General features: G+C 42.8%; 2 protein-coding genes across 4 annotated transcripts; one reads left to right on the top strand and one right to left on the bottom strand.

The window, feature by feature from the left end:
- Positions 1-12880: 12880 nt before the first annotated feature.
- LOC147427475 (F-box/kelch-repeat protein At3g24760-like) lies at positions 12881-14826 on the top strand. Its single transcript, XM_086497371.1, has 3 exons — positions 12881-13152; positions 13255-13302; positions 13404-14826. Exons 1-3 carry the CDS (start codon positions 13057-13059, stop codon positions 14589-14591), a joined length of 1332 nt encoding a protein of 443 aa, XP_086353497.1. The 5' UTR covers positions 12881-13056; the 3' UTR covers positions 14592-14826.
- Positions 14827-36425: 21599 nt separating this feature from the next.
- On the bottom strand, positions 36426-116249 carry LOC147427474 (mitogen-activated protein kinase 4b-like). Of its 3 annotated transcripts, none has more exons than XM_086496394.1 (8): positions 116098-116248; positions 115874-115954; positions 115548-115790; positions 115279-115408; positions 87494-87631; positions 37936-38268; positions 37655-37838; positions 36426-36804 (listed from the first exon to the last, which is right to left on the bottom strand). In XM_086496394.1, exons 3-8 carry the CDS (start codon positions 115703-115705, stop codon positions 36629-36631), a joined length of 1119 nt encoding a protein of 372 aa, XP_086352520.1. In that variant the 5' UTR covers positions 115706-115790; positions 115874-115954; positions 116098-116248; the 3' UTR covers positions 36426-36628. The 3 variants fall into 3 exon arrangements, with proteins under 3 accessions (XP_086352520.1, XP_086352521.1, XP_086352522.1); XM_086496395.1 differs by having other exon boundaries at positions 115897-115954; XM_086496396.1 differs by lacking the exon at positions 87494-87631 and having other exon boundaries at positions 116098-116249.
- Positions 116250-144179: the final 27930 nt, after the last annotated feature.

The raw sequence follows: 144179 nt of genomic DNA, 5'->3' as shown, positions 1-144179 counted from the left end.
GCTGCACTAATGCAAACAAGTCAAGGGAATGCATTGGCAATGCCAATACTCACTTGTAATCGCTGTGGCATAGATCATTTGATTGCACAGTGTCCTAACAATCCAAACGCACCGAAAATCACACCATTGAACATAATAGAGCTTGTTGATGGGACACCACCAACTATAAACATAGCACCATTGAATGCACTCACACGGTCGATGCTCCAAAAGCAAAATTACATCCTCGAAGAGAGAGATGCTGCATCCATTGGCCGAGCGAGAAAGAAGAAAACACGAAGAAAGAAATCCCTTAATGCTTCTAGCTCAAAACCTAGTTCAAAGACTAACATAGGGAGAGGAGAGGATCCCGTGTATATGAATGACCCTGAGGATGACTCAGATTCGATAGAGACCACGGAGACCAAAACTATTACTACAAAGGAAAAAGCCAGTGAGGAGGATCACGAGAGGGAATTACGACGAGCACCAAAAGAGTATTCAAAGTTGAACCACCCAGTTGCGAACCCCCAAGATAAGCCACGAGAGACGAAAAATGAGGATTGCAAGAGAAATATTGGAACCTATCCAAACCCAACAATGGAAATTGAACGAGTCCAACAACTGAGGGGTTTGGTGGAAGAAACTCAACGAACATTAGAACCTGAACCCAAACATATCCAGATGTCAGACACAGTGTTCCCCACACAAGTTCAACCTCACAAGAACTACAGGCCGTTAGCTATACCCAGTATCATTCGAGAAGAGAGTGAGGGTAGGACATCTGAAAGTGGACACACACCTTTCCTACTAGAGAGAATGTTTGGTGAGGGAATGCCCGACCCCCTTGAGGAAGTGGAGATTCCATCTTCACCATTCTCTTGTCAGGGTCCTACGTCCCACAAGATGCCATTAAATGTTGCCAAATTGATGGATTTCATGTCTTCAGAAGTTAGAACCACCATCATGTCCAAACTATATAAAGACCCCGAGCTAGTCTCAGCTCTTCGAGCCTTCCTCAATGGAGAATTACAGGCCGGATTACCACAGTTTGCACATATGAACAAACCTGACTTGGTAATGAATGATGAGGAACATTTAGCACCACCATCTGACCTAGCGGGACATGAATCTGTAATTGAAGTACCCGTCAACAAGTTGGGGAAATACTTTGAAGGTGATGAATCTAATGCTACTCTGCCAATCACTACTAAAGGATTAAATGTAAAGGGAGTCCTTGACGGTGGTGCGGGAGTCAGCATGGTGACAAAGAGTTGTTGGGAGTCTATGGGGCGACCTCACCTTGAATCCACAAGCGTAGTGGTAAAAATGGCTAATGGATCTATTGTTACGCCTATTGGAATGCTAAAGGATCTCAGAATCAAGGTCTTGGGACACAAGGTAAGGCAAAATTTCATTGTTATGGATGTTTCCAAGAATCCTATGTCATTTGAGATGATCTTAGGGCGTCCATTCATGAGGGAAGCAAAAATGGTGCATGACTGGTCCAAAAACCACGTCTACTTACAGTTCCAAGACTCTGTCATTCGAGTTGATCTTTTAAGTGGTCGAACGCATCCTCTAGGAAATAAATTCATCATTGATAATCGATCAGACACAATTATTCACTCAGCTCCATTACAGTATTGTTACACGTGTAACGAAGACACGCATATTGGGGAGAACTCTCCTTATATGGATATCCTACCCGGAATGGCTGAGTCAGACAATGTCGATTGGGTACACCTAGCGAAAACTATAGATACATGGGGAGCTAGAGAAAAAACCTGGGTAACACCAGATGGGGAAGAGATACCACACATTGCACCAGTAAACATGTTAGGTGTAGCGCATGTAACATCCGATGATAAGAAAGAGGCACACCTACCTGAGAGTGAAACTGATGATTCCTCAAAGGCTTCAAGCCAATACACATCGAAAACGGAATCTCAGGAGAAATGGATTCAGAACTTGAGGAAACATCAAGTAAGCCAAGTATAGAAACTGAACACTCAAGGTCTAGTACGACCATCTATGGTAATTTATATGAGAGTGAAGAAGATACAAGCGAAGACCTATCAAGCGAGTCGAGTTCACACATTTACCAAAATCAAAACCTTAACAAGAAACAAAGGTCATATAAGAGACGACGATATCGAGCAAATGTGAGAGCTAGGATAAACAAGGAAAGATCTACTGCAGAATGGCTTAGCTATCTAGGGGCATGTGATGCTCATCGAAAGCTAGTAGACAATTGGGGTGAACATCTCCAGAGTGTCATGTGGTGCAGCCCGCGACCCATTGACCTCGCTCAATTGGAGGTTACAGAGCCGAAATTGAGTCGAACTATAAGAAGACGTCAAAACCGAGAGTTAGCACAACAACAAAAGGAGACATAACTAAAAGAAAGGTCTCCGTCAGGACAAGAGCCTGCTGACTTACATACGGCTCCTGAACATTTTAAATCTTATACCACGGGGGAGCGAAAGGTTGTGTATGCCAAATCCCAACGAATACCTACCAATGGAAGCAGTGGAGTCTATGATGGTCGAGCGGTAGTTAAAGAGATAGAATTAGCAGAACCAGGTGAGGAGTCTAAACCAGTCTTTATTGCTCAAGACCTTATCGAAACTGAAGAGGCTGTACTTAAGGAGCTCCTCAAGGAATACAAGGATATCTTTGCCTGGACATATCATGACATGAAGGACGTTCCACCTTCTGTGGTGCAACATACAATTCCCATGATCAACACTGCTAAACCCGTCCAGCAACGACCCTATCCAATGAATCCTAAGTACGCCAAAATTGTACAAGAGGAGATTGAAAAACTTATCCAATGTGGATTCATATACCCTATTGAGCACTCAGAATGGGTTTCTCCAATAGTCATTGTGCCAAAAAAGAATGGGAAACTAAGAGTGTGCGTGGACCTCAAGAAAGTTAATGCAGCCACTAGGAGAGATCATTATCCCTTACCATATTCAGAACATGTGCTTGAAAGAGTTGAGGGCAAGGAAGCTTATAGCTTTTTAGATGGGTACTCTGGTTACAATCAAATCACAATTGCATTAGAGGACCAAGCTAAAACTGCTTTTATCACAGAGTTTGGAGTGTTTGCATTTCGTGTTATGGCCTTTGGCTTAACAAATGCCCTACATTCCAACGATTAATAAACACTGCGTTTAAAGAATTTCTAAGGGAGGGAGTTTTGTGAAGCTTTCCTAGACGACCTTTGTGTTTATTCTTCTTGGGAGAAGCATTTGTTATATCTACGAAAAATATTTGAAAGGTGCAGATTTTATCGCATCTCATTGAACCCTTTTAAATGCCAATTTTGGGTTAAGCATGGAGTCATTCTAGGGCATATAGTGTCCAAGAACGGGATATCCACAGATGAGTGTAAGATTAAAGCCATTGCCGATTTGCCACCACCTACGAACTATAAACGAGTTCAAAGATTTATGGGCCATGTTGGTTATTATCGAAGATTTATTTTAAACTTTGCCGAGATAGCGCGTCCATTGTACAAGCTTCTTATCGAGTTTCACTGGACGGAAGAATGTCATCAATCTTATGAGTTATTAAAGAAGGCCCTAACAAGTGCTCCAATCCTGCAAAAACCTGATTGGAATGTACCTTTTCATGTGCATATTGATGCATCAAATTTTGCTATTGGGTGTGTTCTAACTCAACCAGGAGAACATAAATTGGACTACCCTATTAGCTTTGCAAGTCGCCAATTAAATGATGCCGAGATGAACTACACTACTACAGAGCGCGAAGGTCTAGCTATGATTTACGCAGTAAAGAAATTTCGCTATTACCTTCTTGCTACCAAGTTTGTGTTTTATGTTGATCATCAAGCATTGCTATATTTGGTAAACAAGCCGTGTTCCACAGGTCGAATTACACGATGGTTGTTAATTCTTCTTGAGTTTGACTTCACCGTTGTTGTGAGGCCTGGGAGGAAACATGTCATGGCAGATCATTTATCTCGTATCGCTAATGGCGAAGCTCCTACGGGGGTTGATGATGAATTGCCTGATACTCCTTTGTTCATTGTTGAGACAATGCCTGAATGGAGTGAAAAGATTGTTAACTTCTTAGTTAATGGTTTTCCACCCAAAGAACTGCGAAAAGATATAGCTCGAAAATTAATCAAGGAATGCGAACCCTATTGCTTACTGGCTGGAACTCTCTATAAGAGAGGAAAAGATGATGTTCTTAGACGCTGTGCCCGCAAGGATGAGTATTTATATATTCTACAAGAGGCACACATGGGCGTAGCTTGTGGTCACTTTTCAGGAAACTTGACTGCCCGAAAGATCTTACAGTCAGGCTATTGGTGGCCCACTCTGTTTAAGGATGCATCACTTTTTGCAAAGGGATGTGATGAATGCCAACGCTTCAAGAAGCCGCAAAGAAGTGATAGGATGCCTCTACATCCCATCAAGGTAACCCAACCATTTGAAAAGTGGGTCTTAGACTTTGTAGGGCCGATTAGTCCGGCTGCACGTAACACACAATCACGATATATCATTGTGGCTACCGACTATGTAACCAAATGGGCTGAAGCAAAAGCAACACGAAAGGCGGATGAAAAAACAACAGCTAAGTTCCTCTTTGAGAACATTATCACACGTTTTGGATGCCCCTTTGAACTTGTGAGTGACAATGGAACTCATTTTATAAATGAAGTAATAAAAGAACTCACATCAAACTTCATGATATCTCACCACAGGTCTACACCCTATTATCCCCAAGCAAATGGCCAAGCTGAGAGTACCAACAAAATTCTCATCTCCATTTTGACAAAAACAGTTGAAGCTCATCGCACTGATTGGGACCTAAAGCTTACATCAGCTTTATGGGCTTATCGTACTGCGTATAAAGTTGCTATTAATTGCACACCGTTTAAGATGGTGTATGGCCAAGAAGCAGTTATGCCATGGGAGTTTGTCATTCCTAGTCTTCGAGTAGCTTCTCAAGAAGGTTGGGATGGTAACCCCCTAGTGGAGCGATTATATATCCTGGAAAGGCTAGATGAAGAGAGGCAATTAGCTGTGCGAAATGCTCTAGTGGAGAAGGATAGAAGAAAGAAGTGGTTTGATAGCCATTTAAAGGATAAATACATCAAGGTTGGTGATAAAGTTCTTATGTACGGGGTACGTAATGAAAAGAAGAAATTGAAATACGCTGGTAAGGGACCATATCGAGTGTGTGAAATTACCCCGCAAGGTACCATTCGTGTGGAGACTCTAGATGGAGTTGAAACCATTGGATTCCTTAATGGAAGTAAATTCAAAAGATATTATGATCCTCTAAGCCAGGAAGAGTTGCAAGCCATCCATCAAAAGAAGGCTGCCAAGGAACAAGCAGAGCTTAAAAAATCCAAGCAAGAGTTGAGGCTCGATAACGACAACAACGTCTTAGACGCCAACGAGAGGCTAATCTGGGAATCACGCAAGAATTTTTCGAGGACACAGATGACAACTCATTAGAATCTGAGCCACCCCTACGATACCCAATTGAGCTAAATAGCCCCTATGGGAAAGTACTATACAATGCCTTATTAGATACGGGAGCTAAACACAATTTGTTATCCTATGGAGTTTGGTGTCAATTAGGGAAACCGACCCTATCCCCGAGTACGATGCAAGTCAAGGGCATTAATAAAAAGAAAACTGCTATTCTTGGAGTCCTTCAGACCCCTGTTGTCTATGACAATGGAAGCATAGTGCAAAAGTTTCTAGTCATGCCCGCAGGAGCTATGGAAGGCAACGTAAACCTGGGACGCACGTGGATGTTGGCAACCAAATGCACTATTGATTGGGATACTGGTAGTGTCACGACGCGACCACCGACTCTTACCCCTATCATTCAAGCAAAGTCACCTACGTTGCAAACTCTAGAAAAGTTGAAGGATAGCCAACATTCACAAGCCAAGGTGGTTAACTCGTCTTTGCCGGCTACGCATGAATCTAGCACTTCAACACTTGTAGTTGCAGTAAGCAGTAATATTGCAAGTACTCAACCTGCACGATCTAAGAGTGCATATCAATGGGTCCCCAAGGCCTTACTTCCAACTACCTCAACCCTCCCATCCATTCCAAGAAAAAATTTCCCGGGAAAACCAAGAGCGCACCCTAGGAGAGTCAAGACCAAATCACGATGGATTCCAAAACAACTATTAGAAGCCCAAGGCTACTATGATGGAAATGAGCAAATTTGGGTACCTAAACGTAAAATGTGTCCTTCCCTATTGACAACAAACCCATATGAGTCAAACAGTGTAACGCTAAAGCCAATGGCAGACCGTGGAAAGGGAAAGATCACAGAATGCTACACACCTAGTCCAGAGCTAGTTTGGGCTCCAAGGCAAAACCAATTTATTCCACCTAGCTCAGGAAGGGAGGAGTTCCATGAAGCTTCTAGCTCCTCATGTAATACATCCATAGAGGTAAAAGCTTCTACACAGCCTCCATCTATAGTAGTGGACCTCCATGAAGCTACAAAAGAATCCACACCTCCCAGTGTTCAAGAATCACCTGATGAACCACTTCAAGTTCGATCCTGGGAGAGTACCTTACCACCCTTGCAACTTGACGAGGCACCTAGGGTAATAGAAAACTACTGGCAAAAATCCTCACCTATTACCAACTGAAACAATTGGTTTCAAAGGGTGACGACATCATTTCAAACGGTATGATCTACCCAAGGAAGGGGGGAGTGTTTGTGGACATCCATCATTCACTTGCTTCCCTCTCAACCTTTCTCCCTGACCTCTTAATCTCCAATCTTAGGGAATGTATATATAAAGCCTTATACTCACAAAAAAGTAAAAGAGCAAGAGCCATAACAAAAATCATAAAAACAAATTATGCACAAGAACACGACCCTTGTAATATTTGCACTCTAACCATCATCTATTTGCGTGTACAGATATGGCTAGTACGCTAAAGTCATCCACTCCTGCCTTGGGTGAGAGGTACCCTCGTTACTTTTCACAAATATTTCACATGGTCTTTCCAGTGCTTGCATGTGAATAGGATTTGATAGGTACGCTAGCATGTGAGAGGAATTTTGAGGAGTTAGAATGGCTGATACATCTCTTGACCACGTCTGATCCATACTTAGTAGAGAGCGTTTCTCCCATTGCACAAGCCTACCCTTTTGACCAAGATGACTATAGGCGTCTAGTGACCTTCTTAGTAAACATGGGCACCTATGATGAAGAAGAAAATTTACAGGACTACACGGATGGCACATATGGTCTCATGGATGATGACTTTGTTTATCTCGACGACGAGGATAGGGGTTTAGCCTTAGGGTTTCCCCCCAACCTCTACAATATCCTATTCCCTTGACTCTCTAGGGGAGTGCAAATAATTAGGTTAAGGTTCCTTATGTTTTTTGTTGTGTTTAATAAGTGTTGGTACCTTTTTCCACTAATGTGCCTCCTGGAGGTATTCCTTTTGTTTTCTAGTGTGTACAGGAGCGTGTTGCTATTGGTAGGATTTGGACCTTCATGGAATATTTATCTCAACTCACTCTTCAAATCAAGAGCGACCATCGACACAAACAGGTGTTTCTTGTCCATTAGCATTGCCCCTTATCTTTTTTGCATCTATGATTGTCAGCTTTAATTGTGATTGGTAGCCTAATATTCACAGCATTTGCTTAGTATCAAACATTTAATTCAATGTAATTTTTTGTCATAATCACTTGTTTAGGTTTAAAAATCAAGCAGTCCGACAAACTAGTTTGACCAAGTTAGGTGTTAGAAATCTTCTCTTAATACCATGGGGAATGCCTTCCTAATAATTAATGGTTACTTAGGTTCTTAATCCGATTTAGGCAGCATTGTGTGAAATGTACTAGGGCTTTCTAGTGGGCTTGACCCTATTGACCTTTAGCTTAAGTATTATAAAGGGAGTTTACTAGTGTGATGAGCCTAGGGAGGTGTATCAGTGTTATATGACCCCCCAAAGTTACAAAATTAAAATGCTGAAAATGAACAAACAAAAAATCAAAGTGCCACACTGTAAAATCTTAAGCTGGAAGAGAAATCTCAGCTTGATTTGGTACTTCACTCACATGTATTGCCTATGGTACTAGAGCCCTAGAGATTCCCAGTATGGGCGCTTTTACTTGAAAAGCAAAAAACCCAAGGCATACAAAATAAACACACACACATCAAAATTGAATCACTGTGAAAAGACTTTGGGGGGTCAAAGAAAAAGTAATCAGTCAGGCGATGATTTCATGAGAAATTCCTTTTATGGTAGCTTACCTACAAGGTCTTCTAGATATAGCCTCTAATCAGCCCTCGAACATGAATACTTGGCTCGCGCGATTAAACAACTTAATTGACCACAGAAAATTAAGAAGCTTACCCATGGTATTAATATTCAATCTCTAGTGCCTTTCGACCGACAAATTAGCGACCCCAGACTTGTTTAAATTTTTACCTTTACATCTGTTTATGCATTTGATTACATTGCAATTTAATGTTCATTGCTAACAAATTGTTTGAAATTCTTTTACCAATCAAATTGTCTACCTAAAACTGCATATGCTTTTTAATCACTTATAAGAATGCAATTACTGTGCATGTTGTTTGATTTTACAGTGACTGAAGAAGGCTAAGGACATTCATCTCAAATGCTCTTCCACCTCGACGAACGAGCTTCAACTCAATAGCTTCCGAGGACGGAATCTACATCAGGAAGGGGGGCATGTTAACCCTCACGGCTCACGGACACCCCATCACCTACGACAGACGTGTATATTATGTATTTGGTAGAGTCAGGTATCAGGCTTGTCGGACCAATAGGAAAAGGGTAAGAGTGATCGCCGATGAGAGGCGCACTCTAACTGGAACATTCAAGGGATTAGTTGGCTAAGCATGGGCGCCCAAGTGTGAATGGGGTGAGCTCATATAAAAGCCAACTAAACCTAAAATTCACTCATTCTCTCATTTGTGCAATAGAAGAGTGCTCTTGCTCCATCTCCATCTCCATCTTCTTCTTCTTCACCTCCTCGTGTGTGTGTGTATGTGTGAGAGAGAGAGAGGGAGAGTGTGTGTGCGATCGAGCATTACGAAGGCACGACGGCGGCGAAGCGGTTGAGCGCGGCACGACTGCAGCTTCTTCTTCATCACGGCGAGGAATCCTCCATGGCAGGCGCATAGAGCGGTGAGTGACACACCATTGCCCTCTTTTGAGCTTGCTAGATTAGTCTTGTTGTGTGCTTGGAGCCATTTGTGGCTCGCACACGGTGTATCGGCAAGTCCCTTGCTTCGACAGTGCGGCAAGGAGCGCACATGTTAACCCTCACGGCTCACGGACACCCCATCACCTACGACGGACGTGTATTATGTATTTGGTAGAGTCAGGTACCGGGCTTGTCGGACCAATAGGAAAAGGGTAAGAGTGATCGCCGATGAGAGGCGCACTCTAACTGGGACATTCAAGGGATTAGTTGGCTAAGCATGGGCGCCCAAGTGTGAATGGGGTGAGCTCATATAAAACCCAACTAAACCTAAAATTCACTCATTCTCTCATTTGTGCAATAGAAGAGTGCTCTTGCTCCATCTCCATCTCCATCTTCTTCTTCTTCACCTCCTCGTGTGTGTGTGTGTATGTGTGAGAGAGAGAGAGGGAGAGTGTGTGTGCGATCGAGCATTACGAAGGCACGACGGTGGCGAAGCGGTTGAGCGCGGCACGACTGCAGCTTCTTCTTCATCACGGCTAGGAATCCTCCACGGCAGGCGCATAGAGCGGTGAGTGACACACCATTGCCCTCTTTTGAGCTTGCTAGATTAGTCTTGTTGTGTGGTTGGAGCCATTTGTGGCTCGCACACGGTGTATCGGCAAGTCCCTTGCTTCGACAGTGCGGCAAGGAGCGCACACCTCGCCTTTCGAAAATGGTAGCGCTTCACGTCTCGTTCGTCGTAAGAACACCTTCGTTTATTCTTCACAAAAACTCATCGTTTTTGTGCAGGCTTTTGTTCACTTGTGACGCTTCCTCCTTGACAAACAAAATAAAAATTGGAGGAAAACTTGCATTTCTCTAAGAAGTGAAAAGGAAGGTTGAAACTACTTCCTTGAAGTTTGTAGCTTTCCTTTTCTTCTAGCTTTCTTTGTCAACTCAAGTATGCTATCTTTTAGCCTCCCACTAGCGTATACAGTGTCCGGCCGTGCCGATGGCCTTGCTCGTAGGACCCGTGTCCTTATAGTAACCAAGGCTTATGCTATGATTTAAGTGGGCAACCTTCAGAAGAAGTTCTTTACGGCTTCTATGTCAAATGCATGTTCTTGCCATTGAGCAATATGTTAGAAGCTTTTTACACCAGGTTCTTCACATGGCGTACAAAGATTTTCGTACCAGCATCAGCAATTTAACTGCAAGGTTCGTCGGATATTCAGCCATAAAACTAAAGAATAAAGTTATTATTCAGTTTTTGCAAGTCCCAAAGATAAAACAATGCATCCAATATCAAAAAGCACTTCAAGCACTTAAAGACTACTTCAGTCCATGAAACTTCAATCAGAAGACTACTTCAGTCCATGAAACTGTGTCAAGGGACGACACAGTCGAGGAAAGGGGGGGGGGGGAGGGATGTTAGCAGCAAGCTAACCCACGTAACATTTTTTGGGAGCTTTATTGTAAAAACACTTATTCTTTTGATAAATCGAGAATATTGTAACTCTTATTTGACAAGTGGATATTGTAATCTATGAGCCAAAACTATAAGCTTCCAGATTGTATCAATTTATCCTTGGTTATAGCTCCCAGATAATTAGTTTTTGACATAAGAAACCTTGGTTAAGGTATAAAAGCCAATTTTGTGAAGTTATTATAAAGTTTTTGGATAAGAAATACACAGTGTGAGCTTACGACGCTTTTTTGTCTCCTTCTCCTGCTTCCATCTCCCTTGTCGGTTGTCATAGTTCCATCTGTTGCGTTGCAACCACATGTAAGAGCTCTAAGCATTGTATCATGATAAATCATAGCATTTGACATCGCCAACCCGCAGCCTAATTTCATCATAAGTAGGAATTTAAGTTATGAAATCACAAAGTAAGTATAGGCGCGGTATTGGGGCATCATTGCTAAGCATTTAGATGCATTCGGGGTCAGAAACGACTAGGTCAAAATCTCACTACTGTTAATAATCGTATTTTTTGTCACTCATTGAAAGTGAGATTTTAAACCATAAGCATGTGTGCTTAGGTCTTCTATACTTATCTAGAAGTTTCATAGCATTCGGATATCGTTTGATGTTGTAACGATCATGGTTTGCTTGTCGATTAGCGATTAGCTTTTGATAATTTAGGTCATTTGAGTGTAGCTTGAGTTAGATGCGAGTTGTCTGTTGTTTTCCAAGAGATTGACACCCTCTTATAGCCTCCATGCATTAGTCGAGTCAGCTTCGTCCCATGGATTAACAATTATGTTCATGGTTCTCGTTATGTCTACAAAAAGATAAGAGTGAGGTTAAGAAATCCTCTTGTAACCTCGATGCACTAGTCGAGTTAGCTTCGTTCCATGGATTTGACAATTATGTTGGTGGTTCTCGCTATTGCAGTCAAGCCATCATGGGGTTGTCGGAAAAAGATGTAGTTAATGCCATTTCTTAGTATGCAACCACTAGCCTTGCAATGCAAAACACTGTAGTTAGCGAGAATAGAATTTTTACTACAATAGAACTACCATTTCCTTCTCGAGATCAATGGCCGCATCCTGATAGACATTTCGCTCCCTTTCCTCCCTCAACAACTCAAGCTTGCAGACCGAGTCTCTCTCTTCTCTTAACTAACAAACATAGTGACTAGTCCCGATTTCTTACACTCATCAATTTCTAATTCTGCCGCAGTGCTGCTTCTCCATCTCTCTCGAATCTCGAGCTTATACACTCATCCTCACGAACAACACTCATAGCAAGACATACTATACGTTTAGTACCCTTTCCTCCTCAACGTCTCCATTTCTCTCGAATCTTGAGCTGTACCGAGGGTAATGTTTTCTTCATGTTACAAACAATGAGTACCCGCTACCCAATTATAAAAAGGGAAAATTACCAAAATACCCCTCTAATTTATGGAAATTCCCAAAATACCCCTCAAATTTTAAAAATTCACAAAATACCCTTGTATCTATTTTGGTTGGATTGTTCAAGATTTTTTAATCTTTATTCCTTTTTTATAATTAAGATCCGTTTTTGGATGCTTAACATGTAATTTGCCACAAATTACCTCGCAAAAAAAGACAATTATGTCTAAAGATAATGAACCAATTCATTTCCAAAACCTACATAATCGACTCAAATTTTGGATTTAGCATTTTATATTGATAAGCAATGAGTCTTTTTATGAAAAGCTACAAATTTTTTAATCTTTGGAGAAATTCAATTTCACAACCAGGGGTATTTTGGGAATTTTGAAAAATTTGAAGGGCATTTTGGGAATTTATGACAAAATATTGAGGGTGTTTTGGGAATTTTTGAAATTTGAGGGGTATTTTGGGAATTTCCACAAATTAGAGGGGTATTTAGGTCATTTTCCCTTAAAGAAAAATTAACTCTCTTGTTTCGTCAGCAAAAAGGGAAGTCTTCACTATATGGCGTCCCCCAAAGCCAAAAAGTTGTAGCTGGCTGACGGAGGACTAAGTCTGGGTGCATGTACGTAGCAAAAAGTAAACCGCGACAAAGATAAAATGGGGCTAGAACTCAGCTTACGGCCTTACGCGTAGGGGACAGGCCTGGACTTTAAACAGGCCGGGCCAAGGTGGGGCGGGCAAAACCGTCGGCGATGGCGTCCTTTCAAATGCAGTAGATTCGAAGTCTTGCATCTATCCGGGCGGCGGGACCCATTTCTTGTGTGCTGTCCTTTTTCTTGGAGAGTCAAGCTCAACAACTCTCCGCCGTGATGAGCTCTCTCACATTCTCTGATGATCTGATCTCTCTCTCTCTCCTCGCCTCCCTCTTCCCCCCCGCGGGCCGCGGGCGTCTCTCTTTTGTCGTGAGCTGTGTATGCCTTTCGGTGATACTGTAATTTATCCCCTTGGTCGTCCATGCTCCAGCCTCCCCCTTGCCCTCTTCCCGTTGTCTTGCTCCTCATCCGCATGACGCTTTCTTCTTCTTCTGCCTCCCTGTCGCAGCTTTTTTGGGTGAGGCCTTATCCATTCGCCCTCTTCTACCCCTCTCTAGATTTTTGTATCGCGTCACTTTTCTCTCCTGCCTTTGATCTGGAATCTGTGGTTGCTTAAAAGGTTGCCGTGGGTCTCATCTTTGAATGCAAATCGCAACTCTCGATTTTGGTGAGTTGGGTTCTTGTTTCCCGCTATTCTGTTCCAATTTAAGAGCTGGAATCGGTGCATTCCATAGCTAACTGCTGACAAAACTGCTGTGAGTCATGAAGAAGAGGGGATCCTGCTTAGTCTTCACTATGAATGAGGAAGCACTCATCGATGTTGAAGCAGAAGCTGGAACACAAGCAGCACAATTTGATCAGTTAAGTGAGGATGTAATGGAGGAGATCTTGTCACGCTTGCCATTCCAAAGTATTGTGTCCGCATCTGCTGTTTGCAAGCGCTGGCATACTCTTCTACAACCTGGCACATACTGCCGACGGCTTGCAGCCTGCAACTTTATTCACAGGCCCTGGTTTTTCCTGGTGGGTCTCAACCACTTCTTGCCTGCCAAGAACCAAGCCTTTGGCTATGACCCGGAAAAGAATCAATTCCACCCCTTTCCGGCCTTTGAAATGCCTCCTTATGATCATGGCTCGTTGACAGGTACGCACGGCCTCCTCTTTGCGCTCACCGGTTCTGGAATATGCAAGCTTGGATACACCTCCTGTCTTATCAATAACAGCTCTTGGAAAGAGACGCCACCTCTTCTATACTCACGTCGCTCCCCCATTGCTGCCATGGTGACTGACCCTGATAGCTTAAACCATGAAGGGGCCCCCGCTTGTCAGATAGTTGTTGCAGGGGGTAAGTCTCTTGAGAATCAGCTTGTCGTTGAGATCTACGACTCGAATGTGGATATGTGGAGGCAGTGTGCGCCACTCCCACCCGAGTTTCAGTTCTCGAGCTCGTCACAATGGATGCATTCCGCCGTTTTTGATGGCAAGTTCATCGCTTATGAGACCCACACTGGATGTATGGCTTGGCTTGACCTTAATCAAGGTCGATGGAGTAAGACATCTGTTCTAAGGCCGATGAACCCTGTATACTGCTTCCTCGTTGCTTGCGGCAAGTCTCTTGTGCTTGCGGCCCTCTACAGGGAGAGTCCCTGCTTCAAGCTGTGGTCAGTAAATTTAGCAACTCTGCAATGTGCGGAGCTGGGACATATGCCCGAGGAGCTCTTTGCTCTTTTTGATGAGGAGGATGATGAGAAGGATCCCCTCTTTACTTGCGTTGGTGGCGGTGATTTCATCTACATTTACAGCGATTCTTGGCACAAGGATTATCTCGCATGTGCATGTGACCTTTCAGGTGGGATGGTGACATGGAGGAAGTTGCCTCAATTGCCATCGCCTGTGAATCGATTTGATAAAGTCGTGTGTTTCAGTTCATCTATCATGCCAGATTCTTGTGTTTGACGATATACTAGTCAAGATCAGCTGGTTACCATCTTGCTCTTCATAATTGTGTAAGTTAAAGTTCTTTTGCATTTCTTGCTCGTCCGAATTCCACCTGGGGTGCCCATGTATAAAGGATACTGGTTTCTATCAGTCAGTGTACATAGAAATACGTCTTAAACGCAATATCCTTGAATTTGATGGATTCTTGCGTGGTACGTACTTGACGTTCAATGCAAGTGTTTGCCTTTTTTCACATGTTTGCCAAAGTGGCACTGATTTAAGATTGCTGAGTTTTTGTGGACAACCCGTGTAGGATGAACAAGGTTGATTGTCTGTTTTCCATCTTATAGTAGCATCTTCATTTGTTGCATTGGAGCAAATTGCTTGTCTTTCCCTGAAGAATTGACTTTTTATCATTTTACATTTAAGGAGATCAGAATCATTTGCTTTTTCATTTCTCTGGTTCCCAAGAGATTTCTGAGGTGCACTATCCATGCAAAACCTAGTCCTGTCTCATGAGTAGATTACATCCTTTTCTTCGAATTAATTTGATTAAGAATGGCGTGTTAAATCAAGGATATACTGGTTTTCTCTATTCATGACTTTACATGGTGTTACATGGACTCTGGTTTTTATTGCAATATGATTTTCATTTACCGTTTACCTGAAATGGTGCATATGGTTATGCCATTTCGTGATGGACGGTATGCAATGGAATCGTAAGTGTGCTTTGGGCATTCAGGCTGGGTTTGCTTTCATTTGGATACCGTTGAGGGTGCAGAGTTTGGTGGCTTGATAGAAGCTTCTTCGGTTAGATGATTGCTGATAACTTGATATGAACACCTATGTGCAAGGGGGGGATGGGCCAAGTTAGCATGGCAATGGTACCGTGAATTTGTATGTGCTTCATCTTATGTGAAAGGGAGAGAATGGGCCATTCTACAGGCAAAAGTTCTTATTGTTAACTAGTCTTGTGGGTTTATCTTATTGGCTCCTGTAACTACAGGGAATTATCCCAGCCTTGTAATCTACAGTATAGCAATTTACTGAATCGATTGAAGAGTCGACATCGATACTAAATTTTGGCTTTTGAAAAGGTCTAAATCGAAGCATTTGCTGGTAGTTGCACTGCAACTTGTAAAATTTTGTGTGGGGTGTTCAAAGCAATCTTGGAATAGAACTGGGATGTTGCAATTTTAGCCAGCTAAAAGTTGCACTAAGACTTGGGTTTCACCAAACACTGGTTATTTAGAGGACATATACAGCTGTTCTAGGGATTAGTCTCGCAGTTCGGTGAATATCTCTCTCTCTCTCTCTCTCTCATTTGCATATGTGGGCAACCACAAGTCAATTTTGGCTCTTGTAGTATCATTTCCACTTTACAGGCTTTGCATCTCTCTCTCCCTATTTTGGCCTGATGCTCTGCTTCTATATATGGTATATAATCATATTGCTTTCTGTCATTGTCACAAGATGAATATCAGTAATAGACCTTGGAGCCACTCACAACCTCGAATCAAACCCACAACGTGTCTTTGGTTGGAAGCCTTATGCCCTAACCATATGACATGATTTCCCTTGCACCCACAATTTTGTAAATCGCTAAATAGCTCTAAGCAAAAGCTTGGATGTAAACAGTAACTTGGATCGGTACTCGTGGCCAATTTGAGTGCCCTAGATCCCACGCTTGGGATTCATTCAAGACCTCATGGTATATCTAAACTAACATAATATGGTAGAAGGGGGAGCCTTTTACACGTGTCGAAATCCGCGACATGAAGGCTAAACTCCAAAACTAAGAGGAAGCACCTGTGCACGCGATAAAGAGAGAGAGAGAGAGAGAGAGAGAGAGAGAGAGAGAGAGAGAGGCGGCCGGCTGTACTAGTACTACATAATACTGCTAAAGTGTGTTTCAATTTACAATGGTGCCGCTTCGAAAATAAACAAGTTAATTAAAAATTAAAAGGGCGTTCCTTTTACATTTAAAAGATAAACTGTAAATCACAACGGACTAAACTAGCTAAACTAAAATCTTAAATCATCATTTTCATCGATTAAAAATACCTCTATGAAAGTATAGAGAGAAATAAATTATTACTTTTGTGTTCTCTCTCTCTCTCTCTCTCACACACACACACACCCAAAATGCATTTATTCACACACCACAGACGCAAAAGAAAAGAGAATTCATAGCAAAAATCTGCAAATGGGTGCAAAAGAATTGGAAGATCCGCTTTCACAAGAATGGCATGATTCTAGGAGGAAAGGTTATCAAGAATTGAGCCACTTTGGTTTGCACCCAGATTATCCATTATTGCTATCGCAAGCAAACCTGGAAAGCGAAGAATCTTCGAGTATACGGAGGAACCGTTGTGTCAACTAAGTTCAAAGAGATCATCCAGGAGAGTAGGGTATGGATTCTCTCTATTGGGAAACTCAAAGGAGCAAAAGAGTGGAAGCAAGTACTTCTATACGTTAAAGAAAGTGATGAATGTGGACGTCTAGCTACCAATTGTGATATAGCTTGGATAGGCTATGTAGAAGTGCTTTAGGAAAGACTCAAACACCCTTTTGTATCTCTCGGCTGCTCAAAGGCACAGACTGTGCTTGAAGCTTAATGTACATTCTTTGCTATGATAATACAACTCTACCACTTACAACTGTGAGTATGCCCCCCTCCCCCCCCCCAAAAAAAAAAAAAAACATAACAAAAGTAGAGAAACCAATTAATTTAAAATTCTACCTTTTACATTTCCTATAAAACTTTTAGATTTGATATCTCAACAAGATAGCAAAAGTGTAACATGTGTAAACATCAAATTGATAATCAAAACATGAACGCATCTTGTCTCTCTCTCTCTCTCTCTCTCTCTCTCTCTCTCTCTCTCTCTCTCTCTATATATATATATATATTTATTTATTTATTTATTTATTTATTTATTTATTTATTTATTTATATTTATATTTAGGACGACTTAATTTTTGTAAAAAAACAATCAATCAATGCAATGAATGGTGCAAGATACTCCATGAAAGTTCACTATGGCATAAGGGCTATGGAGAGGAATTTAATAATAAGAAACTTCTTTGGTAGAGAATAAAGAAAGGAGCGGCACTACTATTTTAAAACATTTTTTATCGCAATATAATATCATTTTTTAAAAAGTGTAACAATAAATTATTTAGATTACAAAATATCTCAAAAGCATAAAAGATAATGACAAAAGTCTAAAAACACACTTGGAAGCATTGTACCTAATTGAGAAAAAAAAACGCGAAAGATGATGAGAAAGATTGTGTGTGACCAGTACTCAAAGAGAGATAGATAGATGTCAACATCCTCTAGCAAGGACCTATGATAAATAGTAAAAATGAAAGTTTTGTTATCCTTATGCAGTCCTTAAAGAATCCATAAAGCAAAATGAAAGAGAAGAGTGTTAGAAAAAACCCGGATCCATTGTATTTTAACCGGTTGAAATCATAGAATCCCGATTAGATTTTGAGCTTTCCTTCAAAGAAATTGGAAAATTTACACAAGTTTTAGTGTAATCTCCGGCAAAAGCTTCAAGTTTTGACCTAAAAATTGGGAGAATTTCGAGGTTACCCTTATTTTTACCGGAATTAGGAAAAATGTATTTTTCTAGCCCTAAAAGAGAAAAAAATTTAATGACATACTTGAGAGAATCTTTACACAAATCCCATCATGCTTCTTTCTACATAAACAGGAGAAAACTTTATCTCACTTCCATGATCTCACATCAAAATAACCATTATTTTCTCTCACCTCACACCAAAAAAGTAATCATCATTTTTGGAGAGCTAAAAAGTCCCCCCACATAGGCCTTTCAAAGCAGAGGACTCATAGCAAAAGTAGAGAAGACAAGTTACTTAAAATTCTTTATTTTATATAACCTATAAATCTATCTATATCTATACTATATATAAGTGAGCTTAAAATTTTCAAGGAAGGGGAGGGCATCCATGTGTCACTCTCTCCTTCATTTCAGGAACTTTAAGAAACATTTTGTTAGAAATGTAAAAGTAAAGGGTAAGTCAAAAGTCATTTTGGTTTGAAATGTAAATGTGAAGGGTAAGTAGCAAGTCCTAAGATGGTAGAAAATAAAAAGACTTAGTTTTGAGAAGTGTGATAGTAAAAAATAAAATAGAAAATAAAAAGACTTAATTTTGAGAAGTGTGATAGTAAAGAATAAAAAGATTTAATTTTGACTTCTTGGTTATGGCAAAAAGTTACAATACTTAGTATTATATATATATTTATATTATTTAAACTCTTTAGCAAAGCCTTAGAATTTCACTCTAGCTTTCAATTTTGAAGGGTGATTACTTTTGTTTTTGTAAAAGGTGGTTGTACTTTATAACTTGGGAAAATAACAAGCAACGAGCTATGCCATGCGTGGATAATTTGGTATGCCTCGAACGTGTGTGCGTGTGAGTGTGTGTGTGTGTGTGTGAGAGAGAGAGAGAGAGAGAGAGAGAGAGAGAGAGATCATGTTTCATCTTCTACGACATTGCTGTGTGTGTTGCAGGTCTTAGAGAGAGAGAGAGAGAGAGAGAGAGAGAGAGATCTTCGTTATTTACTGCAGTTCTGTGTGTGTGTGTGTGTGTGTGTGTGTGTGTGTGTGAGAGAGAGAGAGAGAGAGAGAGAGAGAGAGAGAGAGGGCCAATCCCATTCAGTCTTGATGAGGAGTGTATGTGTCTATTTCTATTCGAAAGAGAGAGAGAGAGAGAGAGAGAGAGAGTGTCATTTGATTGGCCTTGGTGCTTGACAAAGAATGCCTCCCCCCCCCCCCCCCGGCCCCCCTCCTCCAAACTCGATCATGGACGCAACGCACCACTTACTTCATGTGCAACTTCTCAAATGTTGCTACAACAACAGGACTCATGTAGTCTGCTCTATCAACATCCCTGGCTGCCAATAGCTAATCGGCCATGAGCCCCACACCCTTATACAACCTCAATCATTTGTTGGCTAGGATGCCAAGAGGCTGGATTGAATACATGTCCCAATCGCCACAAGCGCTTGCTGAGCCACCTTCTCCTCTACCACTTCATGTCCGCCACCCTTCATCCCAACGAGATCCATTTTCGCCTAGCTGTGGACCTCCACACCACGAGAGAGAGAGAGAGAGAGAGAGAGAGAGAGAGAGAGAGAGTCCCACATCTGTCTCCACACTTTCTTCATCTTTTTTAGGCCAGTCAGTAGATGCTACAATGTTGAGATCTCCAACATGACCATCCAAGCTTTTTAGCTTTCCCAAGTTTTCACATCTCGAACTCCCGACATAGCAAGAAAAAAGGGGTTCTGCAAGGGGATATGTGGCATTGCGTACTACTATAGTGCTCACGGCAACGGTCATGCAAGGCGGGTCTTCGATTCAGTGTTTAGGAAAAAAGTGTCTCAGCTTAATATCATGCCATTTTCATATTCAAAAATGCCGGTTGAGGGCAAGGGGAGAAGGAAAATTTCCGCCCCAAAATAGAGTAAAAACCTACAACATAAACCTAATTTTCTACATTTCCTCTTGGAAAATTAAAGGAAAGCAATTTTGTATGTTTGAAAAATAATTTTTTCAAAACAGTTATGTGATTGCATTGGAGGATGATCATTGCCAGTGGAGGGTATTGGCCTTGGTCTTGGAGTTAGCAATCCTTTGCTCATTTGGATCCTCCTTGGTGTTGCATACCTAATGTGAGCCCCCTAGAAATAATGACTCTGGTCTCTTATTGTAGAGCTGCCTCCATGCATGTGCCTCCATTGTAGGACTGCCTCCATGTCATTTTGCTTACATTTTGAGCCTGGTCACTTTGGAACGGCTAAATAGCCTTCTAGCTTTATTTGCAAGTCAAGAAAACCAGTGGCTTGAAAGATTAATGCTTGATTTGACTGAGTGATGAGATAGATCTTGAGCAAGTTCTTGCCAATTGAGAGGGCCTCAAAAGTCAACCATGTGAAAGGCTATGCCCTTTTCGAGGCTCTTAACTACCACGATTAGATAGGTAGAGAGAGAAGAGTCGGCTCGTGACTATGAAAAAAGTAGGGTCGCTGGTACATGCGACCAGGCTCTTAGCCTCTCACATGATTCATTTTAATACTACAAACTAGACATGCAGCCTGAGAGAGAGAGAGAGAGAGAGAGAGAGAGAGAGATTTTTCTTCCTACTAACGTGATTTGAGACCTGTTAATCTTGAGACCGACTAATCTCTACTCTCAAATATTAAGTTTTGGCAAACCTTATCCAATCCAAACATTGTTGGCAACAAATCGTCATGTTGTCAATCCACAAGAATGTGGAGAGTATCTACACTTCATTAGTTGTTCGATCTTACACTCGAAAAGGTAGACATATTGTTGATCCAAAAGATAGATTTGTGTTTGGTTGATGTGAATGTGGAGGGCACTTAGACCTTGTGTGTTGTCATACATTGTCATCTAGAAAGTAGTTATAGTGGTGGTTGATGCACAAGTGTATTAAAGAGCTATAAAAGCTCACATGAGAATCATAGGCATTTGTCCACATTTGCCCTCCCTGTGAAGGGAAGGATAACAATGGTTGCTTCAATTGATGAACATGTAGCCGCGGCAACGTGTGGGTCACATACTATTATTGATTAAAACTTTCAGATTTGATAACAACATAGCAAAAGTGTAAACATTAAATTTATCAAAAAAACATGAAATAATCCTCTCTCTCTCTCTCTCTCTCTCTCTCCACGTGCGCGTGCACACACACACATACACACCACAAGAGGTCTCAAGATAAAAGAGAGCATAAAATGCTAAGTTTAGGACCTGACTTAAATTTCATTAAAAAACTAATCAATCAAACAGAGTATGCAATGAGTGGTGCATGACAATGATCCATAAAATTTTCACATTTTCACAAATAGAGTGAGAGAAAAAAAAATTATAACAAATACTCGAGAGATTCTTTAAATGAATCCCATCATGTTTCTTTCTAAATAAAGAAGAGAAAACTTGTGATCTCGCTTCCATGAGCTCACATCACACTAAGCACTATTTGTAAGAGAGTTCTTTGTGAGAGAGAAAATGAGAAAGTGCCAATAGCATTTTAAAATATTTTTTGTCACAATAAAGAATATGATTATTGAAAAGAAATGTAACAATGAACTATTTAGATTACAATATATTCCAAAAGATTAAGAAATGATGGATGAAAAAACACTTGGAAGCATTCTAAGACATTGAGAAAAAAAAAGTGAAATTGGATGGGAAAGATTCTATGTGACCCATTACCCAATGCTCCTTTTCTATTCAACACCCTCTCACAAGGACCTATAAAAAATACTAAAAAAAGAATTGTCATCATTAGCTTGTCATGTGGCACTAATCTGCAAGGTTTATCCAATAGTCGAGCGATACACCCAAAATCCAACCCTTTAGGAAAGACTACTTATGTAGTCCAAAAATTCAACCCCCTCCACATCCGCCTTCCTTTGAAAGGCTAGAGATAATCTATACTATATAATTGAGCTTTAAATTTTCAAGAAAGGAGAGGGTATCCATGTGTCACTCTTCCTTCATTTCAAGAACCTTAAGAAACATCTGGTTTGAATGTAAAAGTGAAGGGTCAATCTTGAGTCATTTGGTTTGAAATGTAAAAGAGAAGGGTAAGTAGCAAGTGATATACTATATATAAATGACCTTAAAATTTTCAATAAAGGAGAGGACATCCATGTGTCACTCTATCCTTCATTTCAAGAACCTTAAGATGTTATTTCAAGAACCTTAAGAAACATGTGGTTTGAAAATGTAAAAGTAAAGGGTAAGTCTTGAGTCATTTGGTTTGAAATGTAAAAGAGAAGGGTGAGTAGCAAGTGATATATCTATACTATATATAATTGAGCTTTAAATTTTCAAGAAAGGAGAGGGTATCCATGTGTCACTCTTCCTTCATTTCAAGAACCTTAAAAAACATCTGGTTTGAAATGTAAAAGTGAAGGGTAAGTCTTGAGTCATTTGGTTTGAAATGTAAAAGAGAAGGTAAGTAGCAAGTGATATACTATATATAATTGACCTTAAAAATTTTAATAAAGGAGAGGACATCCATGTGTCACTCTATCCTTCATTTCAAGAACCTTAACACTAGTTTGGTACCAAAAGTGTCCTTTTTTTTCAAATTTAAATTAAATGCTACTTGCATTAAAAGGTTTATTAAAGAAAAGCCTCTTGATATGCTTAAATATGCTAGCTAGAGGGTCTTTTAAAAATATAACCTTGCATTTTAGAATCTACCATGGACAAGAACTATACTCATCAAGTTGACCCTCGTAAGACTACGATTGATGGTTTGAAGAAACCGACTTTATAAGCTCAAGAAAAAATGAAGCGACCTTGTAGAAAATTTTAGGTGTTTTTTCATAATTTTTCTATAGATAATAAAAGTTTCATGCGCAAAAAAATTACTTTGGAGTATATAAAATAATGGAAAGTTCTATGTGTTTGATATAGCCATTTCAAAAATATCGTTGTATACAGAAAAAATATGTTTTTGATGTAGTTGTGAGTTTTAGAAAGTGATATATTGCTTACCCTTTCCATTGAGGACTCAAGATGGCAAGTAGAAGGGATTTGGTATGTAACAATTATTGGATTATTTTAAATATTCAAAACTGCATAAGAGAGAACTTTGATATTTTCATTCTTGAAACATAAGCATTCAAAACGTCAAATAATATTAAACTTTCCATGTAGATCACCTAAATGTATCAAAGTACATGGTACATACACAATTGGGGTGCCCAAAACCTTGTTTTTGATGTTATTATGGAGAACTCAATATTTTCAAGAGTTTTTGCACGATAAAAATTTCAAGATAGAGTTCAAGAAACGAGATTTAATTGAGTTAGGGAGCCCAAAAAATATGGAGTTTCTTGGTTTCAACATATAAAGTCATTTGTAGTTGTCAAATTGCACTAGAATAGCCCCAATTCCACGAGGGGACCTTTGGAAGACCAATATTATGCTCTTATTCAGCACGTGGTCAAGCATAAAATTTTGTATATAACTTGCGTGTGACTTGGAAATTTGTCTTTAAAGTGAATTCCATTGTTTTGTAACACTAAGTGCTAACACTTGGCTTTTATAAACATAAAAAAGACCATCTCTACAAAAAGATATAAGAATTTTATGATTTTTTTGGCAAAATAACGTAAAATTTTACTAAAATTTATGACTTAGAACATACCAAAATTCTATCATACGGATTGTATTTTGACATAGAGAAAAATCAAGTGTTTTCTTTCCCTCATAACCAACCTATGGTAGAAGCAAGGTATAAAAAACTTATTTCTAGTTTGACAAATTAATTACCAAAACCTGGAAGGAAAACATATGGTTTGAAATGTAAAAGTGAAGGGTAAGTCTTGAGTCATTTGGTTTGAAATGTAAAAGAGAAGGGTAAGTAGCAAGTGATATACTATATATAATTGAGCTTAAAATTCAATAAAGGAGAGGACATCCATGTGTCACTCTCTCTTCATTTCAAGAACCTTAAGAAACATCTGGTTTGAAATGTAAAAGTGAAGGGTAAGTAGCAAGTACTCTCACTCTCTCCTCATTTCAAGAACCTTAAGAAACATCTGGTTTGAAATGTAAAAGTGAAGGGTAAGTAGCAAGTACTCTCATGGTAGAAAATGAAAAGATTTACTTTTGACTTCTCATTTCTATTTCTGTCAAAAGGTCACAATACTTAGTACTTACTACTATATATCTTTATATTATTTAAACTCTTTATCAAGGCCATGGAGTTTCACTCCGTCTTTCAATTTTGAAGGGTGATTACTTTTGTTTTTGTAAAAGGTGGCTCTACTTAGTATCTTAAAAAAATAACGAGCAACAAGTTGTGCCACGTGTTGATAAGTTGGTCCATCTCAAACATACGTGTGTGTGTGTGTGTGTGTGTGTGTGTGTGTGTGTGTGTGTGTGTGAGAGAGAGAGAGAGAGAGAGAGAGAGAGAGAGAGAGAGATGTGTAGCACATTGCAAGTCTGAGAGAGAGAGAGAGAGAGAGAGAGATCATGTTTCATTTTCTACGGCACCGCCTTGTGTGTCGCAGGCCACAGAGAGAGAGAGAGAGAGAGAGAGAGAGAGAGAGAGAGAGAGAGAGAGAGAGAGAGAGAGAGGGCCAATCCCATTTAGTCCTGCTGAGGAGTGTGTGTGTGTGTGTGTGTGTGTGTGTGTGTGTATTTTTGTTCAAAAGAGAGAGAGAGAGAGAGAGAGAGAGAGAGAGAGAGAGAGTGCCATTGACTGGCCTTGGCTCTTGACAAAGAATGCCCAACGGTCCCCTTCCCCCCCCCCCCCCCAAAATCGATTGCCTGCTCCTGTAGTACTCACGGCAACAATCGTGAAAGGCGGGTCTTTGATTTAGTGTTTGGGAAAAATGTGCACCATACTAATATCATGTTGTTTTCAATTTCAAAAATTTGGGTTGATGGCAAGGGGGGAAGGAAAAATTCCACCCCAAAATAGAGAAAATTAGTGTAAAAACCTACAAAATAAACCTAATTTTCTAAATATCCTCTTGGAAAATTTAAAGGAAAGCAATTTTCTATGTTTGAAAAAATGATTTTTCCATAACACTGATGTGATTGCATTGGAGGAGACCAGCCCACATCCCCGACAGCGGCGGTCACACCTCGACACGTCGGAGGTGCATTTTCGATAACACCTTCTCAGCTTCGCAGAGACATCATCAACTAGATTTTCTCGGCTTCAACATAGCGAGAGTAATTTGGTTCTCCTTTGGTGTAGCCTTGCTGTTGACTTTTCTCCCACGCCTATCCGAAACGATCTTGCTCTGACGGTTTTTCCTCGGCATCTTAGCATCCCGGTCCGGACATGGCAGGAGATAGGAGAGAGAGAGAGAGAGAGACGAGAGAGAGAGAGAGAGAGAGAGAGAGAGAGAGAGAGAGAGAGAGAGAGACTCGAGAGAGAGGCATTGGCTCTCCTCTATCCTGCATTCACAGCAACTTCGCTCCATAGTGTCGCTTTGGCGATTTGACTTCGACAGTTCTCACTTTCCTGCTTCCACGACGCACTTTAGACACATATAGCTATGCTGGACCACTCTAATTGATTCGACGTTTGACACTGTAGGTGTAGGAGATGTTTGCTTGTCATTGCCCAGTGGTGCATCTTATACTCTAGGACATGTGCGCTATGTTCCTCACTTGAGACATAGCTTGATCTTAGTGAGGCAGTTAGCAAACCACGTTAGCAGACCTTGGATGTTAGATACTGCTTAGAGAGCATTTTTTTCAAATACATCGCGAATCACTATTGATTTCTAGGGGAGTTTGCAATGGCTTGATATATCCTATACATGTATCCAAGGTACAAGATGGCAGAGTCTCGATTTTGTTGCTGGCATGCGTTAAGCAAGAGACGAGACATGTCTCCTTCGCTAGTGAGCTCTAGTATGCTCAAGAGACAGAGCATGTAGCTATGCAGGACATGCCAATGGACTTTGCAGAGGTATAAGTGGAGCGAGATAGCTCCATTGAGACACAACAGGTGTTGTCGGAGTCTGTGTAGGTAGAGGCATAGCGGTTTTTCTCCCTATAGATACAAGTAGAGATGATGGACATGGAGTTATTTGATATGTTTATACTAGAGGTTGATGAGTTGATGCCAGAACAAAAAGTTCCGCTTATGGATGAGAAACGTAGCCATCCCAATGTCGACAATGACACATCTATACAACATGAGTAGTCATGATGACGCAATGCATGCAAATAGCCCAGGAGAGCCTAGGATAGCCAGGTTTGCATAGAGTTTATCAGCATTTTGATATTTCCCATCCGACCTACCAATGTCGAGGCCCAACTTGGTAGTTGCAATGGGAGCATTTACAACACAGATTGTCAGTCGTATATTACTGACACTAGCTTGATGTATTGTAGAGCTATGCATATCATACAGAGTTGTTAGCAGGATTTACATGTAGGATTTATCGTGGATACGCATGCTCGCCTGTCACTAGAGCCGATACGACTGCATGTAGATTGACTGAACGAGCGAGTGGGGTAGGTTGAGAGAGCTAGTAGCTCTCACTTATCAGTGCATTGCCTTTAAGTGGGAGTATGTTGGGATAAAGACATTACGTCTCTACCCACAGCTGACATCCGCTTACCCATGGTGGTTGGGCGACCATTTGTCTGTCTACTAATCCATTTCCGTATCCTTCTTATACATAAAATAATAAGGAGCTTCTATACTTCTTGAAGACCTACTCCACCCACATAGCACCGTGCATGCTCTCTTCTCTCCTCTCTTGCACCGCACCACACACACACATATCCGTGCACAAACACTCTTTGAGCCCCTGTGTGACTAGAATCCCAGTGAGCCAAGAGAGCAAGAGTGTGGCTGGGATCACAGCCACTGAGAATACTTGCCCTCTGACAATGAAAAAATACGAGGAAGAGAGTAATGTGTCCGAATCTGCAAAAATGATAGACTGCAAAACCCAAGAGCAAACAACCGTTGAGATTGAACTAGCTGAGCAACGTATCATCCTCCATATCCCAATGGAGGATCAAAGTAAACTTGAAGAACCCTTGCAAGAGGTAGCAACGTACGAAGTCATTGCTAAAGCCACTCATGTGGAAAATCTTGACCTCTACCTCTCGGGTGAGTAATTGACGCTGGACGAATCCTCGCATGAGGAATAGAGCATCGAGACACAAATGCACGAAGTCATTGTTGAAGCCTCTTACACCTTATTAGTATTCATAAATCGTCCACAAGCACTAGTGTGATAAAAAAGAAAACAAGTGAAAGGGTCACGTTGTCTTTTTAAAACAGTAAAAAAGTGATAAAAGCATTAGGTTGAGTTCAACTGGAATCAGTCTTCGGGAACGGATTGCCTCAACTTAGCCTTGAGCCAGTTGAAAATCAAAACTAGTCGGTTGCAAACCATGGTAAAGGAAAGAAAAACTAGTGAAATATGTGAGAAAATAGTTTTAAAAGTCATGCAGATTTTAAATTTTTGCTAGTATTTCCGATTTGCTTCTTTGGCCCAACGGCCACTTAATAAAAGAGACTTTCCCAAATATTGACTAGAATTAAGTTATAGAATGCAAGGAAAGTTATAGAAATATAAAATTAAAAGAATATATATATATATATATATATGTGTGTGTGTGTGTGTGTGTGTGTGTGTGTATATATATGTGTGTGTGTGTGTGTGTGTGTGTGTGTGTGTGTGTGTGTGTGTGTGTATATCTCTAGAATTTATTTGAATTATGCAAGGTAAGTTCACTTTAACATTCTAAATCAATAGAATGCAAGAGAAGTCAAGACATGTCAGATGTGAAATGAAAGGTGAAATAAAAAGATCCATTTACTATCTTAAAACTGAAATAACATTTAGGGTAAGTCTCCATCATCACTGAAAACATTGAAAATATTACTAACAACAACTCTCCTCTAAGGCTTCTTTTAGAAAGCCAAAAAAAATAAATTCCCTACCTATGGTCAGTTATGTTGTTTTGGGATGATTAAAGAGTTAAAGGCTCTTCTTTTAGAAAGCCAAAAAAAAGTAAATTCCCTACCTATGGTCAGTTATGTTATTTTGGGATGATGTAAGAGTTAAAGGCTCGTTGTAAAAAAGCCTACGAAAGATAGAAAATTCTTGTCCCTTTGTCCCATGGCAAATGTCTTTGCATGGACTTACTTGTATCATATTTTCTTAATACAATCTTCCCACATAATGAGGGATTTGCAAAAACAAAAGATCCTTTTAACTTTTGAGAAAAGAATTCACGAGATTGATTTTGTTACCTTGTATGTTAAGCTCTATTGAAATTAAATTTGTAACATACTAGTATGTGATCCGCGCGTTGCTGCAGCTAAGAAGAAGCAATCGTGACACTCTTCTCCCTCAACTTTCCTCAAAGGTGGTAACATGTACATATATACAGTAGTATGTGACCCGTGCATTCTTGTGGTCGTGAAGAAGTAACTGTGGCACTCTCCTTCCTCACTTTCTTCGAAAGTGGCAACATATATGTGTGTGTAAATACACACACACACACACACGCGCGCGCGCATTGACAGTGGCCTAGCCATGATCTTAAAGGATGATTCACACAATCAAATGCACTCTTGTCAAATCCGATAATGAGATTTCCACAAACCTTTGCTCTTCTCTCTCTCTCTCTCTCTCTCTCTCTCTCTCTCTCTCTCTCTCTCTCTCTCTCTCTCGTGACAAACTTGAACTACATTTGGAGTTGATATGTGGACGAATTAACTTTGTCATAAGCAAGTGAGTCCCTCTCTATTTGTAGAAACATACTTAACCCTTGAGTTTTTCTCGGTCTCTCTCTCATGTACGCACCTCTCGTGTACGCGTGCGTACACACACTCATCCCAACAATCAACAACTCAGTGGGGGAGGGAAGGGGAGGGGGTAGCACGATTGCTCGTGACACGTGGAGGTGTCAATCAAGAACTTTAAGAAAGAGTATAGGAGTGCCTCTTTAGAATAATTTTTTAAAATTTTAAGATAAAAAACTACACAATTTATAAAAATAATATCAATATTGGTCTTGACAAATTTTTCTTTTTAAAAAATCCAAATATATCTTCAAAAGCCAAATTTGCATTGAGAAGCAAAATCCCCCTCAAATTTATCTTTTTTCTATGATTTACTCTAGTAGAGTAGAAAGTCTTTTGTTAAAAAAAAAACCAAAAAGTAAGTTTTTTGATTTTTCATTATCAAAAGGCTTTTCATTCATGCAGACTTACCCTTCACTTATATTATATTATATATACATATATATATATACATATGTGTGTGTGTGTGTATGAAAATATTTTAAGTGACAGAGAGAGAGAGAGAGAGAGAATTTGCAAAGTGTGGTTTTGGTGGAGCGGCCTATCTTTCAAGGTTGCTGTCATCTTCTCTCCATTTAGCTTACCATGGAATTTTACTATCTTTAGGAGAGGCTTTTCTTATAGTTTTTGATTTTTTTCATTTGTACACGTAGATAACTTATACTTGGTTCTCACAGTTCCAATATGTTGCTTTAGTTCTCTCAGATTCATCATCATCTAGTCACTCTCAGAGATTTTTCAAGTAATACGAATAAGCCTCTTTTGAGAGAGAGAGAGAGAGAGAGAGAGAGAGAGAGAGAGAGATCAAATATTCATTTTTATTACCAACATTATCCAAATTCCCTTCTAAGGAACAGATTCAGAGTTCTAGATTTATTGGAGGTAGAACTAATCTTCTTCTTCTTCTCCTCTCTCTCTCTCTCTCTCTCTCTCTCTTACTGAAAATTGAGGATATTTTGATATGAATAGTTATTGAAAATCAACATCTCTCTCTCTCTCTCTCTCTCTCTCTCTAAATATATATATATAAAAGGGGATAAAATACCTTAGAACAGGTAAAAAGGCCTGTCAACTCGGCAATCTCTCTTCTCATTTGGGGTACCAATGTTGAGGTTGGTTTTTTTCGCGGAGTTTATCCACTTTAAAGCCTTTTTTTTTTTTTTTCTATGGGAGTAAATGTTAGCCACTCTCTCAAAAATACACTATAATTCCAAGAAAATAATAATTTCTTGGAAATTGGCAAGGGTGCCCCTGGTGAATAGGAATCCCCATGAGCTTGGTGATACTCTCTCTCTCTCTCTCTCGCATGGCCAATGACATGTATAATAACCCCATCATTTGCATGCATGTCCCCAAAGCAATACATAATGAAGTCGACTCACAGACACACAAAACTTCTCCTTTTTTTTCTAGGGATAGATGTTTGAGATTAGTTTGTGTGTGTGTCAATCATAATTTAGAGAATTTATGTCTATGTGTGTATATATATACATATATATGTGTGTATGTGTGTGTGGTCCATCATAATTTAGAAAATTTATAGATTTTTTGGGGTGGCACATGGTTTAACTCTGAAAAATAAAAAGGATAAAATAACTCTGAATTGATAAAAGGCCCGTCAATTGGAAAATCTCTCTCCCTATTTGGGATGCCAATGTTAGGGTTGGTTTTTGTTAGACATTTTACTCATTTCAAAGCATTTTTCTTGTTTTGTATGGAAAACATGTTAGCTACTCTTTTAAAGATACATGATAATACTAAGAAAATAACAATGTCTTTGAAATTTGAAGGGCAAAGGTGTCCCTGGTGAGTAGGAGTCCCCTTGAGCTCAATCATAAAATTTGTGTGTGTGTGTGTGTGTGTGAATAATGTAGATAACAACCCCTTCATTTGCATGCATGCACTCAAAGCGAGACCAGCCTAAATCAATGCACGGACCTGCGAATCTTCTCATTTTTCTCAACCGCTGTAAAAATTAAAAACTTACACAAATTTCTAAAAGGTATCAATATTGGTCTTGAAAAAGGCCTCTTGATAAAACAAAGCCAAATATATCACTAAAAATTAGATTTTTGTTGAATAACAAAATCTCTACAAAAATTATCTTTACTTGCTTAGGTGGAGTGAAACTCAACTTATACATTTATTCTATGTACAATTAAAAGTATTTTTGTCTTTACACTGTACATTGTGAAAGTCTTTTCATTCCCTGTGCATGTCAAATCTTACTCTTCACTTTTACATTTTACATTAGATGTTTGCTCTAATTTTTTGTGACGTGAACCAATGCATGACAAGTGGAGGCCTTCTTCTTGCTTGAAAATTTTAAGCTGCATTATATATAGTATAGATATAGATAGATAAGCTTTACCCACATTTTAACCCATACAATGGACTACATACCTTTCTCTCCTAGCCACCTCATGGATTCAACTTGTCAGTGGCCACCCCTATATCCATAGTCTTCAAGCATGTTACATGTCGTACTCGGTCACATAAGTCAATCTGACCTTTAAGGATGATCTCTCTCTCTCTCTCTCTCTCTCTCTCTCTCTCTCTCGCGCGTTAACCTTTGAGGTCACTGTGATTGTTTCTATGATATTAAAAGTTATGTCCCCCTCTCCTTGTATAAGTATGTGAGCATGCAAGCCCTTGAATTCAAGAATCAACGTTCATCGGCTAAAATTTTTAGGTCTCTTGTGATCTTCTTCTCTTTCTCTCTCTCTCTCTCTCTCTCTCTCTCTCTCTAAGTTGCTATGCAACATGACAACTTGTTGCCAACAATGTTTTGATTGGATGGGGTTTGCCTAAACTTAACAGTTGAGAGTCGAGATTAGTCGGTCTCAAGATTAACGGGTCTCAAACCACGTTAGTAGGACCAAAAACATCTCTCTCTCTCTCTCTCTCTCTCTCTCTCTCTCTCTCTCTCTCTCTCTCAGGCTGCATGTATAGTTTGTAGTATTAAAATGAAGCATGTGAGAGGCTAAGAGCTTGGTCGTGTGTATCAACGGGCGTGCTTTTTGCCCAGTCATGACCCGGCTCTCCTCTCTCTACCTATCTAATCGTAGTAGTTAAGAGCCTCGAAACGGGCATAGCCTTCATATGGTTGACTTTTGAGGCCCTTTCGGTTAGCAGCAACCTGCTCAAGATCTGTCTCATCACTCAGTCAAATCAAGCATTTATCTTCGAGGCCAACGATTTTCTTGACTTGCAAACAAAGTTGGAAGGCTATTTAGTTGTTTCAAAGTGACCAGGCCTCTAAATGTAAGTAAATTGACATGGAGGTAATCCTACAATGGAGGCACATGCATGGAGGTAGCCCTACAATAAGAGACCGTAGTCATCATTTCTAGGGCGAGACAAAGGGCCCACATTAGGTATGCAACACCGGTGTGGGGGGATGCCCATGCTTACTCGCCTACGTCCAGATGAGGGCCGGAGGAGAGCCGATGCGCTCCCTCTCCCTCTCTCACTCTATGTCTTGCTCGCTCTCATTGCTACTTTCTTGAATGCTGGAGTAGGAGAACCCGCCGACTCTCCACTCCTCGCATTCTGTAGCTACCTTCTCCACTTTTTGATGCCTGCTCTTCACACACACTCTCTATCTATAGCGAGTGTGTGTGAACACACCCTTGCTTCAATGCTCTGTCAAATTTTTGCTCCCAAGCGTGTAATGTCGTGCGCGCGCATGCACTGTCACGCACACACACAAGCACACATAACCTGCTTGTGCTCGGTAGCGAGGCCTACTTGCCCGCTTTCACCCTCTGCTCTGTGCCTTCGACAGTGCTACACAATTCTCACTTCTTGTTGCTCGATTGCTGCTACTTCTCAATTGCAAGCTCAATTTTGCTTGCACAGAACTTGAGGTTCCCAATGATCGCCGAGCTCCCATAGCCACTGCAGTGATCTTCGTCGTGTAGGCTCTGATATCGGTTAAATTATAAGTGTGTGCGCGTGGATGCGTGTGTGCCCGATGTGGTGCGGGAGAGGGGAGAAGAGAGCATGTCCGGTGCTATGTGGGAGGAGATCCTTATTATTATCTACAAATTCAGAATGGGTCTTTCCATCTTTAAATTAAGATCCTTTTGATGAAGTAATGATAATGTTCACAAAAAATATCACACATCAAAAACTCATCACCCATCACTTAGAATTTAGTAGAAACAAGTGATGAAATCACCAGTCTTGCCCTTGAGAGCAAGGGTGGAAGGTAGAAAGTCACCATTTTAATTTTAAAAAGAGGGAAACACTCTCAAAGAAATTGATATTCTATGAATAGACGGCAATAACCATGGGTACACAAGAGTGTGTACGTGTGAAAGCTAAGCCTCTCCACTTGATCCTCGGTCCCCTTCTTGGACATAACAAACTGATGTTGTGCAAAGTCCAGGGGTTTCTACCTCCACACTCAACTAGGTGAAACATAAAACATGAACCCATGTCAGCATAGATAGTAGTAATGAGTCTGCATGCATGCTCGTGCGAACAAAGTGGCACAATAGTGGCCTCCTTTACAAACAAGAATGTGGCCCTTTCATCGTCTACAACCACTAATTCAATGTTTAAGAGAGCGAGATGAGAGTGTCACCAGAATAGCTCACTAGGTTTATAGAGGAGTTTATTTATGAGGTACTCCACGTAGATGTTGATGAAGGCCACTCATCTCGGGTCCGTCATCACAAACTAACTTGATGTCCTATGGTGTTTCAGAAGGATCAACTTGTTAGTGCTGTGGAAAAGGCATGAGATGTGCAACCTTGGCCGGGTAATTTTGGCACACTCAAAATCCTTACTGGTGGGATCCATTTTGAGGGTGAAGGATTGGAGGGAGAAGGGATTGAGATCAAACATGAGCGTCTTTTGATCTTGTTGCGGACTGAGAGTAGTGAGGGGATGGTACCAGATCAGATGGTAGTGGAGGCGCACGCCCAGCTTGTTGAAAATGTACATGCACCTCGAGTTGCCCCTTGAAGCTTCTAGACTCTTTAGAAAAGTCTGGTTAGTATGGCATCATGGGCCTCTCTCTCTCTCTCTCTCTCTCTCTCTCTCACACACACACACACACACACACACACACAAAATCAAGGCTCGAGAAAAGGTAGGTTCGCTTTATCCAAAACCTGTTAAAATCCAAAAATGGTCGCCTAAATTTTTGCGAGAAGGATTCTAGGCCCATGGAGAAGCTGGGTTGCCAAGTGTGACTGGTCCAATTTTCAAGATTTTAGGTTGGAAATTTCAACTTTATGTAGAAATTTCCTTCTTAAAAATGGTTTTCTCGCTGGCTCCATAAAATCATTTTCCCGAGCCTCGCACACAATTGTAGGCTACAATACTAATTGCTTGAGGAAAACGTTGTAGAAAGGGGAGGTATAACAGGCATGCTGCACGAGCAAGGATGTACAACGCAATATTTTTTTTTTAAATGCAATTTTTACAATAACCTCTCCTTTTTCATTAGCAAAAAGGGAAGGCATCACTAAGGCCTTACCCCATGGTTGAGAGGAAGAGGAAAAGAAAAAACTCTACCTAGTGAAAATGCTAGTTGAGAGAGAGAGGAAAAGAAAAATTCCTACCTAGAGTTGACAAATAGTGAAAAATTAGCATTTTTATATTAAAAAATCCTCTGGAGAAAATCATAAAAAGGAATTATATACAATTTAAAATTGATTTTTCCATAACTTTGGTGTTCAGGGTAGGAGATATTGTTGAGTGTAGTGTGTACATATGTTGCATCGCAGTCACATCAATACATGTCTGACATAGAGGGGATCGAGCATTATCTCTACCAGTTACAACCCTTTGATTAGGCAAGGCATTCTCAGCTAGAGTTTTAGACATACATAAAGACTAGAAGAGATGACTACTTTATAATAATATAGATTGTCCATATTTTCTAATTAGATGGGCATCTTAATTTACTCCCCTTCCATTGGTAGTCCTATTTTATAGCCCGAGAAGGGGAATTTGTAAACACGCTCTTCTAATGGTAGACTCGTGAAAATTTTGACCTTCTTGCAATGCAAAAAAGGATCAAGGGCAGATGGGCGTTAATTCTATTATAATTCCTTGCTTATTGTGGGTTCGAAATGTCGCAAAAAGAAGCTTATTTTGAAAAAAAAGGATCCTTATCAAATACGATGAAACAAATACATTCATGAATGAGATTTTTCAATCTGTAATTTGTGCCCTACTTTTTGAAGCAAACTTTTCTGCCCCTCTAGAGAGCTATGACCATGACCATGTAAATTTCACAATGCATGCTCCCTTATTATTTATAGAGGGCTTAAGGCTCATGTAGCCAAAAGCCTTTGAGAATGGAAAACGAATAGGCCATCGATCATTAAAAAACTCAGCGACTTGGTGTGATAGATTGAGAAGTTGTAAGCACTCCCAATGCAAAAGAGCCATGTAAGAGCTAGAATCACTTAATCAACATGACTTATCAGATTAATGGAGATTCCTTCTATTTCTGTTTTTTTCCCCCTAGTTTGAGAGTTTGGAACCCTCATTTAGTCAAACCAAGCTCTGATACCGGATGAGAGATCCCGTCCCTAGCGGGGAGGGGGACGAGGTTCCTCAAATCTATCTATCTATCATGTTTCAAGTCCTCTCTTGATTATTGCATGCACACTAAATTATACAATTATCAATCTCACCAACGGTTACGCAAAAGAGCCATCTAAGAGCTAGAATCACTTAATCAACATGACTTATCTGATTAATGGAGATTCCTTCTATTTCCTCCTCCTCCCCCCCCCCCCCCCCCCCCCCCCCCCCCCCCCACCCAAGTTTGAGAGTTTTTTAAGCCGGATGAGAGATCCCGTCCCTAGCGGGGAGGGGGACTAGGTTCCTCAAATCTATCATCATGTTTCAAGTCCTCTCTTGATTATTGCATGCAACTAAATTATACAATTGTTATCAATTCTCGCAAATGGTTACGCACTTGCATGTGATCTATAGCTGGTTAATTTTGTTTGCCAATTACCCCTTTTGCTCTCTCTCTCTCTCTCTCTCTCTCTCTCTCACACACACACACACACACACACACACACACACACACACACACACAGAGAGCTTACCAAATCACCTCCAAAGAGCCACATGCACATAAACCTCCTATGTCCCTGCTCTATATAGCTTCGGAATCACCTTCTTGACATGGCCTCACTTTTTTAATACCAAAACTACTCCCTAATTTTGGAACATATTGCAAAAGTTGGTTTCAAACCATCTGTATGCAGGACCTAATCCAATGGCATGGCCTCTTCACATTCATCCCCTAATCATCACAGCGATTCTTGGCCACATTATTGAGACTTGGCCACCATCAACAACCATGCTGAGAGAGCGAGAGAGAGATCCATTTGAATGGGATAAGTAACATATCCTCATGTACGCATCGTAGTTAGCTTTGTACACATGATTTACCCTAGCTAACTTCATATCCCCATTCCTAAATCCAGTGCCACGTCGAGGAACATTAGCTGTGCGATTATGTCTTTTAAACCTGAGCATGAAGGAATTATATAAAATGTCTATTCAGAAACATGGGAGAATCATAGAGACCATCTCCCAATTAATTTACAGGCATTATTTGTGATCCTTGTCAATTGAAGCTCAAAGATATGAAAATAACAGTATGTGATGATGGCACCACCCATAATTTATGTGTGTCAATCGATCATGTCATCTGGATTGAAGCTGAGTGCCTCCAACCAAATCAGCTCCTTAATATGTTCCTCAGTAAAAGAGTGTTGTTCAAAGTCGAAGTTGAACGGCTCGTTACAAGATGGTTCATCATTGATGTCATGGAGGCTTGCCAAGTAAGGATGACTCAAGGCCGCTTCAACTGGTTCAAGGGCACACAACATTGGTGTCACTACTTCGCTCAGAACATACCCGTCAAATCATGCCATTTCAGAACAGGAATTTCCTCTTGAAATTTGCAAAAACTCGCATAATATCCCTCAAATGTTTAGAATTCCCAATTACCCCTCTATCAATTTTGGACAGATTTGCTCCAATTTTTTCATAGTTTATTCTTTTTGACAAAAGAGATCTCTCTTTAATTGTCCTAGACAAAAATCTTTGCCACTAAATCACAAATAACGGCACTAGTGTCTGCGAATAACGAACCATGTCATCTTGAGAGCCCACAATACTAATTGAAGTCCTAGCTCTCTCATCTTCTATTGAAAGAGAACCATTCTTTTTATGAAGAGTTGCAAAGAAAAATGTCTTTCGAGATGTTTGCGAGATCAATATATACCTAGATGAACCCAGGATATGTCCAAATTCACCTTTAAAGGAAAGTGCAAGGTATAGACTCATGGTAGTCATGCACAAGTCAATATAGCCATCAGCTCCATCATAGGTAGTATTGACTAAATATTGTGACATCCCCACTACATTGTCAGTGCCCAATACTGGGTGTAGAAGTAGGTACTAATCAACTAGGGGTATTTTGGGAATTTCCACTATTTTGGTAATTTTCTCTTACTAAAATTAGCAGAAAGAATGCCCCTCACAGATTCTCTCCATTTAAATTTCCTTACCATAACCTTCTCATCTTAACAAACTTAAGAAATTGGACATCAAAATAAATGCTGGAGTACTTCTTAAGTAAGTACGAGTGCCAAGTGACTTGAGAAATAGCACATTGGAACACCTCTACATTCACACATCAGAAAGGCACTGACCAGTAATGCGTTTTGCTGGATCGAAAACAAGCATCTTGTCCACAAGATCGATAGCTTCTGCATTAATGCGTGGGTATTTCTGTGCGAGTGGTTGCCGTTCAAATCTTGGTAGCTGTCTGATATACCTCTGAGTGTTGACATTCCTTAAAAATCCTAAATCCTCGTCGTTTGGAGAACCTATCAACTGTTAGATAATGTATGGACACACAAAATTCTGTTAGAAAAACCAAGTTGAGCCAAAAGAAAAAAAGGGCAAACTATATTTACAACCAATGGTATACCTCTGTAATGAGTCTTAATTGTTGCACATAATCTCTCCCAGGAAAAAGAGGCTCTCTGTTCAAAATCTCCATGAAGATGCAGCCCACTGACCAAATATCAATTGCAGCAGTATATTCGGAGCAATTGAGTAATAGCTCTGGTGCTCGGTACCAGCGTGTTACCACATATTCCGTCATGAAGTCAGACTCTGCTGTTGTGCGAGCAAGCCCAAAATCACAAATCTTCAAATCGCAGTTTGCATTGAGTAGCAAATTGCTGGGCTTCAAGTCTCGGTGGAGCACATTGGCTGAGTGGATGTATTTCAAACCTCGTAACAATTGGTACAGGAAATACTGCCCATATCGCAACAAAATACATATTATTGACACCATCAACGACAAAACAAACCCTATTCTAGACTTTGCCCCAGATGCAGATGAAGACAGCATATTGACAACAATGACATCTAGAAGCAAGGTAGCTAAGTATGTTACGTACCACACGTTAGGTACAGGTATGATACGTGTATCGTTCGTCTACTTGGGGTAACGATAGGTACAGATATGATACATGTATTGTCCGTCAACTTGGGGTACGGCACACGATTTTCAAAAAAATAAAGTAACTTATCTTATCTTCAGCATTGTTGATCAGAGATGAAAGTTCAGAGAAACACATACATGAAAAAGATATTTCAAGTGAGCCTAACATGATGCTATTAAACTGTAAGAAAGAGCTTGAAAGCGTAAAGTATGGCTCTACCACCACAACTTTTTAAATTTCAGAAAATGGCTATGAAAAAATGGTAGAATATGTCTGGTACGTACGGTATGGAAACAAGGGGTTAGGTACGTGAATGGATACAACCATGTCTAGAAGCGTTTACTTCAACATTTGCGCAAGTTGGTAGGAATTTTATTCATATCTTGAACTAACAGCACATCAAAACAACGTGATCAAATCTTCCCCCAATGCAGATCAAGTTTCTATGAAGCAACTACCTGGCTTCAGAGTAGCAAAGAAGGAGAACTGCACATACAGGTCGCAGCCCAAGACACTTCGTGTCAGACACGGTGGCTGACGGGAATGACAAGATCTGGCTTCACACAAATTACAAAATCCTTATTGATTTTGATTTAAGAATGTTCATGAGAGAGAGAGAGAGAGAGAGAGAGAGAGAGAGAGAGAGAGAGAGAGAGAGAGAGAGAGAGATGAAATGATATATTAATGTCTTCAAAAGGCCAAAATGACCTATGAGACCAATTTGTTACAAACTTGTGAATCTAATACCATGTCTGTGTACAAAAAAAGAGATACGAAAATGAATCTAGAAGTGTTACTAGCTGGAACTGTGTGGGGTATGTGTGACAACTGATACAATGGGTGCCCAATACAAGAGGGTGATATAATGGGTGATGAATCCATCCTCATTTGCACTCTGGATCTCGAAATTTGGCTCGAATCTTTTGTTGTAGTTTCCATCGATGCTATGAAGCTCCTCTCCTCAGTCGTGGGGTGTCTTGATCTCCCAAGCTCCAATGCTCGGTCAATGACAGTACCGCATGTGTGAGTATGAGCTGAGCTTTGCAGTGATGGCTGCTCCTCTATCTGCCCAGTGTCTAGTGAGAAGAAATCCGTACTCTCTCTAGGATTGTCTCGCTCCAGATCTCCTCAGTAAACTATCTCTGTGTATGTGTAACTCAAGTAGATATAGTCCAAGACATCTCTGGCTGAGAAACACACTCTTCTGTCATTCTACTTCTGCTAGTAGCTACTTCAGCCTGCTAACATTTAGCTATGCTTGGCTTTGATTCTCTCTTTGTCACTGTACCTTGACTTGTGATTACTCCTTATGAGGAAATCTATGTACCTCTTCTAAGTGGCATTGTCAAGACCCTATCTAATGGTACTGATAGCTCATGACTTTGGAGAATGGTCCAAAGCCCTCTCTGAATAGACAGTGGAAGCGACCGCGTATCTTGTAATACACTATGCACTGATATATGTAGCAGATGTGAATGATGAATTTTACTCAAGATGAGTGCTCCGAACTGTGCTCAAGGGTTCCTTTCAATTATGGAAGGGAGAGCCTTCCGTTCCTTTAGTGAGAGAGTGCAAATGATCACAAACAAGGTGGTAAACACTGTGAATGAAGGTACTGAGACTGAGAGATAGAGAGAGAAGAATACGACACCAGAATGTTGTCAAACCCTCCTCCGAAGGCCCCACTCTCTATGGCGAGAGCGGTCTACTATTAATTGCACTACAATGCAATGGACTTGCAGACGATGTCAACGACGATGAGGACGACGAGGAGACGGGCTAAAATCTGAAAACGCTACGGGCTGAAATCTGCAAATCTTGTATCTGCTGAATTCTGACTCTATGTCGGTGACGATGGTGCGACGATGATGCGCTGAAAACGCAGATGTCTATGAATGAGTGAATCATGTTCAGCGTACAATGTCTTTTTGCTTTTCGTGCTTCGCGTTCTAACTTCATGTCCATCACCGTCTTGTCGAAAGCCTCCATAGGAGTTAGTGCAATCCTATGCGTAGATGGGGAAGGGGGAGGGTCAGAAAAACCTCCTGGTGGGGAAAATTCTTCTTCGCCTCTCTCATGCCCATCACCTCCAAGCGAAGTATCCATTCCGCTTCGAGTGATGACCATCCACTTAAGTCGTGGGTTCTTGTGGTCTTGGGTTCTTAAGTTCACAAGGAACTTGGGTTCTTGGGGGTCTTGGGTTCTTGCAGTGCTTGAGTTCTTGAGGTTCTTGAGGGTCTCGAGGGTCTTGAAGTTCTTGACGTTCTTGAGGTTCTTGAGTTTCTTGAGTTTTCTTCTTTCGCTTGCAATCTATGTTAGAGAAAGATCTTCTCTTCACCCGAGTTCTTCTCTTTCCCGCGGCGCACTCCTTGGCGGCCTTGCGCTCACACCAAGGTTGCTTTTTCCCACCTCTCGTCGATTGGCCGGCCGCTAAGTGCACGGTCCGCTCTCAATGAGTGAAAAGAGACACAAGGGGAGGCTGGACAAGCCCTTCTTTCTTGGGTTTTCTGTCACTCTTCAACAACACGGTTAGGAATCGACACGCACAAGAGGTCTTGGGTTACGTGCGACCGCAACAAGCAAAAAAACTTTCTCTGGTTCTTTCCTTGAGTGATACAGAACACTGCCAAAGCTCTGATACCAATGTAAGGTGCAGCGGAAGTGAATGTTGAACTTCGCTCAAGATGAGTGCTCCGAACTGTGCTCAAGGGTTCCTTTTACTTACGAAAGGGAGAGCCTTCCGTTCCTTTAGTGAGAGAGTGCAATGGACACAAACAAAGTGGTGAACACTGTGAATGAAGGTGCATGAGACTGAGAGATAGAGAGAGAAGAGAATACGACACCGGGAAGTTGTCAAACCCTCCTTCAAGGGCCCCACTCTCTAAGGCGAGAGCGGTCTACTTATGATTGCACAAATCTCTACAATGCTTGGACTTGCCGACGATGAGGAGGATGACAAGACGGGCTGAAATCTGCAAATCTTTATCTGCTGAATTCTGACTCTATGTCGGTGATGGTGTCGATGACATCGGTACGATGATGACGCGCTGAAAACGCAGATGCTGGAATCTGCGTTTTCCGGGATGAAACTGCAAACTTTGCGGGAACTGACCGTGTGGCGAGGATCTGCTGCGGGAAGGTGAGATCTGCCAGGTTCCGAGATTCTACTGCAGGTACTGAATGCCGAAAACTGAAAACGATGGTGCTACTGTGGATTCCGTCGCGAATGAACTGCAAAACGCTAGGTCGTCTACTGCTCCAAAAAGGCTAGGGCTGAATTCTACTGCTGGGGAAAAATCTACTAACGCTAGGGCTGATCTGCTGTCGTGAAGTGGTTCTACTGTGTCTACCAATGCCGAAGCTCCTCTGCAATGCAAAATCACCAAGGCTGATCTATCCTTGCAAAAACGCTAGCTTGATGCTGAGTTGCAAAAACGCTAGGCCATGCTGTTGGGGGTCCTGCTGAGAAGGTGTCTGTTGAGCGAGTGCTCCTGCTGCCTCTTCTCCCAGAAAGTGCTAGCGCTAGGTTTCTATATATACAAACTTAGCAAAATTACCCTACCTAGTTCCCAACAAAAGTCACTTACAAATAATAAGTGAAAAATGTCAAAAATAGGAAAAATAGGTTCGAAAAATGCTACTGATGGGATCTGACTGGAATTTGATGGTCATGCTGTGTGCAACCAGAGGATATGCATCTATTCTAAGTGTCTGGACATGCGAGTCTGCAAACAGACTCACAAAAGTGCCAGATCACTTCCTATTCTAGACTAACTTGATTGAACTGAACCCTCGTCATGCTGTAGCTTGTCCACGAACACATAGGGTTGGATTGTCACGTGACATCCCCTCCTTTTCAAAGTGAGGTACTGGTACCGAACTATATGGCGTCGAGGGAGATCGCCAATAGCATCCGGAATCCTGGAAGGGACTCTTCGCCGGCCCACTCTGATGTGTGGGTCGTGCGGTAATTGAACTTCATAAAGATCTGCAATGCTTGCTTCTTTGGGCCGCGCCGAAAGCGACACAAAGTCATTTGTGGCTCCTTCAATGCTTCAACTTTGTCTATGGACGTAGGTCCACCTTCTTCAAGAATCTCCGAGGATGAAAATTCTTGAGACCACTTCCAACACAAAAACATGAACATACCTATTCCATGTAAAGTGACTGGAAAAAATCTTGTCTTTCTAAAAGACTGTGCATGCAATGTAGATGAACAATTAGACGGAGTGCCAACCCGTTCACCACACATACGCAAACAATGAGATCGAATCTTGTGTTTCTGATCTAAATCAATCAATTGTGGCAATTCACAACAGAAATGCCCATGCTTGGTGCTCATACTTGCTTGTGCTCTTTCTACGATTGTGTCGCACCAAGGAAGAAACATGCAATGTGACTTCCTTGAATGCAAACATTTCAGCTTTTCATGAGAAATACGTATACATACATGCTCATTCATGAATGAAACGTGCTCAACGTACAATATGTCATGCCTAGGAAAAGGGATCACATAAAGACGCTAACTAAAATACAAGAAACGATCACGAATGAAACACTCGAGCAATGCCTGTTGACTAATCATGAGAACACATAATACTTCCTATGAGGGTTCTTTGGACCTAGGCTCGAGAGCCAAGATCGGTTCTTCGTGTTTGATCGAATCTTTCCTGTGGGGGTTCTGTGGACCTCGACTCGAGAGCCAAGATCGATTCTTCGTGATTGATCGAAGCTGCAACGAGGTTAGCTTGGCTAGAAAAAGCATCAACTAAACCATCATCTTGGTGAACAATCACATCATCGTCATGTAAATCATCATGCTTGTGAGAAATCACATCTTGATCATCATGCAAATCATCATGCTCGTCATTGTCATGCAATTCTTCATGCTTGTCATTATCATTCAAACCATCATGCTTATCATGATGCAAATCCTCTGTGTCATGCTTTGGAGAAGAAGAGACTAAGAGAGTCTCCTTTTCCCGAATCTCTTGCATCTGTGTCTGCACTTGAGAAAAGAGTCGCAACATTTGTTTCATGTGTCGGTCGTTCATTGCCTTTCTTGCTTTGGTCTCTCGACCAAATTCTGCTTTTCTTCCTTCGGCTTCCAAGCGCGCTTGCTCGTGCTCACGCTCTATGGCTGCCATTCTTTCTTTGTGTTCTGCCTTTCGTGCTTCGCATTCTAACTTTATGTCCATCACCATCTTGTCGAAAGCCTCCATAGGAGTTAGTGCAATCCTTTGCGTAGATGGGGAAGGGGGAGGGTCAGAAAAACCTCTTGCTGGGAAAATTCTTCTTCGCCTCTCTCATGCTCATCACCTCCAAGCGAAGTATCCATTCCGCTTCGAGTGATGACCATCCACTGAAGTCGTGGGTTCTTGTGGTTTCTTGTGGTCTTGGGTTCTTAAGTTCACGAGGAACTTGGGTTCTTGGGGGTCTTGGGTTCTTGCGGTGCTTGAGTTCTTGAGGTTCTTGAGGGTCTCGAGGGTCTTGAGGTTCTTGAGGGTCTTAGGATTCTTCAGGTTCTTGAGGTTCTTGAGTTTCTTGAGTTTCTTCTTTCGCTTGCAATCTGTGTTAGAGAAGGATCTTCTCTTCACCCAAGTTCTTCTCTTTACCGGGGGCGCATCCCTTGGCGACCTTGCGCTCACACCAAGGTTGCTTTTTCCCACCTAACATCGATTGGCCGGCCGCTAAGTGTACGGTCCGCTCTCAATGAGTGAAAAGAGACACAAGGGGAGGCTGGACAAGCCCTTCTTGCTTGGGTTTCATGTCACTCTTCAACAACACGGTTAGGAATCGACACGCCCAAGAGGTCTTGGGTTACGTGCGACCGCAACAAGCAAAAAAAAATTCTCTGGTTCTTTCCTTGAGTGATACAGAACACTGCCAAAGCTCTGATACCAATGTAAGGTGCAGCGGAAGTGAATGTTGAACTTTGCTCAAGATGAGTGCTCCGAACTGTGCTCAAGGGTTCCTTTTACTTACGGAAGGGAGAGCCTTCCGTTCCTTTAGTGAGAGAGTGCAATGGACACAAACAAAGTGGTGAACATTGTGAATGAAGGTGCATGAGACTGAGAGATAGAGAGAGAAGAGAATACGACACCGGGAAGTTGTCAAACCCTCCTTCAAGGGCCCCACTCTCTATGGCGAGAGCGGTCTACTTATGATTGCACAAATCTCTACAATACTTGGAGTTGCCGACGATGTCGACGACGATGAGGACGACGAGGAGACGGGCTGAAATCTGAAACTGCTAAGGGCTGAAATCTGCAAATCTTTATCTGCTGAATTCTGACTCTATGTCGGTGAGGATATCGATGACGACGGGACAACGATGATGCGCTGAAAACGCAGATGCTGAAATCTGTGTTTTCCGGGCTGAAACTGCAAACTTCGCGGGATCTGACCATGCGGCGAGGATCTGCTGTGGGAAGGTGAGATCTGCGAGGTTCGGGGGTTCTATTGCGCATACTGAATGCTGAAAACTGAAAACGCTGGTGCTACTGTGTATTCCATCGCGAAGGAACTGCAAAACGCTAGGTCACCTGTTGCTCCAAAAACGCTAGGGCTGAATTCTGTTGTTGGGGTAAAATCCACTAATGCTAGGGCAGATCAGCTCTTGTGAAGTGGTTCTACTGTGTCTACCAATGCCGAAGCTCCTTGGCAATGCAAAATCGCCAAGGCTGATCTGTCCTTGCAAAAACGCTAGCTTGATGCTGAGTTGCAAAAACGCTAGGCCATGCTGTTGGGGGTCCTGCTGAGAAGGTGCCTGTTGAGCGAGTGCTCCTGCTGCCTCTTCTCCCAAAAAGTGCTAGCGCTAGGTTTCTATATATACAAACTTAGCAAAATTGCCCTACCTAGTTCCCAACAAAAGTCACTTAAAAATAATAAGTGAAAAATGTCAAAAATAGGAAAAATAGGTTTAATGCACTGGAAAAATGCTACTGATGGGATCTGGCTGGAATCTGATGGTCATGCTGTGTACAACCAGAGGATATGCATCTATTCTAAGTGTTTGGACATGCACGGTCTGCGAATAGCCTCACAAAAGTGCCAGATCACTCCTATTCTAGACTGACTTGATTGAACTGAACCCTCGTCATGTTGTAGCTTGTCCACGCACACGTAGGGTTGGATGTGTCACGTGACATGCGTCTACCTTCTTCAAGAATCTCCGAGGTTGAAAATTTCTAAAACCACTTCCAACACAAAAACATGAACATACCCATTCCATGTAAAGTGATTGGAAAAATTCTAGTCTTCTTTAAAGACTGTGCATGTAATGTAGATGAACATATAGACGGAGTGCCAAACCGTTCATCAAACACATGCAAACAATGGAGTCGAATCTCGACTTTCTGATCTAAATCAATCAACTGTGGCAAATCACAATGGAAATACCGATGCGTGATGCTCAATCCTTCTTGTGCTCTTTCGCATATTGTGTCATGCCAAGGAAGAGACATGGATGCGAATTCCTTGAATACAAACATTTCATCTTGTCATGAGTAATCGGCATTCATTCATGAGTGAATCGTGTTCAGCGTACAATATGTCATGCCTATGAAAAGGGATCACGTAAAGACGGTGACTAAAATACAGGAAACTGTTATGAATGAAACACTCGAACAATGCGTATTGACTAATCATGCGTATACACAATACTTCCTGTGGGGGTTCTTGGGACCTCGACTCGAGAGCCAAGATCGGTTCTTCGTGAGTGATCGAGTTTGCAATGAGGTTAGCTTCACTAGACGAAGTATCAACTAAAACATCATCCTTGTGAACAAGCACATCTTTATCCTGTAATTTATCATGCTTGTGAATAATCACATCTTCATCATGAAAATCATCATGCTTGTGAATAATCACATCTTGATCATGCAAATCATGTGTGTCGTGCTTTGGAGAAGAAAAGACTGAGAGAGTCTCCTTCTCATGATTCTTTTTAGAAAGTAGTGGGACCAACTCTTGCATGTGTTGGTCTCTCTGTGCTTCGTGCTCTAACCGTCTTTCTTCGCGCTCATGATCCAATTTGGCTAGATGCCACGCTTCGTGTTGTAACATCATGTCCATCGTCGTCTTGACCAAAGTCTCCATAAGATTTGGTACAATCCTTGGCGTAGATGGGGAGGGGGACCTCCTAGTGGGGATAATTCTTCTTCGCCACTTCCATGCTCATCACCTCCATGCAAAGAATCCATTTCGCTTCGGGTAATGACCATACACTCAAGTCTTGGGTTCTTAAGTTCACGAGGAACTTGGGTTCTTGTGGTTCTTGGGTTCTTGGGTTCTTGAGGTTCTTCTTTAGCTTGCAATCTGCGTTACAGAAGGATCTTCTCTTACCAGAGCTCTTCTCTTTCCTGCGGGCGCATCACTTGGCAGCCTTGCGCTCACACCAAGGTTGCTTTTTCCCACCTCACGTTGATTGGTCGGCCGCTAAGTGCACGATCCGCTCTCAATGAGTGAAAAGAGAAACAAGGGGAGGCTGGACAAGCCCTTCTTTTTGGGTTTCGTGTCACTCTTCAAAAACACGATTAGGAATCGACACGCCCAAGAGGACTTGGGTTACGTGCGACCGTAACAAGCAAAAAAAATTCATAGCTGAACAAGGTAAGAGCTAAAATTGAAATACCTAGCCAAGCCAAAACCATGATAAATTACAACGGCAAAACAAATAACAATGTCTAAGAATCATGACTCAAATCACACCAACAGTTCCTAATACATGATTTGAATCTTGAGTCCTTACCAAAAGACCAATAATACATGAGCTTAGTTTTGGCCATACTACATAAACTGCCCAAATATCAATAAGAAACTAGCTAGAGTCCTCCTCATAAGGCTTTGTAATGGGTTTAAAAATCCTAAAACACCCGTTTGGGTCAGTAGGTCAAAAGGGGAGAATAAAAAAAACATCGTCTCGTTTCGCCCGTTTTGCCGAAACGTTTAGCCGTTTTGGAGGGCCGAAACGCGTTTTTATGTCACACTGATCCACTCACAAATTGTGCGATTAGACCTCTCAACCACGCCATTAGATGATGAATTATAAGGGGTTGTTAACTCTCTATTAATACTATGCATCTCACAAAAAACATTAAACTCATGTGATACACACTCTCCCCCATTATATGTTCTTATTTCCTTAAACTTAAGACCCTTCTATGTGGTCAAAAAAGCATGAAATCTTTCAAAAGAATCAAGAACATCACTCTTGTTTTTAAGTACATACACCGAAGTCTTTTGTAAGGTGCAGCGGAAGTGAATGTTGAACTTTGCTCAAGATGAGTGCTCCGAACTGTGCTCAAGGATTCCTTTTACTTACGGAAGGGAGAGCCTTTCGTTCCTTTAGTGAGAGAGTGCACTGGACACAAACAAAGTGGTGAACACTGTGAATGAAGCTGCTGAGACTGAGAGATAGAGAGAGAAGAGAATATGACACCAAAATGTTGTCAAATCCTTCTCCGAAGGCCCCACTCTCTATGGCAAGAGACGTCTACTTATGATTGCACAAATCTCTACAATGCTTGGACTTGCCGACGATGTCGACGATGATGAGGACGACGACGAGACGGGCTGAAAACTGAAAAATGCTAAGGCTGAAATCTGCAAATCTTTATCTGCTGAATTCTGACCCTATGTCGATGACGATATCGATGCGACGACGACGTGCTGAAAACGCAGATGCTGAAATCTGCATTTTCCGCGCTGAATCTGCAAGCTTCGATGGATCTGACCGTGCGGCGAGGAACTGCTGCGGGAAGGTGAGATCTACGAGGTTTGGGGCTTGATCTGCGATGTCTGACTGCTGAAAACTGAAAACGCTCGTGGTTGTGGGGATTCCGTCACGGAGATCTGCAAAAATGCTGAGTTGTCTTGCAGATGCAAAAACGCTAGGGCTGATCTTTGTCTTCTGCTGCTGCCGGTGGTTTGCAATGCAAAACGCTAGGCTGATTTGATGGGGTTCTGTCGCCAGGATGATACATAAGCAAAAAAATTAGCTGCTCTAGTCCAAAAACGCTAGGTGTTGCAGTCTCTTGCAAAACGCTAGGCCTCTGTGGGGTTCTGCTCAGAAGTTGCTTGTTGAGCAAGGTGCTCCTGCTGCCTCTTCTGCCAGAAAGAGCTAGCTCTGGTTTGCTTATACACAAACTTAGCAAAATTGCCCTACCTACTTTCCAACAAAAGTCACTTCAAAATAATAATTGAAAAATGTCCAAAATGGGAAAAATAGGTCTATGCACTGTAAAAGTGCTCCTAATGGGTTCTAATGGAAATCTGATGATCATGTTGTGTGCAACCAGAGGATATGCATCTGATCTAAGTGTCTGGATATGCATGGTCTGCGAACACTCTCACAAAAGTGCCAGATCACTTCTTATTCTAGACTGACTTGACTGAACTGAACCCTGGTCATGTTGTAGCTTGTCCACGGACACATAGGGTTGGATGTGTCACGTGACATCTCCTCCTCTTCAAAGTGAGGTACTTGTACCGAACTGTATGGCGTCGAGGGAGATCGCCAATAACATCCGGAATCCTGGAAAGGACTTTTCGCCGGCCCACTCTGATGTGTGAGTCGTGCGATACTTGAACTTCATAAAGGTCTGCAACGCTTGCTTCTTTGGGCCACGCCGAAAGCGACACAAAATCCTATGTAGCTCCTTCCATGCTTCAACTTTGTCTATGAAGGTAGATCCATCTTCTTCAAGGATCTCCAAGGCTGAAAACTCCTGAAACCACTTTCAACACAAAAATATGAACATACCTATTCCATGTAAAGTGAATAGAAAAAATCTCGACTTCCGAAAAGACTGTGCATGCAATGTAGATGAACAAAGAGATGGAGTACCAAACCGTTCACCACACACACACAAACAAGGGGATCGAATCTTGTCTTATTGATCTAAATCAATCAACTGCGGCAATTCACAACAGAAATACCCATGCTTGATGCTCAATCTTTCTTGTAGTCTTTCTGAAACTGTGCCGTGCCCAGGGAGAGACATGGAATGTGACTTCCTTAAATGCATACTTTTCAGCTTTTCATGAACAATCCGCATACATCCGTGCTGAACGTACAATATGTCATGCCTAGGAAAAGGGATCACATAAAGATGTTGACTAAAATACAGGAAACAATCACAAACGAAACACTCGAACAATGCGTGCTGACAAATCATTCGAACACATAATACTTCCTGTGAGGATTCTTTGGACCTAGGCTCAAGAGCCATGATTGGTTCGTCGTGTTTCATCGAATCTGCCTGGGGGGGGGGGGGGGGGCTGTGAATCTCGACTCAAAAGCCAAGATCGATTCTTCGTGATTGATCGAATCTGCAACCAGGTTAGCTTCGCTAGAAAAAGCATCAACTAAACCGTCATCCTTGTGAACAATCATGTCTTGATCATACAAATCATCATGCTTGTGAGAAATCACGTCTTGATCATACAAATCATCATGCTTGTGAGAAATCACATCTTGATCATGCAAATTATCATGCTTGTCCTTATCATACAAATCATCATGCTCATCATTATCATGCAATTCATTATGCTTATCATCATGCAAATCCTGTGTGTCATGAGTTGGAGAAGAAGAGACTGAGAGAGTCTCCTTTTCCCGAATCTCTTGCATCTATGCCTGCACTTGAGAAAAGAGTCACAACATCTCTTTCATGTGTCGAGCGCTCTGTTCGGCCGCCAAGCACACTTGCTCACGCTCACGCTCCAAGTCGCCCTTTCTTTTTGCTTTTCTTACTTTGGCTTCCAAGTCGTACTTACGCTCTATGGTTGCCACTCTTTCTTCGTAGTCACGATCTATGGCTGCCCTTCTTTCTTTGTGTTCTATCTTCCTGTCCAGAAACAACTGTGGCAACTCCTCCATAGGTGTTAGTGCAATCCTTGTCGTAGATGGGGAAGGAGGAGGGACGGAAAAACGTCCTGGTGGGGAAAATTCTTCTTCGCCTCTCTCATGCTCATCACCTCCAAGCGAAGTATCCATTCCGCTTCGGGTGATGACCATCCACTAAAGCCGTTACCATTTACTAAAGTCGTGGGTTCTTGTGGTCTTGGGTTCTTAAGTTCACGAGGAACTTGGGTTCTTGGGGGTCTTGGTTCTTGGGGTTCTTGAGGTTCTGGGGTTCTTGAGGTTCTTGAGGGTCTTGAGGTTCTTCTTTCGCTTGCAATCTGCGTTAGAGAAGGATCTTCTCTTCACCCGAGTTCTGCTCTTTTCCACGGGCGCACTCCTTGGCGGCCTTGCGCTCACACCAAGGTTGCTTTTTCCGACCTCACGTCGATTGGCCGGCCGCTAAGTGCATGGTCTGCTCTCAATGAGTGAAAAGAGGCACAAGGGGAGGCTGGACAAGCCCTTCTTTCTTGGGTTTCCTGTCACTCTTCAAAAACACGATTAGGAATCGACACGCCCAAGAGGTCTTGAGTTATGTGCGACCGCAACAAGCAAAAAAAACTTGTGGTTCTTGTGGTTCTTTCCTTGAGTGATACAGAACACTGCCAAAGCTCTGATACCAATGTAAGGTGCAAGGGAAGTGAATGTTGAACTTTGCTCAAGATGAGTGCTCCAAACTGTGCTAAAGGATTCCTTTTACTTACGGAAGGGAGAGTCTTCCGTTCCTTTAGTGAGAGAGTGCAATGGACACAAACAAAGTGGTGAACACTGTGAATGAAGGTGCTAAGACTGAGAGATAGAGAGAAGAGAATACGACACCAGAATGTTGTCAAACCCTCCTCCGAAGGCCCCACTCTCTATGGCGAGAGCGGTCTACTTATGATTGCACAAATCTCTACAATGCTGGGACTTGCCGACGATGTCGATGACCATGAGGACGGCGACGAGACGGGCTGAAAACTGAAAAAGCTAAGGCTGAAATATGCAAATTTTTATCTGCTGAATTCTGACTCTATGTCGATGAGGATGTCGATGAGGACGATGCGACGACGACGCACTGACAATGCAGATGCTGAAATCTGCATTTTCCGGGCTGAATCTACAAACTTCGATGGATCTAACTGTGCGGCGAGGAATTGCTGCGGGAAGGTGAGATCTACGAGGTTTGGGGCTTGATCTGCGATGTCTGACTACTGAAAACTGAAAACGTTGATGCTTGCGGGGATTCCGTCGCGAAGATCTGCAAAAACATTGAGTTGTCTTGCAAATGCAAAAACGTTAGGGCTGATCTTTGTCTTCTGCTGCTGCCGATGGTTTACAATGCAAAACGCTAGGCTTATCTCATGGGATTCTATCGCCAGGATGATGCATAAGCAAAAACGTTAGCTGCTCTGGTCCAAAAACGCTAGGTGTTGCAGTCTCTTGCAAAACGCTAGGCCTCTGTGGGCTGAAAAGTCGCCAGTTGAGCAAGGTGCTCCTGCTGCCTCTTCTACCAGAAAGTGCTAGCTCTAGTTTGCTTATATACAAACTTAGCAAAATTGCCCTATCTACTTTCCAACAAAAGTCACTTAAAAATAATAAGTGGAAAATGTCAAATATAGGAAAAATAGGTTTATGCATTGTAAAAATGCTCCTGATGGGTTCTGATGAAAATCTAATGATCATGTTGTGTGCAACTAGAGGATATGCATCTAATCTAAGTGTATGGATATACACGGTCTGCGAACAGACTCACAAAAGTGCCACATCACTTCCTATTCTAGACTGACTTGACTGAACTGAACCCTGGTCATGTTGTAGCTTGTCCACGGACACATAGGGTTGGATGTGTCACGTGACATCTTTCTACTGAAATCATGAATGAAAGATACAAAATAACATTCACCCGCATGTGATCTCACAGGCATAGTGCAAACATTTGAGTGTACTAAATCAAGAGCATGCAACCTTTCAGAGACACCAGAAGAGAACTTCACTTGTTTACCAAAGATACAATCTTTATAAAATTCAAGGCCAATACCTTTTACATCAAATCTCCCAAGAGAGGAGAGAACCTGTAGTCCTTTCTCACTAATATGGCCAAGTCTCTTATGCCAAAGTTCCATTGGACAATGAACTTCAGCCATAGCAACAAACTTGTCAGGTAAGGCCTTGCAATGCAAATAGTATGAAGTTCCCTTTTTACTGCCCTTCACAATCAGCATAGAACCTTTTTGTATTTTCCAAAAACCACCACCAATAGTAGTGAAGTAGCCCTTTACATCCAGCTGGCCAACTGATAGTAAACTCTTCTCTATGCCAGGCACATACCTAATAAATTTTTTTAAGTATGAGAGTCGACAATGGAAAAAGGGGAGTTTGATGAGACAGAAAGCTGGAAGCAAGAGATGATGCAATAGTTAGCTCTTGAAAATGTGAAGCACTCAATTTTTGACAAGCGGAGTATCTTTGATGACTATGATCCAGCAAGATATCTCAAGTTCTATGAAGAGGAATTGAAGTTACATGGAGTATCAAAGGTAAAATACATTCTAAAATTTGATAGATTTGTGATTCTTCCAGATTTTGTTGAGCGAGTTCAAGAGCTTCAGCAACAATACATCCACAGCTGGAGCAAGTTTAAGTCAACCATTATCCAAGAGTGTTGGGATCAGAGTATGTGTGAAGATGAATTGGAAAGTAATGATGTGCCTACCTATGCAAATGTTTGCAAACAAATTTGAGCTAAGCTTGAAGCTATTGTAGATGAGTTTGAGAACGATAAGTTATATCAGGTTGAAGATGATGAAGAAGTTGTAAAGGCTGTTTATGCGAAGCTTGGAATTTCAGATTCTAAGTATCCAGCTATGTCAATGAATGAAGTTAAGAATTTACAGGGTCTAGAAATACATGAGGAATTACATGGCTTGGTTGTACCATAGCATATGTTTGATAAAGCTCTGCAAAGGGACGAGTATACAACAAAGAAGCAGGAGAGAAGCCTAGCACTGCTGTTAAACGAGCCAGTTATATCTAAAGAGAGAATCATGCAAGTGTATGACTGCAACCATATACAACTACATATGGACAAGGGTAGGATTAATTCTGATGATTTTGATGTTGATTTAGATAATAAACTCTTTGCATACAAATGTAGAGTCTTTTTCTTATAATGGGCTAAATTTTTTACTTGATGCATACATCTTTTGTAATCTTGACTCGCAATCAATAGTAAGTGATCTGTAGACCACTTGAAGCTTAGTGCTATCTATTCAAAGGGGGTGCAGGATGATGAACAATTTCTTGGTGTTATAGATGAGTGGATCTATTATGGTGATGATATAGATAGGGAAGTAGATGCTATTTTCCAAATGTATGCAAAATTTTGTGCTACAGAAGTTTAGAGATACTTGACTGAGGGCAAGACAATGGAAAAGCGGTTTAGAGAGAATATGGCTTGTAGGTATGCTATATGTGGGAAGGCTAGTTGCACAGGATACCAGATTCTTTTGAGGATGTAGACACAGAGCTTGTGTTTATTAGCCTTGGAAGGGTTCTCTGCTACAGATGATAAGGGTTTCGAGAAATTGTAAATGATAGAGTATATCCAGACCTAGTTGATATTGAGCTTATGCAACTACTTGATGAGGCTTTACTAGATTTTGTGCACAAAACATGGAATCGTTTTATGATGTTCCTTGGGAACAAAATGAAGAGGCTAGTGAGAGGGAATTTATGTATTCAGAAATGGATGATTTGCGATCAGTTGAGCAAGGTGGACAAGGGATATGGCAATATCTGATGTTACCCTATGATGTAGGGGATTTTCTGCTATCTTTTGATCCAGAAGGATATCACGGTGCTCATGATTTATGTAGGTTTTCTATATGCCATTCAATCGAGGGGGATGCTTTGATGCTTATGGTTTAAGCCTTAAGGCAGTTGCTTTGTATGCCATTTTATTCGGGATGGTATTTGTGATATACTTGTTCTAGGTCAGTTGATGTATATGCCTTGGGATACAAGAGGGTTCTATAACGAGCATACTTTGTGGCACTATGTTTACATATACATTGATGTAGTGGACTCGATTCTTTGCAATTGCTTATGTCACATTTCAAGGAAGTTTTTGCGTTTTCCCTATGATCTTGAAGGGGTATGCTCACATGAAGCCAACGTTCGAGAGATTGTTGATAGCATTTATACATTGGGATAGAGGTTATGTATTTACCGGGTAAGCTTTATGATTGCATTGTAGTTGGCACATGACGGAGGATCTGCAGGTTCAGAGGGGGTAGATGTCAGCGTCCACAAGGGGAACTCAGACAGGATACATGGTTTTTGGTATTCTCATCGCTCATATGAATTATTGGCACTTGATATTGACTTGGGTGTACACTATTGGGAAAATATGTCATGCTTGGTGATGTCTTGGTTAATATAAATGCTAAGTGTTGTGTTCGGCACTACCAAATGTGGTGCCCTTCAGAAATTGAAATAAGTACTTAAAGAGTCCAATGTTCAAGATGTTGCCTTGTGGTTGCAAAATATACCTAACATGGCAGTGGCAAGAAAGTTTTGAATTGTTTTTTTAATGGGCCATCGAAGGAAGATGTTATGCTTGGCGATATTGTGGTCGATATGCAAGCCAAATCTGGCGCACTTTGAAAGGATTACTTGAGACATGGCCAGCCATTGTGCCTGGCCGCCCACAGGGTAATAAATTAATTCAATGTGAAATAAGGAGGAAATAAGAAGAGTCCCCTGACGGGCAGCGAGCAGGGATGGTGCATGCAGCTTGCGGAGCTCATGGTGAGCAGAGCGCTCGGTCTTAAAGGGAAAAAGGACGGGCAGGCTATGGCGCCCCTTTTTGGTCTTACTCCCACCGGTTTTTGTGCAGTGAAAAGTTCGGCTTGCCACATCATCGAGACTCTTCCCATGCCTTGCAACGATCGCGTCTTCGTTGCTAAAGGGGACTATTTTTAGCTCTAAAAAAATGGGTTTTATTGCATGGCAAAAGGGGAGGAGAATGGCTTGAACAAGCAGAGTTAAAGAGAAGAAGAAGGGATTGGCAAAGGAGGAAATCTTTCTCTTTTGCTTGTTGGGGGAGATTTGGCAAGGCAAGAGGATCTTCAGACATCTTCTCCCTCTTGAGCTATCATCCAAGGAGATCTCTCTCTCTCTCTCTCTCTCTCTCTCTCTCTCTCTCTCTCTCTCTCTCTCTCTCTCGTGAAGAGCAAGAAGGGGAGGAGGAAAGGAGATCTTTGGGGAAGGTAACGAAGGAGAAGAAAAGGGGATCTCTATCGTGCTCTCCCTCGAGCCCTCATACTCAAGCTTGGCCAGAGCTCTCTCGCGGCATTAAGAAGGGCTTGAAGTGGCATTACAGAGGGCCAGAAAGGATTCTTGAATGGCAAAGAGTCAAGGAAGGTGGTAAAGCCAAAGACTGCATAAATTAAGGAGTAGAATTCTTGTGCTCCCTTTTGTTAGCAACTTTATTAACACTCTTCCGCTCACAAGCACGTCAACATTAATTACGATAGCTTAGTGTCGTTAACCGCAAGTTTTGTAATCCATTTCCAGATGATTAAAAACTATCAGTTTCAACCATGCAAGGTGTCAAATGTGCCAAAAAAAAAATGTGTTGTGCATTTTCTGTCATTCTTTTCCTAGAGCAAGCAGTGCGCTAGCTCACCTTGCGAACACATAACCCCTTGATAACATGTTATCTACGTCAATTATTACTTGAGCCTCTTGTTCATTCTTGTGGGAATCTAAGAGGCACATAGGCGACTCCATATGTAATCTCAAACAAATCGGTAATTTGAGAAAAAGTATATTCGGCAAGCCATAGGCAAGGCGATAAAATCATTGCAACAATCACCGACTGAGCGAAAACAGCAAACACTAGAATTTGAAAGAGAGAACACTCCATAGGAGACAAGACACGGAGTGGAGGAGTTCCACTACTCCCAGAAGCAAGTGACTTTGGGGCCAATGCTTCTAGGAGTGGAACTGTGTCACTCCTCTCTGCCCACAGGACGCGCACCATGTGCCAACGGAAAAGAACAGACTGAACAAACTTTTAGCACTTCAAATAACAATTGAAGTGAAAGAGATAGATGAAATGAGGAGTGGCGAAGTTCCACCCTAGAAAGCATTGGCTCCAAACCTTGGCGCCCCTGCCACATGGCACTATGAGCGCATATCGCGGGCATCCGTACAATTGCCACATCATCTTTTATGCATCTATGTGTGTGTGTGTGTGTGTGTAAGCAGGTCCTGCTTTACTTTAATCTCTTTAGGTTCCTTGGGCCCCACCGAACGGGGTCCCATAAGTTTGTAAGACTCCTTTAAAATAGGCCACTCGGCAAGACTTTGCAAGTTGGTAAAACTTCTTCTATTGCTTCTGCTTCTTCACTTACGGTTTAGGCCCCTCAGTCGGAATCTGCAAGTCGGCTTCGTTCTTCAGTGGCTTGACACGTCAGGAATTTGTGACATCCCTCCTTCTTGAAAGAAAGTAATCATCCGCGATTACAGCATATCTGCAAAACAACTCAAGTTAGCTCAAAAATTTCCGAGGGTCATTCCGAGGGACAATCAATTTTCTTATTCCAAAAGGAGCTCTTGATTTCTTGGGTCGTTGGCTTCCCAGAAGAATCTCATCCAATAAGGAGTCTCATTCCAGATCGCAACTCTTGATATCCTCGGTTGTTGACTTCCCTGAAGTATCTTATCTAAAAAGGAATATTCAGTGGTTGACACATCGAAATGCAACACAGATGCTCACATATGTATGTTACACAACATAGAAACATAAAGCCGCCGATGAACACTCCCCCTGCAAATAACCATCTTCGTCCAGGCCATGAGCTGTTCAACGACTCCCTCATCACTCCTCCCACAAATAACCTAAAAAGGTCCGGGCCATGAGATATAGAGGCCTTTTACAACCAAACACCCTCCAAACCGCATCATGCATCATTTGGAGGTGCTGAGAGTAACCACTGCTCAGACTGCTTAATACTCCCCCCGTAAATAATCATCCAAGTCCGGTCCATGAGTAACAACAACAATACTCCCCCCGTAAATAACCACAGGGGTCCGGGCCATGAGTAAAAACAACACTTTTCAAACATTCAATACTGCCCCCGCAAATAACCACGAGAGTCGAGCCATGAGTATGAAAGCAAGCATTCTCAAACATCATTTGTCACTACTCCACACGTGAGTAAAATCACCAATTGAAACCAATATTAAAACCAGAGTCAAACAGTTCAAATGCACCAAGACAGGTTCAAAACAAATACCATCCATTTCAAACAATTCCAAACAGGATCACCAAACAAGTTCTAAACCAGATTCTCAAACAAAATTCAAACTTAAAAAGTAACCTCGCCATCAGTCGAGCTCAAAAAGTCGACTGACTTTCCATCCTGAAACGTGCATTAAAAATTAGGGTTAGATTCTTTTCATAAGGTCGTAACCGACCACAGCATGGTCCATCAACCCTTGGACAGACAGTGTTCCTCTAGCGACGATGGTAGTCCCAAGACATAGCAATCACACTGGACCTCCAAGGTTATCAGCTCGAGAAGAGACACCTACTGAGAGATGTCGAGAAATTTCAAGTTATAATCTGCTAAGGTTTCCATGGCAAGCATTTCAGGATATCCCACTCTGCCAAAAGCTGCAATCTGAAGGAAGATGTCTGAAGGCATATAACTTCGGGCAAAAATTCTCTTAAAAGCTTGCCAAGTTCTTGGAGTGTCCGACTTGGTAGCTATAAACATCCACCACTGCATGGCAATGCCTCTGAGAAAAACAACGGCTCGAAAAGAATCCTTGATCCTTCTTTGCAATGATCTTTATGGCTTCTGTCCTGTAAGACAGAGCGATGAAGACAGGAGCGCGCCCGATGCGCGAGAAAGGGTGGGAGTGACTAGTAAGTCTGGAGTCGGGACCTGAAGATACTTCAAATAAAATTCCAGTAGACTTTGGAAGCGCTGGTTTGCTCTATCCGCTCTTTGGTGGGACCGGTATACTTTCAAAAAAGCACACGCCTGAAGCTGTGATACCACTGTCACAGGACGGGCACCACGTGCCAATGGAAAAGAATAGACTGAACAGACTTTTAGCACTTCAAATTAACAACTAATCAAAAAGAGATAGACGACAAGAGGAGTGGCGAAGTTCCACCCAAGAGAGCATTGGCCCCAAACCTTGGTGCCCCTTTCGGTATTTCTTTATATTACTTGAACTCGGTACAATGCCGGTACTCTATCCTCTGCACCCTGTACTGAAGCATGCAAGCAGTTACATAAAAAGCATTCAAGTTCTAAAAGCACCTGGCCTTCCAAAAGGAGCCAACGCAAAACATGGGATTTTCGTACAGCTGCCACGTCCGCATTCTCAGCAGCGCATATCACGGAATTTCGTGCAAGCTGTCATGTGGCATTGTCAGTGCAAATCGCAACGCCGTACAACTGCCACATCATCATCTTTTACGCGTCTCTATGTGTGTGTGTGTGTGTGTGTGTGTGTGTAAACGGGTCCTACTTTATTTTAATCTCTTTAGGTTCCCATGGCCCCATCGAATGGGGTCCCATAAGTTGGTAAGACTTCTGCTTTAAAATAGGCCACTCGGCAAGACTTTGCAAGTTGGTAAAACTTCTTTTGTTGCTTTTGCTTCTTCACCTAGGATTTAGGCCCCTCGGCTGGGATCTGCAAGTCGGCTCAGTTCTTCAGTGGCTTGACACGTCGACAATTTGTGACAGTCTTTTATCTACTATGGGGTATTCTCTCTTTCAAGTTCAAGTGTTTCGTCGTTTCGGCTCAACTCGGTGATTGTTGCAGTGATTTTATTTCTTTGCCTATGGTTTGCCAATTTCTCCATCAATTTGTTCTCTCAATCGTGTCTTCTCGAACTTGAGAGGAATAAATTTAATTGGAGAGCTTCCTATGCATGTGTGGTATTTGTTTCTTTCATACACTTCTCTTGAAAGGACACATAACTGCTTGTGGCTTGCCTTGTAGGAAATGTCCATATCTTGGAGCATTCATTTGCGGTCAACATCCACTTCTGGCCACAAGGATGGGTGGGAAAGAAATTCTCCATTTAGTAAAATTCTACTCTAATATTTCTTGAAGTAAATCTCACTAGAATTGGTTAACGATACAAAGAATCTCTTTAATGATTTTGTGTCTTAGGCATTCCATGATGCTCTATAAAATCTTGGGCAGAAAGATTCTAATCTTAGGACTCTTTTAGCTGACATTTTGTCAGAATCTGTCTTTATAACAACAAAGTTTTTTGAATCTTAGGGAGGTTGATGATAGAAGTTATGGCTTTGTTCTCCCATGGTTGTTGGGAAACTTAGAGAGACTAAGTCTACTCTTGCACTCTCGCAACTTTTGGCCCATCTTACATTCGTGAACATAATACCGAATGTCCTTTCTATTCGTGTGACTAAAAATATTAGCGTTCCAAAACCTAGAGCCATATGCAGAAAACTTCTTTGACCCGCATATGGAGAGAGGCATATGCTTCGTCGACAACTCTCTATCTTAGTTGTCTTGGCCACATATTTGGGTCAATAATCATAAAGAAATCTTTTGTTCAAGTTTTTGAAAGTTCTCTTCCTATTGTCTTACCAGATAGATTAGGTAGTCCATCAACTCCATCATGCATAGTATTGACTAAATACCACAACATCCCCACTAACGTCATCAGTGCCCAATAGTGGGTGTAGAACTAGGTACTAACATATGCTCCCCAACACAATACACACAACACGCACACACACATGAGCATACATCAACACAAAGTTCAACGTACTAAGTTTCTGTCATGACTCCGGAGATCAAGGGCAGACTCAGCCATAATGAAGCCTAGCACTAAAAGAAGTATTAAATCGGAAAAATTAGCACAAAAATGAGGTAGTTGATAGGGCATACGCACCACAAAATATAGAAACAATTAGCACAATATCAACTGGTCGTAACTCGGACGAAAACTTCACAATGTGAAGTCTGCATGTCCGCTATACAACTAAAAAATATACCTAGTTGAATCCAGGATAAGCCCAAATTCACCCTTGAAGGAAAGTGCAAGGTATAGACCCATGGTAGTCACCCACAAGACAATATAACCATCAGCTCCATTATTTTGTCTTGTGGGTGACTACCATGGGTCTATACCTTGCACTTTCCTTCAACGGTGAATCTAGGCTTATCTTGGATTCATCTAGGTATATATAGGTAGTCTGATCGAGAAACTGTAGGATACCATATCAATCCTATCATCTTCTCGATGTTCACAAAAGCACTTCATCTGACAAAACGATTTGTTATATCATCCTTTCAGTAAACGGAGTTCAACCCTCATTCAAACCGAAGCTTTCTTTGTTAGACACATCCTTATCTCGTGCGAAAGGACAAGCAAAAAACATACTTATTGATTTCTCAGAGACGTGACTTTCTATCAAAAACTTGCCCTCTCACTTAAAGATGAGGGTCTTTTGTATTCTCCTCATCCAAATGTGGAAATTAGGTTGCTCTTAGATTGGATTGTAAATCTTTAGCTTTAATTCCTGACTCCATCATGGGCTGCTAAGTATACATGTTCATGCTTCTACAATGTTGGGTTAAGAGTCCCGATTTGAGCTTTATCATCTTCAGTGCATGAGAAAGGTTCATAATGGAGTCATGTTGGAGACATTGGACATACATTTGTCCACATAGGCCGTGACAGAGGAATAAATTGCTTGAAGAACTTGACCTTGAGCTCAGTCCAAGTCTTTGCCTTAGTTCCCTCTAAAACTTTGTCAAACTATCAATTACATGGAGGCTCCTTGAGGTAGATGCTCACATGCCTCATCTTGTGCTCTTTGGGAATTTGCCATTCGCAAAGGCAACTTTAAAGCATTGGATGAAAGACAGAGCCCTTGAGATATGTCTACTTTCATTGAAATTGTCGAACTCTTGCTTGTCTTTTGTCATCGTTCCATGAGTGGCAGCGTTTCCGGTCTATAACTTTGGACTTGGGACTTGTGGGTATTCTAAGAGAAAAGTGAGGAAATAGGAGATGCTAGAGAGAGCTTTTTAGGCTTCTCTGAATAGAGATAGGAGACTTTGGCTCCCCTTGCTTCCTTCACATACCTTGAAGCTCCTCTTTCTTGCTTCTCTCTTGACTTGTCACGACTTCTTGTATTCTCTCAAAATCGTCCTTTTGGAGAACAAAGACCTTGCTCCAATACCATTTTGACAAACATAGTGCATGTCGTATAACAATATAAATAAACTCAAATAAAAAGACTTTGTTACTTAGGGAAAAGCCAAATTTGGGGGGGGGGGGGGGAGAGAGAGAGAGAGAGAGAGAGAGCATCAACCATGTGCGATAGCATGATAGAGTAGAGATCAGGGTGGTGGCCAATCAGCGGCCGTCTGAACACAGCCATAGAGATAGAGACCGAGATAAGCAAGGGCAAACACAATTTATCCTTGTTTAGAGACTGTCATAGGTGCATCAGAAAAGAGCGAATCGGATGATGATCTTGTCTGCAACCACGAGCAAACCTCCTTTTGAGACCGGGCAAGCAATGGATCTCAGATCTGTCGGGATAGATCTTCTCATAGACAAGCTCCTAACGCGAACCGCCCACCGTATGGGCACGACAACCACCTGCAAGCAAACACGTCATGTGTAGGGTGTCTACACGGCCGGAAAGAGAGTGCTAGAGAGGGGAAGAGAGAACGTTGTGCAAAAACGCCAGAGAGATCGTTGATGATCAAAAACGCTAGAAAGAGGCCGCAAGAGAAAAGCGCTAGAGAAAGAGAGTGTGTGCCCAAACGTTGGAACTATTGTCACGTGACACATCCAACCCTTTGTGTTCGTGGACAAGCTACAGCATGACCAGGGTTCAGTTCAGTCAGTCTAGAATAGGAAGTGATCTGGCACTTTTGTCAGTCTGTTCGCAGACCGTGCATGACCAGACACTTAGATTAGATGCATATCCTCCGGTTGCACACAGTATGACCATCAGATTCCAGTCAGATCCCATGAGTAGCATTTTTACGGTGCATAGACCTATTTTTGACATTTTTCACTTATTTATTAAGTGACTTTTGTTGGAAAGTAGATAGGGCAATTTTGCTAAGTTTGTATATAAGCAAACCTAGCGCTAGCACTTTCTGGCAGAAGAGGCAGCAGGAGCACCTTGCTCAACAGGCAACTTCTCAGCAAGACCCCCACATCAACAGGGCTAGCGTTTTTGCATCTGCAAGGACCTAGCGTTTTCATCCACAGGTAGCCTGGCGTTTTGTGCACAACAGATCAACCCCGACAACAGCAAGACAGACAAAGAAGCCTAGCATTTTGCATTTGCAGGACAACCTGTAGCAGTAGGACAATTTTCAACCCTAGCGTTTTTGCATCTGCAAGACCATTCAGCGTTTTTGTAGATCTTCGCAATGGAATCCCCATAAGCATCAGCATTTTCAGTTTTCCGCAATCAGACATCGCAGATCAAGCCCCAAACCTCGCAGATCTCACCTTCCCGCAGCAGTTTCTTGCCGCACGGTCAGATTCCGCAAGGTTTACAGATTCAACCCGGAAAACGCAGATTTCAGCATCTGCGTTTTCAGCGCGTCGTCGTTGCATCGTCGCCATCGATGTCATCACCGACACAGAATCAGAATTCAGCAGATAAAGATTTGCAGATTTCAGTCATTAGCATTTTCAGATTTCAGCCCCTCTCATCGTCGTCGATATCGTCGGCAAGTCCGAGCATTAAAGAGATTTGTGCAATCATAAGTAGGCCGCTCTCACCATAGAGAATGGGGCCCTTGGAGGAGGGTTTGACAACATCTCTAGTGTCATATTCTCTTCTCTCTCTATCTCTCAGTCTCATGCACCTTCACGCACAGTGTCATTCACTTTGTTTGTGTCCATTGCACTCTCTCACTAAAGGGACGGAAGGCTCTCCCTTCCGTAAGTAAAAGGAATCCTTGAGCACAGTTCGGAGCACTCATCTTGAGCAAAGTTCAACATTCACTTCCGCTGCACCTTATATTGGTATCACAGTTTTGGTAGTGTTCTGTATCACTCAAGGAAAGAACCACATAATTTTTTTTTGCTTGTTGCGGTCGCATGTAACCCAAGTCCACTTGGGTGTCTCGATTCCTAATCGTGTTTTTGAAGTGTGACAGGAAACCCAAGAAAGAAGGGCTTGTCCAGCCTCCCCTTGTGCCTCTTTTCACTCATTGAGAGCGGACCGTGCACTTAGCGGCCGGCCAATCACGTGAGGTGGGAAAAAGCAACCTTGGTGTGAGCGCAAGGACGCCAAGGGGTGCACCCGCGGAAAAGAGCAGAGCTCGGGTGAAGAGAAGATCCTTCTCTAACACAGATTGCAAGCTAAAAAAGAACCGCAAGAACCTCCCAAACTCAAGAACCTCAAGAACTCAAGAACCTCAAGAACCCAAGACCCCCAAGATTCCAAGTTCCTCGTGAACTTAAGAACCCAAGACCACAAGAACCCAAGACTTCAAGGGATGGTCATCACTCGAAGCGGAATGGATACTTCGCTTGGAGATGATGAGCATGAGAGAGGTGAAGAAGAATTTTCCCCACCAGGAGGTTTTTCCGACTGTCCCTCTTCCCCATCTACAACAAGGATTGCACTAACTCCTATGGAGGCTTTAGACCATATGCTTATGGAAAGGAAGTTAGAATGCGAAGCATGAACAGCAGAAAGAATGGCAGAAATTAATCGTCAGTACCAAGACAAAATGGCAGCCATAGCGCGTGAGCGCCATAGAGCGCTATGGCGCTCACGCGCTATTGCAGAAATTAATCGTCAGTACCAAGACAAAATGGCAGCCATAGCGCGTGAGCAAGCAGGCTTGGAAGCTAAAGTAAGACAAGCAAAATTTGATCGCGCGAACAAAGCAAGACGAGAAGGGCGACCAACACATCGAAGAGTTGTGGTGACTTTTCTCTATTGTGCAGGCGCAGTTTGCACAGAATCGGGAAAAGGAGACTCTCTTAGTCTCTTCTTCTCCCAAGCATGACACACAGGATTTGCATGATGATAAGCATGAAGAATTGCATGACAATGACAAGCATAATGATTTGCATGATCAAGGTGTGATTTATCACAAGCATGAAGATTTGCATGATGATCACGATGTGATTTCTCACAAGCATGATGATTTGTATGATCAAGTGATTGTTTACCAAGATGATGGTTTAGTTGATGCTTTTTCTAGCAAAGCTAACCTCGTTGCAGATTCGATCACTCATGAAGAATCGATCTTGGCTCTCGAGTCGAGGTCCACAGAACCCCACAGGAAGATTCGATCAAACACGACGAACCGATCTTGGCTCTCGAGCCTAGGTTCAAAGAACCTTTACAGAAAGTACTATGTGTTCGCATGATTAGTCAGCACGCATTGTGCGAGTGTTTCATTCGTAATCGTTTCCTGTATTTTAGTCAGCGTCTTTATGTGATCCCTTTTCCTAGGCATGACATATTGTACGTTGAGCACGTTTCACTCATGAATGAGCACGGATGTATGCGGATTACTCATAAAAAGCTGAAAAGTATGCATTCAAGGAAGTCACATTTCACGTCTCTTCCTTGGCACAACACAGTGGTAGAAAGAGCACATGAAAGTATGAGCACCAAGCATGGGCATTTCCGTTGTGAATTGCGAAAGTTGATTGCTTTAGATCAAAAGAGAAAGATTCGATCTCATTGTTTGTGTGTGTGTGGTGAACGGTTTGGCACTCCGTCTATGTGTTCATCTACATTGCATGCACAGTCTTTGAGGAAGACAAGATTTTCTCCACTCACTTTACATGGAATGGGTATGTTCATGTTTTTGTGTTGGAAGTGGTTTCAAGAATTTTCAAACATGGAGATTCTTGAAGAAGAAAGAAGCATGACTCTAGACGAAGTTGAAGCATTGAGGGAGCCACAAAAGACTTTGTGTCGCTTTCGGCGCGGCCCAAAGAAGCAAGCATTGCAGACCTTTATGAAGTTCAAGTATTGCACGACCCACACATCAGAGTGGGCCAACGAAGAGTCCTTTCCAGGATTCCGGATGCTACTAGCGATCTCCCTCGACGCCATACAGTTCGGTACCAGTACCTCACTTTGAAAAGGAGGGGATGTCACGTGACACATCCAACCCTATGTGTCTGTGGACAAGCTACAACATGACCAAGGTTCACTTCAGTCAGTCTACAATAGGAAGTGATCTGACACTTTTGTCAGTCTGTTTGCAGACCGTGCATGACCAGACACTTAGATTAGATGCATATCCTCTGGTTGCACACAACATGACCATCAGATTCCAGTCAGATCCCATCAATAGCATTTTTACAGTGCATAGACCTATTTTCCCTATTTTTGACATTTTTCGCTTATTTATTAAGTGACTTTGGTTGGAAAGTAGGTAGGACAATTTTGCTAAGTTTGTATATAAGAAAACCAGGCGCTAGCACTTTCTGGCAGAAGAGGCAGCAGGAGCACCTTGCTCAATAGGCAACTTCTCAACAAGACCCCACATCAACAAGGCTAGCGTTTTTGCATCTGCAAGGACCTAGCGTTTTCATCCACAGGCAACCTGGCGTTTTGTGCACAACAGATCAGCCCCGACAGCAGCAAGACAGACAAAGAAGCCTAGCGTTTTGCATCTGTAGGACAACCGGCAGCAGTAGGACAATTTTCAGCCCTAGCGTTTTTGCATCTGCAAGACCATTCAGCGTTTTTGTAGATCTTCGCGACGGAATCCCCATAAGCATCAGCGTTTTCAGTTTTCAGCAGTCTGACATCGCAGATCAAGCCCCAAACCTCGCAGATCTCACCTTCCCGCAGCAATTCCTCGTCGCACGGTCAAATTCCGCAAGGTTTATAGATTCAGCCCGGAAAACGCAGATTTCAGCATCTGCGTTTTCAGCGCGTCGTCATTGCATTGAGCCATCGACATTGTCACCAACATAGAGTTTGAATTCAGCAGATAAAGATTTGCAGATTTCAGCCATTAGCATTTTCAGATTTCAGCCCGTCTCGTTGTCATCCTCATTGTCTCGACATCGTCGGCAAGTCCAAGCATTGTAGAGATTTGTGCAATCATAAGTAGACCGCTCTCGCCATAGAGAGTGGGGCCCTTGGAGGAGGGTTTGACAACATCTCGGGTGTCGTATTCTCTTCTCTCTCTATCTCTCAGTCTCATGCACCTTCACGCACAGTGTCATTCACTTTGTTTGTGTCCATTGCACTCTCTCACTAAAGGAACGGAAGGCTCTCCCTTCCGTAAGTAAAAGGAATCCTTGAGCACAGTTCAAAGGACTCATCTTGAGCAAAGTTCAACATTCATTTCCGCTGCACCCTACAACTTTGCATTGAACAACACGTCAGAAAGTAAGAGGAGGGACATAGTGTCACAAACTGCTGACGTGGCTGCCTTGTACACACACACACCTGCCCCGCAGAAATGCTGACACGTGGCAGCAATGGACACCCCTGCAGATCGCGAGTCGCAAATCCCGGATGGCTGTACGGACAGCCACATGGCAGGCAGCGTACGGGGAAAACAAAAAAGGAGTTGTACGGCAACTTTTGGCTACGCAAGGCATAAGAGAAAGAGAGAGAGAACTTTATTGAATTCCTTTATTTTACTCAAGAAGGCTTGAGAGTGAATGCTTTTGATTTTGAAGCTTTTGGGGCTCTGCTTTTAGCAGCCCTTGAGAACCTTTATAAGTGTGGTTTGGGCTCTCACTCCTCAGAGCATCTAGACGCAGAGTCTAAGAGTGAGACCCTCCCAATGCTCCCACTCTTGAGTTGCAAATTAATTCAAAAAGAAATACCGAAAGGCGCGTCGGTCTTTGGGGCCAATATCTCTAGGCACGGAACTCCGCTGGGCTGTGTCGAATCAATTGTGAAATGTGAACTGTTTTGAAGTAAACTCCTATCGTGACGCGGTAGAATCTTGACTTGGAGTGTCCAAGTTTGTTATAGTGGTATCAGAGCACGGCCGATTTCTCTACTACCGGGAAATCCGATTCCTTTTACGCGGCACTTATAGATTCAGACAGAGATCAGTCGACTTCCTCTGCATATGGAGATGCAGGAAGAGATCATGAAGAAGATTCACGCAAGGAGTACGGCCCGCCTCGGCCTACTCAGGCGGAGGTTGAAGAGATGGAGTGTCGACAAGTGATTGACGATGCAACAAAGATGATGCTAAATTTTGCAAAGGACACAAAATTTGCAAAATTCATGACCTATACCTCCCTCGACGAGGTGCACTCACAGTGGCGACAAACCAAAGAACCACCCCTCAAACCGGCACTCAAGAAACCTCCTACTCCAAGGATGTTTACAGAGCAAATTAGAAGAGGTGGTTGATACATGGATTTCTCAGCTTTTTGACACATAGGACAAAGCCGAAAAGCACGACAAAAAGCAGAAGAAAGGCACTGACTTCCCGGGTTATTTGGGTCGTCAGTCTACATTTGCCTCAACAAGAAAGCAGAAGAAGCATGTGCGATTTGAAGGAGTACCCAGTTCTTCTTCTTCTTCTTCTTCTGATAGTTCTTCTAGCTCCTCTGACTCGAACAAAGAAGACAGAAAAGGGAAAAAGCTAAGCAAAAAGCAAAGCTTCGAAAGAAAAAGGCAAAGAAGTCTAAATCTCTCCCTGTTGTTGACAGTTCTACAGAGTACTCAGTCTTCAGATAGTTCGGACTCTGACGACAACAACTTTTATGCAAAGAAGAAGAATTTCTATAAAGCCAACCAGTATGACTTTCTGGAGGATAAAAGCAATAAAGTCCAAGAGTTTAAAGAAGGTGGACAATCAATTAAATTTGACACATTTTTGGATATCGACATGCTTCAAAGGCTTTGGCCTTCATACAGCAGTTTGACATACCTTTCTCTGGAGGGCGTTTCTCAGAGCACTTCAAGATTCGAAGGGCTACCTCTTACTTCAAGGGAAAAATGCTCGCACTTGGTGGTCCACGCTTTTACTGAACAAGATAGCGCCAGTTAAATGGCTGAAATTTAAAAGTCTTTTTATTTCTTCTTGGTTGACTCGGGAGTACGAACGCGACATACGAATTGCTTGGAACCATCTTCGGATGACCAAGAAGGATACATTGGACGCATATTGCGAGAGATTCTGGCGCTCTTTTCTACCAGCCTCTTCATTTAAGAAGATCTCGTTCAAAGAACAGATTAAGCGGTTTACCTTGGGACTTCCTATAGAGATCCGAGATCACTGCTTAGAGCAAAAGTCACATTCCATTCAGGAATTGGTGAGTTATGCGAAACGGGGTTTTGCCATTCATTCAGGCAGTTTGACCTACCCCGCAGATGAAATCATGACACAAAGGACCAAACAGACTTCGAACAATGAGAGTAGAAAGAAGAAGAGCAACCAAGAAAAGAAAGAAAAGGATGCACGACCCAAGCTCACTCTTTGAGAGAGAGCTCTCTACATCAAAGAAGGGAAGTGCTTTGGATGCGGGGAAACTGGGCACATCTCCGCGAAGTGCCCTAAAAAGGCACCGAAAGAACACAACGACAAAGATGAAGAAAGGCTTGAGAGTTCGAAAGCAGCTGAGGAACGTGGACGAAAAGGCAAGATGAAAGCAGGACTGGTTCCAGATTGCATGGGTACTGACCCAAGCTCGATTGACGAGAGTACAAAACTTTGCTGAGCTTGGGACAAAGTGAAAGACTAAGAAGCCCTGATTTCCTTTGATGGAGGAGCCAAGGCCATCTTCATTTCACCTGAATTGGCGGCGCGGCTCAAGATCACACCCGATCGGATGGGACCACTAGCAGAGGCAGTTCTAGCGGCACCCGATAGGGACATAGCCATTACACCTATCATTGGCAAACTTCGGTTGCATTGTCAGGGGTATTTGGGGCACGAGGACTTCTACATAATGCCCTTGGAAGGTTGTGAATCATGATGTCCTCCTAGGAATTCCCTAGTACCACAAGAACAACGCCGTGGTCGACTATCGGACGAGAAAAGCGACTTTGACTACGGGGAAGGGCCGAACTATTGTACTTGATGTAAAACTTAAGGGCGAGTCTATCCCTATTGTATCGGCTTCGGCCGTTTCAATGATGAGAATAGGACAAATATGTCTGAACTTGATAAAGAACATCAAGATTTTCTCCACACTCATGCCGATTAATTTTCAGAGGGCCTGCCAGGCGAGTTACCACCAGCTCGTCCTAAGGATCATACTATTGATCTGATACCTAGAAGCACACCACCAAACTAGCCACCTTATAGGTGAGCCGAGCCCAGAACGAAGAAATTATGAACCAAGCAAAAGACCTTTTCGAAAAGGGCCTTGTCCAGCCTAGTACTTCACCGTATTGCTCTCCAGTGTTGTTGGTTTTGACGAAAGACGGATCTTGGAGAATGTGCATCGATTATAGAGCTCTCAACAAAATCACCATCAAGAACAAATTTCCGATTCCTAGGATCGATGATATTCTTGACCGGCTACAGGGATCCTCGTGTTTTAGCAAGATCGATTTAAAGAGCGGATATCATCATATCCGAATCGCGCCCGGAGATGTCTACAAGAAAGCTTTTCAAACGACTTTTGGGTTATTTGAGTTTTTGGTGATGCCTTTTGGCCTAACAAGTGCTTCTGCAACATTTAACCGGATTATGGACAGGATTTTTCGAGAGTACAGACTATTTGTTGACACTTTCTTTGACGACATCATTGTTTTCTCCAAGGATGAGGCAGAACATAGAGAACATCTGCTACAGGTCTTTCAGGCATTACGAGATCACAAGTTGGTGATTAATGCGAAGAAAAGTGAATTTTTCCTACCCAAGATACACTTTTTGGGACATATTGTCTTAGCAGTCGGAGTGCAAATGGACCCGCGGCCAAGATAGAGACTATCCGTGATTGGCCCGATTTGAAGAATGTCCATGAAGTTAGAAGCTTCTTAGGCTTGTGTTCGTACTAGAGGCGGTTCATTAGAAAGTTTGCAAAGGTTGTTTCCCCTTTGCATATCTTGGCACAAAAAGGAGTCCCTTTCTCGGGGGGACCCACAGAGGCGACTGCCTTTTAGACACTGAAAGAGAAATTGACTACAGGACCAGTTTTGACTTTGCCGGACTTGCAGAAGTCATTTGAAGTATATTGTGATGCTTGTGGTCGTAGTCTCGGTGCGGTCTTAATGCAAGAAGGCTATGTCATTGCCTACGAGAGCCGACTGTTCTCAAGGCCGGAATTGAGAGCACAGATTTATGAGAAAGAGCTTTTGGCGGTTACCCATGCTCTTACTCAGTGGCGACATTACCTACTCGGAGCGGATTTACTGTCTTCACAGACCATCAAAGTTTACGCTACTTCTTGTCACAGAAGCAACTATCGAAAAAGCAGATGCAGTGGGCGAACATCTTATCACAGTTTCAGTTCCAGATTGTCCATGTGCAAGGACAAAAGAATTTGGTGGCGGATGCTTTGTCTCGGAAGCCGTTGGTTCTTGCTATTTCCGCGATACATCATAGGAGCTTCAAGGATATGGTCGATCAGTATGCCACAGATACAGATTTTGCAGATATTTTCACTCGGATACGGAATGGGGAGATAGTAGCAGGATATTCCATTCGGGATGGCTACTTGATGAGAAACCATGTTGTGCATTACACAGCCGTTGAGGGAAAAGGTTATGACCGAATGCCACTGTCCACCTTTTACGGGTCACTGTGGCATTGCTACCACCTTGAAAGGTGTAGAGAGATACTTCTTTTGGCCCAAACTCAAGAAGGACGTGGACGATTTTGTGCACAGTTGCTTGGTATGCCAGTGTGGCATTGCTACCACCTTGAAAGGTGTGGAGAGATACTTCTTTTAGCCGAGACTCAAGAAGGATGTGGACAATTTTGTGCACAGTTGCTTGATATGCCAGAAGGTCAAGTTTGACAAGCATAAAGCACAAGGATTGCTACAGCCTTTACCCATACCCACCCTCCCCTGGGAAAGTATTGCAATGGATTTCATTTTTGATCTCCCGAGAACACAAATTGGTCACGATAATATCTCGACTGTTATTGACAGATTTAGCAAGCAAGCTCATTTCATTCCAGTGAAGAAAACAGTCAAGCCGGATCACTTAGCGAGATTGTTTGTGGCCCAGATCTTCAGATTACATGGTATGTCTGAGACGATTGTCTCCAACAGGAACCCCAGATTCACGGTTTGTTTTGGAAGACTATTTGGAAGAACATTGGCACGCGGTTGCAGTTCTCGTCAACTTTCCACCCGCAGACTGACGGGCAATCAAAGATTACTAATTCAGTGGTACTAGATTTATTGAAGTCTTACATCTCGAATCAGAAGACTCTAAAGGGAAAAGTATTTACCTTTGCTGGAATTTGCACGATACACTCTTCAACAGGGAAGGCGCCATTCGAGATTATTGAAGGTGCTACGAAGGTTCCACCCTTCCTAAGCACGAAAGATAAGTTTTTTGAAGCCGACAAGTACACGCGTGACTCGGACACAGCTTTTGCCTAAGGTCCGTGAGGCTTTGCAGAAATCTCAAGAAAGACAGAAAAAGGCAGCAGATCGCCATCATCGCGATTTGGAATTGAAGGAGAACGATTTAGTGCTCTTACGTTTTGAGAAGGCACGCCTGAGAAAGAAAAAGGGAAAGGAGAGGCTTTTTCCAAAGCTTAGTATGCGATACTACAGACCTTTCCAGATTTCCGAAAAGATAAATGATCTCTCCTTTCAACTGAAGCTGCCCGATACTTGGAGAATTCACAATAAAACGAGGAGATCCTTGTTCCAAAACAGATATTGGCACATAAAGACAGAAAGATTAAGGGTAAAGTGATAAGGCAATTCTTGGTTAAATTCAAGAACTATCCTGCATTGGATGCGAAGTGGATGGAGGAGGAGGACCTAGCAGATACTCCTCAAATTGTGAATCTTTACCTTGAAGCATTTGGATTAGCATAGTCTATTCTAAATGGAACCCCGAACTCAACTTGAGCGGAATCTGGTGCAGTGGGTATGCACAAGAGGGGCGTCGCTCCACTCTTTTGTCAACAGATTGCCCTGATTTTGGATACTAAAGTCACTGATGTCTCTTTTGAGTTTTAGGGATATTGTGAGCTGACAGTATCTAAATGCGATTGCTAAATACGTTGCAGATAAATCATGGTCTGAGATCCCAATGAATTTTGAATGTGATTTGTCATTTGATGTCTTGTGATGTCGTGTGATGTGACTGTCGATTGGTAAAGGTGCTAGATGTGTGTTCCTAGTGCGTCGATACTACCAGTCAGTGTCTGCTAAGATAGTTTATGGCCTCTGTCTGTTTTGCAAGCGTAATCGAGGGCGATTACAATGCTTTCAAGAGGGGGGTATGTCACAAACTGGTGACGTGGCTGCCTTGTACACACACACCTACCCCGCAGAAATGTTGACACGCGGCAGCAGCGGACACCCCCGCAGATCGCGGCGCAAATCCCGGAAGGCTGTACGGACAGCCACGTGGAAGGCAGGGTACGGAAAAAAAAGCAGTTGTATGGCAGCTTTTGGCTACGCAATGCATAAGAGAAAGAGAGAGAGAGAACTTTATTGAATTCCTTTATTTTACTCAAGAAGGCTTGAGAGTGAATGCTTTTGATTTTGAAGCTTTTGGGGCTCTGCTTTTAGCAACCCTTGTAAACCTTTATAAGTGTGGTTTGGACTCTCACTCCTCAGAGCATCTGGACGCAGAGTCTGAGAGTGAGACCCTCACACTCCCTTGTACTTTGAGTTGCAGATTAATACAAAAAGAAATACGGAAAGGGGCGCCAATCTTTGGGGCCAATATCTCTAGGCACGGAACTCCGTCGGGCCGTGTCTAATCAATTGTGAACTGTTTTTCATCTACAAGACCAGCCTTGGCGATTTGTGCACAACAGATCAGCCCGGTGTCAACACGACACAACAGATCAGCCTAGCGTTTTGCATTTGCAAGACATTCCGCGACAGCAAAACAATTTTCAGCCCTAGCGTTTTTGATTTGCAGATCAGCCCCGGCAATTTGCAGATTCACCGCGAGGGAACATCAAGAACCACCAGCGTTTTCAGTTTTCAGCCCTTAGACACCGCAGATCAAGTCCCGAACCTCACAGACCTCACCTTCCCGCAGCAGTTCCTCGCCGCACGGTGGGATCCATTGAAGTTTACAGTTTCAGCCCGGAAAACGCAGATTTCAGCATCTGCGTTTTCAGCGCGTCGTCGTCACATCGTCGTCATCAACATCATCACCGACATAGAGTCAGAATTCAGCAGATAAGATTTGCAGATTTCTGCCATTAGCCTTTTCAGATTTCAGCTGTCTCGTCAACGTCCTCATCGTTGTCGACATCGTCGACAAGTCCAAGCATTGTAGAGATTTGTGCAATCATAAGTAGACCGCTCTCGCCATAGAGAGTGGGCCTTCGGAGGAGGGTTTTACAACGTCTCTGGTGTTGTATTCTATTCTCTATCTCTCAGTCTCATGCACTTCCATTCACAGTGTCCATTCACTTTGTTTGTGTCCATTGCACTCTCTCACTAAAGGAACGGAAGGCTCTCCCTTCCGTAAGTAAAAGGAACCCTTGAGCACAATTCAAAGCACTCATCTTGAGCAAAGTTCAAACATTCATTCCACTGCACTCATCTTGAGCAAAGTTCAAATATTTAAATGCTCCACTTGAATAGGGTCACTTTTACGAAGGCCGTAAAAATTTGCTCAGGTTATAGAATTTCTTATCATGAACTCTAGCCTATCATCTGTGGAATTAGAGTTCATATAGTTTAGATAGTTAGGGTTTATATTATTTTTTAAGAAAAGCACATTAATTAACTCCATTGGATTACCTAGTGATTTAAATATTGTTTTCTTGTATATATCAGCCAATTGTTTTATAATGCGTAATTAGACACAAAACAATCATGAACCGTATAGATTGGGGAATCTTTGTAGAGATTATAGAAATTGCAAATTGTATTAATGGCGATCAAGGCGTCTTTCTCGTGAATAAAGTTTGCTAAAGTAGCAAACTTCGAATTTTACACATTCCAGATTTTACAGATTCCAGAACATTAAATTTGATCTTATGTCTAGTGCGCTTCTCTTTCCCCTTGCGGTTTGAATAGATCCAAATAGACGGCTTTTCAAACTTAAAAAGGTCTTGATAAGAATAAAATAACGGGGTTGATAGCTTCACAGCTCTGGCTAAAGACGAACATAGTAACCCACACCCCCAAACAAATTCAACGAGTTATAATTATCTCTATAACGAATACACCAATAGTGGAAAGATTCTTTTCCTAGCTTCATACAAGTTATATACAATATTTGGTTGCTAAGAACTTCGTACGTGTCATCGGATACGGCTTTTACAGTTTTTCCATACGCTACAGGCATAAAGCTCTTTTTAATTAATTTCCTAGTAAAATAAGGTTCTAGCCTAGGATTTAAATAATTCCCTTCCCTCAAATACTTCAAATAATCTTCCCTAAGTGTTATGTATAGAACATCATGTGATCACTATTAATTAAATTAGTTTGAAAAGCTATTTTAGTGTCTTGTAGCAAATATGCCATAATCATATAGGTTGAAGAACTCATGAATACGAATTCACACTCAAAGTAAAACCCTTTTAACGTCAATAACGCCTTATGTAACAGACTTGGGCACCTCAAGTCGGAAATCTGGCATGACACACAAGAGAATCACTTAAAAATACTTCACAAACTTTATCTCAATTCAATAGAGTCGACACAGCTTGACGTAGTTCCATGCCCAGAGGTATTGGCCCCAAAGTCTGGTGTCCCTTTCGATATTTATTCTTATACTAATGTTCAGCAAAGTACAAAGTCCGAGGGTCCTCTCTGCTCAATGCTCTTAGGCAAAACTGAGAGAGAGTGACCCCTGAATACAACTTTATAGGATATGAGCCTTCTAAAAGCAAAACATGAAAAGCTTCAGGTCTCAAAGTATCTGATCTCTCTCTCTCTCTCTCTCTCTCTCTCTCTCTCTCTCTCTCTCTCTCTCTCTCTCTCTCTCTCTCTCTCTCGCGCGCGCAAAAACTGCCAACGTAATTTGCGGACGTCTCTACAGTCTGCCCATCAACAGCCAGCACGTTTATTTTTTTTGTGTCCTTTTTGTCCATATGGGCCCGTTCGGATGGGGTACCATAAGTTGGAACAGCTTGTGAGTTGCCACGTCATCATTTTGTGACACCTTATGCGTAGATTGAAAAGAATCTTTAGCACATCTCATTAATTCAATTACATAATTATCTATGTCCCTATCTTTCGGATTTGAGTATCACTGATCAAACTATTTTATTGAATCCTCATCATTTTTTAAGAATGAGCTATATCGTTTAGCCGTAGCCACTTTATAGATGATGGTATCTCACTTAATGATAACTCTTTAAAATAGCTTTCATTTTGAACAACAAATAAACTCCTATATAAGTCACACTCATGCAAGTTGAAGTGTCACGATGTTGTGACAACCATTGACCTTAGCTTTCCCTTGATTGTTATTTAATTTTTGGAATCCTCTTTTTGAAGTCACAAATGGCCGGACATATATGGCCATTGTAAAACAGCCGACGGCCGAGAGTTTCACCCGTAGCAGTGAAGGCCAGGTCGTGACGAGTTGGTCGGGCCAATTGACACTGAAATCTGAGCAGTAAAAGGTTATCTAGGCTCAGTTCAAAGTCCTTTGGGCCCCACGCGACACTTTATAAGTTGGTGGGTACTAGGGCATTAAACCAAAAGGAGCAAACTGGACACATGGCTTCAGGAGAGCAACATGCAAGCCAACACACTGCAGTCTCAAGAGGAGACGCCCAAAATCAAGAGGGGGGCTGATTTTTGAGTCATTGTGAACTACAATGTGTGTGAGTAGTGGGTGCAGGTGATCACAGCTTTAATGAAAAGCTTGCCTTCTCCCTTGTCTCATGTAGCGCGAGGTTTCTGTCTCGCGCATCTCTCTACCCCCTTTGCACATATGGTAATGCCACACTAGATGGGCTTCCCAAATGACCATGTACAATTCTCGGGTTTTATGCGCGTTTGCCAAGGCAAGAGCCTTCTCTACAGGAACCGGATTAGCTAATAGCTAATTCCCCCCCCCCCCCCCCCCAATACGCACAATTCCATCACGAAAGATTGCCGAAAACGGAGAGTTTTCTCGCGTGAAAACTCATCCGATTCAAAGGGGAACTGTCCCATTGCGTGCAGGAGCACCTGAGACACGCGTAGACGTGTTCGCTCTGCTCAAAAAGATCCAAAACAGAAAAACACAGCCTGCTGCGTTCTTTTGCAAGTTTAGGGTTTTGCACCTAAACTGCAAGAAATCACCGGGGGAGCCTTGGGAAAGCTTTGGGATGCTTAAACAAGGCTTTGGGCACCTGACAATGACAAGGAATTCCACCATGCTGAAATTAACCTGCAACTCACCGAAAAGCTTCCAAAATGCGAGGAAAATGTCCAAGAGATAATTTTTAACCTACAGGAGTTTTGCCGCCGTTATGTTGCCGAAATTGAAATTTGGGTCAAAAACCTATAATTACAAAAATGGAGAGGTTTGGACAGCTTGGTGAGAGTTAGGTGAAAGCGTACGGATCGTTTATTTGCAATAAGAATAAAGAAATACCGAAAGAGGCACTAGTCTTTTGGGACCTACAAGGTGTCACTATCTACTTGGGAGTGCTCTAGCTACCAAGTCGTGAAGTGTCTTGAAGTGTTCAATTCCAATCAGAGGTTTATTCGTGAAGTTCCTTTGTGTCATAAAGTTCAAGTAAAGTTGAACAGTGTAAAGACCGGGTGAAAGCTAAAGCCTACCACCCTTTAGCGAGTCTATGGGCCGGTCTCATGGTTCTGTTGCTGGGACAGAATCACATTTTCCTAAGAAAGTGAGCCTTGGTTGGTTTTTGGCAAAGACACAACGCACAGGAACTTGAAATTACACTGAGGCTAACAAGACAAATGACACTAGAGAAGAGGTTCCTCTTCACAGGAGAGACACGTTGTTCCTCCAGTGTTTGACGTTGGCAAGGGTTCGCAACCACCCCTGTCTATACCTTTTGTTGATGTGAATGCTCCACAAGGTCAAGCATTTATACTAGACAACTAGACAAGGATGCGTTCAGAATACAATTGGTTGTTGCTGTGAATGTGTTTTCTCGGTTGGTGCAGAATCCCGACCACCAAAAATCGGCTTACATATTGCATTCAGGCATTGCTAAGCATATCTTTCTCCAATGGCCCTTAGTGTAATGGTACGCGACAAAAAAAGGCAATCCAAATCATCCTTGCCACTGCCATGTTGGGCATAAATCCATGTACTCCAAGTTACATTCCGAATAAGAAGCTCCTCAAGCACCTATTGTGCTCTCTCAAGTGCACCACATTTGGCATACACATTTACCAAAGCCTTGACAATCAAAACACTTGGCTCGCATATCTACCAAAAGATTACCGAGCACAACACCCAAGGCTCCCTTGCCACTTCTATGTTGGACATTCGTGTAATGGAATTGGCCTATTTAGTTTGAGAGTAGCGGAAATTAATGAGAGAACTTTTGAGAAATGACTTTGTGAGCATAGCGGGTGAACATAATTGAATATAGCAACATAATCATAGCAATTAGTTAACTTGGCATCAACAATACTTTTGCAAGAGAGAGAATTTAGATAACATGACAACAGTTGAGGACCGGATTTATATGGATCCGGTCCCCCCTCCAATAGGCATTTGTATTATGATTTCTCCCATTAAGAGAGACTTGTTACAATACAATCTTTGTGTTCCTTGTGACCTAGGTGATGCAATAAAGATGGAAAGCTTCATGCATCACAAACATAGCATAAACTGGAAGAAAGCTTTAACTATCCCAAGCCTCAGTCCCAAGACCTCAAACACCTTCGAAGGTGGAGAGAGCTAGCAGGGAACGAGGGTAGGGAAGAGGAAGAAGAAACATTTCGTAGGAGAAAGAATTAGTTCCTCACTTATCATAACTCTTGTTGCTAGCATACATAATAGCATAGTAATGAAGAAGAAGGAGATGGCAAGCTTAAGCATTGAAGCATGGCTCTTGGTTGGATTTGCACTCCATATCCAAGAGTGTTGGTGTAGGCTCTCAACCTCTACTTACTTGGAGATGGAGAGGGAGCGGGGAGCTCTTGCACTTTGCATAGCACACAATGAGAGTGTTTGTGAGTGTGTGTGGGTGAGTATACCCCCTAAGCAACCCCCTAGCTTGCTTGGGTCGACCCCCCCTTGTAGCTCATGCTTGAAGCTCATTGGACCCCTCCAGGCCTAGCCAATCACAAGCAGGAGGTATTACAAGCAGCAAGGGTAGCCTTGAAACAAGTGTCCCCCTTTCCCCTTTGAGAGAGAGGGCTAGATAAATGCTAAATCAATTAATTAAATCTCCTAAATTATTATTGGACCTCTTGGGTGGCCAACCAATAGGCTTCAGGCACACCATGAGGGCAACATGAGGAGGAACTTGACAACTGTCCCTCTTGCTTTCTTTGTACCATGCATGCCTTGTGTGTGTGTGGGTGTTCTCTCTCATCCCCCCTCATGTAGGGCTCGCCCCCTCCTTGTAGGGATTGAATATTTGACTTTTTGACACCTCAAGCCCCTCATACATAGGCCTAGCTCCCACCACAAGCTTGGCCGTTAAGCACTTTAAGCTTGGGCTAGGTTCCCACCTTAAGTGCAACCCTAGCATCTCAAGCATGTCAAGCACCTCAAGCATCTCAATAATTAAGCACCTCAATCATCAAGCACCTCAAGCACCTTAGTCATCAAGCATGACAAGCAAGACGAGCACCTCGAGCTGGGTCGGATTCCCGCGCCTCAAGGTCAACCCTAGCTTACCTAAGGTCAAAGGACTTTTATACACATTATTGGAGGTCTTCAATGAAGCTAACCCTAAGGTCTTACGCTCCGTTGGTTAGCCTTGCTCTTTGATAGACCATCTCTCATTTGGGCCCCTTTACCATTTGCCCCATGTTGTGATAGATCTATAAGCACATGTCTATATCTTAACCCTAGTTCCCGTTTATTCTCCCACGTTAAGTGATCAGTTTAATATGAGAGAATCATTTGGGTTGGTTAGATGTTAGATATTATATTTTATGACATTACCTCTCTCTTGAAATCATAGTTGTCTTCGAATATGAGGTAGAAGAGATAAAGCCTTAGTCATTACTCAATTTTACTTAGCGGGTAGAGGATCCCTTTTTACCCAACGACATCTTTCCAAGATGGATGACTAATCCATTTGGTGCTTGGGAGACATAGCTACCGCAAGCATGTCTGCTCTTTAGTCCATTTCATTCTCCCAAAGTAGAGTGACAAATTCTACTTGGTGTTTGAGAGACGTCATCATCACAAACATGATTCTAAGCATGCATAATAGTTAAATTTGTGCACAATTAAAAAAAGAACTAGTCTTATAAGACAAAAACATGAGTCATTTAAAAGAAATTTGTACATTTGCTTACTCTAATGTAGCATTGTAAGCATTGACAAAGTTCATACTATCCTTAAGCTGTATTCCTTGCATCCATCTAGCTTCAAAAGGATAATTTTTGAACTTAATAAGATACCGTCGGATAATCTTACCATGTCGTAGTACCTTGTCTTCATGTCGAAGGATAGCTTCGAGTTGTAGCACCTCTTCTTGGTCTTCAACTTCGGAAGGGTCTTGAATAATTGGTTCAGTTGGTGGCTCTCCTTTGTAGGACTTAAGTAGGCTTACATGAAAGGCATTGTGTATGAGTCAATGGTTGGACAACTTGAGTTGATAAGCCGTCTCATTGATGGGCTTCAAGATTTGGAAAGGACCATAGTATCTTTTTGCTAGTTTAGCATAATACTTTTAATGGCCCGTAGGATTTTTGCCCGTCATTTGCCTTAATCGAGCCTTAGGAAACTTGAGTAAGGACCCAATTATTTTCTTTGAACATTAAGGCTCTTCTGTGCTTATCAACAGCAGCAGCTTTTTGCCTTTGTTGAGAGATGGATATAGCCTCCTTAATCTTTTGAAAAGATTCTTGTAGGTCACGGCTATACTCATCGGCGGCGAAGATCTTCCCATGTACTTTGAGTAGCAAGGGACTTTTAGGTCTTCCTTCAATGATCTCAAAAGGTGCTTTCCCCGTAGAAGTATGTATAGTATTATTGTAGGCATACTCTACAAGAGGTAAGTACTTTTCCCATTGTGAGCGTTGATCTACTTCGGTGACATAAGTCTTGAGTAGATCGAGTATCGTAAGATTGGCTATCTCACTTTGGCCATCCGTTTGTGGGTGATAGGCCGAAGAGAAATTCAATCTTGTTCCTAGATTTTCAAAGAGACCTTTCCAGACATTACTGGTCATTCTAGGATCTCTATCTGACACGATGGATGTGGGTAATCTATGGTGCTTGAAAATCTGAGATATGAAGAGAGTTGCCATTTGATGTGCCTTAATAGTCTTTTTGACAGGAATAAAATGTGCTTGCTTCCTAAACCTGTCAACTATTGTTCATATTCCTGTATTCCCATGGATAGACTTAGGTAATCCAAAGATGAAATCCATGGATATACTCTCCCATGGTGAATTTGGGATAGGCAATGGCTTGAGTAATCCAGGTTGCTTCCCTCTATCATACTTGGTCTTTTGGCATACTACACATTTTGAAACATACTCTTGTATGTCCACTTTCATGGTAGGCCAATAGAAGTACGTCTCTACTCCTCGGAGAGTAGGTTGAATACCTCTATGCCCCGCATATGGAGGAGCATGGGATTCATACATAACTTTCTCACAAAGTGAATGGGTAACACATAGCCTATTGCCGTGGAGAAGATAACCATCTTGCAAGGTGAATGGTTCCTCTTTCTTCCCCAAAGCAAGGGCTGACATTATGTCTCTAAAGTCAGGGTCAGTAGCATACTCATCTATCATAGAGGATAGATCATTGTGAGTAGCTATAGACACCGCATTAACTTTGGGTCGTCGTGAAAGTGCATCGGCCACTTGATTGTGCTTATCAGCTATGTGAGCAATATGGAAATTAAATTGCGAAAGAAAATTTGCCCACCTCATTTGTTTGTCGGAAAGCTTGGTTTGCGTCATGAAATACTTGAGACTTTGGTGGTCGGTTCGTAGGATAAATGGAGTCCCCAATAGGTAGTGCTTCCATGTGTCTAGGGCATGTAAAACAGCTAAAAGCTCTTTCTCATAAATGCCCAAGACTCGTTCATCAATATTGGGCCTTCGGCTCTCATATGCTATGGCATGCCCTTCTTGAAGCAAAACTGCTCCAAGGCAATCACCACAAGCATCACATTGGACCTCAAATGGCTTTGAGAGATCCGGAAGCACGAGGACTGGTTGGGAAGTAAGTTTCTCTTTGAGATTTTCAAAAGCATTTTGCTCCTTAGCAGTCCATACAAACTTAACGTTCTTCTTAGTTAAGTCGTGTAGTGGTCTTGCTACTTGATAGAATTTTGCTATGAAGCGTCTATAGTATGCGCACAGACCAACAAAGCTTCTTAGCTCATGTAGATTTCTTGGGTTAGGCCATGCTTTTATTACCTCTAACTTTGATGAATCCATTCGAATACCATCTTTAGAGATAATATGACCTAGGTATTGAATCTCTTGAAGGAAGAATTCGCTTTTCTTTTGGTTAAGAAAAAGCTTATTCTCCCTCAATGCTTGGAAAATCACTTGGAGATGTTGCTTATGTTCCTCCAAAGACTTGGAGTAGATGATGATATCATAAAAGAACACTCTAGTGAATTTGCGGTATGGTCTAAAAATTTTCTCCATCAAACGATTGAACGTAGCTGGTGCATTGGTCAAGCCAAAAGGCATGACTAGATATTCATAAAGACCAAACGTTGTGCGAAACGCTGTCTTTAAGATATCTTCATCCACTATCCTTATTTGATGATAGCCACTCTTAAGGTCAATCCTACTGAAGTAGGTAGAGTCTTGTAGCTTATCAAACAGATCTTCTACCCGAGGTACGGGAAATCTGTTTTTGATAGTGATATGGTTTAGTGCTCGATAGTCCACACACATACGATATGTACCATCTTTCTTTTGTACTAGAAGGACTGGAGAACAAAAGGGAGAGGAACTAGGCCTCACCATCCCTTTGTCTACCAGCTCTTGTACTTGCCTCATGATCTCCTCTTGTTGAGCTTGTGAGACTCGATAAGGAGGCTTGTTCGGTGGTGAGCTTCCAGGAAGGAGCTCAATGCGATGGTCATCATCCCCTCGTTTTGGAGGTAAGTCCATAGGCATATCATCGATGAACACATCTTGGAATCCTTTTAGAAAATTAGACAAGTCTAACTCTTCTTGATTCCTACCATTTACATTTGATGAAACATTAGTATCTTTTAGAGACTCTTTGACAAAAATCATGTATGCAGAAACTAAGCTCTTCATTGACTTATCAAAAGCAAGAGGATTTACAAGTGGAATGGTGCGACCACGCTCACTAGCATCTATATACATGTTCTTTCCCCTATAGGTAAAGTAGATTTTCCTTTCAGGGAACTTCATGTTGGCAGCCATGCGATCAAACCATGGTGCCCCTAGGATAACATCCTCATGTTGGAGAGGAGAGATGAAGAAGTCTTCTTTGTCGACATAGCTTTAGACATGAAGCCTCAACTTCCCAATCAAGGGAGTAACGGAGGCTTGTTGTCCCTTGAAAGCTACATCAGCCACTACTATATCTCCCATCTCAAAAGCTTGAATGCCCAACATGGTGGCCAACTCCGTTGATATGAAGTTGAGAGTAGAGCCAAGGTCAAACAAGATGAAGGCATCATGCTCTCTTACCCTTCCCCAAGCATAGGAAAGTGATGATCCTTTGAAATGAGCATCCTCTTTTGGAGCTTCGATGATGGAAGCCCTAGGAGTCTCATTGCGAGTATTCTTCTTGGGACAAGAACGATAGCCATGTCCCACACTTGAAACACTTATGGTCCTTGCGAAAAGCTTCAAGCTCTTCAGGAGAGTTTGTTTTTACCTTTGTAAACTCCCTTCTCTTTGGACCGATTGTTGTTGTTGTTGGAATTGACTTGGAAAGTATTTTGAACATTGGTTTTCCCCTTTGCATCATTTTTGTCTTTGTTTTCCATGGGCTTGACATTATGTCTAGCCCCTTGATGGAAATTGATGCGTGAAGCAACCATGGTGTGATGGATTACTTCGCTAATAGTACCAGGCCGTTGAGAGTTGATGTATTCGGCCATCTCTTCAGGTAATCCCGCACAGAATTGTTGCCTTTGCTCGACAAAGTCTATCTTTTAAAAGACAGTAGCCTTGAGATGTAAATCCCAAAACTTGTCTACATATTTGTGGATAGACTCATGGGAGAGGAGCTTCAAGCTGCGCCAGTCGGTAAGCACTTTGTCCTTTGCATCGCTTACAAGGAATTGCTTCATGATGGAAACTCGTAGAGTTTTCCATGTCTTTGGGGCTTGACCATTTCCACGAAGACTAGCCCACCATTGACGAGCTGATTTTTGGAAGTGCATAGCTACATGGCGTAGCTTGAAGGACTCTGTGAAGCCTTCATCTCCAAAGGCCGCATCAAATTGCTGGATGATGGCCAACACTTTGTCGGTAGCACCGAAGGTGCCATCATAGGTGAGAAAAGAGATACTCTTTTCTCCCTCCTTGAACTTCTTTAGCTTTTGTGACCTTCGCCATGCAGGAAATGATTTGCGATGTCCTCCCCTCTTGTATTCTCTAGGAGAATAGCCATAACTTTCGTCGGAAGAGGAGGAAGGTGAAGAAGAAGGAAATGATTTGCGATGTCCTCCCCTCTTCCTAGCCCTTTTCTTCCTTTGTTTCCTCCCTTGCCTTTCACAGTGATGAGGAGAAGGACTATATGTTGATCTTTTCCTCTTGGAAGGAGTGGGCGATCGTCTAGACCGCCGTCTTCGTGGAGCCACATCTTCAGAGAAACTTAAACTTTCATTGCTTTCTTGCTGTTTGGATTCCTCCTCTCGAATGGGAGAGTCTTCTTTTGGGGGTCTCTTCAAGAGGCCTCCTAAGCTCTCTCTCCTCTTGGAGAGCAAGGAAAATTCCATAAGCACAAAGTTGTTGAGTAACTTCGGCTTGCAAAGCAGGGTTGCTCATAGCTTGCTGCAACCTAGTGACGAGATAATTCACAAACATGGGAGCATGATCATTAGCACCTTCATGTGCAAAATCAAAGCTATCAATGTTCATTCTACTCTCTTGATTATTGTCAGCCATGTTAACAAAATTTATGTATGTACTTAGTGTATGCTTTGGCAATTAAAAACCTTAGTTGCCACTCCTCTTGGCCTTTGAAAATCGGCTCTTAAGTATCTACACACACGGCTCGAAGTGGTTAATTATAGAGAGTAGAGGAGTACGTATAACATAGCAGAGTTGCCAAGGGCTAGCTCCTTTCGGACTTCTTATGGCTCAATAATGGTAAAGCCGTAGGCAAGTCTGAAAAGACTCCATTATTAAGTCCAAAGCTCCCGAGGTGTGCACCATCCCCCACATAGTGGGCTCAACAAAACCGATAATAGATCCAAGTTCCACTTACCCTAATATAATTAACAACATCAACCATTTATAGGCTACTTAAGGACCTCTCTTCTTAAGCAAGAAAAGAGAAACCAAATGCTCTGATACCAATGTAATGGAATTGGCCTATTTAGTTTGAGAGTAGCGGAAATTAATGAGAGTACTTTTGAGAAATGACTTTGTGAGCATAGCGGGTGAACATAATTGAATATAGCAACATAATCATAGCAATTAGTTAACTTGGCATCAACAATACTTTTGCAAGAGAGAGAATTTAGATAACATGACAACAGTTGAGGACCTGATTTATATGGATCCGGTCCCCCCTCCAATAGGCATTTGTATTATGATTTCTCCCATTAAGAGAGACTTGTTACAATACAATCTTTGTGTTCCTTGTGACCTAGGTGATGCAATGAAGATGGAAAGCTTCATGCATCACAAACATAGCATAAACTGGAAGAAAGCTTTAACTATCCCAAGCCTCAGTCCCAAGACCTCAAACACCTTCGAAGGTAGAGAGAGCTAGCAGGGAATGAGGGTAGGGAAGAGGAAGAAGAAACATTTCGTAGGAGAAAGAATTAGTTCCTCACTTATCATAACTCTTGTTGCTAGCATACATAATAGCATAGTAATGAAGAAGAAAGAGATGGCAAGCTTAAGCATTGAAGCATGGCTCTTGGTTGGATTTGCACTCCATAGCCAAGAGTGTTGGTGTAGGCTCTCAACCTCTACTTACTTGGAGATGGAGAGGGAGCGGGGAGCTCTTGCACTTTGCATAGCACACAATGAGAGTGTTTGTGAGTGTGTGTGGGTGAGTATATCCCCTAAGCAACCCCCTAGCTTGCTTGGGTCGACCCCCCCTTGTAGCTCATGCTTGAAGCTCATTGGACCCCTCCAGGCCTAGCCAATCACAAGCAGGAGGTATTACAAGCAGCAAGGGTAGCCTTGAGACAAGTGTCCCCCTTTCACCTTTGAGAGAGAGGACTAGATAAATGCTAAATCAATTAATTAAATCTCCTAAATTATTATTGGACCCCTTGGGTGGCCAACCAATAGGCTTCAAGCACACCATGAGGGCAACATGAGGAGGAACTTGACAAGTGTCCCTCTTGCTTTCTTTGTACCATGCATGCCTTGTGTGAGTGTGTGGGTGTTCTCTCTCATCCCCCCTCATGTAGGGCTCGCCCCCTCCTCGTAGGGATTGAATATTTGACTTTTTGACACCTCAAGCCCCTCATACATAGGCCCAGCTCCCACCACAAGCTTGGCCGTTAAGCACTGTAAGCTTGGGCTAGGTTCTCACCTTAAGTGCAACCCTAGCATATCAAGCACCTCAAGCATCTCAATAATTAAGCACCTCAAGCATCTCAAGCACCTCAATCATCAAGCACCTCAAGCACCTTAGTCATCAAGCATGACAAGCAAGACAAGCACCTCAAGCTGGGTCGGGTTCCCGCGCCTCAAGGTCGGCCCTAGCTTACCTAAGGTCAAAGGACTTTTACACACATTATTGGAGGTCTTCAATGAAGCTAACCCTAAGGTCTTACGCTCCGTTGGTTAGCCTTGCTCTTTGATAGACCATCTCTCATTTGGGCCCCTTTACCATTTGCCCCATATTGTGATAGATCTATAAGCACATGTCTATATCTTAACCCTTGTTCCCGTTTATTCTCCCACATTAAGTGATCGGTTTAATATGAGAGAATCATTTGGGTTGGTTAGATATTAGATATTATATTTTATGACATTCGCGCAATCTTTGCACTCAAAAAGACACCATTCCGAAAATTGAGCTCCTCAAGATCCTTCCATACTTTCTGAAATGCATCACATTTGGCATACTTATCAACCAAAGTATCCTTAAGAACTTGATGTGCTTTCTGAAGTGCACCATATTTGGTATACAAATTGACCCAAGCACCGCCAAGCACAACAATCGGCATACATACTGCTCAAACCACTATTAAGCACTTCGTTGGCATCGATGTCCACAAGAGTAAGCTCCTCAAGTACTCCTTATGCTTTCAACCAAGACATCACCAAGCATGACATATTTTCCCAATAGCTTACACCCAAGTCAATATCAAGTGCCAATAATTCATCTGAGCGATGATAATGCCAAAAACCCTGTATCTTGTCTGAGTTTCCCCTTGTGGATGCAGAGTGTCACGACGCCTCCCCAAATCTTCTGGGCAGTTGAGTGAGACCACTACAATTCAGGATAATAGTTTATAAGGGAGAGATGTTGCTAAATTAGCTATAGCTTAAGAACTATATTGCTAATGAATTATCAAAATAACTAGACCCATAAGTGAGAAGCTATTGGATATGTCCAAGAGAAGCGGAGATGAAATATGCCGCAGACCATCTTGACAGTATTCCTAGCACAAGTACTCGTGTTATTTGTAACGAATGAACAAATGTGGATGAACTTGAACTTCAAACATTGAAACTAAAAGACCTAGAGACATACTACATAACAATTGGTTTGATACCCAACCTGAGAATGATCTTCCGTCAAAGCTTGATTTGATTTTATGATTTGATGCAAGTCTGTATCCATAAGCTCGTAGACAATATAAACATCATTAAACTGTGCCCGGTTAGGTGGTCGTATAATGTCTCTTATTGCAATAATCTGCAAAAACAAGGGTATAAAAAATCATTATCATATGTCACATGTGAGCGAAAGATAACTAAAATGACTGAAAATTACCACCAGGGTGGTAATGGTTTCTTTTCAAATTACAGAAAAACAACTATCAACAAACTCCAGGATACAATAATCAGAATAACACTACATGACCTCCACACAAATCGTTGCAAGTTGTGAACGGGTGCTATTGACAGCTCTTGTTTGATTCCAATCGCTCTTCATGGTTGAACCAAGTTGAGAGTAGACAGAGCGCTCATGCCTCACAAAAAAAAAACTGCACTTCATACCTATCGACAACATCAGTCTTAGAGACTCCGCCAGCCGTTGCTATGGAATCCCTTAATTCAAATGGAGCACAACCATATTCCTGGCAATCGTTTGCATGTAGCTTGGGCAATTGGACAGATCGAGCCTTTTGCCAGGTGGGTTGATCATGCGCCAAGATATATGAGCATCAATTCCAATGGATTGGCACTTTCCTTTTGAGCTCTATGCAAGCTCCTGAGTAGAAGGAATTTTCACACCCCTAGAGGTTTCAATTGCTATTAGGGCACGTCTAGAGGATAGCGTGTGCTTCTTCTTTGAGATGCACAAGGAGAGTTGACTTTGGCCTCTAGTGTCAAACACCATTCCCCGCGCCCCCCCCCCCCCCCCCCCCCCGGGGGGGCCTTTGTGCGGTTACGGAGTGCATTTTCCAACGAATTAGAGCTCTTGTTGTGAAGAATGTAGGATCCACTTTGATACCATGATGCGAAAATATTTGGGGAGAATTGATGAGAGAGGAGAGGAGGTGACAACAATAACAAACTGAGAGGGATGCAATGATATGAAGTAATGGAGAGCTTTATTATGAAAATATTGGGGGAGAATAGATAGAGGAGGTGACAACAATAACAAACTGAGAGGGATACAATGATATATAAAGGTACTACGGACAACTTAGACAAGTACTTTGAAAGTACCTATGATAATCCCAAGATAATGCCTAGTACATTGTACACTTTACCCAAAGGGAGTGTGTTGCCCAATCAGCACCATTTTATACAAGAAGGTTTAATCTCTCTCAATGCCTTGAGTATACAATACCCTATATGTGTGTGTTTTGCTGTAACGGAATGGCACCATGTGCCAATGGAAAAGAACAGACTGAACAGACTTTAGACGCTTCAAAACAACTGAACTAAAAGAGAGACACTTCACACAAGACACGGAGTGGCGGAGTTCAACCCCACAGTGCACTGGCTCCAAAGTGTTGTACCTCGTTGAAGCAATATAAAGAAATACCGAAAGGGGCGCCAGAGTTTGGTTGTGTTGTACCTTGTAGAAGCAATATAAGAAATACCCAAAGGGGCGCCATAGTTTGGAGCCAGTGCACTATGGGGTTGGAACTTCGCCCCTCCGTGTCGTGTGAAGTGTCTCTCTTTCAGTTCAATTGTTTTGAAGCGTCTAAAGTTTGTTCAGTCTGTTCTTTTCTGTTGGCACGTGGTGCCGTCCCGAAACATTGGTATCAAAGCTCCAATCGTGTACTTTTCTGAAAGCATACCTGTCCTACAAGAGCAGACAAAGCAAGATGGCGTTTCTGGATTCTACAGATTACCTGCAATTTCTTCTCAACGAGCTCCGCGACATACTTTCGCAGCATCCTCAACATAATCTTCCGATGCTCCAAAGTTTCCAGCAGTTCTTGAATTACATGTTTCCCCTTTTGATACCTAGGTGCTACCACCTCCTCCGGCACCAAAAAGTACAAGAGCCTCTAACCGACAACCTACTCAACCTTTTGTTCCAGTTGGGGGAGTTTTTAGGAACATGGTATAACCATTTGACCTTGATCCAGTGCAACCACCTTTGCCACCAACATTGCCACCACCGCCGCCTCCAAGGAGCAATGGTTGGAGCCCTTATGGATATCCCTACTATCCACATTCGGGGTTTGCGCCAAACCAACCAAAAGATTTCAAGGTTGGTGGGACTACAGTAAAATTTTTCACTTTTTTTGAACTGAAGATAGAAAGAAAGCCTTGTAGTCCCTCCAACAGTTTGACAACATCTATGGTTTGGGGAACTACAAAGAAGAATCAAAGATTTCTCGAGCTGCGGGATTTCTCAAAGATAATGCTATGCACTGGTGGAGTTCAATCCGCATGCCAATTTACATGACCTCCCCGTTTGAAGTCCAGAATTTGTCAGCATGGAAAAACTTGAAAATGCTTGCAAAAGAGATCATGGAAGACTACAACCAAAGGTCCCTCGATGTCTTCCTTCCAAAGTCTTTCTTCAAGATGAAAGGAAACACTGTCACAAGACGGACACCACATGCCAATAGAAAAGAACGGACTGAACAGACTTTTAGCACTTCATTAACAATTGAACTGAGAGAGAGAGAGACGACACGGGACATGGAGTGGCGGAATTCGACCCCACAGAGTATTGGCCCCAAACCTTGGCGCCCCTTTCGGTATTTCTTTATATAACATCAACCCAGTACAAGCCGGTACTCCAGACTCTACACCTTCGCCAGGAAGCATGCCAGAGAATCAACCCTAACCTCATATTTAAAGGCCCTAGGCCCCAAAAGCAGTTTACAGTAAAAAGCCTTCAAACTCAAAAGCATCTAGTCCAAAAGCAAAGCCAAAAAGCTGCCGGCGTAAATCACGGAAATCCGTACAGCTTGCCACGTCAACAGTTAGCGCAAAACGCGGAAATCCGTACAACATGCCACGTCATCAGCCATCGTGATTTTCGGAAATCTGCCACTTCATCAACAGATACGCAATCTTGTGTGTGTGTGTGTGTGTGTGTGTGTGTGTATGTGTGTGGGTCTTGCTTTATTTCCTTTATGTCACTTCGGGCCCCATCGGACGGAGTCCCCATAAGTTGGGAGGAGGACTTCTTCTGTTACTTGTTCTTCTTAGGGTTTAGGCCCATCGGCTAGCATCTGCAAGTTGGCTCCCTTCTTTAGGGCTTTGACACGTCAGCAGTTTGTGACATCTCCCCTTCTTGAAAGAGAGTAATCGTCCGCGATTACAACATATCTGCAAAACAACTCAAGTTAGCTCAAAAAAAATTCTGAGAGACATTCTGAGGGACAATCAATTTGCTCTTTTTGTTAAGGAGTTAGCTTCTCCTTTCGGCTCTTTTGATCAAGAAGTTAGCTTCTTCTTTCGTCCAGATCGGAACTCTCGATATTCCGGCGTAGTAAAATTAGCCATCATACCAAGACTGTATTGATCTTCCACGGGTGTCTTGATGCACTAAAATTACATACCTAGGCAATCTCATCCACTTAGGAATATTCAGTGGTTAGCACATTACAATGCAACACAAATGCTCACATATGCATGTTAAAAGACATAGAAACATAAAGCCGCCAATGAACACTCCTCCCGCATAACCTAAAAAGGTCCGGGCCGGGAGATATAGAGGCCTTTTACAACCAAACACCCCCCAGACAGCAGCCTGCGTAATTTGCAAGTGCTGAGAGTAACCACTGCTCAAACTTCTTGATACTCCTCCCGCATAACCATCCAGGTCCGGGCCGGGAGTCACAACAACAATACTCCCCTCGTAAATAACCACAAGGGTCCGGGCCATGAGTATGAACAAGCATTCTTAAACATAATTTCTCACTACTCCACCCAGGAGTACAATCACCAAGCAATGAAACCAGTATTAAAACCAGAGTCAAACAATTCAAATCGGTACCAAGACAGGTTCAAAACAGATACTATCCATTTCAAACAAACTCCAAACAGGATCACCAAACAAGTTTCTCAAACAGATTTCAAACTTAAAAAGCAATCTCGACATCAATCGAGCTCAAAAAGTCGAGTGACTTTCCATCCTGAAACCTGCACCAAAAAATTAGGGTTAGGTTCATTCCATAGGGTCGTAGCCGAGCACAACATGGTTCATCAGCTCTTGGACAAACAGTGTTTCTTTGGCGGCGATGGTAGACCCAAGATAGCAATCGCACTGGACCTCCAAGGTCATCTGATCGTGAAGAGACATCTACTGAGAGATGTCGAGGAATTTCAAGATATAATATGCTAAGGTTTCCATGGCAAGCATTTCAGGATACCCCACTCTGCCAGAAGTTGCACTCCGAAGGAATATGTCAAAAACCATATAACTTCGAGCAAAATTTTTCTTGAAAGCTTGCCAAGTACTTGGAGTATGCTGCTTGGTAGCTATCAACATCTGCATGGTACTGTCTCTGAGAAAAACAACAGCTCGAAACAAATCTTGGATCCTTCTCTTGCAAGTGATCTTAATGGCTTATGCCCTGTAAGATATGAGTGGTGAAGACAGAAGCGCGCCCGATGTGCGATGAAGTAAGGGTGGGAGTGGCTGCTAAATCCAGGGTCGGAGGCCGAAGATACCTCAAACAAAATTCCAAAAGCTCTGTCTGCTCTTTTGTAGGACCGGTATGCTTTCAGAAAAGCACACGCCTCATGCTCTGATACCACTGTCACAAGACGGACACCACGTACTGAACAGACTTTTAGCACTTCATTAACAATTGAACTGAGAGAGAGAGAGAGAGAGGGACACGACACGCGACATGGAGTGGCGGAATTCCACCCCAGAGAGTATTGGCCCCAAACCTTGGCGTCCCTTTTGGTATTTCTTTATATTGCATCAACCCAGTACAAGTCGGTACTCCAGACTCTACACCTTCGCCAGGAAGCATGCTAGAGAATGAGCCCTAACCTCGTATTTAAAGGCCCTAGGCCCCAAAAGCAGTTTACAATAAAAAGCCTTAAAACTCAAAAGCACCTGGTCCAAAAGCAAAGCCAAAAAGCTGCCAACGTAAATCACGGAAATCCGTACAGCTTGCCACGTCAACAATCAGCACAAAGCGGAAATCCGTACAGCATGCCACGTCATCAGCCAACGTGATTTTCGAAAATCTGCCGCGTCGTCAGCAGCTACGCAATCTTGTGTGTGTGTGTGTGTGTGTGTGTGTGGGTCCTGCTTTATTTCCTTAATGTCACTTGGGGCCCCATCGGACGGGATCCCCATAAGTTGGGAGGACTTCTTCTGTTTACTTGTTCTTCTTAGAGTTTAGGCCCCTCGGCCAGCATCTGCAAGTTGGCTCCCTTCTTTAGGGCTTTGACACGTCAGCAATTTGTGACACACGCACACGCATGGCTATTGCATAGAGAAGCACCTAAGAAGTGGATAAAATTCAAGAGAATTTTCACTTCAGCATGGTTAACGCAAGAATATGAAGAAGCCATCACTGCTTGGCATCATCTGAGAATGAAAAAGGAAGACACTTTGGTTAACCACTGTTAGAGGTTTTGGGATATCTTTTGCCACAGCTTGGCATCATCTGAGAATGAAAAAGCAAGACACTTTGGTGGACCACTGTTAGAGGTTTTGGGATATCTTTTTGTCAGTGTCCTCGTTTCGGAGGATCACTCTGAAGGACGAGATTGAGCGGCTTGGTTGTGGACTATCAAAAGTGTAACTATGTCAGTTTTTGTAAATAATTAATTTATTTACTATAAAATAATTATTCACATAGTTGTGTGCACACCACAATATAGGGCCTTCAGAGCGCCTAAACGTAGGCTAGAGCACCTCAGGGAGACCCTAGCAAAAAAATACCTTGAAGCCCTAGTGATTGGGAAATCGAACCTTTTAAAAGAGGTAGACAATAGCCTCAGATCAATGCGAGCACAAGAATGAGATGGGGTCCTTAGAGCAGTGATCCTAAGGCCTAGATTATTTTTAAAAAGGCCTTAGGATAAGCCAGTGAAATTAATTACTTGTGTCCGGGTCAAACAGCCGGACGAGCGTGAACAGGTAATTCTGGAGCAATACCGGTATGGCATTGAGCCAGGAACAATTGATGTTTTCATATATAGCAATCATTTGTTCAATTGTGAGTTAATTGCACGTTTCATTAATGGTCTAGAAACTTTTAAAAGTTAAAAGTTGAATGGTTTTTAAGTTATTAAGTGTGCTACTTGGCACACTTACCCATGCAAGAACTCTCTCTCTCTCTCTCTCTCTCTCTCTCTCTCTCTCTCTCTCTCTCTCTCTCTCTCTCTCTCTCTCTCTCTCTCTTCCTACAGTCTACATAAGAGCAGCCTCTCTCTCACTTGAGAGATTGGCAGTGTGGAACCGGCCCGTAGGGCGGTAGACTTTGGCTTTCACCCGAAATCTTACTTTAGACTTTAGGACACAGAGAAACTTTGCAAATAAAGACCTGAATCAAGAATTGATACTTCAAACACACACAGCTTGGAAGCAAGAGCGCTACCAAGCAGACGCCAACACCTGTTGGCCCCAAAGACTGGCGCCCCTTTCGGTATTTCTTTATTCTTTAAGGGGGTAAAAATTACAAAACTGAGTCCTAGGGATTCACCTGTATCTAGCTAGATAGCACCTGTTCTAGCAAAATTTTGGCAACATAACAACTCCAAAACTTGCTATGAACAAACCCCCATGTCGAGACTCACTTCCAATGACGTAAACCCTCTGTTTTCATCTTAAAAACAGTCATTACAGCTCTCTGTAATTACTCGTTTTTCACATGTTTTCAGCCCGAAAAACCTCCATTATTGTCCTCTAACAGTGGGGCACCGTTCCTAATGCTTCTGGCATCCATATGGCTGAAAAACAGCACATAACCAATGCTGAAAATGCACCTGTACGGGGAGGTTATTACCCTCACCGGTGCCTACTTGGAGTAGCAATTAGCTACTCTTGTTCTCGCTCATAGAGGCTCTTGGCTCGCCATAAAAGCATATGACCACACAACTGTACATAGGTCAAATGAAAAGCCCTCTTGTGGGGCATCACCTAACTGCACGGAGGGGAGAGAGAGAGAAGTGAATGTTGTACAAGGCTTCAGTTCTTGCACTTCACTGTACATAGAGGGTAGGCAAGCACAGAGTAGCTTTGGTACCTGCAACAATCCACCTTACGGCTGAAAATGCAGCCCAACGTTTAATTTCAACGCCTCTCTCTCACTCTCTCTCAAGCTGGAAAGTGCCCAGAAATGTGCCAAATGGTGCTCATGCATGGTTTTCGCGTTTTTGTACCTTCCGGTCTAAAAATATCTCAACCGGTTGCTCAATTGACTTAGCAACACGGTAGTAAAATGTTCCTCTTGTCATTCCAGAGCTAATGACGCGAATAAATTTCATGGCCGAAAATAGTAGTTTCCTAAATTCTAGGAGATGCTTCCATAGCACTTCCATTGGTCACCTGACCATCTATCACCACTGGACCACATCCAAAATTACAATGTAGCCCAATTATCGGGTGATCTTCTCTTCAAACTTTGAGTAGAGGCTAGACATACTTTTACTGCTCAGATTCGAGTGTCGATCGGCCCAACCAACTCGTGGCGACAAAGCCTTCCCGTCTGCGGGTGAAACTCTCAGCCGTCGGCCATTTCACACTGGCCATACAATGTCCGGCCATTTGCAACTTCAATAAGAGGGTCTCAAAAATTAAATAAAAATCATCAAAAAGAAACCAACAACTAAGGTTAGCAGTTGCCACGTCCTCATGACAGTAATTAGCAGTTGCTACGTCCTCGTGACATACCGCCCTCTGAAATCGCAAACGTCCTCGATTGCATGCTATATATACATGCCATTGATGATCTTGTGTTGTTAGCATGCTTTTATCATCGCATGTACCTGCAAGAAAGGTCATATAACACATAGATACAAATGACTTAATGAGACCTTCATACTTTTGTCATTTCCATCTATGATAAAAGTGAGTATAATACCTTTAACACCTGAAGAGCCACGCACACTTCTATTGCACTGAATCCGTATGTACAAGTGATGTGCTAGCTCCATCATTACCCCTCCTTTGCACACGTTGGATTGGGGCATACATAGGCTGTAACCCAAAGGCCTCAAGGTAAAGTTGCAATACATTTGGTGACTCTGACAGTTCATGCTCTTCCATCCACTTTGCATCCATAAGTGGATAGTTCTTGAACTTCATCAAATAGCGTCTTGCAACCTATCCCTTAACTTTTCTTTCTTTATGCGCCAAAATCTGCTTAGGTACCAAGATCTCATCAAGTTCATCGACTTCTGGCTGATCTTCTTGTGGCATATCTTCTGGCACATCACCACAAAGGGTCTTAGAAGACTCACATGAAACGCATTATGAATCTTCCAAGTGTCAGGCAATTTCAACCTATAAGCAACATCATTGATCTTATCAAGCACTTGAAAAGGCCCATAGCAACGCATGTTGAGCTTTGAAAACAACCTTACCTTGCCCTTCATCTTCTTTAACCTTGCCTTTTCAAACCGTAAAAGTACCCAATCACCAGGTGAAAACAGTAATTCACAGATAATCTTATCAAGCACTTGAAAAGGCCTATAGTAACACATACTAAGCTTCGGAAACAACCTTTCCTTGCCCTTCATCTTCTTTAACCTTGCCTTTTCAAACCGTAAAAGTATCCAATCACCAAGTGAAAACAATAATTCACGACGATGACGATCAGCAGCCCTTTTCTGCTTTGCATGAGTCTTCTTTGATTTTCATATCCATTTCATCCATGTTTTCAACATATGATCTGCCTCAAAGATCTTGTCCTTTGTATGCAAAATGGGAGGAACCTTTTTGCCACCTTCAACAATCTCAAAAGATGTCTTGCCTGTGGAGGAATGCACCGTATTGTTGTGCGCATACTCAAGCATAGGCAAATATTGTTCCCACTTGCCCTTATTATCTAACACATAACATTTCCGTAGATCCAAGACAGTAGAATTAGCCTGTTCTGACTGTCCATCAGTTTGTGGATGAAACGAAGAGGAAAACTTGAGCGTAGTGCCCATGTTCTCAGATAATCCTCTCCAAAACAAACTCGTCATGCGAGGATTACGATCACTGACAATTGATTGTGGCATACCATGGTCCTTAAACACATTGTACATGAACAATCGAGCCATCTGGTCAAATTTTATCTTCTTCCTGACAGGAATAAAATGGGCCTGCTTGCTGAACCTGCAAAAAATGGTCCATATATCATCATTCCCTGTCGGTGTTCTTGGAAGATCAAAGATAAAATCCATAGCAATCTTTCCCATGGCTTATCCGGAATCGGCAGTGGCTGTAATAACCCTGGTGCCTTTTGCATGTCAAACTTGACCTTTTGGCAAATCACGCATGCTCGAACAAAGGCATCCACGTCTCTCCTCAAAGTAGGCCAATAAAAGAACACTCTACCGCTTTCACTGTCGCATCAATTCCAGGATGCCCTGCATACGGTGGGATGACTTTCTACCATGACCTTATGTCGCAATGGCCTAGTGACACAAAGTCTGCCATGCATCATCATAAAACCGTCTCTGAGGAGGTAGTGCTCATGACGTTGCCCATCTTGCAACTGTTCAAAGATCCTTGCAAAATCTTCATCAATAGAATATTGTTCCTTCATGTCATCAAGCTCATGATGATAAGGAATTGACACAGCTAAAATTTGTGGCTTTCTTGATAACACATCAGCCACCACATTCTTCTTGCCACATGCATAATCTCGAAGTGGAACATAGAAAGAATTTTTGCCCATCACATATGCTTTTCGGATACCTTGGACTATGTCAAGAAGTATCGCAAGGTCTGATGATCTGTTTAGACAACAAAATCAGCACCTAACAAGTAGTGCTTCCAGCTAGAGAGCGCATGAATGACGGCCAGTAGATCTTTCTCATAGATTTGCATAGTCTTTTCTGGCCCTTGCAAGATTCTGCTCTCATTAGCTACTACCCACCATCTTGCATTGGCATGCTCCGATGTTATTGCCACACACGTCACACTGGACCACAAATGACTTCCTAGGATCTGGTAAAACAATCATGGGATCTGAAGTCAACTTTTCCTTTAAGAGATTGAAAGCTGAAATCTCTTTTTGGGTCCATTTGAAAGTGACCTCTTTCTTTTGCATCTCTCCAAAATTCCTAATAAACCTTCTTTAGTATGAGCACAATCCCAAGAAGCTTCGGACATCGTGCACGATCTTTAAGTCTGGCCGTATCTTGATAATCACCCTTGCGGGATCCATTCGGACACCATCCTTTGACACTGTGTGGCCAAGAAAGTGGATCTGAATTCACTTTAGGATTGACAAGTAACCTGTGACTACGTAGCTCTTCGAACACAATGGTCAGGTGACGCCTATGCTCCTCTTCATTCTTCCAATAGACTATCATATCATCAAAGAATGTGCCAACAAACTTTTGATGCGAGCGGAAAATCCAGTCCATCATCCTATTGAACATAGGAGGAGCATTTGTAAGACCAAATGGCATCACTAGAAACTCATAGAGACCAAATGTCGTCCTAAACGCAGTCTTGTGCACATCCTCTGGCCTTATGCAAATCTGATGGTACGCACTCTTAAGGTCTATCCAGCTGAAAATTGCAGCACCCTCTAAACGGTCAAGAATATCATTAATCCTTGGAATAAGAAAGATGTTCTTGATGGTATTCTTATTCAACACACGGTAGTCAATACATATGCGCCAAGAGCCATTCTTCTTCTGCACTAGGAGCACCAGGAGCAAAAAGGTGAAGAACTAGGCTGAATCAGCCCCTTCTCTAAAGGTCCTCAACCTAGGCCATAATCTCTTTCTGCTGAGCCGCACTAACACTGTAGGGAGGTCTGTTTGGTGGGCTACACCCTGGCACCAAATCTATTGTATGGTCCTCAGGCCTCTCTGGCAGCAGTTGTGACGATAATGAATCAGAAAAACAATCATTAAACTCTCGCAAAAATGCTGACCTTTCTTTATCTAACACAGATATATTTGACTGACAACTATCTAAAATATCACATGCAAAAACCAAGTACGCAGAAAGATGATGTTTAATTACAGAAGTGATATCCAAAGCAAATACAATAGGGACAGACTCCCCTTTAAGCTTTACATCCAAAACATGAGTTTTGCCCCTACGTTGAAGGGTGATCGTTTTGCCGAAGACGTTCAGCTCGCCATGTATTCCGAACATCCACAGGATTCCCAACAGCGTATCGCACCTTCCAATGGCATGATATAAAACTCTTATGTGTCCACATACGACAGAATATGTAGACGCAAATTTCCAATGATAAGAGTAACACACTCTGAGTGGCCAGGACATGACAACCCTGCCTCTGCCGTGTACCCCATCTCCTCAGCTCTCATGCCCAACTTAATAGCTAACTCTAGTGAGATAAAGTTCGCTTTGGCATCTGGATCAAAAAAGATAAGTGTCGTCTCGTTTCTGACTTTACCCCATGCTCTGCATAACTTGTTGAAATTCATGCTTGGCCTGTCACCCACCATGTCTGGCACTAAACTTGTCATGGGCTTGAGCCCCTTTCCTTTTGTCACAAACGGGAGCGCATAACAATATAAAATACATTCGGATAAATAGAATTTCACTTATTACTGAAGCCAAAAGATATAGAGAAAAATAGATAGAGAGAGAGGGAGAGAGAGGGTGAGAAGATTGACACAGTACTGGGGACCAGAAGATGGGCTGGTCCCCCCCCCCCGTAATAGTATCTTTATTACTGAGGAGAAATCTATACAAGCACTTGAACCGAACGTATTACCACGTTCGTTCTAGAATAAGACTTTATGGTTTCTGGAAGCCTCGGCTTCCTATTCCTAGGGCAAAACCCTATTCCAAGGAACTTCCGTTCCTTATTCCAAATCCTCGAGAATCAAGGTTCTCGGCTCTGGATCTCACCTTCCAGACTCAGGGCATGACATCCCTATAACTCTTTTCTAACTCTGTTTCCAAAGTCCTTTTCCTGCAGATTAACTTCGCTTTCCTGGACATGAAGCCCTTCCCTTGGGAAATTTCAACTTGCGGATCACATCTCGAGAGTCCACCTCTCTTCAATCCGTGGATCTGCTTCCCAAACTTCGGTACGAAACCCTTGGGCTATCTGGCTCTAGTTACTCAGAGCGCTTTTCTCCTGCAGAGGCTCGTGCCTTCCTCTGCTCCTACTCCCTCAAGAAGAGGAAGTACACCTGCAATCAAATACTTAAAGATCATAACATGAAAATCGTACCTTCAAAGTTTCGACGCTCGAAACGCAACTCAGTTCTCGAAAAAGCAATTCCCCGGAAGAGATCTCTACATAGAAAATCCTCTCTTCCAATCCTACACACAAAAGAGGTGTGTTCTCGGGTTCCTTCTCGTAAATCAGCCCCGTCTACGACGTTCATGGGCTGAAAACAGAGAAAAACAGCAGCTTGTCGCGATGGAAACACGCTCCATAGGCACTTCTTTGCGAGGGAACTCGCGCACTGGGTCTTGGCGACATCGGGTACACTTGGGACAGTCATGGGCACCACCGGCAAATGTCTTCTTTGCGGGTGAACTCTGCAGCACCATATCCTTCTTGCAAAAACTGATCCTCCCCTCTAAGTAAGGGCATGTGATGCTTTTATAGCTCCTAGCCACAGGCACGAATAGCTGCTCGCGTAGAGATCGCGGCCTTTTTTTTTTCCAAAAAAAAATATTCATTTTTTTCTTTTTTTTTCGTTGTTCTGCTAGAAAAAGAGAGAGAAAACGCTGGCTGATCTGTTCCCTTATATATCAGATGGCTGCCCACTTATTAAATGGGCGATCGACGTATTTTAAAAATAGTCTGAATCTACCCAAAAACTCAATAAAACCTTATAAGTTAAAAACAATGCTTTCACAGCAATTACCAAGTATCCCTGGATGCAATCACATGCACAGTTGCAATGCAGACATAGACTTCCTCGTAGAAAAGCATCTGCTTTCCCAAAAAGCAATCCCACTTTCTCAGAAAGCATCTCTTTTTCCTCAAAGTTTCCTTTGAACCCATCTTCATTCAAGTGCTTGCTTTTCCTTGTGCACAATTCCAACACAATTTCTTGACTATGGATATCCCCTTTCCGATGCACCCGTCACCCACCTTGTGACGCATCAAGAATACCCATCACCTAGTCCTTTCCTACCGAACTTACGGTACAATCTCCTTCACGATGCTCTGTCACCCATCCTATAACGCATCAGAGATGTCCGTTCCCGGATGGTCGGATACTTCTTTCCGATGCTCCCTGTCACCCATCCGATGTGACGCATCAGAAGTACCCGTTCCTGGTGGCCTTACAGATATTCCCGTTCTCAGTGCTCCCGTCATTACTTTAAATGACGCACTAGGATTACTCTGTACTCGAGTGTCTCCAGTGAGAAAAACCCTCCCACTTAAAATTCCAATAATTCATTTAAAACTATTTTCCTGTTGTTCCAAGCGAGAAAACCCCCTCACTAATAAATCCAATAATTCACTTAGAATTATCAGATAAAGCCAATTTAGCAACACCTTTCTTGTCCTCTTTATCATCTGAGTCAGCTGGTCTTTTCCTTTGTGGACAATCTGTAGCAAAGTGACCACGTTGCTCGCATATAAAGCATTTATTCTCAGCCATCAAGACCTTCTTTTCCTCAAGCGACCTACGCACAAAAGGCTTCCTTTTCTATTTCTTTGCCTGCGCTCCAGAAGTCTCGACTGAGTCGTTGTCCTTGTTGACCTTTTCTAACCCTTGTGACACTTCAAGAGCCGTTTTCACAAAGGGATTCTTTGCTAAATTCTTCTTTTGCTACCCTCCTTTTCGATTGCCCGGAAACCCACTGTCCTCTCCCTTCAACAAGGCAAGACCAGTGTTGGCAACTTCCATAAGCTGAGTAAGGGTAGCCACTCTGTTCTTTGTACAGTAATCTCGAAGCCCTTTAGGCAACCCACTACAATACTTCTCTATCTGCTCTGTCTCTGGCACAAACCTATACGAGGTTGCTGAGAGCAACGCTTTACAAAATAGACTTTGGCTTTCACCCCAAATCTTACTTTAGACTTTAGGACATAGAGAAACTTTGCAAATAAAGACCTGAAACAGGAATTGATAATTCAAACACACGGCTTGGAAGCTAGAGCGCTACCAAGCAGACCCCGACACCTGTTGGCCCCAAAGATTGGCGCCCCTTTCGGTATTTCTTTATTCTTTAAGAGGGTAAAAGTTACAAAACTAAGTCCTGCAAATCTTCACCTTTATCCAGCTAGATAGCACCTGTTCTAGCAAAATTTCGACAGCATAACAACTCCAAAATTTGCTCTGAACAAACCCCATGCCGGGACTCGCTTCCAATGACGTAAACCCTCTGTTTTCAACACAAAGTTTCACATGTTTTCAGCCCTAAACACCCCCATTATTGTCCTCTAACAGTGGGGCATTGTTCCCAATGCTTCTTGCATCCATCTGGCTGAAAAACAGTCCAAAAACAGCACATGACCAGTGTTGATGTAAGGTGCAACGGATGTGAATGTTGAACTTTGTTCAAGATGAGTGCTCCGAACTGTGCTCAAGGGTTCCTTTTACTTACGGAAGGGAGAGCCTTCCGTTCCTTTAGTGAGAGAGTGCAAATGATCACAAACAAAGTGGAAAACACTATGACCAAAGGTGCTGAGACTGAGAGATAGAGAGAAGAATATGACACCAGAATGCTGCCAAACCCTCCTCCAAAGGCCCCACTCTCTATGGCGAGAGCGGTCTACTATTGATTGCACAAATCTCTACAATGCAATGGACTTGCCGACGATGTCGACGACAATGAGGACGACGACAAGACGGGCTGAAATCTGAAAACGCTAAGGGCTAAAATCTGCAAAACTTGTATCTGCTGAATTCTGACTCTATGTCGATGACGACAACGATGATGACGGTGCGACGGCGACGACGATGCCTTGAAAACGCAGATGCTGAAATCTGCGAATAGCGGGCTGAATTTGCAAACTTTGGCTGATCTAACCGTGCGGCGAGCATCTGCTACGGGAAGGTGTGTCACAAAGTGATGACGTGTCTGCCCGAGAGCCGAAACCTTGACTGCTGCTCAAAACCCTAATTCTGGAAACCCTAACCCTAAAACCTGCAAACCCTAAAATCTGCACAAAAACCCTAGCCCTAACCCTAAAACCTGTAAACCCTAAAAACTGCCAGAACCTACGACAGCATGCTGAACCCGGAAAAAGCGCTCACATGATGACGTGGCCACCGTACACTGCTTTCCGGATTTTGCAGCGCTTATTAAGGGCTGCGGCAGAACTGCTTTTCTCTACGCAATTGGAGAGAGAGAGAGAGAGAGAGAGAGAGAGAGAGAGAATACCTTTTGTTTTATTTCCTAAAGCTCAAGAGCTTGAGAGAGGAAAAGAGCCTTAGCTTTTATTTTCAGGCTTTTGATCTGAAGCTTTTGGGGCTCTACTTTTGGCATCCCTTGCAATTTAAATATCTGGTTTGGGCTCCCACTCTGCAGAGCATCTGGACGCAGAGTCTGAGAGTGAGACCCGAACCACTCTTGTACTTTGAACTGATTAATACATAAAGAAATACCGAAAGGGGCGCCAGTCTTTGGGGCCAATATCTCTAGGCACGAAACTCCACCGGGCCAATGCAAATCTATTGTGAACTGTGAACTGTTTTGAAGTGGTTATTGGTGCTGTCATGATTGATTCTTGACTTGGAGTGTCCCAATCTGTTACAGTGGTATCAGAGCACGGCCGATTTCTCTTCTACGAGAAATCCGATCCAAAGATCACTCGACTCCCTCTGCATCCAGAGATGCGGAAAGGGATCACAATGAAGAATCCGGCAAGGAGTATGGCCCGCCTCAGCCTACTCAGGCGGAGCGTCGAGAGATGGAGCGTCAACGATTGATCGGCGACGCAACAAAGATGATGCACAATTTTGCGAAGGACCCAAAATTTGCAAAAATATATGAGCGAGACCATATATTTCAAGGAGGTGCAAACGTAGTGGCTACAGACCACATAACCACCCAAGAAACCTCCTACTCCCAGGATGTACACAGAGAAGGAATTGGAAAAGGTGGTTGATGCACAAATTGCTCAGCTTTTTGACGTGCAAAACAAAGCTGAAAAGCACGGCAAAAAGCAGAAGAAAGGCACGGACTTCCCGGGCTATTTGAGTCGTCAGACTACACTTGAAAAGGCAAAGAAACAGAAGAAGCGTGTTCGATTTGAAGGAGTATCCAGTTCTTCTTCTTCTTCTTCTACTGACAATTCTTCTAGCTCATCTGACTCGAGCGAAGAAGATAGAAAAGGCAAAAAGCGAAGCAAGAAGCATTGCTTCGAAAAGGGCAAGAAAAAGGCAAAGAGGTCTAAATCTCGCCCCGTGATTGACAATTCTACAGAGGACTCGTCTACAGACAGTTCGGACTCTAATGACAGCAACTTTTATGCAAAGAAGAAGAATTTTTACAAAGCCAACCAGTATGACTTTCTGGAAGACAAAAGCAAGAAAGTCCGAGAGTTTAAGGAAGGTGGACAGTCAATTAAATTTGACACGTTTTCTCGTTATAGAGATGCTTCGAAGGCTTTGTCTTTTGTACAGCAGTTTGACATCGCTTTCGCGGGAGGGCGTTAGTCAGAGCACTCTAAGATTCGAAGAGCTGTCTCTTACTTTGCAATGCTCGAACTTGGTGGTCCACGCTTCTATTAAACAAGACTGCGCCAGTTAAATGGCTGAAATTCAAGAGACTTTTTATTTCTTCTTGGCTGACTCGAGAGTATGAACACGATATACGAATTGCTTGGAACCATCTTCGGATGACCAAGAAGGATACAGTGGACGCTTATTGCGAGAGATTTTGGAGCTCTTTTCTACCCGCCTCTTCATTCAAGAAGATCTCGTTCAAGGAACAGATTGAGCGGTTTACCTTGGGTCTACCTATAGAGATCCGAGATCACTGCTTGGAACATGAGTCAACTTCTATTCAGGAGTTGATGAGTCATGCGAAACGGGGTTTTGCCATCCACTCGGGCAGTTTGACCTACCCCACCGATGAGGTCATGACACAATGAGCCAAACAGACTTCAACGAATGAAAGTAGAAAGAGAAAGAGCAACCCAGAGAAGAAGGATGCACGACCCAAGCTTACTCCTCAGGAGAGAGCTCGCTTCATCAGGGAGGGGAAGTGCTTTGGATGCGGGGAACATGGACGTATCTCCGCGAAGTGCCCTAAAAAGGCACAGAAAGAACAGAAAGACAAGGACAACGACAGGCCTGAGAGTTCGAGAGCAGCTGAGGAGCGTGGAAGAAAAGGCAAGATGAAAACAAGACTGGTTCCAGATTGTGTGGGTACCGATCCCAACAGAGTACAGAACTTTGTCGAGCTTGGGGCAAAGTGAAAGATCAAGAGGCCCTGATCTTCTTTGATGGAGGAGCCAAGGCCAACTTCATTTCACCGGAATTGGCGGCGCGGCTCGAGATCACTCCCGATCGGATGGGACCACTTACGGAGGCAGTTCTAGCAGCACCCAACAGGGACGTAGTCATTACAGCTATCATTCGCAAACTTCGGTTGCATTGTCAAGGGTATTTGGGGCATGAGGACTTTTGCATAATGCCTTTGGAAGGTTGTGATGTTCTCTTAGGGATTCCCTGGTACCACAAGAACAACGCCGTGGTCGATTATCGTGCGAGGAAAGCGACATTGACTACAGAGAAGGGCAGAACAATTGTACTTAATATTAAACTGAAGGGCGAGTCTGTCCCTATTGTATCGGCTTTGGCCATTTCTAAATTAATGAAATCCAGTCTGTTTGTTTATTCGATCTTTATGAAAGAATTGAGCGATAAGGATAGGACAAATATGTCTAAACTTGACAAGAAGTAGCGCAAACTCTGATGGTCTGTAAAGACAGTAAAATCCGCTCCGAGTAGGTAATGCCGCCACTAAGTAAGAGCATGGATAACCACAAAAAGCTCTTTTTCATAAATTTGTGTTGTCATCTCCGGCCTAGAGAACAATCGGCTCTCGTAAGCAATGACATGGCCTTCTTGCATCAAGACCGCACCCAGACTACGACCACGAGAATCACAATATACTTCAAATGACTTCTACAAGTCCGGCAAAGTCAAACTGGTCCCGTAGTCAATTTCTCTTTCAATGTCTGAAAGGCAGTCATCTCTGTGGATCCCCACGAGAAAGGGACTCCTTTCTGTGTCAAGACATGCAGAGGGGAAGCAACCTATGCAAACTTTCCTATGAACCGCCTGTAGTACGAACACAGTCCCAAGAAGCTTCTAAATGGATATTCTTCAAATCGGGCCAATCACGTATAGTCTCTATCTTGGCCGGATCCATTTGCACTCCTGTTTGCTGAGACAATGTGTCCCAAAAAGTGTATCTCTGGTAGGAAAATTTCACTTTTCTTTGCATTAATCACTAACTTGTGATCTCGTAATGCCTGAAAGACCTCGAGCAAATGATCTCCGTGTTCTGCCTCATTCTTGGAGAAAACAATGATGTCGTCAAAGAAAGTGCCAACAAATAGTCTGTACTCTCGAAAAATCCTGTCCATCATCCGGTTAAATGTCGCAGGAGCATTGGTTAAGCCAAAAGGCATCACCAAAAACTCAAATAACCCAAAAGTAGTCCGGAAGACTGTCTTGTAGACGTCTCTCGGCGCGATTTGGATCTGATGATATCCACTCTTCAAATCAATCCTGCTAAAGCACGAGGATCCCTGTAACCTGTCGAGTATATCATCGATCCTAGGAATCGGAAATCTGTTCTTGATGGTGATTTTGTTGAGAGCTCTATAATCGATGCACATCCTCCAAGATCCGTCTTTCTTCAAAACCAACAAGACTGGAGAGCAATACGGTGAAGTACTAGGTTGGACAAGACCCTTTTCCAAGAGGTCTTTCACTTGGTTCATAATCTCTTCATTCTGTGCTCGGCTCACACGGTAAGGTGGCCGGTTCGGTGGTGTGCTTCCAGGTAGCAGATCAATGGTATGATCTTCAGGACGAGCAGGTGGTAACTCTCCTGGTAGGCCCTCTGAGAAGCAATCGGCGTGAGAGTGGAGAAAATCTTGGCGTTCTTTATCAAGTTTAGACATATTTGTCCTATCCTTATCGCTCAATTCTTTCATAAAGATCGAGTAAATAAACAGACTGGATTTCATTAATTTAGAAATGGCTGAAGCCGATACAATAGGTACAGACTCGCCCTTTAGTTTAATATCAAGTACAATTGTTCTGCCCTTTTCTGTAGTCAAAGTCGCTTTTCTCGCCCGATAATGGATCACGGCGTTGTTCTTGTGGTACCCGGGAATCCCTAAGAGAACATCACAACCCTCCAAAGGCATTATGAAGAAGTCCTCATGCCCCAAATACCCCTGACAATGCAACCGAAGTTTGCCAATGAGACAGGTGTAATGGCTACGTCCCTGTCGGGTGCCGCTAGAACTGCCTCCGCAAGTGGTCCCATCCGATCGGGAGTAATCTCGAGCCACGCCGCCAATTCCGGTGAACTGAAGTTGGCCTCGGCTCCTCCATCAAAGAAGATCAGGGCCTCTTGATCTTTCACTTTGCCCCAAGCTCGGCAAAGTTCTGTACTCTCGTCCATAGTGTCGGGATCGGTGCCCACACAATCCGGAACCAGTCCTGTTTTCATCTTGCCTTTTTGTCCATGTTCCTCAGCTGCTCTGGAACTCTCAGGCCTGTCGTCGTCCTTATCATTTTGTTCTTTCTATGCCTTTTTAGGACACTTCACGGAGATATGTCCATGTTCCCCGCATCCAAAGCACTTCCCCTCCTTGATGAATCGAGCTCGCTCTTGAGGAGTTTCGGACCCTCCCCCTTCCCCATCTACGCCAAAGATAGCACTAACTCCTATGGAGGAGGTTGAGCAGATGTTTATGAAAAGGAATTTAGAACGCGAAGCAAGAAACGCAGAAAGAAAAACAGAAATGGAGCGCAGACACCAAGAAAGAATTGCAGCCACCGTCAAAGGAATGAGCAACGAACACATGAAAGAGTTCTTGCAACTCGTTTCTCAAGCTCAGGCATAGCTGCAAGAGATTCGGGAAAAGGAGACTCTCTCAGTCTCTTCTTCTCCAAAGCATGACACACAGGATTTGCATGATTGTGAGAAGCATGATGATTTGAATGATGATGATAAGCATGATGATTTGAATGACAATGATAAGCATGATGATTTGGATGTCAATAATTTACATAATGATTTAAATGACAATGACAAGCATGATGATTTGCATGATCAAGATGCGATTTCTCACAAGCATGATGATTTGCATGAAGATGAAGTGATTGTTCACAAGGATGATGAGTTAGTTGATGCTTTTTCTAGCGAAGCTAACCTCGTTGTAGATTCGATCCATCACGAAGAACCGATCTTGGCTTTCGAGTCGAGGTCCATAGAACCCCCACAGGACGATTCGATCATTCAGGAAGAAGCGATCTTGGCTCTCGAACCTAGGTCCAAAGAACGCTCACAGGAAGTATTATGTGTTCGCATGATTGATACGCACGCATTGTTCGAATGTTTCTTTCGTGATCGTTTCTTGTATTTTAGTCAGCATCTTTATGTGATCCTTTTTCCTAGGCATGACATATTGTATGTTGAGCACGTTTCTCTCATGGATGAGCACGAATGTATGCGGATTTTTCATGAAAAGCTGAAAAGTATGCATGTAAGGAAGTCACATTCCATGTCTCTTCCTTGGCATGACACATTTGTAGAAAGAGCACATGAAAGTATGAGCGGTATTTCCGTTGTGAATTGCCATGGTCATTGCTTTAGATCATACGAGAAAGATTCGATCTCATTGTTTGCATATGTTTGGTGAACGGTTTGTCATTCCGTCTCTATGTTCATCTACATTTCCTGCACAGTCCTTAGAGGAAGACGAGCTTTTTTCCACTCAGTTTACATGGAATAGGTATGTTCATGTTTTTGTGTTGGAAATGGTTTCAGGAATTTTCAGCCAGGAGATTCTTGAAGAAGGTAGACGCATGACTCTAGACGAAGTAGAAGCATGGAAGAAGCCACAAAAGATTTTGTGTCGCTTTCGGCGCGGCCCAAAGAAAGACTTTGCAGACCTTTATGAAGTTCAAGTACCGCACGACCCACACATCAGAGTGGGCCGGCGAAGAGTCCCTTCCAGGATTCCGGATGCTATTGGCAATCTCCCTCGACACCATACAGTTCGGTACCAGTACCTCACTTTGAAAAGGAGGGGAAGTCACGCCCAACCCTATGTGTCCGTGGACAAGCTACAGCATGATCAGGGTTCAGTCAGTCCAGTCAGTCTAGATTAGAAGTGATCTGGCACTTTAGTGAGTCTATTCGTAGACCGTGCATGCCCAGTCACTTAGTGTAGATGCATATCCTCTGGTTGCACACAGCATGATCATCGGTATTCCCATCAGAATCCATCAGGGGAATTTTTCAATGCATTTAGCGTATTTTCCCTATTTTTGACATTTTTCACTTATTAATTTAAGTGACTTCCCAACAAAAGTAGGTAGGGCAAATTGGGTAAGAAAATATATAAGCAAACCAAAGTTAGCACTAAATGGCAAAAGAGGCAGCGGGAGCTCCACGCTCAACAGGCAACTTCCCAGCAAACAACCCCCCCCCCCCCAGGAGACCTAGTGTTTTGCAGATCCAACATCACCTAGCGTTTTCACCTCAGATCAGCCAACGTCTTGCCTTTGCAGATCCCGGCAACAGCAGCACCTCAAATCAGCCTAGCGTTTTTGCATTTGCAAAGATATGGCGACAGAAGCACAGATTTTCAGCCCTAGCGTTTTTGTATCTGCTACACACCCTAGCATTTTGCAAATTCACCACGACGGAAAATCAAGGAACATCAGCATTTTCAGTTTTCAGCGGTTAGTACCCACAGACCAAGTCCTGAACCTCGCAGATCTCACCTTCCCGCAGCAGTTCCTCGCCGCACGGTCAGTTTCCGCAAGGTTTACAATTTCAGCCTGGAAAGCGTTTTCGGGGCGTCGTCGTCGCATCGTCGCCATCGACATAGTCATCGACATAGAGTCAAAATTCAGCAGATAGAAGATTTGCAAATTTCAGCCCATAGCGTTTTTGGACAGCAGTAGAAAGATTTGCAGATTTCAGCCCTTAGGTTGACTTCGTCATCATCGTCGTCATCGCCGACATAGCCTAGACTTGCATCAGTCACTTGCATTCATTTGTACCAGATTGTGCAATCATAAGTAGACCACTCTTGCCGATGAGAGTGGGGCCTTCGGAGGAGGGTTTTACAACGTCTCTCGTGTCGTATCTCTCTTCTCTCTATCTCTCAGTCTCATACACTTGCACGCACAGTGTCCATTCACTTTGTTTGTGATCATAGCATTCTCTCATTAAGAACGGAAGGCTCTCCCTTCCATAAGAACAAAAGGAACCTTGAGCACAATTCGGAGCACTCATCTTGAGCAAAGCGCAAACATTCATTCCGCTGCACCTAACACCAAGCAAGAAGAACTTCCGTCCCTAGCGTTTTTCCTTCCACAAGCCAAACCTAGCGTTTTGAAGGAGCATCATCGCCATACCTCTCAGCCTGGCGTTTTTGCATCAGCACACCATCGCCAGCAAGTCCCAAGCATAGCATTTTGCATCAGCATCCTCGCCACCAAAACATAGCAGATAGCGTTTTTGAAGACCATAGCGTTTTTGCAAAGACATATCAGCCTAGCGTTTTTGAAGATTTCAGCCACAGCATGCAGCGATTTCAGCAGTAGGAAAACCATCAAGATCAGCCCCTAAAGAAGTAGCAGATTCAGCCAGAAAGACCATCAGTTTTCAGCCTAAAGAAACCTCAGTTTTCAGCCCTAAACCTGCAGATTTTCAACGACAAAGACCCACAGAAAATAGTCCCCCAAATCAGTGTTTTTGGACTAGTCGCAGATTTCAGCCCATAGCGTTTTTGGACAGCAATAGAAAGATTGCAAATTTCAGCCCTAGTGTCGGTCTCGCCATCACCGACATAACCAAATTGTGCAATCATAAGTAGACCACTCTCGCCGACGAGAGTGGGGCTTTCGGAGGAGGGTTTTACAACGTCTCTGGTGTCGTATCTCTCTTCTCTCTCTATCTCTCAATCTCATATACTTACACGCACAGTGTCCATTCACTTTGTTTGTGATCATAGCATTCTCTCATTAAGAATGGAAGGCTCTACCTTCCATAAGAACAAAAGGAACCTTGAGCACAGTTCGGAACACTCATCTTGAGCAAAGCGCAAACATTCATTCCACTGCACCTAACATCTTTTCTTCTCCAAAGCACGACACACATGATTTGCATGATAATGATGTGATTTTTCACAAGCATGATGATTGGCATGATCAAGATGTGATTATTCACGAGCATGATGATTTGCATCATCAAGATGTGATTATTCACGAGCATGATGATTTGCAGGATAGAGATGTGATTGTTCACAGCGATGATGGTTTAGTTGATACTTTGTCTAGTGAAGCTAACCTCATTGTAGATTCGATCAATCACGAAGAACCGATCTTGGCTCTTGAGTCGAGGTCCAAAGAACCCTCACAGGAAGTATTATGTGTGCGCATGATTAATCAGCACACATTGTTCGAGTGTTCCATTCGTGATGGTTTCTTGTATTTTAGTCACCGTCCTTATGTGATCCCTTTTCATAGGCATGACATATTGTACGATGAACACAATTCACTCATGAATGAGCACGGATGTATGCGGATTACTCCTGAAAGATGAAATGTTTGCATTCAAGGAATTCACATTCCATGTCTCTTCCTGGGCATGACACAGTATCCGAAAGAGCACAAGAAGGATTGAGCATCAAGCATCAGCATTTCCATTGTGATTTGCCACAGTTGATAGATTTAGATCAAAAAGACAAGTTTCGATTTCATTGTTTGCGTGTATTTGATGAACGGTTTGGCACTCCGTCTATATGTTCATCTACATTGCATGCACAGTCTTTAAAGAAGACTAGAATTTTTCCAGTCACTTTACATGGAATGGGTATGTTCATGTTTTTGTGTTGGAAGTGGTTTCAGGAATTTTCATCCTCGGAGATTCTTGAAGAAGGTAAACGCATGACTATAGACGAAGTTGAAGCATTGAAGGAGCCACAGAAGACTTTGTGTCACTTTCGGCGCGGCCTAAAGAAGCAAGCGTTGCAAACCTTTCTGAAGTTCAAGTATCGCATGACCCACACATCAGAGTGGGGCGGTGAAGAGTTCTTTCCAGAATTTCAGACACTATTGGCGATCTCCCTCGACGTCATACAATTCGATAACAGTACCTCACTTTGAAAAGGAGGGGATGTCACGTGCACATCTAACCCTATGTGTACGTGGACAAGCTACTTCATGACAAGGGTTCAGTTCAGTTCAGTTAGCCTAGCTTAGGGTGTTTTGGCACTTTTGTGAGTGTTCGCAGACCGTGCATGTCCAGGCACTTAATGTAGATGCATATCCTCTGGTTGCACACAGCATGATCATCAGATTACCATCAAAACCCATCAGGAGCATTCTTACAGTGCACAAACCTAATTTCCCTATTTTAGCCATTTTTCACTTATTATTAATAAGTGACTTTGTTGGGAAACTGGGTAGGGCAATTTTCACAAGCAAGTATATAAGAAAACCTAGCGCTAGTTCTGGCAAAAGAGGCAGCAAGGACCAGACATCCTACAGTGCACCTTCTCAGCAAGGAAACCCCCCCCCCCCCCCCCAGCAGAGACTAATCAGCCCTAGCGTTTTTGCATGATGCAAGACTGCTAGGGTTTTTCAGTTTTCAGCCCTACGACTTCGCAGCATAGCCATTGCGGTAGCAGATCCTTACCGCCTTGACTTGCCCGCACCAGACAGACCCTAGCGAAAGCAGATTTCAGCTTTGCTGGTGTTAGCAGATTTCCTCAGCAGATCACTAGCGTTTTTGCATCAAACACAGATTCAGCCCTAGCGTTTTTGGATCAGCAGAACAACATAGCGTTTTGCAGATTCGCCGCAGAACCAGCATAGGCATCGACGTTTTCAGTTTTCAGCAGTCAGACTCCGCAGTAGAACCCCCAAACCTCGCAGATCGATCTCACCTTCCCGCAACAGATCCTCGCCGCACGGTCAAATCCACCGAAGTTTGCAGATTCAGCCCGGAAAACGCAGATTTCAGCATCTGCATTTTCAGCGCGTCGTCGTCGCATCGTCGTCACCGACATAGAGTCAGAATTCAGCAAATAAAGATTTGCCGATTTCAGCCATTAGCGTTTTCAGATTCAGCCCGGTATCGTCGATAAGTCCATCGTATTGTAGAGATTTGTGCAATCAATAGTAGACCGCTCTCGCCATAGAGAGTGGGGCCTTCGGAGGAGGGTTTGACAACATTCTAGTGTCGTATTCTTCTCTCTCTATCTCTCAGTCTCGGCACCTTCATTTACAGTGTTTATCCACTTTGTTTGTGACCATTTGCACTCTCTCACTAGAGGAACGGAAGGCTCTCCCTTCCGTAAGTAAAAGGAACCCTGAGCACAGTTCGGAGCACTCATCTTGAGCAAAGTTCAACATTCACATCCATTGCACCTTACAGCATGAATGTTAGAGTGAGCCCTCAAGGCTCATATTTAAAGGCCCCTAGCCTCGAAAAGCAACTCATGTGAAAAGCTTGGTCCCCAAAATCTTCCAGAGTAAAAACCTGGCACTCAAGAGCTGCATCCGCAATTTGCGAGCCATCTTTACAATTCCGCAATTTCCGGGCTGGCCCTACGTGCCACATCAACATCATTATTCCAAAAGATTCTCTACCTGGAGGGTTCTCCTTATCAACAGGACCATCTTCATACTTGTAGGTAAGTACCTAGTTAACTTTGAGAATTTTTGAGTCTAATGTATTTGAAAAGCTTTCTCTTGAGGAGCTTAAATAGATAGATGAGTAAGATTTACAAAATTCCCCAAATCTCCCAACAGTTAAGTTGAAGCACTTACACGGACAGCCACCTAATTATAAGAGAGAGGAATGTTGATAAATTATTTATACGTGAAAATTGTTTCTTTATGAATTATGAGATTGAATAAATGATCCAAGAGTCAGAGGAAAAATTGTATAGGCGTCATCAAAAAGATGATCTTAGAACAATATTTATGTTGCATTATACCAGAAGGATGAGTAGAGCATTGCCAAGAGCATCCCTTCATATGCAAATGTCGCCCACTACAATGATTTAAGAGCCAGTTATCCCACATATTCAATGAAGCAGAACTAGCGATTACAGCCCGTAGCGATGACTAAGGATGAGAGATGCCTTGGTGTTTCCTGCTTGACATGTACAAACTTCAAAGAGCAGCACTCCCAGCATAGGGTCTCAAGGGATACGGCAGACAAACGTAGCTGACAAGTGTCTTCTAGCAAGTAGACACTACCCATCTACAGGGGATCGTATCGCAAGCGAGTGACACTTCCTTGAGTGGAGGAGATGGGAGCCGCACGACACTGCAGGTTCTTGGATACAAGCATCCACAAACATTAGAGAAATCAAAGAGATCTGGATCTTCCACAAGCATCACACACTAAAGAGAGACTCCAGAGATAACAAATATTGACAGAATCTTATGAGTACTAATCGCTGGGTCCCAAAGGTCTTAAGATATCTCACCCCCTTGGGGCCTGGTGTCACTCGATGAGCCAAAATGAAACAACGTCATTGTCATTGTCATTGTCATTGTCATTGTCATTGTCATTGTCATTGTCATTGTCATTGTCATTGTCATTGTCAATGTCAATGTCAATGTCAATGTCAATGTCAATAACAGTGTCACTGCGAAACATTTCGAGGTTGAAACATTTCACCCTCAAAACGTGTTGTTTTTTGCAAAACATTTCAATCTAATGTTAGAGCACAATGCAGCGTGGGACTGAAACGTTCATGGATGGATTTTGAAGGCCCTAAAATTATGGTAACTTGTTAGTGAAACGGCGTGCATTCACTTGATGAGTGAAAACGTTTCAAGACTCAAAACATGTCACCTATCCAGTCCTGCCGAAACGCATTTCATGGTGACCATGAGCCAATAGGGTTATGTTGAGAATATTGTGCAGACCCTCCCATATAATTCTGCATTGAGCCACATAGTGACAAATAGCTCCATCTCTCCCTGTCACCCACTATTATCTAATATCCTTTACATTCATGTCTCTGTGAATAGACAACAGTAACACTAATCTGTCTGTCTCTCTCTCCCCATTCCCCTTCTCACTCATGCACTTTGAGAGATGCTACCTTCAATGCGGCTCATGATGTAAGTTCTTAATGCTCATGAGAATAAGGCCAAAGCATCTACAAAAAAAGCCATGATCCCAATCAGCCACCCAATGACAATGCAATAATATATGGCTGGCTACCAATTTTGGGACATAACTGCTTATCTTAATCCCCCCTAAAATCATCCGCTAGTGGGTTCCCACTCCCTACATTGTGAAACTAGACATTAGGATGCAGGGAACAAGTCACCAAGAACGCAATCACCATACACGGTGGTGTAGGACATAACAGTATAGCATGCATCTCCATGTTTGGTGCCAATCTGGTGCGTTTGCCCCCATAAATACTCTTCTCTTACAGCTTGCCTACCAGCAAGCCCTTGAAGTCAGCATTTATCATCGCACTCTAGTGTGTACCTGCATAATACTTCATTATAGATAGAAGTGACACACAGAGTAACAAGATGCAAACAATCATAGACTCTATCAAGTGATTTAAAGCAATAGAGCATTACATTTTCATGGTCCAAGTGGCGCAGCAGCTTGATTTCTCTTAAAGTCCGCTTTGCATCTATTCTATTGTCGAATGCATTTCCAATTTTCTTTATCGCCACTTCTTCCCTTGTTTCGCTATTAATTGCAGAGCTAGCAAAACAAACATTTATTTTTCAAGCTAGAACAATACAAAGAAAAAGGATTCCTCAAAATCCTTGGAATGAGGAATCCTTGGAAAGATGTACAGCAACAAAACTATCAAAAGATGATTGAAAGAAAAGACCTTTACCAGACAATACCATAGGCTCCCCGCCCTATGGGGCGTAGTGGGGGAACATACTTTGCTGGTACCTCAAATAAGTTGCCAAAGATGTTGTATTGTGTGTAGAGGCCCCCATGCGTGGGTACTCCTCGGATGTGACCTTCAGCAGTGTTTGATGCATCCATGAAGAACCAGGCATAAAGTAAAGGTGTCACTCCTTACGAGTCTTCACGGACTGAGGAGAAAAGCTCACTAGGAATCTCAGAGTTTCTGGAAACACAGCATAAGTGAGAATTTCCAGCTGAAACTAAGCAAAAATCAACCACCCTTGCAACAAAAAATGCAGAGCTCACTGTATTAAGAAGACAACCCATACGTCAGGAACGGCCCAAATCAGAGGAAGCGAGAAAATTCCGAGATGATATGATTTTGGCCTGCGTAGAAAAAACCCTAATTGGGTAAGCTCAGGAGAAGGTGCATTTTTCTTATTAATATAGTTGCGATCCTATCAAAGTCCAGGCAAGGAGTCAAAACACACAGAGGATCCACAAAATGCTGTAGGACAGACTGTGTTTACCGGCGCTCGTAAAAGCGACGCGCAGCTCTCATGAATTGTCCAAATACGGAACACGGAGATGGCTTCCAGAGCAGCTGCCAGGAGAGTAGAGTGGCAAAACCAGCAACATTGTACACAAAATAGCAACCTATAGTGTGTGTGTTTTTTCAGGTTAAATTTGAAAATTCGTGGCGAATTTTAAGCTTGAATGGAGACATGTTTAGTCGTCATAAGAGGGCTCCACTATATGGCACAGCTCTGGCTCAGAGGGGATCTATGGTCCAAATTTGGGAGGCGAGGCGGCTTTAATTTCAACCGTCGGATCATGCAATGAACGGTGGGTGAACTAAGGGTGAACTAGGGACGGGTAAACTAGGGTGTGATCATGTGTCGTACCAACATGGGCAGTAACGCGCGCTATCGTGGTGGTAGGGCATTCGTGTGGCAACCGAGACGCCCCGGGTTCGACTCACATCCCGTAAGGTGGGTGAACTAGGAGTGAACTAGGGGTGCCATTTTTGCCCCGAGTTCACCCCCTAGTTCACCGAGTAGACGAACGGCTGAGATTGCATTGCGATTTCTACTTCTCTTTCCCACCATAGATCCCTCCTGGCTAGAGCCGTGCCACATAGTGACAAGGCTCCCCCACCCTTTCCAAGTTGGATAGCCCCCTACTGAAAGAGGCATCCAACGAAGCTACTGCATAGAAACTCAGGCGAGTAAGCCCTCAAGTAGCTTTGGGGCCCTCCAGGGTGCCATTGGCGGGCCTATGGGGGAGCCATCTAAGAGTGTATCATGGAAAAGGCCAAAAGATTGAGAACCAAAGGACCTATCAACAAGAACAATGGGGCATTCGCAGCACACACCCATGGAAGAGCTGGAGCCAAAAGTAAGAGCTCAACTTCCACTAGAAAACCCCCTCAACTTGCCCCCAAGAACTTCTCGATGTTGGCCTCTTTTGCACTACAAAATGCAGATTGCATGAACATCAGCCAGGCACTGCGCTAGAAGATTTGGGCTTTACCATTTTGGCTATTTCCATTGGTCTACGATGTTTGCACCTTTTATTCTTGTAAAGTTTCCTTTGTCCCTTTAAACAAGGAGAGAGGAGGAATAAGAACACTTGAGATATTCCAGTGGGCTCGTCTTAAAGTAACCTAATTGAGTTGCAACTAAAAGGTAAAATCGTCCTGATTGGAAGCAACCTCAAGTACTTCTTAGACTTCTCACCTTGCATTGGTGAAGTTGTGCTACTTGTAGCTACAAAAACATGAACAAAGCTACAATAAACTTGTTAAAACTTAGCAACAAAACACCGCATAGTGTGAAATGACTTGTGAATTCAAAGCCATGGACGTAGTAGTAAGTGCATTGAATGGTGCAAATATCCTATCGTTGCCATATAAGATGCTTTGCATTGCCATCTAATCATCCATCATGTGTGCCTACATGTCATTAAGCATCTTGAATAGGGTTCTTGCGCTAATACTTGCCCCACCATTGAGTTTGTGTGTGAGGACAAGGGTAGGACACGAGTTCTAAGCAAAGCTAGCTAAGTATGCTAAGTTAAGAGGTCTCATAAAGATAGGTTAAGAGGCCTATAAGAGGAGGTGGTTGGGTGGAGAAGAGCATGCGAAATTCTCCTTGTCGTCTCAGTGGTATCAAAGCACGTTCAATTTTCAGGGGAGGAGAGTCGTAGAGAAGCAATTTGTATATGTGCAAGAACATGGACGAGCGATCAAAGTTGTGGTATGAAGCTTCCCTAGCAAGGGGAGAAGGTAGCTATGGACTGGCACCAAAAGCAACAAAGGTGATGTCGAAAGGGGGTTCCTTGATATGCTAATGGGTTTTTGTTTCATGGACATTATCTCTCTTCGCTCAGATTAGCTAGCATGAGCCTCTCTCTCTCTCTCTCTCTCTCTCTCTCTCTCTCTCTCTCTCTCTCTCTCTCTCTCTCTCTCTCTCTCTCTCTCTCTCTCTCTCTCTCTCTCTGAGTGCTATTCGTCACTGTAACTTGTTTTTATTTTCACAATAGGGCACCCGCTTTTTGGGCTTAATGGCCAAAGACTTTCATAGAAGCCACTCCCACCTTGCTTCCAGTTAACAAGGTACTTGGAGTTGGCTTTAAAAATTGAACAAGTTGTAAGACATCAGGATCGAGTAAGGATACGAGTCTCCTCTTGTTTATTCTCAGTTTTTGTTGAATTTGAATATGAGTTGTTGAAGGACCGTAAGTTGTTGAGGTTGAAGAACAAAGTAATTGTTCAATCAAGTGCAATAGATTTGGTTATTCAAGCTTCCTGGAAGTTTGTGTGCTTTTTGAATTTTTACAAAGTGCCATATATTTTGGAAACCGACATCGTCAATGCCAAAAACTGTCAAAGCCAAGAGTTCTTTTTGTTTCTATTTTGAAGTCTTCTCTTTCAAAGTCAAGGGCTTTTCCTTTCTGAAGTAGTTGCGGCACTATCGACTTCCACAATTTGCTTAACAGGAGCTTTTCAGTCATGTCATCTGATCACCCTCTTCCCATAAAATTCAGTTTGATTTTGACAATCCTCCACAAGGGGGTCAGATTCAGCTCTTCAAAATGTGTGAGCAGATGATAATGGTGTAATGGAATTGGCCTATTTAACTTGAGAGTAGCGGAAATTAATGAGAGTACTTTTGAGAAATGACTTTGTGAGCATAGCGGGTGAACATAATTGAAGATAGCAACATAATCATAGCAATTAGTTAACTTGGCATGAACAATACTTTTGCAAGAGAGAGAATTTAGAGAACATGACAACAGCTGAGGACTGGATTTATGTGGAGCCAGTCCCCCCTCCAATAGGCATTTGTATTATGATTTCTCCCATTAAGAGAGACCTGTTACAATACAATCTTTGTGTTCCTTGTAACCTAGGTGATGCAATGAAGATGGAAAGCTTCATGCATCACAAGCATAGCATAAACTCGAAGAAAGCTTTAACTATCCCAAGCCTCAATCCCAAGACTTCAAACACCTTCGAAGGTGGAGAGAGCTAGCAGGGAATGAGGGTAGGGAAGAGGAAGAAGAAACATTTCATAGGGGAAAGAATTAGTTCCTCACTTATCATAACTCTTGTTGCTAGCATACATAATAGCATAGTAATGAAGAAGAAGGAGATGGCAAGCTTAAGCATTGAAGCATGGCTCTTGGTTGGATTTGCACTCCATAGCCAAGAGTGTTGGTGTAGGCTCTCAACCTCTACTTGCTTGGAGAAGGAGAGGGAGCTCTCGCACTTTGCATAGCACACAATGAGAGTGTTTGTGAGTGTGTGTGGGTGAGTATACCTTCCAAGCAACCCCCTAGATTTCTTGGGTCGACCCCCCCCCTTGTCTTGTAGCTCATGCTTGAAGCTCATTGGACCCCTCCAGGCCTAGCCAATCACAAGCAACACGCATTACAAGCAGCAAGGGTAGCCTTGAGACAAGTGTCCCCCTTTCCCCTTTGAGAGAGAGGACTTGATAAATGCAAAATCAATTAATTAAATATCATAAATTATCATTGGACCCCTTGGGTGGCAAACCAATAGGCTTTAGGCACACCATGAGGGCAACATGAAGAGGAACTTGACAAGTGTCGCTTCTGATTTCTTTGTACCATGCATGCCTTGTGTGAGTGTGTGGGTGTTCTCTCTCATCCCCCCTCATGTAGGGCTCGCCCCCTCCTTGTAGGGATTAAATATTTGACTTTTTGACACCTCAAGCCCCTCATGCATAGGCCCAGTTCCCACCACAAGCTTGGCCCTTAAGCACTTTAAGCTTGGGCTTGGTTCTCACCGGAAGTGCAACCCTAGCATCTCAAGCACCTCAAGCATCTCAAGCACCTCAATCATCAAACATGACAAGCAGGACTAGCACCTCGAGCTGGGTCGAGTTCCCGCCTCAAGCTCAGCCCTAGCTTACCTAAGGTCAAAGGACTTTTACACACATTATTGGAGGTCTTCAATGAAGCTAACCCTAAGGTATTATGATCCATTGGTTAGCCTTGCCCTTTGATAGACCATCTCTCATTTGGGCCCCTTTACCATTGGCTCCTTGTTGAGATAGATCTATAAGCACATGTCTATATCTTAACACTTGTTCCCGTTTATTCTCCCAGATTAAGTGATCAGTTTAATATGAGAAAATCATTTGGGTTGGTTAGATATTAGATATTAGGTTTTATGACAATGGTGTTTTACATAGTGATGATCGATTTGAGAATAATTTGGCCACCATGAATGCAAACTTAATTGCACTCACAAAGCTAGTTAACAATTTTATGGTGCAGATGGCTAAAGTTCAATCTTTGCAGATGCTAATTGTGGTCAGTCAAGGAGCGGATAGAGGAGCACCATCATTAATATCAAGATCTATGGGGCACGACAACCCCAAAACTTCATCATGGATGAAGGATTTGAACCCACCGATCTACAAAGGTGAAGATCGAGAACGAAACAAAGATGCAATTAATACATCAACAAATGTTCACCGTCTTCATTCGACACCATTGTTGCACATCCTAGAGAGATTAGTTTAGCTTTGTAAGGCAAGGCATACAAATGGTGGATGGCTATCTTCCTACACAAAAACCCAAGATGTGGCTGCAGTTTAAGTGTATAGATTTTTTACCTAGTAATGAAGTAGAGAAGAATTGAAAGGCATGGGACGACTATTGCATGCACAATTCTTCTATAACCAATTATACCTCCAAGTATCATGAGATTATCCTTAAGTTGGATGGGTTGGACGAGTTCCATAAAGTTCAAGGTTTTCTTCATAGTCTACATCCTAATGTCAAGGCTTTAATTGCTGGGGTAAAGCCCCATGTGGTCGGTTAGGCCACGTGCCCGCCCACTATACTTATTCATTATCTATACTATTATAAAAGGGGGAAGGATTCCGATCCCCCCTGACACGTGGCACTCTCATACGCATCCGACTGTCCAATTGAGTGAGAGAGAGATTTTATCAAGCCGGCCGAGAAGAGAGGGAGGGAGGAGTTATTTATGAGCTTTAAGTTTACAACCGCCTTCAAATTAATTTCGCACAACATGTTTTCGGCATCCTCCTAATCATGTTTTTAGCTTTTACCTGTTGCAACCTCACAGACTGCACAGTGTGCTCTTGCTCCGGTTTGAATTTTAAAGTTGTGGCCCGTTGCAGATGATTTACAACTTCTTCATTCACGGGTCGTCGCCCCTTTCCACCTGAATCCGGATCGCTCTTTCTCTGTCCCCTCTCTCTCTCTCACACACACACACACACACACACACACACACACACACACACAATTTCGGCAAGGTGATGGACATGGTTGTAGCAAGACGATAGGCAGGCCCTTAGAGCATTGCGTGCCTTGCTATTGCGGGTTGAGGTGAAGCTCTCTCTCTCTCTCTCTCTCTCTCTCTCTCTCTCTCTCTCTCTCCCTCTCTCTCTCTCCCTCCTACCTATGAGCCTAGAAGAAGAACGTCCAACAAATTGGTTGTGAGGTTGTGGAAAACGTTGGAAGCATTGCCAAGGTTCAGAGGCTACAACAAGCGGCAATTAAACATGTTTAATGCCAAGGCTACGATCGGCACAACGAACAAATTTGAGGATCGGGAGAGCGGAAATGGAAATTTGGAACTTTTGTCACTACTGGTACTGGTTGTGCATATAGATCAATGTCGTTGCATCTATGCCATGCATACCACCTGAGCCTCGAGAGCAACAACTCCACGCATCATTTTTGGGTTCCCTCAATAGCATCTTGTAGCCTGTATGCCCTTATCTTCCCACTTTCAACCTTGCTCATGCAAAGCTCTCTTTTGACAAACCCCTCACCCAGATGTGTATGGGCTAGCAAGATGATTTGCTCTGGGTTTTTTTCACATTTAAATTTCTTTTTGTATGAGGTCCCTCATTGAGAAGCGAGGGAGGAAAACTAGAGGATGAAACATTGAAGCATCTTTCTTGCATATTTTGCCAACAATCAAACCACAAAGGAGGTTCGCCTTAGGCTAATAAATAGCTTCACGGACAATATTGGATGATGGGAAAACACTTACGGAATTGTCATCTTGATGAAAAGGTTAACTTTGTGGATGTTTCAATGCAAAGGTTATTTTTATGGGTTATTAACTTCTACATGGCCGGTACATGGGTATGATCAAGCTAAGCTTTGCGGTTGATTTCTGGTTGTGTGTCTTCCCATCTCCAATTTGAGCTTTAAATAAAGTAACATGCTAAAGTATTTGTCTTTTTGCAAAGGCACGTCTATTTGTGATTAAAAGAAAAGCATTTAGTATTTACATTAAGGCCTGCATTATTTCATATGTGTTTTCATTGTTAGTTGCTATCACTCAAATTGTGCCTAAATAGGTAGTGTGCATATGAGAGAGGTCTCTTGGGATAGTTTCTTCTTCTTCTTCTTCTTCTCTTCTCTCTTCATCTTCTAGAATGTGAAACATGTTGAATGACTTTATCTTACACATTTTAGTATCAAATAAATGTGTCTTCATATAGAATAAGTATAGTTACAAATACACGTAGTGTCTGTGCGCATAGCATGTGCTAGAAAGAGGGAGATTAGAATACTATCAATTGGCCTCTCCATGAGTGATCTATTCTACAATTGAAAGATAAAACATTTAATTTTTGAGTGAATTTTGTTGCATGGTGACATTTTTACAAAGGTATACATTATTGGTGAGGATACACGATGTTGCAATGGAGGGGTCAATGGCTTCGAAGACAAATTTGAGTGGGGGCATCAAGAGCTACTTAGGTGAAGTCCTAATCTCATAAATACATCATTGCAAAAGAATGTATGGAAATCTCTCCAAAACAAAGCTTTGGAGTTCTAAGGGTGGAGACATAGGTGAGTGTGTGTGTGTGTGTGTGTGTGTGTGTGTGTGTGAGAGAGAGAGAGAGAGAGAGAGAGAGAGAGAGAGAGAGAGAGAAGAAGAAGAAGAAGAAGAAGAGAGTTTTAACGTCGTAAGAAACTATCCCAAGAGACCTTAAAGATCTAGCTGATGAGGAGTTGAACTCAAGACCTGTTATTCAAGAGGGAAATGGCATAACCAATCTACCACACTTGGGTGATAGAGAGAGAGATTGAGTCAAAATAGCTTGGATTAAAGTGGAAAACAAACTCGACACAGCTTGAACTCAAGACTTCATATTCGAGAGGGAACTTGGATAACCAATCTACCACACTTGAATAGAAAGGTTATTCCAATTTACTCTTCTCATTGACACACGCCACACGCCGTAGAGATAACCAAGATAAAGTAGAGTCCATAGAGAGAGAGAACTAGTGAAATTCATAGAGATATAGAGAATTGTAAAAGACATAGAGAAGATCTATACAATGAGCCTTGATCTTTATACATTCCCTAATATCATCTCTTTGCTATATAGTACAATAGCTAAGTGGAAGGCAGTTATGTGCGTGCGTGTGTGCGTGCAGAAAAGAGAGAGATTAGAAAGAGATCAAGAGGTGTTTTTGTTTGTGAATGCATCTCCTCATGTGTGTGTGCATATATATGAAGCGACATGTAGTCACTTCGTAAAGCACAAAAAGTGCTTAAGGACCTTCCTGTCCGAGATGTCGTCTCTTGGAATGCACTGCTTGAGGGATATGTCCACCTTGGGCAAGGCCAAGGGTTGTTTTCGGTGGATGCGAAGCGAATGCCGAGAGCCAAAAAAGAGAAAACTTAAAAGAAGAATATATATATATATATATATATATAGAGAGAGAGAGAGAGAGAGAGAGAGAGCCCTCAGGACACGTGTCATTATCCTTGCTCAGGTAAGCGTGCCTACAAAATAGTGTGCGAACGAGAGAAACTTTTGGCTGGTGACAGGTTCAGGCCGTGAGCGCGAACCAAAGAGAGAGAGAGAGAGAGAGAGAGAGAGAGAGAGATGTACGGGCCGAGACAATGGTGTGGCCTCAAGCCTAGGTAGTGTTCGGGAAAAATGTGTCTTAGCTTAATATCGTGCCGTTTTCAATTCCAAAAATGCATGTTGAGGGCAAGGGAAAAAGGAGAAATTCTTTAGAAAAATAACCTAATTTTTTAAAATTTCCTCTTCGCAAATTCAAGAAAGGGAATTTTGTATGGTTCGGAAAATGGTTTTTCTCAAACACTAGGCTCGGGCAAGGGGAAAAGGAGAAATTCCACCCCAAAATAGAGAAAATAGTGTAAAAATTTGAGAAAATAACCTAATTTTTAAAAAAATTCCTCTTCGCAAATTGAAGAAAGGGATATATGTATGTTTGGAAAAATGGTTTTTCTCGAAAATTGGGTCCGAGCAAGGGGAAGAGGAGAAATTCCACCCCAAAATAGAGAAAAATAGTGTAAAAATTTGAGAAAATAAACTAATTTTTAAAAAAATTCTCTTCACAAATTCAACAAAAGGGAATTTTGTATGTTTGAAAAAATGGTTTTTCTCAAACACTAGGCCCTGACTGCTAGGGTCAAACGTCCTAGTGCCGCAACAGGTTGTTGTGGGGGTGCCAACTATAGTGTGGTGAACCAGGGTAGGCCAACAACTCAACAACAACGAACCAAGGTGAGAGAGAGAGAGAGAGAGAGAGAGAGAGAGAGAGAGAGAGAGAGAGAGAGAGCATTGCTCTTCAAGCCGGTCAGTAGGGTTGAGAAGAGCGAGGAACGGGGACAACGAGAGGAGCAACTATGTGGTAGGAGATGTCTTCGATATGATCATCATTATCCTCATCATGAGAAGAGGGGAGCTTTGTCACTAGGATGATGAGCAAGCTTAGCAAAACAATGGTGGTACTGACTCAGAACATGTTAAGTTAGAGAGAGAGAGAGAGAGAGAGAGAGAGAGAGAGAGAGAGAGAGAGAGTTGAGAGAGCCCTAGAGAGGAGAGCTTCACTTTTCTTGATATGCTTTTATGAAATTTGTCAATAGTAAGGGGTTTGAGGGTAAGAGGGGCCATGCCGCCGCCAAGGGCGGCGCCGTTTTACTAGTGTACATAATAGAATAAGGGGGCTCACATGTAGAGAGTAAGTTTTTGCCCCTGCAAATACAAGGTCTCCTCTTCTCCTCTCTTCTTCATTGCTGCACACACCGACACACGCTCTTGCCTGCGCACTTCAACTGGTATCAGAGCTCAGGGATTGGGAGCAACTGCAGCACATTTTTGCAGATCTATTTTGGCCTACCAAAACGTCTTCATCCAAGCCAATTCTCGTGTCTCCTTACCGGGTTTTTGTTCTCTTCAACTTTGTAGAAGAAAGTTTTCTCAAAATCTTTACCAATTTTGAGATACATCACTCAGACTACCTACATGTCTAGGGTACACAGCTACATATTTTTACAGATCTGTTTCGACCTGTAAAAACAACACATTTCAGGTCCATTTCCTCTATTTCCAACCATTTTCACATGATCTACAACTTTGGAGAAGGAAGTTCTGCAAATTCTGAATGGTTTGGAAGATATGGGCTGACATGCTGCACGTACTCGAAAAGTTGAAGATTATGTATGCATATTTTGGTGATTTGCTACATTCGGAGAGCTCGAATTGAGCTTTGTCATTTTCTTGTTTTGAACAATGATGTTTTTCTCTCAGTGAAGAGGGTGTGGGTTGAGATTTTCAACAAATTTATGTGCATATGTTGAGAACGCTTTGTGGATGTATGCATTCTTGTGGACTCTTAGGTTCGAGAGCGGCTTCATCATAGGTTATGTGCATTGACTTATGCGATTAAGCAAATTTTGGAAAGTGTGGTGCACAGATTTGCAGAGAGTTTTGCAAGCATTTTTGGCATGATTGTGAGCTGAATTTTTATCTGATTTGGATGCTCATTTGCTACACATTTGGTACATGCTTGATGCTCGTTTATATTGCCATGTGGATGCACATGATGTGCGCTTTTCGGCGATTATATTCTTTGCCTTGCAATGGCATATGTGGATTGATTTTCAGCTGTTTTGAGCATCAATTGGTGCCATATTTTGGTTGGTTTGTATCCAAGTTTATGCTAGTATATGCCTCGCTTGTAGAATGCGGTTGATGCACTTTGTGTTTCAGATTACAGGATTATTTTCCAAGTTTAGGGAGTTGAGACTTTGGGGCAGGTTATGTATGCTTGAGTGCGGATTTTGCGCATGATTTGCTCATGGTTTTGAGCATGTTTATGGCATGTATGGTTATTATGGTTAGACAGCCAAATACTGCCGAAACACTGTCGGATTTTTCTTGCAAGTTTATTTGTTTATGCGCATGGTTTGCAATCTTGTTTTGATTGCATTTGACACTCAGTGGTTGCTTTGCCATAGTGTTTTGGCATCTCATTGTGATTTCCACATAGTGCTCTTGGATAAGAGCGGGTGTTTTGGCATCATTTGAGCAGTTTTGCTCACTTGCTCGTTACATTGATTGCCATATTTGTTGACACTTCTCTTAGACAGCTTATGCCAACTTATGTTGTATTTTGACAGTACTTGGTGTATGAGTTAGCCAAGCTTTGGCTATTGTAAGTTGATCGATTTGTGCTTGGTCTTGTCACAGGTTATCGCCATGGATTTGGCATGTACATCATTGTCATGGTTTGTGATTTTCCATACAAAGTTTGATGGTTCAAACTTTGAGCATTGGAAAGCAGGTACGCATGATGCATTGACTCAGTTGGGCCAAGTGTTGCCACTACAGGGCACGGATGCTAGGCCAAAGTCTATGACTGACGATGAGTGGGAGGACTTGGATGAACTTGCACGTTCGCCAATCAGGTTACACCTTGGTGAGTCTTTCTATTGCATTGGTTTGGATGCATGTACAGCTAGAGAGTTATGGCAAAGATTTTGCAATTCTTTTGGCACAAATGTGTCTAGAGAGATGCCTATAGTCAAAGGACGATCTTGCAGACATAGAGATGTTGTCTGTTGGCATTGTGGTCATACAGGGCATGTACGTAGGCATTGTTTTTGGTGAATGAGACCGCGCAGGAGACAACACAAGAGGGATGCTATCACTTTGGATGATGTTGGAGCAGATGTAGTGTATGTGGCTATGCATGACGGAGATGTCGCCTTTGCTTCCATGTTTACTATGGACTTTCTTATGTCGGTTTTTGAAAACACATTACCTTCGCATTGGATACTAGATGTGAGTGCTAGGTTTCATGTCATGCCAGTCGTGAGTGGTTTAGCACATATGCTAGTGGTATGCTTGGACATGTGTGTCTAGCTGATGGTTTAGTGCATGACATAGTTGGTGCAAGAGATGTGAGACTATTGTTGCCAAGTGGTGCATCATACGTGTTGCGAGATGTACGCCATGTGCAAGGTTTGACGTAGAGCTTGATCTCTGTGAGTCAGTTACGAGACGACGGATGCCAGGTAGTGCTGGATGAGCACAGTTTCAGACTGCATCATGGATAGCTAGTCATAGTAAGAGGTGCTAGTGTTGGCACAATTCATGCAATGCGAGTACGTCACGTATGAGACGACATAGTCTTCGTGAGTATGCAGCCATGCAGAGAGATGAGGCATGTCTCCTTTGCGGATAGGTTGCATGATGCTCCAGTTTGTGAGCATGTTGAGCCAGTTGTACAGCAGGGTATGTCATTCGTGGATACGATGATGGATATGGATGTCTTGAGTGTTGAGGATTCAGCCATGATTTAGTCATTCATGGATAAGCTTAGGCCAGAGACTGATGCGTGTGAGTTAGAGCTAGGCATAGCTCTTACCCCACAGGGTTCATGACAGACAGATGCTATTGGTGTGCATATGACATGCGATAGACACGAGGATGGATTCCAAGGATCAAAGTTCGGGTGTTAGGGTGATTTCCATGTGTGGAGTTCTGAGCCAGATTTGACTGAGATGATCAAATTGGCAGATATTGCTAGGTTTGCATCAGCATTCGGGAGTCTCATGTACAAGATACTCATCTCGAGACCAGAGATTGCATTTGCGATAGGTGCATTTGCGATAGGTGCATTTGCAGTAGGAGCAGTCAGTCCTGCAGTGACTGACGTTGGCCTTGAGCATAGGGGCACTTTGCAGCGTATTGTGAGATACTTGCAGGATGTGTGCGGCCTTCTTGTGATGGCCTTGTACAGGTTTTGTACGGTCTTCTTTTCTCTCTCACGGCCACATTGGCCTTTACGTGGGAGGTGGTGTGTGAGCCCCCTTATTCTATTATGTACATACTCACACACGCTCTTGCTCGCACACTTCATTAATTACTCATTTGCATCCAAATACATTGGAAGACACAATTGCAAAACTTTAGTATATGTTGCAGATGAGAAAGAGTCACACTAGAAAAGACCGGTCTCAGATATTGAACCTCTCAAGAGGGCCATGTGTTCTACATGTTTTCTATCTGATTTTGTATGAACAAAGAGAAAATTTGTGCTTCTATTCTGTGTTGGATTCACATACCAAAAGAGATTACCCTCTGCTCTAGGCAATAGAGCAAGATGACAACTAGAGCCAAGTTTATCAACTAGAATCTCCATAGTCATGAGATATCTCTCAAGTTTGGATCTTTTCTATCAGTTTAGTTTTAGGATATCAACCTCCGATACGATAGGTGCTATTTATTTGTAGAGTTTGGTTACATAATCTTTTATCAGATGTATCTTCTTGGAATATACGATCATTGGTTTACGCTAAGAGTGTAGCTAAGTTTCTTTTTCACAATAGTATCTCTCTTTGAGAATATTATTAAGTATATACAGCTACGAGAAAGTATGAGTTGTGTTTCTAGCTTTGAGTTTGCATATTGACATTACTATTTCAAAACACCATGAGTGTGTAGATTGATGCTAGCTTTGGTAACATCTAGTGTGAGTGCAGGTGGAGCGTGCATGCGGTGAGTGTGGGAAGGAGAAGACACATAGCATGTGGTGGAGTGCAAGATAAGAAGAATCCTCATCCACTTCTTATTGTTCTATTAAACCAATAAGTGAATTATGTTAGTGATGGGTTAGTGGATGTCTTGCCTAGTTGGCCTGAAATCCCAACAAACTCCCACTTGAAGCCAATATGGCCTGAGTAGCCTATATATGTACAAACCTATACAATTGTGACGGATATGGCCTCACCCTACACCCATCATCTTAATGCAATGTGCAAACTGCTCCGAGGCTAGGATCTTCGTATATAATTCTTATGGACCTTGATTAGCTCGATGTGTTTGCTAGCTAATATATATCGTTTCACATGATACCTAACCTCTATGTGTTTTGACTTTGAGTGAAACAAGGGGTTCTTAGCTAACACTATAGCGCACCAACTATCACAATGTAGCACTAGAGCCTAATGAATGTCAAGATTTCCCACTACACGATCTAACCATGCAGCTTCCTTGCCATCACTAAACTTTACAACATACTCTGTATTTGTGGTGGAAGATGAAGTACAATCCTAGAGACATGACCTCCACAAAATGGTTGCTCTAGTACATAAGAATACATAGCCAGATATGGATTTTTGACTATCCACACAACCCACATAATCTACTTCCAGCTAACCCACAAAGGACACATTGTTTTTCCGACATCATAAGAACTTGCTCATGGTATCCTTCAGGTATCTAAAAATGTACTTCACTGCTTTGCATTGCTTTCTACCAAGATTTGCCATAAATCTACTAACCACTCCCACCGCAAACATAATCTCTACTCTAGTGGCTACCATGGCTTACATGATACTACCGAATGCTAAAGAATATGACACCTTTGCCGTTTTTACTGTCTTGCCATTAGATTGGGGAGCATCATCCTTAGAAAATTATGCATATGTTTGCATTACAATACTCAATGAAGCCTTGCCCCCCTGCACATTAAAACGTTGCAAGATTTTGTGGATATGCACTTGTGATAACTCCAATATTCCACGCTTTTTGTCTCTCTCGATATGCATACCAAGAAAGTGATTTGCATCTCCCAAATCCTCATCATAAATTGTGTTCTAAGTGACTTTTTTGAAATGGAAATCATGTCCTTAGACTTCCCAACAATGAGCATATCATCAACATAAAGTGTAAAGATAATTAGAGAACCATCGTTCAGCTTTTGGGTATACAAGAAATGGTCTTCTTGGCTCCTAACATAACCTTGGGACTACATGTACTTCTCAATGTTTTGGTACCACTGCCTTCAGCCTTGCTTAAACACCTTTTGTAGTCTACACACTAGTTATGTCATGATAGGCTTGCCAGGTTTAACAATTTTTTTGGTTGCTTCGTGTAAATATTATCTTCCAAATCCTCGGGAAGAAATGCCATCTTCACATTCATTTGGAAAAGTTCCATGTCCTTTGTTAGTAGCGACGGCTAACATTTCATTGATTGTGTATGAGCAAAGGATGTGCACCATAACATTTCCTACTAATTTTGTATAGGTTTTGGGTTCATTTGAGTTCCAATTTGTATAAGCTATAGGATTAATTTTATTGTAAAAAGGCTTGGAATCCAGACCTATAAAAGTAGCCTATGCTAAATGATAAGGCATTCTTGGGTGGGCTTTGGTCTTTGTAGGATTGATGGTGATGAGGTTCTTCGGCTTTCCATGCCCTTGAACTCTTGATTCTTCTTAATCTACTACTCATTTTTTCTTGGTAGTCCACTTAGCATTGATTATGTGTATGTGAAGTTGTATTAGTGAATTTTAGACCTCTAGTCCCTTTTTAATTAATCTCTTCTAGCCACACCATTGGCCATGGTGTGTGAGGGCTATGACTTCATTCTCTTTCTCTTTTTAGAAAGTGTGTGATAAGTGTTTGTGCATGCAAAATAGCATTGAGGGATTGGACTGGAATGGCCACATTAATGTGAAGTAGGTGTGTTAATGCAGAGGCTAATTTCAATTGCATAATGTGTGCAGTGAGATTAGAGGAAGCCCCTTCCATGGCTTCTCTCTATTATGGGTAGAACGATCCCTCAAATCCTCTATTGCGATGCATCCGATGATGCTTGTGCCTCCAAGCCCTAGTTGAGTTATCGTGCCATGGATTGATGATTTTGTTGGTCATGGGTTACAAAGAGGCCGATGCTACAAGGACCCCAAACATTTGGCTCCATTCACTACAACACTAAATGAAGATATTGACGCGCCTATATCGACGACCATGCTTTTCCACGCGTATATCGACGACATTAGCGGGCGTCGCTATACGCGTCGCAATGTGCGTCGATATACGCGTGGAAAGGCTTTATTTGCCAGGCGTATAGCGACGTGTATATCGACGCCCAAAAAATTGGGGAAAAAAGCGAAACCCGCGCGCAGGGGCCATTTTCGCCTGCTCGGATCTTCGCAGAAACCTGCTGCGCAGGTATTATGTCCATTCCACCCTCCCCAACCCCTCTCTCTTGCTCTCTCTCTCTCTACCTCTACATCGTGTGTGTGTGTGTGTGTGTGTGTGTGTAGGAAAGAGAGAGAGAGAGAGAGAGAGAGAGAGAGAGAGAGAGAGAGAGAGAGAGAGAGCGCGGTGTGTGTGTGTGCAGGAAAGAGAGAGAGAGAGAGAGAGCGCGGTGTGTGTGTGTGCAGGAAAGAGAGAGAGAGAGAGAGGTGTGTGTAGGAAATAGAGAGAGAGAGAGAGAGTGGTGTGTGTGTGTAGGGGGGGGGGGGGGAGAGAGAGAGAGAGAGAGAGAGAGAGAATTAATGTATGCTTAGGAAATTAAAACTAAAGATAAAAAAATTAAAGAGAGAAATGAAATTAAATGTTATATTAATGTCTTCGAAAGGCCAAAGTGACCTATGAGACATGAGACAAGAAAGTTACAATGTGATGGATCTGATACAAAGTCAGAGTAAGAAGATGACAAAATAAAATATTATGGAATCCTAAACTGTTGGGTGTGGACTAAACGGCTAAACGAGCTAATTGGGATAGGTAGATCTCCTCCATGGTCAGTACTCTGACCGGACGTTGTGCATGTCGAGCCAAAGTGACCTAGCTAGATCCTCTGATGCAGCCTCTGTCGATGTTGTGTAGTCCTCCGCAGTCGTGGGCGTCTAGATCTCCCTAGATCAGTCGCTCATTCGATCATTAGAGAGATAGGGAAGTAGAGAGAGAGAGAGAGAGAGAGAGAGAGAGAGAGAGAGAGAGAGAGAGAGAGATAGGAAATAGAGAGATAGAGAAAGAGAGTTTTATATATATATATATATATATATATATATATATATATATATATAGATATATATATATATATATATATAGAGAGAGAGAGAGAGAGAGAGAGAGAGAGAGAGAGAGAGAGATAGGGAAGTGGAGCTCCAGGAGTTATGGCAGAGAAATAGGAAAATAGAGAAATAGAGAGAGATAGGAAAATAGAGAAAGAGAGATAGCGAGAGCGAGATCGAGAGAGAAAGAACGAGAGATAGGGTACGTAGATAGAGAAGAAACTATGGAACTAAAAGAGGCAAAGGGGTTTTGCTTGCTACATGCATTGCCATGTACACCTGGGAGTGCACGTATGTGTCTACCCATATAGGATTTGACCAATAAAGACGATATTTTGACCCAGTGGTCCTGATCTCCGTACACCTCTGGACCGAGGTGTACAGAGATTGGGCAAGACTAGAGAATGCGAGGTAGTTTACATTGTGAGGAGTATATATATATTAAAACAACATTCATAATCATTGTAGATGGCAACGTCATCAACTAACATGGAGGAAAAGATTGCATGCTCGTGCACACTCTGCAAGTATCAAATCCTACGCAAGCGTAGGATATGTAATGAGCATGTGCACAAGTACGGAGAGTTTGCTAGAGAAACCGTACAGAATCTGCGATACGACTCCTACGGAACGGGCATTGATTTCCGCGACATAGCACCTACATCTGAGAGAGAGAGAAAAAAGATTATGCGTGAAGGTCCGACCAATATAGAGCCATGGATGGAAGCAGAAAAGGGCTTACAGACAGAAGACGACGGCATGGAGGAGATGCTGGATTCCTTCTTCCAGACAAGCGAGGAGAACGCGAACGAAGCAGCACCAGAAGCCGTGCGCCTATCTCCTGAAGACATGTTGAGAAAGTTGGCACGTCAACCAATCTATGAAGGCGCCAAAATATCTGTGCTTCGTACTTGTCTGGCGTTTTTGAATCTTCAGTCAGTGTACGGGTGGTCAGATGCAAGCGTCACTGCTTTGTTTAGGTACGTAATTTACAAAAGAGATTTTCCGATTGCAACGGTGATGTACTCGGAGAGCTTTAATTTTAATTTAATGTGGCTTAAACAGGTTATTGCGGGAGCAACTTCTCCCGGCTGACAATGAAATGCCTCCCTCCAAGCCAGACGCAAAACAACTTCTGACCTCAGTTGGCTTGGACTACAACAAGATTCATGCATGTCCAAATGATTGCATTCTTTTTCGTAATGAATTCGCAGATTGTCTGTCGTGTCCTAAGTGCGGAGCAATGCGCTACAAACAAGATGCAGTTGGCGAGACAGTGCCAGCTAAAGTGTTGCGGCATTTCCCTATTATTCCTAGGATAAAAAGCATGTTTCGTTGTGGTTCCATTGCAAAGTTGATGCGGTGGCATTCTACGAATAGATCCACTGACGCAACATTTAGGGTGCCCGCTGATTCGAAGGCTTAGAGGCACATTGAAGATACCTGGACACATTTTAAGAGTGAACCACGCAATTTGCGTTTGGGCATGGCAATGGATGGACTCAATCCATTTGGCTTGAGAAGCTCGTCATGGAGCACTTGGCCTGTGTGCCTTATCAATTACAACCTCCCGCCGTGGCTTGCTATCAAGAAGGGTCATTTGATTTTAAGCTTGATTGTACCTGGTAAGTTCAAAGCAAAAAACATGGATGTTTATCTAGCTCCACTAGTTGACGAGCTCCAGGAGTTATGGCATGGGATCGACATAGCAGATGCGGTTGAACCAGTAGGACAACAACATGCAAGGATCCATGGACTTCTTATGTGGACTATGCATGATTGGCCAGGATACGGAGAAGCTTCTGGTAATGGTTATTGATTTACAAATCTCTCGCTATTCGCAAGCCCTTTGCCTTGGCCTGATTCATGCTTTCATATATGCATGACTAACAACTTTGGGATACAATGCATGTCCAATTTGCGGGCAGTCTTTGGATGTGCGCTATTCTACCTCTCTTCGAAAGACAATTTATCAAGGCCACCACCGTTATCTTCCAGATGGCCATCACTTGCGCGAAGGCCAGCTTGGTCACGTCGAATGTCATCCTATGCATGTACAAGAGTGGCGTTGCCGATTGGAGCAACATGAGGGGCAACCTGTTCCACGAATGAAACGTTTGTCCATTCTCCATACGTTGCCGTACTGGGGTGATCTACTAATTAACCATTTGCTGGATCCAATGCATATATTCAAGAATGTGGGAGAGCTCCTCTGGAAGACAATCATGGGAATGAAAGACAATCGAGCTTCACGAGATGATTTGCAGTGGGTTGGAAAGATGCCAGAGCTGTGGCCTTTCACCAATGCAGCTGGTCAAACAAAACTTCCAAGAGCGCCATGGGTATTGCTAAAAAACAAAGAGCGACAAGTGAAAAGGGTGATTTCAGAGTTCAGGAGGCACTACAAGAGGCTATTCATATTAGTGACGCTCACACAGCGACGCTCAAAAAAATAATTCCCGGCGTCGCTATGAGCGTCGCAAATTTACAAATAAATTTGCGACGCTCATAGCGACGCCGGCTGGGCTAAAAAAATAACCGAGCGCGCCCAAAAACTCAGATATCAGATCTGAGTTTTTCGGCGCCCTCAAGCAAGGAGCAGGTAATGCTCTCCCTCACTCTCTCTCTCTCTCTCTCTCTCTCTCTCTCTCTCTCTCTCTCTTTTTCTTCTCCACACACACACACACACACACACGAGGAGAGGAAGGAGAGCCAGGTATGCTCCTTCCCTCTCCTCATTCTCATGTTCCCTTCCCCTCTTTCTCTCTCCCCCTCTCTCTCTCTCTCTCTTTTTCTTCTCCACACACACACACACACACGAGGAGAGGAAGGAGAGCCAGGTATGCTCCTTCCCTCTCCTCATTCTCATGTTCCCTTCCCCTCTTTCTCTCTCCCTCTCTCTCTCTCTCTCACACACACACATACACACACACACATAGTGTTTTTGAGAGAGAGAGAGAGAGAGAGTACAAACAAAAACAAAAACGCACACACACATACATAAACAAAGAATGCACACACACATTGAGAGAGAAAAAGAGAGAGAGAGCATGCATAAACAAAAAACGCACGCATTGAGAGAGGAAAAGAGAGAGAGAGAACATGCATAAACAAAAAACGCACACATTGAGAGAGGAAAAGAGAGAGAAAACATGCATACGATCCAAAAAAACGCACACACATTGAGAGAGAAAGAGAGAGAAACTAATTTAACGTCATAGGAAACTAATTAAAATTAAAAGAACTAAAGATCTAGCCGACGAGGAGTTGAACTCAAGACCTATTATTCAAGAGGGAAATGGCATAATCAATCTATCATACTTGGCATGGGTGATAGAAAGGTTATACCATTTATCTCTTTTTATTGGCACACACATCCACACACGCGCACACACACAAGAAGAAGAGAGTTATAACGTCGTAGGAAACTATCTTAAAAGACGTTAAAGATTAGGTTATATGTAGACTTACATTAAATTAGATTTAGGTTTATTTTTAACTAGATTTACGTTTATTTACGCTAGATTTAGATTTACGTTATATTAGATTAGATTTAGGTCTCCATAGACTGCGATGCCTGCATGAAGCGGGTGAAGAAAGCCCTCAATGGAATATAGGGTATTGCTGCCTTCACTCATGGTGGGCTCCGTCGATCCAAAAGTACTGGTGAAATGTCTTCAGAAGATAGGGAAGAAGGTGGATCTTCAGGGCGGCAAGAGTCACTACATCCCCGACACAATGACCATCTAGACAACCTCTAGTCATTCAACAGCAACTTCAAAGTTAGTAACAAGAGCAAGAACGGTCTAAAGGGCCAATTGCTGTCGTCAGATGTGGATGGAGATGAGGCAGCGTCACCGCCGGAAGTTAACTCTCACATCTTTAGTGATGAGAATGCCAACTCTTGCCGAGTTATGTGAAAAATTATGTGTTAAATCAGTTTTAAGGTTCTTATAATCCCTGTTAGTTTAGTTCTTTGTTTTTAATATAACATAATATATTTACGTTAGATTTAGATTTATGTTATATTAGATTAGACTTAGGTTTATTTAGGTTTACCCACACACACACACACACACACACAAGAAGAAGAGAGTTTTAACGTCGTAGGAAACTATCCCAAAAGACGTTAAAGATTAGGTTAGATATAGACTTACGTTAAATTAGATTTAGGTTTATTTTTAGTTAGATTTACGTTTATTTAGATTTACGCTTATTTACGTTAGATCGAGTCCACGCAAGAATTACTTACGGTTTAGGGTTTAGAGTTAGACGAACAGTGAAAAGATCTACTGTGAAAAGATGTTAAGATGCTGTGAAGTGCTACAGCTAGAGAAGAGGCAAAGGGGTTTTGTCCACTACATGCAGTATCATGTAGACGTGGGTGTGTAGATTTCTTGTACCCACAAATATAGGTATTGACCAATAAAGACGAGATTATAACCCGGTGGTTCTGATCTCCGTGCACCTCTAGACCGAGGTGTGCGGGGATTGGACATGACTAAAGAATGTGAGGTAAAGAGAGAGAGAGAGAGAGAGAGAGAGAGAGAGAGAGAGAGAGAGAGAGTTATAAGTTTTTTATCCTCATTATGAGTAGCGACGAGGATGTGGGACCGTCCAACCGAAACACCTATCTCTCAACGAGGGTCTTATGTCCTTGTAATCAATGCAAGCATGCTGTGCGACGGACAAGACGTGTTTCTTTGCAGCACGTTCGTGAATTTGGTGAGTTCGATCCATCTATTATAGATCGAGTTGTTGCCAATTATAACTCGTCAGACTCTGACGCTGGCCAACAAGCAGCAATCTTGCAACCCTATAGACGTGTTCGCAGACGCTTTGGTCAAGCAGCATATGTGAGGCCACAAGATGTAGCCTCTGACAGCTCGGGGGATGATCATGCAGAGCACATTCCCAACGAGGCAATGTTTGAGCCCGAGATTGATGAAATGATCGAAACGATCATGGATTCAGAAAGGCTTATCTATGATGATATGAAAAGTGAAGCCGATACGCCATTGTATAATGGAGCACGTATGTCTAGATTGAAAGCACTCCTGGTTCTTATCAACATGCAGGCAAAGTTTGGATGGAGTGACACTAGCGTCACAACGCTTTTCAGGTGATCTATTACAATTAGTTTACTTTAATAAAACTCTAAATGTATAATGATCTGATAGATTTTTACACGACTGTATCATATTTTTATGTTGTGTAGATTGCTGAAAGAGCACATACTACCAGCTGACAATGTGATGCCAGATTCCCGAGATGAAGCAAGAAAGATTTTGCGAAACTTGGGGATGGATTACAATTCTATCCACGCTTGTCCTAATGACTGCATTCTTTTTAGAGGGGAATACATAGACATGGAGAAGTGTCCGAAATGTGATTCCGAAAGATATCGAGTAGATCTCCACGGGACAAAAATTCCACAAAAGGTTTTGCGACATTTTCCTCTGCTTCCTCGCATCAAGCATTTCTTCGAATGTAAGTCCATGGCCGCCCTAGCATCATGGCATGAGGAGAATAAATCTTCGGATGGTGTGCTACGAATTCCTGCAGATTGCGTAGCGTGGAAACATATAGATGGAACATGGTCGGATTTTGCCAGGGAAGCTCGAAATTTGCGCTTAGGCCTGGCTATGGATGGCGTAAATCCATTTGGTCAAAGATCAACATCTTACAGTGTATGGCCCGTTGTCATCGTCAACTACAACATTCCCCCGTGGTTGACTACGAAGAAGGGGCACCTATGGCTAAGCTTGATTGTGCCAGGGCGATATAAAGTGGGGAATATGGATGTGTATCTTCGTCCACTATTGGAAGAGCTACAACAATTGTGGATTGGCATAAAGGTGGTGGATATGAGCCGACACACAGGACGACGGAATGCTTTGATCAAAGGCATTCTAATGTGGACCATGCATGACTATCCCGGGCTAATAGATGGATGTTCTTCTTAGAGCGTTTCATGAAAACGCTTAAGGGATATGTGCGTCAAAAGGCACGTCCGGAGGGTAGCATGGCAGAAGGTTGGTTGGTATCAGAGTCCCTAGTGTACATTGGAGAGTGGCTAGACGGATTTGATAAATCCCGGGACACGCTATGGCGAACCATAGATGATGAGCGCATAGCTGGGATTGTCATGTGCAATCTCGGTGTTGAGAAGAAGATGACGGAAGATCTAGAGGCTAAAATCAACCGATTTTGCATGCTTCACAATCCAGTGATGCAAAAGTGGATTTCACAATATGAGGATGCAAAGCAAGAGCGACAAAGGACACGAATCGAGTGGAGACGGGGAAGACGACCACCGATGCACTATCTAGCGGTTCTGGAGAGCCTACCAACCTTCATGAGCTTAAGATGGTTGCACAACCAATTGAAAAGCGCACAACAATGCGGTGACGAAGTGACTGAAGAAGAGTGGGAGTACTCTCGGGGTTGCGCGACCAAGGTAAGTTTGCAATGTACGACTAGCAAGTGACTTTATTTATAAACGTTTGAACGGCCACTCATAATCTTTGTTCGTTGTAGTATAAGTCATACACAGCAGCATGGTGTAAAGGTCGACATTTTAGGGTGGAACGAATCGACAAAAAGCGTTTTACTCAAGATTGTGGAATCATGGCAAAATTTGAACAGTCTAGTCGACGACGTTCCTCTGATGCAGATCCTGTGGTGGTGGAACTCACTTACTTCGGCACGCTGCAAGAGATTTTGAGGATCGATTACAGAGGATTTTTTGTCGACTTGTTCGACGTGCAATGGTTCAAGATAATCATGGAGGGTCGCAACGCTACTGTGCGTAGAGGAGAGTCTGGTTTTCTTGAGGTGGATTCTACTAAGAAATGGACTGACCTAAGAGACACTTTCGTACTACCCGAGCATTGTGAACAAGTAAGTATGTAAATAGTTAACATCCCCCTTTTACAAGTTATGTGCTTGAAAGCTCTCATGTAAGTTATGTGGCTCTGGCACGTAATATTTCATCCTACAAAGTCTACATCAAACTGGTGGTACGTCATAGAGGTAGCCCCTCGTAGTGCAAGGACGTATGAAGGCTACCATGTGCCAATCACAATGACATCAATGGAGGAGATCAGAGAAGATGCTCAATCAGAAGCCGCTGCGGTGGTGCCAGACGAGCATCAAGATGCTACTACTCTATATGGGGTGCATGCAGAGGAGCTACAAAATGAAACAGAGGATATGTGTTTAAACGGAGAGCTCTATATAGATATAGGAAGTTATGCTGAGTTATACGAGGATGAGAGAGAGATCTCTTAAAGCCACAAATATTGTATTTGAACAATTTTGCTCCGTGTTGTAAAAGCTCTGGCTCTCTAAGTACCTTCCATGGTGTATAACGCTCTTTTCTACTCGCGCTCACATCTTTTGATTGAAAATTCTGAGTTTTCGACTTGCCTCTTCTATCACTCAATTCATTGCGTCATTGTATTTACATGCGTCATTACGTCATTGTATTTAATGGTCTTTACGTCATTGTCGACTCTATTCATTCAATATTAAGTTTAAATATTCGTGTGTTTAATGCAGGTATGGATGATGAGGAGTTTCTTTCTTCTTTGTCACCGCAGTAGAGACAGTGGTACATGGAGCATCATCGCTCTGGCGCATCATCGCGCGTTCCTACTCCATCCGCATCTCCCTCTCTTTCGGAGCATTCGGCGCGCTCCGAAGCTTCGGCGTCGACGAGACGAGCTTCACACTCGTCTAGACACCGGCGCTCTAGTGGTGGCGGTGGCGGTTGTTGTGGGGATTCCGCCACCGATGCCTCCACACCGTCTCGTGTTCGACGAGGCTCTTTACCCTCCCCTTCTTTGCTCGCCCCCACACCAGCCACAACATCGCCATCTACGCCAGGTTTTGCACGGCTGACTGTTCCTAGAAGCTACACACCTCTACCTACTCCGCCAGGAGCCACCCCACTCGACACTCCTCGCTTCGGGGCCCAGACGCCGGTGGAGACACCTGACGTCCGTACCCCCATCGACACGCCGCTAGAGACCCCTACCGGGACACCCAGGTTCACGTGTCACCGGCCAGAGGGGTTGCCTTACTCCGTCGACATCAGCGGCGACATCATCATGGATGATGACGGCAAGAAGGTGATCTCGCGCATGCGTGGTCTTTGGTCTCAATTGTTTAGACACTACATACTAAACAAATGGAGTGAAGTACCAAGTGATTTAAAAAACAGAGTCATCAACATACTTCATGATGAGTTTCCCGTTCCAACACGGGATCAGCGCTTCAATGAAGACCTGATGAAGATTCAAATGCGCGAATACTGCAAACACAAGCGTTCCGAAGTGCAAAAAGCAATCAAGAATGGGTGGAACAGGCCAGATTGGCTGGCCAAAGAAGATTGGAAGAATGCGAAGAAAGCAGCGCGTGAGAATCCCGATAAGTGGAAGCAACAAAAGGATACAGCCAGAGCGCGAGTAGAGGCAGGGAGCTCGCACCACTTGGGGAGCGGTGGATGGGCATCATTTGAGGCCGATTTTGTAAGTGTTTTCACATTGCTCTTTATGTTCGATAGTTTAGGGTTTATGCGTTTTTTAATTCTAACATAATGAAATCTTTGTATGTTTTGACAGTGGTCGATGACAGGACGTGATCCCACACCGTACGAGCGCGAGTACGCAGGCAGGAAGGGCTTAAATGCCCTGATGGACATTCTCAGTTCTCGCGGCGGCATGGTTAGTATTAGGGTTTACTCTTTTTTATTTTTGTATTGTTTTATAAATGTCGTTATATGTTTATACTTACTGAAAGCTGTCTTATTGTCTTTTTTTGCAGAATCCGACAGATACGCCGCTTGGACGCGATGAGACGTCTGACTAGACGACGTCAGTTTAGCCATAGCTAGATAGCATTAGTTTAGGGTTTCTCATAGCTTATGTATCATGAGACGGATTTTATACGTCTTTTTGAACCATGTATATTATTACATTTGTCACCGCAGTTCCTTTTGCCAATCAATTCTTTATGCCTATGATGTTGTACAATTGTCATTATTACATTTGCCAATCAATTCATTTTGCCTATGATGTGTACAATTGTCAATTTTGCAAACAATGCGTCTTGTGGGTGACTATTTTGGGTCTATTATCTACCCTTGCACTTTTTTTAAAAAGTGAATCAAGTACAATATGGTTGATGGGTGGCAAGGCATTCAATGCCCTGCCACCAAAAAAAATTCTCTCGAGCGTCGCTGTAAGTGTCGCTATTTACGGCTCTGTAGCGTCGCTATAGTCTTCTGTGTAACCGTCACTATATGCGTCGCTATGAGCGTCTCTATGAGCGTCTCTATGAGCGTCGCTATATAGCGACGCATATAGCGACGCTTTCGTAGCGACGGTTTTAGCAACGCCGGGGGTTATAAAAACCCAGTGTATTTCCGTGGCTAACAGCGTCACAAGAGCACACAACCTCTTGTAGTGAGGCCAATAGGATATATGCGATGTCTCACGACAACATTCACCCGTGACGATCAACTGTCAGGGTTGAAATCGCACGACTGGCATAAGTTCTTGCAATTCATTCTTCCAATTGCGATCAAGGGGTGTTTAACGGAGGAAGTGCGGACCTGCATATACAAGATTTCAGAGCTAGAGCGGTGGATCTCTTCGAAGGAGATACGGGAGGAATCTATTGCAGTCTCAAGGGCTAACTCCATTGAGGCAGTTTGCATGATTGAGAAGTATCTACCCACGAGCTGCCTAACTATCCAAATGCACTTGCTCGTCCATGTAGTAGATGAGGTTGCAGTGGCAGGTACATTCTACAGCCGTTGGATGTTCTTTCTAGAGCGGTTCATGAAAACACTTAAGGGTTTTGTTCGCCAAAAAGCGCGTCCAGAGGGGAGCATGGCAGAAGGATGGCTGGTGCAAGAGTCTCTTGTATTGACGATCGAATTTCTATCCGTTTCTGACCCAGAAATGCCTCGACTGTGGAGCAATGAGGAGGATGCAAGACTGGTGGGAGAGGAGCCGCAAGGGCAAGGGGTGCCAAAGAAAATGAACGTGGCCATGCGAGAAAAGATCATGAAGTTCTGTATACTAAATTCAGCGCCGATGCAAAAATGGATTGAAAGGTACGAAGAAGAGAAAGAGAGATGCAATCTAGAGCGACAGGATTTCAGGCGAAGTCGAACGACTAGAGGCTTACCCTTGCCAGACTATCTCGCTCCTCTACCTGAATTCCCTACAATGGCATGGTTGGACAAGAAAGTGAGAGCAGCTCGACAGATCGGAGAACCCATATCTCTAGAAGAGGAAGAGCTGGCTATTGGATGTGACTGGAAGTATCATACATACATGGCACTGTGGTCGCATGGAAAGCATTTCAGAACACAACAAATTGACAGCAGAAGAAACACGTTTGACAGTGGGGTAAGGGTTAGTTTCATGCAAAAGAGCAGGGCCAGTGCTAGAGACACGAATGAGAGCACTAGCAACCTGGATTACTATGGTCTGGTGTCAGATATCCTGAAAGTAAGCTTCAGGCGGTTTGAGATGTTTTTGTTGGATGTGAAGTGGTTCAAGGTGATTACTTCTGGTCGCAATGCAACGGTACGCAGAGATGGAAACAAACTTGTGCAAATAGATTCTACAAAGACTTGGACATATGCGAGCGACACATTTGCTCTCCCCGAACATTGTGAGCAAGTGGTCTTTGTACCGGACCCTCGAGAGCGAAAATGGTGGTTTGTGGTTCAGGTTGCTCCAAGAAATAAACAAGTATTTGAAGGGCAAGATCTCCTGGAGGAAAGTCAGTCAGACGACGTCCATACTACTGTGACATTAGATGAGATGGACGAAGGTATGGCAGAGGAAGCTGAGAGATATACGAGGGATGATGCAGACGAGCCAGAATTGACACTTGTAGATGAAGATGCAATGGATGAAGACAATCTGCCAGAAGGAGTTGGGGCAGAGTTATGTTTGCAATTAGAGATAGACGATGATACGGTGCAAGATCTTATCGATGATGCCTCACTCGTCGAGGCCTAGGCCTGTAAGTGTTTGTGTGAAGACTTTGATTTAAAATTAAGCTTAAAGTTAATTTAAACAACTGTGTTCTGACGCTTTATTTTACTCTCTTTGTGCAGGACTTTAGTATGGCAGACGAGATTCCAGATCCCGCTTCCATGAGTGCAGATGCATTCATGGGCTTCGTTACACGGATGACGCCTGCTCAGATGGCAGAGGCTTCTCAGTACTGGGTAGTAAGAGGCACGGGTACTACGCCTCCGGGCTTCACACCCGAGGGTCCGACGCCTAGGGGGGGGACGCCTACAGGGTTCAGGACGCCTATGGGTACGACGCCTTCTTCTCCCATCACGGCCGCTTCGACACCTAGGGGTGGGGCATAGGCGGGTACGTCTTCATCTCCGCAGCACATGTGCACTCGCCGATCTCGACGATCGTCAGGTGGAGGTGGTGGTTGCTGTGCAGGAGGGTCCACAGATGCTTCGACCCCTCCTCGCTCACGACCCCCGTCTTACCTAGGCACACCTCTCGACACACCTCTTGGCACACCTCGGACACCTTGGGGGGCACACGATCCTAGTGCCTCCAAGCTCTATACTGTACGGGGAGATGATTCTGTTGACATGGATAGAGTTAGGATTGAGATGCGACAGCGGATTCGCCAGCTCGTGGAGCTGTAGTTTTCGACCATGTGCGCTCCTTGCCGCACTGTCGAAGCAAGGGACTTGCCGTTACACCGTGTGCGAGCCATAGACGGCTCCAAGCACACAACTAGCTTAACTAGTAAGCTCAAAAGAGGGCAATCGTGTGTCACTCACCGCTCTATGCTCCTACCGTGGAGGATTCCTCGCCGCGAAGAAGAAGAAGATGCCGCTACGTCGCGCTCAACCGCTTCACCGCCGTTGTGCCGCCGCAATGCTCGA

This window comes from Adiantum capillus-veneris, chromosome 23, assembly GCF_014529385.1.
Source record: "Adiantum capillus-veneris isolate H3 chromosome 23, ASM1452938v2, whole genome shotgun sequence".
NCBI lineage: Eukaryota > Viridiplantae > Streptophyta > Polypodiopsida > Polypodiales > Pteridaceae > Adiantum > Adiantum capillus-veneris.
Note: the sequence above shows the minus strand (reverse complement) of the source record. Positions and strands in the feature narration are given on the sequence as shown.

What these genes read in the sequence shown, in the direction of transcription:
- LOC147427474 (XM_086496394.1), bottom strand. Translation starts at nt 115,705, where the DNA reads ATGGATGCATCAAACACTGCTGAAGGTCACATCCGAGGAGTACCCACG. An exon ending in GGAGCCTATGGTATTGTCTG is followed by an intron (nt 115,409 to 115,547) that starts GTAAAGGTCTTT and finishes TTGTTTTGCTAG; the next exon opens with CTCTGCAATTAATAGCGAAA. An exon ending in TGACGGAAGATCATTCTCAG is followed by an intron (nt 38,269 to 87,493) that starts GTTGGGTATCAA and finishes CGATATGGGCAG; the next exon opens with TATTTCCTGTACCAATTGTT.
- LOC147427475 (XM_086497371.1), top strand. Translation starts at nt 13,057, where the DNA reads ATGCTCCAGCCTCCCCCTTGCCCTCTTCCCGTTGTCTTGCTCCTCATC. An exon ending in CCCTGTCGCAGCTTTTTTGG is followed by an intron (nt 13,153 to 13,254) that starts GTGAGGCCTTAT and finishes GTTGCTTAAAAG; the next exon opens with GTTGCCGTGGGTCTCATCTT. An exon ending in AATCGCAACTCTCGATTTTG is followed by an intron (nt 13,303 to 13,403) that starts GTGAGTTGGGTT and finishes TGAGTCATGAAG; the next exon opens with AAGAGGGGATCCTGCTTAGT.